Here is a 144,179-nt window from a genome sequence, read left to right on the forward strand (position 1 = left end):
CCATCACTATAAACACATTGCTATGCTAAAACTTTGTACAAAGTCACACTGTAACTAGAGGAATCACTATGATTTTATTACATCAACATGCTCAGACATCTTATTCTTATGTTTTCCCCTTTATATTCTATGTTAATTTTGTATTTTTACCTTTTTTTTTCTTTTTTTTCCCCTTATCTCATCTTTTGATGGATTTTTACCATTTTGCATATACCTGTAAAAAATTGTCTACACTTTCAGCTTATATATTTGCATATTTTTCCGATGTTTCATTCAAAACATCCTTATCTTTGTGCACTGCTTAAACTTTATGACGTCATATCCTTCTTTATTAAAACCTTATTGGCAACGAGAAAGTTTCGCATGCTAATAAGACGCGATCTCAAAAATTACTTTGAAAGTTGAAAGTTTAGATAAATAAAATCCATCAATGGATGAGATAAAAAAAAATCCAAAGAAAATACGTAGAATACATAGCAAAAACATGAAAGATAATGATCCCTTGACTATACCTTTGGTAATGCTAGCTCAGCTTTGTCTTGTATTACTTTCAATCTTATCGATTTTTGTCTGACGTCGTGCACCATCCGTCAGCAAACAAGTTGCAGTTTAGACTCTTAAACTAATGAACCAAATTTAATGAACTTATGTAGAAACGTTCTGTGGTCAAAAGTCAACAGCCAATGTGGTCCACATTCTCTTCACTGCCGGATGCTGCGGATGGACAGAACGTGACCAATAATAACGAGACACATGACAATCAAGTTATGATCATAGCTAGAGGATTCAATACACATATGTATTTTGCTGTTGCATACATATTCTAAGCATCGTGCTTACATGTAGTAGTTATTTTGTAAAGCACATTGCAGTCTTATTAAATGATGCCGTGGCATCTACATTCCAGTACTTTTTTTTTTTGCAAACCATCGCAAACGTACGTTGTCCCACGTTTAATCCCCGGATAGGCAAATGTCAGATTTAAGTAAAAATAGTATATAGGGGTATGGTGTGAGATATGCTAAATAATATGATGTTGTTTCCAAATACCATCTAGGACAAATCTCACTGACTAACTTTCAGCCTTTGAAAAGCTATTTTCCATGATTTCATTTTTTTCCCTTTTTCTTTTTTCTTTTTTTTTAAGATATCTGCTAAAAGATTATGCCTATGGCATATTTTTTTGAAATAAGTGGAGATCGCCATTTTGTCATGACATTTACTGACGTCAAGTCATGCCATCACAATGAGTTTCCAGCCGACGAAAAATCCATGAACATCCATTGCATAAAACGTGCTATTTAGGGTGGACTCCTAAGGCCTTCGTTCTTCTTATTAACATTTAATCAAACTCCATAGCTAATTTCATGTTTTAATTCAGTCAATATGGTGTTATAACACCATGGAAAAATAACCACATTGTATTGTGTTACGTCCTCAATATTTTTTTTAATTTGTCAACTTAGTGTTTCGGGCCATTTTAAGAAGAGCTTGAGTTATTTATCGTTGTTCTTGTAATTTAATTATTTTGTAACGTTCTTATCAAATGAGGTTATTGACACTTTTCAAACAAAATTCATATCTAAATACGTCCTCATTAATTATTTGATTAATATTTGGTACAGTTTAGCATATTGAATGAAGTACTGATTGCGCATGCACCAAAATCAAAATAAATCATTTCGTATTGTTTTTGTGTTAATTAGACATACATATACACGATTAAACACCAATTATATTTCAAATGATGAGTATCGTTTATGGTCCGTCGGCGGTGGAGCATCTTTAAAGACGGGCCCGGTGATTTTATATTGTTTTCAGACGAGCCTTGACAAAGCCATCATAGGCCTGTATAAAAAACTGCAGGTCCGTCAGGATTTTACTTGAATTAAGTAAATCTATACATAAATATATGTGGATTGGTTAAAAATCTGATAATTTTTACTGTATACAAACTGGATGTGGGGTTATCTGCGGTATTCTGGGGTCCATCAACTTACAATTGTTTTATGCTTGTAATGAGTTATTCAGCTCTGTGCATTGAAACTTGATTATCTTTTGTTATAGTTACGATATGATGAAGAAAATTGTTCCGAAATTCTCGTGCTAGATATATGGGTCCATGTTGGTGTTTATCATTCATTTAATATGATCGCATTTATTTCATCGTTGTTAAACATTAGTGAAATGTAGATCTACTGTCTTCATGACAGACTGTGCGGTTGTTTTTTCATCAAATAAACTTTATTACAGAACTAGTTTGTTCTACTGATTTCTTTCCTTCTCAGAACAGTAGATTTGATCTACACGAGTTACTTCCCTTCGTTTCCCTCCATCAGTACTGAAGAACTCATGGCCGTTTTCGATTATACGGTTTGACTGGTTGGACCTAGTTATTCGTTTATTAATCAAAGATGGACCTGGTGATTTAGCCTAATATTGTTTTCTGACGAGCCTTGACAAAGCCCTCACAGGCCTGTATCAAAAACTGCAGGTCCGTCAGGACTTTAACCAGAAACATGTTTCTGCTTTAACCAACCAAAACGACCCAGATGACCCGATAGAAGGGAGGTAACCCTTATATATATTACTGAATCCAGCAGCAGGATTTGTTATAAAGTCAGCATACACTGGGATAATTTTGGTACACGTTTTGAAAATTAAATGTGGGATATTTGTTATCACAACATTGATGAAGTAGGATTCTATAACGATTTATCATAATATTGGGTTCCCTGTCCCAGTCGCACAAGCGCCTAAAAGACTAAGAAAAACAATTCAAGCTTTTCTACGATCAGAATTTTTCAAAATGGCAGGAGTTGGAGCGGCAGTAAGCTTGAGCAAAGCAGATTATTTGAAACGTTACCTCTCCGATGCGTCTGACGAGAAGAAAAAGAGGAAAAAGAAGAAAACAAAGTTAGCGGTCATTACACCTAGGTAAATATGTTTATTTTGATCAATCAACTGTACTATATTCTTGATAACAGGCCAAATTTCTGAAACGTGATCTTCTGCCATTTACGTCCACAATCATCATACGGATTACATTGACATGTCAGGAGTACGCATGGTTAAAGATATACATGACGAAAACAGTATAAAATATATGATTTTAAGCCAACGACGTGGACAACCTAGATTTAAAGATATCTAGGTGTCATCGGGGTGTGGAATCATGACAAAGAATAGGATCTGTTCGAAGTAGTTTAATGGTGACAAGAAAAACCTACAAAAGACAATACAAACATTCAAACAATCGAACTCACCGGAATACTAACGCAAAAGATTCACACGACCCTACACTCGTATTACATGCTAGTCAACTTACCAGGCTTCCTGAACGGCGAATCCTATGGATATAAATATATCTATACTTCGGTATCGCTACCTTCTGTATAATATGGACAGATCTGCTGGGCTCTGCTCGCGCAGGAGTCCAGCGATGAAGTGCCAGAGATATGGGGAGAGGAGAGGAGGAAAGCTAGGGAAGTGACGTAGATATGTAAAAAAGCATGCAAGGCAGTTGTTAACAGAGTTCAGGTCGGTGTCACGTGAAACCAGTTCGTCGACATTCCACAACACATGTACACATACACTGGACATGAGTTCACGTAAACAAGGACATGTACATTACATAACACTAGCACCTGTACACAGGTATACAGTATCCATACATGTCCAGGTAAATACTATGACCTGGGTCACATAGGTTATATCCCTATCAGTGGTGATGAGCTCAGTTGGTAACAAGTTCCATTCGCTGATGGTAAGCGGGTACTCCAACAATGTTCTAGATGTATAGCAAGACGAGACCCTTTTGATCATTATGTCGCGACTAACAGAAGTTTCTCAATACCGACGTGTAATATTATTGGAATAGTAAGCGGGTAAAAGAGAACTTTCTACAGTTCTATAGTCACTACAAGTTGGTATTTGATAGGTGGAACGTATGAAAACAAACTTTATTAATTAGCTGTATAATAATTTGCTAAAACCTGTATACTTACGAGTGTTACTCTACTCTGAGTTCCAACAATTTTAGTACTGTTATTAGAGGTATAAAACGACGAGACACTTATGTAACATTAAGTCGTGTGGCTTTACCTAACAGTCAGTCAGATAACGTCAGATATAAATAAGCTGACCAGTGACCTTAATCCCTGTACGAATTCCTCTTCGAGACTCTTTTATATTCGTATGTTTGGTAGAAGTTTCTCGTCGGATGAGGAATTCCAATAGGGATTACAATGACCTCTCATGTGGCATGTAATGGGGGTAATATGATATTACTTCAACAATGTTAGAAAACACGAAGTCAGACACTTTTGAAATATCATGGCACAGTCAGCAAAATGAAGTCCGATGATAAGGAATCAAATAATAGTATATTTTGGTTGACTCTGTGCCTTGAAATTTGCATAGGTATCACTCTCTTGGTAATCTTCAATGTATGCCTTTGATTGATCAGTTTTTCTCCTGAACAGCCTTCAGTTTTACTATGAGATAGTCCAGGGTTGGATATTATGACAGTGATAGTAACCCATGGAGTATCAAGGATGCCCAGGGTGTTGAAGGTAAAAAACCAAATTTTATTACAATTTTGTATCTCCTCCAGATCACGCATTGTAGATGATGATGTTGACTTTACGACAACTTTGCCAGGAAACCTAGAAAACACGTTAGATGAGGATGTTGGCGACGATGACCCGACTATTGCTGAGGTAGTAGATGAGCGTCCAGAACATGTAAAACAGCTAGAATCTTATAGGGAATCTGAAGGAAAATGGAGACTAATGAACAAATCAGAAAATGGTAATCAGTTCTGATTTCATTTAATTCAATTTTTAATAACAAAATTTATTATTGAAAGTTACCCTAAAATAGTTCAATCTTGCAGGTAAATCATAACTAATTATAATTTAAAGAATTTCAATCAATGTACATATAGTTGACCTTGACCATATATATATTCCAACTGATCAGAATACTTGGGTAACTGGAATTTTCATGAAGGTCCATCCTCCTTTGACATATAATTATGTTAAACTGTTTATTAAAATAATAAATACTACATATAACTCATACTTTAAGAATATATCTGAATGATTGTAAACATGTTATATCACAGGACTTCTGACTCCTCCATCAGATAGTGCATCATTACAGCAACACAATCGGAATGACCTTTACACCAGAATAGATCACTGACATCGTTTGTTCCTGTCTGGAGAAGTACTATTTTGTACAATGGAGGGTGTGATTTCAAAATCCTTCTTTCTTTACCATTCGTCAGCAGTGTAGCATCTTGAAATATAGAATTCATGTATAAATACTTTACATATATATTTCATATATTTGCAGAAATAAATTCTGAAAAGTTACAACAGAGACGAAATAGACATGACTCAGATTCTGACCAATCACTACCTAGGAGTAAAAACAGAAATGATTTCGATTCTGACCAATCACCACCAAGGAGAAGAGGGAGAAATGATTCTGATTCTGACCAATCACCACCTAGGAGAAAAAGGAGAAATGACTCTGATTCTGACCAATCACCACCAAGGAGAAGAGGGAGAAATGACTCTGATTCTGACCAATCACCACCTAGGAGAAGAGGGAGAAATGACTCTGATTCTGACCAATCACCACCTAGGAGAAGAGGGAGAAATGACTCTGATTCTGACCAATCACCACCTAGGAGAAAAAGGAGAAATGACTCTGATTCTGACCAATCACCACCTAGGAGAAAAAAGAGAAATGACTCTGATTCTGACCAATCACCACCTAGAAGAAAAAGGAGAAATGACTCTGATTCTGACCAATCACCACCTAGAAGAAAAAGTTCACACAGAGGAGATAACTCCAACTCCGATAAAAACAAAACTGATGAGAAAATGAAGAAAACATTATCAGGAAAGATGGCTGGTTTATCAAGTGCTGCAGATATGAAAAAAGAGGCTGTGAAAATAAAAGCAAAAGAGGCAGCTGCTTTCAAAAAGGTGAAAAAATATATTTAATATTGCTGTTATATTTGGTATTTTTAGCCCACCATCATCAGATGGTGAGCTATTCAAATCGCCCGGTGTCCGTGGTCTGTAGTCAGTCGTTCGTCATCAGTCCTTCGTCCGTCTGCAAACAATGCTTGATATCACTATTTCTTAAAAACTACTGCAGGTATTTTGTTCAAACTTCACATGGAGGGTCCCCTTGGTCCATAGTTGTGCCATACAGATTTTGTGGCTGACCAGAAAAACAAGATGGCCACCAGGCAGTCATCTTTGATATTGGCAGTTGAAGTTTGTTATCGATATTTCTTGAGAACTACTAAAGGGATTTTGTTCAAATTTCACATGGAGGGTACACTTGATCCCTAGTTGTGCCATAGAGATTTTGAGGCTGAACGGAAAAACAAGATGGCTGCCTAGCAGCCATCTCAGATTTTGGCTGTTGAAGTTTGTTATTGCTATTTCTTGAAAACTATTGAAGGGTTTTTGTTCAAACTTCACATGGGGGAATCCATTGGTCCCTAATTGTGCCATATAGATTTTGAGGCTGATCGGAAAAACAAGATGGCCGCCAGGCAGCCATCTTATATTATGGCAGTTGAAGTCTGTTATCACTATTTCTAAAGAACTACTGAAGGAATTTTGTTCAAACTTCACATGAAGAGTCCTCTTGGTCCATATTTGTGCCATACAGATTTTGAGGCTGATCGGAAAAACAAGATCTTTGATTTTGGCAGCTGAAGTTTGTTATTGCTATTTCTTGAGAACTACTGAAGGGATTTTGTTCAAACTTCACATTGATGGTTCCCTTGGTCCCTCGTGTGCCATACAGATTTTGTGGCTGATTCGAAGAACAAGATGGCCACCAGGCAGTCATCTTGGATTTTGGCTGTTGAAGTTTGTTATCGATATTTCTTTAGAACTACTGAAGGGATTTTGTTCAAACTTCATATGGATGGTTCCCTTGGTCCATTGTTGTGCCATACAGATTTTGTGGCTGATCCAAAAAACAAGATGGCCACCAGGCAGCCATCTAGGATTTTGGCAGTTGAAGTCTATTATCACTATTTCTTAAGAACTACTGAAGGAATTTTGTTCAAACTTCACATGAAGGGTCCTCTTGGTCCATATTTGTGCCATATAGATTTTGAGGCTGATCGGAAAAACAAGATGGCCGCCAGGCAGCCATCTTGGATTTTGGCAGCTGAAGTTTGTTATCGCTATTTCTTGAGAATTCCTGATGGGATTTTGTTCAAACTTCACATGAATGGTTCCCTTAGTCCCTTCTTGGCCATACAGAATTTGAGGCTGATCGATAGAAAAGATGGGCGCCAGGCAGCCATCTTGGATTTTGGCTGTTGAATTTTGTTATCAATATTTCTTGAGAACTACTGAAGGGATTTTGTTCAAACTTCACATGGATGGTTCCCTTGGTCCCTTGTTGTGCCATACAGATTTTGTGGCTGATCCGAAAAACAAGATGGCCACCAGGCAGCCATCTAGGATTTTGGCAGTTGAAGTCTGTTATCACTATTTCTTAAGAACTACTGAAGGAGTTTTGTTCAAACTTCACATGAAGGGTCCTCTTGGTCCATATTTGTGCCATATAGATTTTGAGGCTGATCGGAAAAACAAGATGGCCACCAGGCAGCCATCTTGGATTTTGGCAGCTGAAGTTTGTTATAGATATTTCTTGAGAACTACTAAAGGGATTTTGTTCAAACTTCACATGGATGGTTCCCTTGGTCCCTTCTTGGCCATACAGAATTTGAGGCTGATCGATAAAAAAGATGGGCGCCATGCAGCCATCTTATATTATGGCAGTTGAAGTCTGTTATCACTATTTCTAAAGAACTACTGAAGGAATTTTGTTCAAACTTCACATGAAGAGTCCTCTTGGTCCATATTTGTGCCATACAGATTTTGAGGCTGATCGGAAAAACAAGATCTTTGATTTTGGCAGCTGAAGTTTGTTATTGCTATTTCTTGAGAACTACTGAAGGGATTTTGTTCAAACTTCACATTGATGGTTCCCTTGGTCCCTCGTGTGCCATACAGATTTTGTGGCTGATTCGAAGAACAAGATGGCCACCAGGCAGTCATCTTGGATTTTGGCTGTTGAAGTTTGTTATCGATATTTCTTTAGAACTACTGAAGGGATTTTGTTCAAACTTCATATGGATGGTTCCCTTGGTCCATTGTTGTGCCATACAGATTTTGTGGCTGATCCAAAAAACAAGATGGCCACCAGGCAGCCATCTAGGATTTTGGCAGTTGAAGTCTATTATCACTATTTCTTAAGAACTACTGAAGGAATTTTGTTCAAACTTCACATGAAGGGTCCTCTTGGTCCATATTTGTGCCATATAGATTTTGAGGCTGATCGGAAAAAACAAGATGGCCGCCAGGCAGCCATCTTGGATTTTGGCAGCTGAAGTTTGTTATCGCTATTTCTTGAGAATTCCTGATGGGATTTTGTTCAAACTTCACATGAATGGTTCCCTTAGTCCCTTCTTGGCCATACAGAATTTGAGGCTGATCGATAAAAAAGATGGGCGCCAGGCAGCCATCTTGGATTTTGGCTGTTGAATTTTGTTATCAATATTTCTTGAGAACTACTGAAGGGATTTTGTTCAAACTTCACATGGATGGTTCCCTTGGTCCCTTGTTGTGCCATACAGATTTTGTGGCTGATCCGAAAAACAAGATGGCCACCAGGCAGCCATCTAGGATTTTGGCAGTTGAAGTCTGTTATCACTATTTCTTGAGAACTACTAAAGGGATTTTGTTCAAACTTCACATGGATGGTTCCCTTGGTCCCTTCTTGGCCATACAGAATTTGAGGCTGATCGATAAAAAAGATGGGCGCCAGGCAGCCATCTTGGATTTTGTCTGTTGAATTTTGTTATCGATATTTCTTGAGAACTACTGAAGGGATTTTGTTCAAACTTTACATGGATGGTTCCCTTGGTGCCTTGTTATAGTTAAAGTTTGTTACTGCAATTTCTCAGAAAGTGCCGAAGGAATCTGTCTCAAATTTCATATCTAGGTTCCCCTAGGACCCTTGTTGTGCATATTGCATTTTGGTACTGATCAGTTATCAAGATGGCCGACCGCCAGCCATCTTGGAGTATGATAGTTAAAGTTTGTTTCCGCTATTTCTCAAAAAGTACTAAAGAGTTCTGTCCCAAATTTCTTATGTAGGTTCCCCTAGGACTTTAGTTGTGCATATTCTTTTTGACACTGATCAGTAATCAAGATGGCTGACCGTCGGCCATCTTGGAGTTTGATAGTTAAAGTTTTGTTTCCGCTATTTCTCAAAAAGTACTAAAGAGATCTGTCTCGAATTTCTTATGTAGGTTCCCCTAGGACTTTAGTTGTGCATATTGTATTTTGAGACTGATTGATCAACAAGGTGGCCGACTAGGTGCCAATTTGGATTTTGATACTTAAAGGTTGTTACTGTTATTACTCAGAAAGTACAGAAAAGATCTGTCTCATATTTCATATGTTGGTTCCCTGAGAATCTTCGTTGTGCATAATGCATTTTGGGACCAATCGGCTAACAAGATGGGCAACAGGTAGCCATCTTGGATTTTGATAGTTGAAGTTTGTTACTGCATTATATCTCAGAAAGTAAGGAAAGGATCTTTCTCAAATTTCATATGTAGTAGTAAAAGTTTGTAAAGCAGAGAAAAGATCCATCTTTCCATTGTCAGACGTAGATCATTCTTTGGTGGACGCCAAGATCCCTCTGGGATCTCTTGTAATTAAAAGCTTTGCTAACCTATTATAATCTTGTCAATATCATCAACAACAAATGTACTTAAATTAGCCAGAGTCATTTTATTTAGTTAACAAGAATGTAAGACAGTATGTTGGAAACCAATTAAAGAAAACAAGTAAATGTTCTTGAAGGAAGACAATTTTCATCACCTACAGGGATGAATACATGTACATGGGTGACACAACTGTACTTACATATCAAACTCAAAGATCATTGAGTGGAGAAGACATTTTATTGATATATTCAAAGTAGAAACTGATGTGGTTTTGTTTTAGACATCAATATTAATCATTGTATAGTCAGCGTTGTAATAAGTATTTAGATTTTGATGCAGATTTATTGGACTTTTTTCGTATGATTCTAATAAACATTTTTGAGGTTTCAGATTTAAACAGAAAGAATTCTCTGATTATGATATATATAGAGAATACAAATGTACATGGTTAGTATCTTACAATACAAGGTTTATTTTGGTGCGAGACTCAGGAAAGCCGAGATGACGAGGCTTTGCCGAGTCATCCAGTCTTTCCTTGTCGAGCACCAAAATAAACCTTGTATTGTAAGATACTAACCATGTATTCTGTTTATCCTGCAACCATTTTGGCATTCAAAACGAAAGCAAATTGACAGTTATTTACTTGGTTTCGCTCGAAGCGAGACGCTTCCGTGATGCGGATGTAAAGATTCATTCAGTAAAGCGAATGAGAGTGTACTCCTTTTTACTGCCGTGTAAAATAAATAAGCTCATTCACAAACAGTATCCGTAATATTATTCAGTGTGATATATCACTGAAATAAAATGAAAATACTAAAAAAAAAACAAAAAATACCCATTAAAGAATTACTTTACAATACATACCTTTGCCATGAGCCAAGAAAAAGACGACACCGCCATACAAGATTTTTGATAGCATGAAATTGACATCATTCCGGTGAATGTTACGTCATGTTTTAGCGGGACTGAATGACGTATCATTCACAGGAAGGTTTAAGTTCTGGGTCAAGTTTGAAAAAGTTCTGTCAGATATGGAACAAATTCACGTGATCGTATTGACGGATAAAGCATTTCGTATTGATGAATAAAGCACAAGTTTATCCGGCAGTAGTTAACGGTCAGTATGTGGGACAGTTGCAGGATAAATAAATTTATCACATATGAATATATTTATCATATATCACAGATAGGAACAGAGCAATTAGGTAAGGATGCAGCCACAGTGTTTCGGGACAAGAAAAGTGGACGACGAAGGAATTTAGCTCAGGAAGAGGAAGAAACTGCAGAAGAAAGAGCCCTGAAAGCAGTTAAAGATGCCAAGTATCAGGACTGGGGCCAGGGGTAAGGCTTAAATAAAACAAATAATATTCTCTCAAATGTTAGTTTTTTAGAATATTTTATTGTATAAATTAGGATGTATTAGTCTTTATCATGGTTGAATTTACAATCAACGTAAATTGCTTGTGCGAAATTGAAATTTTTAAAAGTGATTAGTCTTTCCTGACAAATAGTGGCATTACACATTCATTGTTATAGTTATAAAATAACATATTTTTTTTTCTCTAAAAAATGTACTTGCTTACACGACATCACTATCAAAACTTATTTGCAAGAGCAGATAACCCTGCAATAAGCAACAAGTGCTTACATTAATTACCTGCACTGTGTAAAACCACAATACATTTCAGTTAGGGTAATGACAACATTATAAATAAAGACAATAAAAACTGATTTCTTTGTTAAAGTTTAAAACAGAAGGAAGTGAAAGAATCTATGATGATGGACCACTTACATGAAGCTAATAAACCACTTGCACGTTACCGTGACGACACAGATCTTGACAGCATGCTGCGGGAACAAGATCGAGAGGGAGATCCAATGTTGGCATTTATAAAAAAGAAAAAACAGAAAGGAGATGCTAAGACTAAAGGTATACAAAAATGTGGTTAAATTATGAAGTGTTTGAAATCCTTATTTCATTATGAAGTGTTTGAAATCCTTATTTCAATGTATTTGTATTCTGTACATGTATTATTTTCTAATTTTTGTTTTAACCAATTGGCTATTTTCTATGTGTTTCAGAGTTACCGAAGTACCGAGGCCCAGCAGGTCCACCAAACAGGTATGGTATACAGCCAGGTTATCGTTGGGACGGGGTCAATAGATCTAATGGATTCGAAGCACAACTCTTCGCAAAAATGTCGGACAGGAAAGCAGTGGCTAATCAGGCATACAAGTGGAGTGTAGAGGATATGTAGGTCGTGTTACTGGAGGGAGTAAAGTATACCTCAGATGTAAAACAATGGATTTAGGAGATGTGGTCGTCAATACGCACAGGAATTCGCCAATTAGATGATCCTACAGACTGCAGGTGAATGTTAGTACTGAATAATACCTCTAAACAGCTATGGTACAGGAAGAAAACAGACATTTAAAATTCAGTGATGTAGATATACAGCAATTCCTTATAAAGGTGTGAAATTAAGTTGTTCAAATCAGCAACTGGCATGGAGGTCACATATTCAGCAATACGTTAATATATAGATTCTTGTAGGTTAGAAATGCGGGAAGGTCAGTTCTGCTTCACCATACCAAAGAAAATAAATTTAGTACCTAATTAGAGATTTAAATGCTCTCCGTCGGGACAGTGTAGATTGTCCATTACGCTCAGGTAGGCAGCTGTTCTTGTTTATGACCTTGTGAACTTGTAGTTGGTCATAAACAGTTAATATTTTAAAATGATGTGAAATAGACTTTAATCTATAAGTTTGTCACCCAATTCATTAACTGAAAAGCTTAGTAAATACACAGTTATTTGCAATATACAGTAAAACACAGTTATAACAAACCTTTGGTGACCATCAAAAACACATAGTTACATGTAAATGTATATGTATAGTTTGCTTTTCACATTAGTAAAAAATAATTTATAGGGACCTTGATATGGTTGGAAATGAAAATTACTATATAACCAAGAATTTGTTGTAAGTGTATTTGTTATAAACATGTTTTACTGTAGCATACAATTTATTTTTGTGGAAAGAACATTTTTAAAACAAATCTGAAAGTTCCACAATTTCTATGAGTTACTGGCTTTAAAATAAAGAAACAAATCTAAGACATGCAATGGTGTCCTGCATCCGTGTAATTGTGGTTTGCCTGTTTTTTTAAACAATATTCACAGGTGATGGAGATTCTTTGTGGAGTTTGCTCTCAGTTAACCAGCCAGGGAAAACACTTCTTCCCCAAAACATGGGCATAACTCATAGCTCAGATATGTAACTGTTAATGTGCTATTTGTTACACTTGTGTCACCTAAAATATAGCTGCTTGTTCCTAATAACCAAAAGGCCTATGGTACTGATATTGGGATTGTAGCATGCTAGGATAAAGGAAGTTTGTTCAAAAGACTGACCTTGCAATGACATTCAGTCAAAGTAATGGAAGTTAAATGGGCTAAGATATTTAAACAATTCCTTGTGAAAAACTAAGAGGCCAAGAAATCTGATATTGGGCATGTACATGCTTGGATATAATCATATGAATGAAGGGCTACCATTTTGTTGAAAATGAAGACCTTGACCTTCATTCACAGAGAGTCAACCGTGACTGGGAAATCACTCATGCCTCTTCTATGCTTCATGCAACACTATTGTAAATATTGCGTTTCGCTGACAAATGACCAATTGAAGAAAAACCATGCAATTTTCACACAAAACACAGCACCTGTGCATGGTACAGGACTTTGTTTGGCTGAATGTGAAATTTTAGTTCGTTAGAACGACCGTATGGTAGACAGAATCCCTTAAAATAACCTATCAATATTTACCCTGTTTCACTGTGAGAAATTGCTGAATTAACAGTATCGATCATATTTAGGTCATCCTGACCCTCCGAAGGGTCAGGATTACCTATTGTCATCATGCTCCGTCCGTCATCGTGCACCGTGCGCCGTGCACTGTGAGCTGTCCGCCATGCATACACTTTTCATTCAAACAACTTCTTCTCAATAATTAGAAGGCCCAGGGTACTGAAATTTGGCATCTAGCATGCTGGGATGAAGGGCTACCAAGTTTGTTCAAATGAATGACCTTGACCTTCATTCAAGCTCACCGGGGTTAAAAAAGGCTAAAATCTTTAAATGACTTCTTCACAAGAACCAGAAGGCCCAGGGTTATGATATTGGGCCTGTAGCATGATGGGATGAAGGGCTACCAAGTTTGTTCAAATGAATGACCTTGACCTTCATTTAAGGTCATAGGGTTCAAATAGGCTAAAATCTTTAAATGACTGCTTCTCAAGAACCGAAAGGCCAAGGGCACTGATATTGGGCCTGTAGCATGCTGGGATGAAGGGCTACCATATTTTCACTTTTATGATTAAAAATACTTCCAGTACTGCAACTTTATAAAAAGTGGTAAAATTAAAAAGTTAAACCTCAGACAGGCGGAGCAAAAAATGTGTATAACACTCAAACAGTTTTCACTGTGACAAAAAGAGCGAAAGTTATAGACCACATAACTTTAAGCATGTTTCATGGTCATTACTCATATCTCTTACCATTTAAATGGTTATCATTCAAAACTAAGCATGAAAAGTACACCGTGAATTTTTAACGCTTTAATAGTAAATGTTACCTAATTTTTATATCTTTTTCGTGTTAATTTATATATATAATATATATAATTGATACATCAATAGTTGTGTATTACAAGTCAAGTTTAATCAATGAAACAAAGCCAAATTTAAGAAATATATTTATTAGTAAAAAGTGCATAATGATCATAGAAAAGACTGACATAAAAAATAAGCAAAATATTCAAAGTACATCGTAGAACCCATCTCCGCCTTTCTAAATCGTAGTATTGTTTCTCGGGGGAGACCCCCGGACCACCAAACACCAAGATCTCACGCTTTCGGCGCTCGCACGCCAATTTTCTGTTAGCGACGCTACTGTTTATAGTAGTGTACAAGGATTATGTGTAATGATTTATGAAAAAAATATATAAAGAATATATGGTTATGTGTTGAATTAATCTCCTCCTGTGGGTGGGTGGGGGGGGTTACATAATATTGGGGACCTTTGTTCCTCATTACGTTTCACCTTCCTACGCCTACATATTATCTTACCAAGACATCAAATCCTACGGTATGGAACATTTTAAAAACATTTTAATATATAAAAAAAATTAAAAAAAACACACAAAAAAACCCATTGTTCAAACAAACATAGCCACATAAAAAAGAACATAGGTGTAAAGAAAATAAGTCTTAGTGCTCACATGACATTCATTATAGAAGTTATGTGTCGAGGACATTATAACAAGAAAAAAAAACAGATTAGACGGTAAATATAAACCAAAGTAACTAAAAAACTTGTATATACTAATTAACGATGATAAACAAGTACCGATGGACATATATATCCTCAAGAGACGTTATACTTTCTGTTTTGTGGTGATTTTTTTTATTGAATTTTTTTTTGTGTAATTATTATAACTTACATCATGCTTCATGTAACGGACCAGTATTTTTCCCGAATTTCACAGCAGATTTTAATTTCAATTAATCATACATGTAGGTCCGGGATTTTGGGTCAGTGGTCATTGTATCTGACCGGGGTTCACTAGGTCACCATCTTAGATTTGAACCGAAATGTAACTTTGTTCCTTTTATCGATGTACAACTGTGTACGAACTAAATTTTCTTTGTACATTTTTTTTCTTGTATGTTTTTAAGAAATTGTTTTTGGCTATATACTTGTAAAATCAAAGCAATGGGTTACCCATTGGGAGTTCGATTCATGTACTCTGTGTACGAACGTTTTTAAAATGACAATTATACTATTTAAAATAGGGGTTAAACAAGCCGTTTATATTTACTCAGAGAAGTAATATATGTTGTTTCTAGGTCTAGTTTTGGATGATAAAATTAAACTTTTCACCGTTTTATGCCAATGGAACCTTAAAATTTCATAGAAAAAATAAACAAAAATTCTATGAAATCCTTGAGTATGTAACAGACATAACCACATCAAAATAGAGCATACCTCAGGAAAAAGATAGATCTTGGTGCTCAAATAATATTAAGTATTGAAATAATATGTTGAACATATTATGACAAGATTAAAATTACACATTAAACAGCTAATGTAAACCATTGTAAAATATTAGTAATAAAGTTACACAGTAAACGACGAATTTAATCCAAAATAAAAACCATTGTAAAATATATTACAATGTAGAACTTTATGAACTTTAACATACTATCTTTGTCTCGGTACGATGAATGATGAGAATAAATAAACAAACAAAAATCCTATAAACATATACAAATCGTCAACAAACAAAAATCTTATAAACATATACAAATCGTCAATTTTGGACCCATGTAAATGTTATACATTACAATTTTATACCAATAATGATAGTCTTTCAATTACTTTCTTGCGTGAGTAAACAAGTAACATTGTTTATTATCACATTTTGCAACAGATGGTAAGATAACGTATGATAGTGTAATAATGTAGCTATATGAAATATTGAGGACCTTTGCCCCCCATTACGTTTAATCTTCCTGTGCTACTGTAAAACAGTTTATCATATTCTTCATCGGGTGTACTGAAAAGGCCATATTTACGTTTTCATTCGATGAACTGCTGAAGTGTAATGTAAAACGATGAAGTTTAAATGATCACTCATATATCCATGTGTTAACATACTGTGGTTAGAATAAAGTTACACATAAAACTTAAAAGATAATTCAAAGTAAAGTAAAAAACACTGTAAAATATAGAATGTTACAGCAGAACCTTATATACATAATATCTTAGTCTTGATACGATGAATGAAGAGAAAAAATTAACAAAACATCAAATCCTACGGTATTAAGTATTGAAACAATATGTCGACCAAATTATGACAAGATAAAAGTTACACATTAAACGACAAATATAAACCAAAATTAAAAAAAAAAAACCATTGTAAATATATATTAAAGTAGAACTTTATATACATAATATCTTTGTCTTGACAAGATGAATGATGAGAAAAAGTAAACAAATAAAAATCATCATGATTTTCCAATGGGTAAAAAATAGCATAATATAATGTATTATGATTGCTTACAATTGTCTATTCAAGGTCAAAAAAAAAAAAAAAAAAAAAAATTAAACGACTTGTGGATAATCAAGAGGCATACACACCGGGTATTGAGCTTGTTATAATTTATAGTTGCCATTTGCATGACATTATCAAAAAGGATTCGATGTGTATGCTTTCATTAAGTCGAACCCGGTCAAACAATCGCTCCCAGTGCATACTATAAACACTAGTAAACATAATGGCATGATCATTAGGCGACATAAATACATTTTGAACCTTTTGAACTTACGTAACTGAAATGAACATTTTTTTGCATATTTGGCAAAAAATTACAACCAACACAACATTCTCCGAGTCAACAATATTATCTAAGATTACTAAAGACAAGAAGGATGTATATACACTTTATACATGTATCAACTAAGTTATGTACATACTAAGAAGATATATATAGTCATACAAAATCACAAGTTTAAAGAGCCTTACAAGCTTAATTCTTAGTTAATCAATAAACAATTTTTAAAAAATTTCGCTGTCTAGGACTTGTAAACAGAACACGTATTTCTTATTCCATGTTGTCAAATAGTCCTGCCTCTCTACCTTGCCACAACAAAAGAATTTGGTACTGACAATTTACGTTATTGCTCATTAAAAATAAAATCCACTGAACATATTTTAGTGGGGCAAGTGTGAACAAACGCTTGTAATGTGCCGTATTTTTCATACCTACGAATCAAGATGAGCTTTCAATAGGTTATTCATCGTTAAAAACTTTAGATGCACATGTTTTACTTATACAAGTACAAAGAAGAGTTTAAAATTATTTTGGCACTACTGTTAAAGATCATAATAATTACGTCTGTAGTGAAAAGAAATGAGTACATACGATCAGATAATCAAGCTAAACTGTGGTCTATAATTTCCTTTAACATTGTTACAGTTATTAGCAAGTGATTTCTGCTGGTATGTGTTCATCTAAACATACATAGGGCATAAAAATAAACGATGTTCACCGTTTAATTCATCAAACCTTATGGTTTTCGATAGATTAATGAAGAAAAATGACATGTCAACATTTTTGCCCAGTTACGGCACAGATAACTTTAAGCAAGAAACCAAGGTTTATTTACTTGAAAAAAAGAGACCCCTCTTTTATTCCATATCATTTTTTGTGGGCAAAATGATTTCAATGTCATCTACTCGCAGTTTTTCGAAGCATTTGTCCGCCCGAACTGAAAGAGAGATGTTGAGTGGGATGCCGTCTGCGTCTAACTTTCGTATTTTCTCTTCATCGAAGTTTGAGGACTGAATTGATATAATTTGGACTGTTTCTTTTTCGTAGTCTTCAGGGTCAGGACAAAAAACCACTGACCCGCTGTCTTTCTTGTCAGCAAAAAGATTGCCATCTTTTCCCTGAATAAGGTATCCATTTGTCATATCACAGAGAGGAGTTGTTTCAGAATCGGTATCGCGAAAATAAAAATCTGGAGAATGGATGTAACCCTTGGTTAGTTTTGTCATGGCACCTCTTTTGTAGACAAGGTCGTTTATTTGCATATCTCGCCTCATCGGTACGCAATTGCATAGTTTGCCTTCTTCGTCATAAAAGTTTAAAGAACAGTGTTCCTCTTTTTCCACTTTGATAACAGCAATGTCAGTAGGTAGCTGAAGGCTCGCGATGCATTGGCCAAAACGTTTCGGTTCGTTGTGCGTTTGACTGAAGTAACAAGTAGCGTAATGGCCTTCTTTAAAGTAATGTCCGCTAGTCAGTCCGACGCATACCTCGGTCTTCTCTTCCTGTTTACGATAACATCCTTTCTTCACTGTTCCTTTTTCACACGAAAGGCCAGGCGCAGACTTTGATTTTATCCTTGCACGCGTGACCATTCCAAGAGTACCTGCCATATTGGTAGTCTCATTTATTAACTTGTCCCCCTGTGTTCCGGAGGTTGGTTTGAGAAAGTATTTACAGGCATATACTATCTTTGGTTCATGCTGAAGAGATCTGCAGGCATTCGTCACCTTTTCCACTTGTTCTCTGGTTGTATTTTCGTCGACGAATACCACAAGGCCAGTTGAAAATAAACCAAATGCCAGAACTCCTTGTGTACACAATCTAAATATTAGATAAAAGAAATATACTTGACAAGTTGTACCCTCAGTATTTTGCATCATGGTGATTTTATATAATCAATGATATTTTGATATTTAATTGGCAGATTCAAATGACCCGATAAAACCAGCAGGTCGTTTTAAGTGAATGTGCATGTATACTCATTGGTGTAAGTAGCTATATTTCAGTTTTGTTTCTACATTAAAACTGTATATTTAATTATACATTAATTACATATTTGACAGTTTTACCACAATTGTTTAATATACATTATTCTGTGAGCATGAATGAGAACGAAACATTATCGATATGCTTACTTGATTAATGCCGAAGATACTTCGTCCGGGATTTTTCCTGCATTTGCTGATGCCAATCCATTGTTTGATGACCTATTAAGGAGAGCCAAGGCAGCCTGCTCAATCTGTTGTATCGATTCTTTGCCATACCTCGTTCTTGATCTTGCCAATTCATGTATATGGCGTACCATGTTCTCTGCATAGGAAAATAAGGGTCCGGAAAGAAAATCAGTCAGACATTTTCTTAATCCCTTTTCGGTCATTTCACATTCTATCTCACGGACATCTTTTTTGGGTTGCTGTGGGTGCGGTGGCTTTGCAGAAGCACGAATAATATTTTTTGCCTGAAACAATGATACAAATTGTTTTTACAGGCCCTCTTGGCCTCTTGTTGGAGATAAAAAATAGAAATAATTAGACATATATATACACAACAACAATTAATGTTCAAATGATATAAAAATAATCTTCCCCGATATAACAAAATCCAATGTTTTTCATTAATTGAATGGTGTTACATGAATCAGGACCCTAGTGTCTTTCCTTGGGAGGAGGTCAAAGAACTATATATAGCTCTTCTGGCCCCCAAATTTATCATTGTTTTAAAGCAATCATTATATATATAAAACATTAAGTTGTTATATGTAAATTATTTCTTTGTATATACAACGAAAATATGCCTGACATTAGGCTCTTTTAATATTACAAATATTTAAGCGATCCTCCCCTTAAAGTTGTATTTCTGGTAATTTTCACTGTAACGATACATTGCTTAAACATTTGATATTTGAACATGCACATGTAACTTATTGATTAAGCTCCCCAAAAGAATATGTCGGCCTATAAGAGCGCCGAAATCTAGGGATCATATATTCCTGGTTTTGAAAGCTCACATGTGTTTGTTTACGTTTTCCTTCTGGCTAATATGAGCAAATCGTGCTGGTATATGTCCACAGAGCGAGTATTTGAAACATCTAATTCACACATTGCCGTAATTCAATATTGTGTGTATCAAATATTGTAAATATTGTAATGTGCAAGCATTATTTTCTTTGTAGATCCAGTCTGCTGAGGTCGACCGCATGTTTTGTTTATGAAAAAAATTGTTGACATTTGGTTTAACAACTCTCGTGTTACTTCGAGATTGTCGCGACGATGTTCGGAAGAGTTCGGAATGATTCGGCATCTTTCGAGTTTATTTTTGACGTGTACACGTTAAAAAGATTTTTTACTTCTATAATTAAAAATACTTCCAGTGCTGCAACTTTATAAAAAGTGGTAAAAGTAGAAAGTTTAAACCTCGGAAAGACGGGGGGAAATGTGTATAACACTTCAACAGTTTTCACTATGACAAAAAGAGCGAAAGTGATAGACCATACAACTGTAATATAACACAGAATGTATTAAAATCAGCCTACCTATCTCCACAGTAATATGATTTGTCTATTGGACTAACCTTTACATCTGCTTGGACCCCCGAATGCTGAAAGATCACACAACAACAGCTTCCTTCTACTTCCTTCATTTTCATATCTGGAGTAACATTTTCTGAAAAGGGGAAAGAACATTTGAAGTTAAGGATCTATTCTAGTGAGGAGAAGACTCGTTTCAACATATCAAAGAGTTTTTGTTATTTTTTGTTTTTATGCATAATAACAAATTATATAACTGAGAAAAAGATCAAGGACACTGACCAAAACATTTATGCCGGTTTAAAAAGCAGCAATTTTGTTTTCTTTTGAATTGTATGTGTTTTGGAAAAAAGTTTGTCATTAGAAATTTGTACTGTGAAGCCTTGAATCTCTCAAAAATAGGGAATGGAGGTAAAATATACATCATAGAGCAAACAAAACGAATTTACTGTGTGATTTTATTATCTTTAAGAAAACACAGTTTTTTTCCTTCAGTGATGCGATTAGGATTTATCGCACTACCAATTTTGAAAACATTGCTTTAGTTTATCGTGAGTATGAAATCACAATTTGCGTTAAATATAGCTGTCTGCGATTCACGCAAGCTCAAAATCAAGCTCGTCACCTTTTTATTCCATTTCATATTAGTATAAACTCATATTTAAAAAATGTTTATTAGAAAAGTTTGTCATAGGAACAGTTTGACTTATGTATGATTTACGTTTTTATTTAGACAATGTAGTCATGTTTTTTTATAATGAACAGTTCGATAATTGTTTTTGTTCGCATTGTCACACCAGTGCCCATACCGAAAATTTAAACAGTTTTCTCATCAACATGGGGTAAAAAGCAAAACTAATAAGCCTGGGCTGGAATCACGCCATCTTGTTTTTTTACTGTTGTTTTAGCATTATCTAAAAAAACAGGCATGGCGAATATGAATTATTGCAATAATCATAATTAGCGATTGGCTTTTAAGAGTGAATGCTGCCCAAAATTAATAAAGACACACACAAAAATGAAGAAGAAAAACCCGAAACCATTTCTAAAATCAAACTCGGTAAATAATTTCTGCTTCAGTAAACACACCTGTGATGTCATCATAGTGAGTATGAGGGACATTGTCCTTTCTAACCATGTAACCAAGGTCGTGTATGATGTCGCCGTCAGTTATCACTGTAAACACTAACTGGTCTGTCTGCAGAATCTCAGGAGTAATGTCTTTCCGTCCCTTCCTATTCTCCAATTCATTGTACTTGTCGACGATGTCGTTGGCTAGAGTGCAGTTATATCGTAATAACGGAAAGTAATCCAAACGACATTTAACTTCATAAACTCGAAGGAGGTTTTCTGGAAATAAACATTAATTAAATGCATAATTATTATACATTATGGAAAACTTCAGTAAACCTCGTAGTGCATTGTAGTAATTCTAATTTACCATAATTTGTATGTATTCCGTAGTAGTTCATTGAATACATAGAAATCAATTTTTCCTCGAAAAAACCAAATAGGACGTGTTGCTGGAGAATAATTTGGTAGTCTTATCCATAACGAAAAACCCTCTATATCATTACTTTCAAGTGATCCCCGATTACCGTTATCTGCGACGTTCAGTCATAGACAAATATAAAAAGAATGAGCTGTTGTACGAATAGTTAGGAGATATCTCCGCTGCTTTAAGCATATTGTACATTCAATTATGTTTCTAATTAACAACACCTTATCAATGTCCATGGAGCGGGCTAATTTTTCCATATGTTGTTTCAATATCTTTGAATGTAAGTAATATTTCCATGTAAATGTGTCTTTACTTAAAAACAAATTCTTAGATATTTATTTAATATTTAATCTTAAATTAGATAATTTATTTAAACTAAAATGTATTCAAATCAGATGTATAAAAAATGATAATATCTGGAAGACGTTGATATTACTTCTTTGACCCATATCAATACTGTAAAAGATAGGTACTATATCGGAACAGACTTTAATTGGTGTGTCATTGTTCTCCAATGTTTCGGAGAATCTCCAGTGTTTCAGAGAATCTCCAATGTTTCGTTTCGGAGAACACACCGTACTCAAAACCATTTCTGGCTGATTGAGTGATCAATGTGGCATAACACAAGATAAATACCGTGTTCATAACCTGACTGACCCTGCTATGTACAATGCACATATTGCTGTCACCCAGGATGTTTACGTGTATATGAATAACTAATGAAGTAACATTGACATATCAAATAACGTGGATCATTCGAATTAATGACAGCAGGCATTCGAATTATGTTAATGGTATCCGTAATATGATACGGTTATGTCGTAATACTTCAGTAGTATTGGTTTGGTCACGTAATGATTAACAAAGGATAGTTTTTAATTTTACACCATAGATATTAGCAAAACATTTCAGAATTGATTACCATATACAACTCTGTTTATTTTAATTGTTTCGTTTGACTGTGTCATACTTTCAACCGTGTGTTTGCACACTTATTTATTACATTAACAATAACATGATTTAAAAAAATGTTCTATTTACTATATTCTGAAAGTCCCTTTCTGTTGAATTTATGTTTGCAATTAACCACAAAGTTTGGTACGTAAAGGGAGGGTTTCGAATTTATCAATGCATCATTTTCTGCAACAGTTACTGTAAGTGTTTAATGTATGGTAAATGATGTTTCAATTACGTTCCATTCATCTCTTTCAAAACTGCGGTGTCAAATTGCTTGTTTAGCGTTAACGTTTCATATCAATTACGCACTCTTGGCCTCCACAGGATTGACGATATTCTGAGAACAGCTTGCCTCGTTAGCTACCCCATCCATATATCTTCGTAGCTTGCCTCTGGTGAGCCTGTCATTTCCTAAAACAATATTAGAGACGTTTCATAGCCTTAAAGTGCTGAGTCTAGATCTTCATGCACTCCCATTCCAACATCTAAACGAATCAATGTTTTCCTCGAACACTTATGACTCATGAATTCCGAAATACCCAGGCATCATTGTATAATAATAGGATGAACTAATTATGACGATTGGTTAAAATGGAGATTTAGTTTTACCAAGGATGAAAAATTACTAAATATGTTGAAAACAAAATGATACCATTAAAAGACTCTTTCATAATGTGGATATGAAGGGATATTCTACCAAATGCTTTACATCATTTTATGATGCCGCAGAAGGAAGAATATCCCTATCCTTTATATCCACACAAAAAAGATTACTTTTTCTCATACTTCGACGTTTTATTTCAATTTTACATTTATGATATCCCGCTATTTTGAAATCTGCTGCGAGTGTACATGCAAATCAATTCTCTATATATGAAAATTGGATGATGTTTTAAACGTAAAACCCATTGTATGTCTCCTTCACAATAAAACCAGAAAGTGAAGCTCAAATTTTACCGAGTGATTTTGTTACCTCAGTTACGTCAGGAAATTATATTTCCATTCTACTTCTAGTCTCCGGTTTACTCTATGTAAACCAGATGGGTATATATCGCTATGAACGCCCATCTGGTCAATCATGTGAACTGGAAATCAACATGTGGTCAGTCCATGAAGCTAAGTTGCGGTCGACAATTCCATTTCACATTTTTACAGTATTATTAGTCCTGACGACATTTCTTCATCGCACCATCGTTTATATTTTATTAAAATGATATAAGGTAGGCTTTGTGGTAAATGAACTATTCATAGCACTTACTTAGAAAATACATTGGCGAAAGACAGTTCCATTTCTCCACATCTAAAGGTAATTTGGAATCTGAAATGTAGCAATGACGATTATAATACTAATCATAAGATAGAATGCCATGCTACTTTAATCATGAACTACTGAGTCGTCTTCTGGGCTATTTATCAATTACATTTATAGGCTGTGGGTAAGTTGACGAATACTTATGACGATAAAATAGATGTGGCAAATCGCATGGTTTTGACTCGTACACATAAATTAAGCAGTGTATTTTCGACTTTATACAAATTTTCCATATGATGCTCACCGTGATAAGGGGTCTTTGTCTTCTTTGTGGTTACAACTGCTGTATCATGACCATTACAACCAACTGCTCTATCTCCTACAAGATATAGCTATACTTTTTCCTTAAACAACATATTTCATCAGAAAATCCATTACTGTGCAAACTTCCAAAATTTTGAAAAGAAAACAAAATTAAGATGAATATGTTTTTTCATCAATACTTCTCGTTATATGGCTACATCAACTCAACCAAGTCTTTACTGATTTTAAACCCCCAAAATGCCGTTTCTGACACCGGCGATGAAACCAAGGAGGTAAATGTCACTAATATAAGTGTTTGTCTGTCCTTCTGCCATTGGGGGATAACTGGTGTGATATGTTGAAACTTCATACGGTGGTAGCTTATAAGGTAATTGTATTGTATTTGGGGTAAAAAGATCAAGTACGAAAGGTCACTTTTATTAACTAGAAAACTGTCACGTCAGAAAAGGCCCTGCTCAATGTGCCTTACGATTCGAAAATGACAGTATAGTACAAGAGAACCTAGAGGGAATGACCTATGTCTGACAATGGAAAGAGGGACTTTATATATCAAAATCCAATGGCTGCCTGTTTGCAATCTTGTAGATGGATCGCTCCAAAAATGTCATATGCACAACTAGGGTCATAGGGAAAACCTACCTATGAACTTTGAGACGGGTCCCTTCAGTACTTTCTGAGAAATAGAGGTAAAAGAATTCAACAACCAAAATCCAAGATGTCTGACTGTCAGCCATCATGTTGACTGATTGGTTCCAAAATGCAATATGCACAACAAAAGCACTAGGGAAAGCTTACATATGAAATTTGAGACAGATCCCTTAGTTACTTTATGAAAAATAGCGGTAACAATTTTCTGCTATAAATAAATCCAAACTGGCTACCTGTCGGCCATTTTGTTGACTGATCAGATACAAAATGCAATATGCATAACTAGGGTCGGTCGTAAGGGAGCCTGCATATGAAATTTGAGACAGATACTTTCAGTACTTTATGAGAAATAGCAGTAAAAACTTCAACTATCAATTATCTCTATTTAAACATGTAAGTAATGAAAATGTGAAAAAAAAAAATCCGGGAAACATCGCTCGACAACTCTAAAACACCATACATGTTTGTTTTAAAACAAGAAAAATATTTGCTGAATGGGATATTTTTGACAGATATGTGACTTAAACTATCTAAAGTGTGTTTGAACTTTCCTTCAATGAATTCAAACATTTTATCATGTCCAAACATTTAAAAATCAAACCATACTAAGGAGGTGTTTCTTTTTAGGTTATAAAACCTGCTGAAACACACGGCTGGACCGGACATGCTTCAAAGTTCTCTATTTATAAATATATGCACTGCTGATAAGTAAACACATCATGAAGTTAAAACTTAAGGCATCTATTGTAAAATGGAAAGAGAAAAATACATGTTAGAATATTTTACAATTATCTTCAAAACGTGTCCTAATTTGGGTAGTGTCACGGTACGTTGAAACAAATATATGAAGAGCTCGATAATATTACTTACGTTTCCTAGAGACGGTGTTTTGTCTACCTCCATTTGGATTAGCCATGAGTTTAGGTTAATCCGTTATTTGTAGCATGAACGTCTACTGGACTAAATCATCAATGAATCGTCAATTAAAATTTCTGAAATGCATAAGGATTATAAAAAATACAAAACAGTGTATAGAATCATTTTTACTTTTTGCGTTGCCTAAGTTTTCGATGAAGGCGATTTCGGTATTTTCACAATGCGTACAAAACAAAGAATGTTTAATGCGACTCCCAAAAGTCTTCTGTAATTCGCATCCATGTTCAAGTAAAATTGGAAACGTCTTATATACTGTATATTCATTGATGCGAATTACAGCTGAATTTCGGGAGTACAAAGAGAGCATACAGGTTAGGTTGTAAATAAAATGTATCTATCCCGAACGATTGACCCTTTCCCCGACCTAATGAGATCAACATGAAATGAATTGAAGCAGTCTTATCTAGAGTAACCCTTGACAGATTATTTCAGACTTGTTTAGATCAAAATAAACTTGACAAACTAGTGTGAAAGTGTTAATCCTTTAGATGAAAATAATATTAATACTTAATTTTGTAATTTTAATGTATAACAGCGACATTTTAAGATTGAATCCCAGTCATTATGAAGACTTTCAATTATCAGCTTGTCACACGAGTAATAATAATGATGTGTGGGTGTATTCACGCGTATCAAATATACTGCAAACAGTTGACAATATTTATTGAACAAAATAAACGGAGTCAGTAAACCCTGAAATAATAAACAACACCTGAGAATATATAGGGACACATAAATGTATCGACTACTATATCTTATATATTCATACTCTAAGGTTCAAAATATATACATGTATCTATTTAGTATATATTTATAGTAAATTCTATTTTAATTTCATGGTTACATGTAGTCACAAAGTACATTTATTTTACAATCACTTTACCATATACATATACCAAATCTAATTAACCACGTGCTGGTCATTTGTTAAATTGTTCCACATACATATACACGTTCTAAAAGTCACGGGCATGTTATCTATGAAGTTATAATTATAGAAAACTGAAGTAAACATACTCACGAATCAAGATGAGCTTTGGCTATGATATTCGTCACCAAAAAGTCCGTAATGGCCTCAAGTCATACACAGATGAGACCACTTGTTGCAGATACGTTATTTCATTTAGGTTGCTAACAAATTTCTATTTGCAGTATGTTTCGAAATATCAGGTATGTTATGGGATATGGGCTCTAAGCCTAATAACAATGCATAACATCCATGATTTAAAATGTCTGTTTCCCATCTTTTGACTTCTATTGTACATATACCCAGCCCAGTTTTAGAATACAAATACATGTATTGATCATACACTGATAGCTTCGTGGCTTCCACTAAATCAATATAAGTATTAAATAATATATCCCGAACTTCCAGGTATACTCAAATACAAAAGGTAAACTAAAACTAATAATATCGGTTTTATCCACCTATTTAATCATCACTCAGGTAACACATGGTGTGTGCTCTGTTTCATAATTGGGATATAGTTTACATTTGTTTGGTATGGTATAATAAAGCTACGTCATATTGACAGCTGGTGTCATTTGAAGAAGGCCTTCTGTGTTTGCGATGTAAAGCATGTAGTGACTTTATCCGTATATTATTTTTTTTATAAACTGTAGCAATTGAAATAGTATGTCTTGAACGCAATTAGTGATTGCCAGAAATTGACCAAACGATAAAGCTTGCTCTTGAAATGATAGTCTTTTCAGTTCTTTACTACCATTTAATATTATAAGTTTTATAAAATGGGATAATCATTGCAATGATTTTCAAAAAGTAGAGAGACATCGTTAATCCTTCATTTCATATTGTCAGATGGAGGGGCTATGGAGTATGCTGAATAACGTCTGGACACGTCTAAAATGCTTGATTACCATGGTAACAATATGGGAAAATCTGATTTGGTTGAAAGATATGTTTAAATAAAAGTGAAAATTAGTACATACAAGCTATAGGGTGTGCTTAATAAGTTTAGAAATACTTTGTTGCCTTGGTAATAAAATAAGGATCACTGATTGGTCAAAATTAAGATTGTATCTGGCGTAAAAACGATACCGTATTCTCATAGGGATCGCGGTGGCAGAGTGGTTAAGATGCCTCGACTTATTACCACAGGCCTTCCACCTCTGGGTCGCGAGTTCGAATCCCATGTGGGGCAGTTGCCAGGTACTGACCGCTGGCGGTAGTTTTCCTCCAGGTACTCCGGCTTTCCTCCACCGACAAACCTGGCACGTCCTTACATGACCATGGCTGTTAATAGACGTTAAACTAAGAAAACCCAAAACCGTATTCTCACAGTTAGTTCACTCTGAGGTTTGGCGTTATATTCCCATAATGTAATATAATATGTGATGATCACAACTTTATTGAATATACGTGTATTTATATTCAATTTTGAAAAAAAGGCGTCAAAGTATTTACGGAAAGTGTATATTTTTAGAGTTTTTTTAAAACTATTTGAAATATAATGTACTGAGTAGAATTACTAAACGCGTTGCTTGTGTATTCGATCCTGAAATGCTTGAATGAAGGTTCAATGCAATCATTACAGGGACGAATATTACACCAAACCTACAGGTCAGCACAGGGCGGCACGTATCTGAATTCAAATAATATTGATGGTTATTTCCGAGATGCCTATGATATGATGTTTATTTATGGACATTTTGTTTATATTTTTGTAGAGACTAAAGTACATAGACTTTGACCTTTTAGCTAGATCCGCTATATATTTTGTTAATATTGTCAAGGGTTGTACAAGTATACTACTTAAGTAAAAACGAAGATGTATTCTAATGTCTCTCTCTTCTAATGACATTCGGGATGGTTCACACTCAAAGATATTTCATATTCTATCTTTCTTAACACAGAATTGGGACTGCATGCATCAGAATAGTGTGTTTCGCAAAAAAGGGGTAACCTCCATCCGCGGATACCAGAGGCATATCAAAAACGACATTAGGTTTATTTATGACGCAACTGCATTTCTTAAGAAAGTAAAGTTTTTTTATCAGGTCTAACATCCTTTAACAGCCAGAGTCATTAAAGACAGTCTCGCAGGTTTGCATGGTGTTGTGATATGTAAATGTCTGTTTTAGAAGGGTGTGGTATGTTGTGTCTCCTCGCAATAAAGGATATCTTGGCATTATTATATAGTGCTATATTGCTGAAGCATGCGGCCAAAGACATGAAACAACTACACACCCATATGGTCATATTACACTGACGCCCAACGCCCTTAATGCTGAGCGCTAAACAGGTGCTGAAACCACTATTTGTATAGACTATGGTGTGTCTCGGCCAGGGGACAGAACCTAGAGGGCAAACCTTGATTATTGGAAATATTGACCTTGGAAATATTTATTCATTTAAAACGGTTTTAGGAAGTCAAAATGAAAAAAGAGATTGGTTTTCTTAGAATGTATAATCTTAAATACATCATTTATGTACTCGGATAAGCCTGAAGTTCTTGAAGAATCAAGTTCCCAAAATTGACGAATTGGACTTATTGCATCGCTTATTATAAAACACAACCAAAATTTCAATATTCTGAGGCTCCAGTTTATACAGCTATAAACACTATACATTAAGAAGAAGCTTAATACTGTGCATGTACTCTATATCGGATCACTTGTTAAAACATCGATTTCTATCATGAAAGACAACCATTTTTGAAAAGGGATTTTTTAAGCTAAATCGTGTCTGGTATCTGTTATTCCTGATAATCTTCAGGTTCTATTTATTACATTTTCTTTTGACACCATAAGACTTTGACTGAAATTTGCTCAAGTTAACAGACGATCATCGGGAAACAATAGCTATCTGATTAAAATATATATCCTTATTTCTTTCTTATTTCATAGAGGATCTGGCATCATCCCATTAGGGGTCACGTTCTAGTGACATTTTGATTTGACCAATGAAATTTATATTCCCAGATTTATTGACGGGGACGCAATTGCTCACAAGAGTTCATTGTAGTTCGTCCATAGAACACAATACAGCTATATGTACATACATGCTGTGACGAAATGTTTCATGTGATGTAGCTAGGTGGTTAAAAATGAATTGACGAGAAGGGTTCATTAAGGTAACCAGAATGTGACCCCGTAGGCGATGCTGTTCTTTGATACAAAGTGAGAACACATTTTACTTTGATTGCGGCATGTAGTAAACCTTTATTGAGTGATCACATCAATGCCATTGTTACGGCGCTTATAAAAAGGATGACATTTTTTATTTAGCTTCTTACATGTTTTTTTAATAAGATTAGATTAACAATAAACAAACTTAAGAGCATCGATCTCTTGCTAACAGATAAAATTACATTGTTCGATTCCTTGTATCGATAATTTCACAAATCAATCATGTAATCTGTTACTTAAAACAACGACAGTTTCTTCCAGTGATTAACTCTAAGTAAAACTAACCGTCCCGTACAGGAGATACAATAACGATCAGTGCCTTGAGATGTTTTGTAACAAAATTTGATAAAATTGAAAATAATGATAATACTTACAACAATATGTATACATTTGTTGACAATTCCTGGACGAATGATGTTCATAACACTAATTCCAGATTCCAGACTCATATGACATATGTATTTCCTCGTGCCATGCTATGTAATCTATTACGTAAATCATATGACAGCGATTAGATAGGGTTAAGTACTACTTTAAGTACAAGTAAATGATACATGTTGATACAGATGTATTACAGGGCCGGTACGGAGAAATGTTATTGAAGTATTGAATGTATCATCATGGCTGATGTCATGTTGCACTTATTTCACTTAAAACTTTAAGCATACATGATCTCATTCCTTGTATGGCATTATATAAATACTACCTGTATTAGAGGGTGACAGTGCCTAGTGTCACCCCGAGGAGGTAGTATTTATTTTATTATACCAAAAGTCTAGAAACAAAACTAGTTTTCAAGTATTTGCAATATATTGAAACATTTGAAACTAATTTTAGCAAAAGTCGAACAGTCACGTCGGCAGTAGAATAGCAACTCGGCTTCTAGGCCACTCAGTAGTGCTAACTATCATTCCATTATAAAAAAGAATTCTCACATTAAGATTTTTGTGAAAATTCTTGTTGTCTTTACTCCTGCGTTTGTTAAAATCTTAACGTTTTTGTAAATCTCAATGAGTTTTGGTTTCGTCCCGTCGTCTGTTTACAACATTAGCAACGTCACGAAGACGCTTGAAATCGCATGTCTTCCGTTCCCCTAATCACCGACCACATGCCGACGGGTTCATTAAAACCAACATATAGCACTTGGACGGTAAGCGAAAAGGCGTAAACGGAAAGCTCCGTCCTTAATTTGAAAAAGAAATACTGATAAACAGACTAATTTGGCAGAACTATCACTAAATAGCTCCAGATAAATTTTGAAGCGTCGCTTCAAAAAACAAAGATGGCGTCGAAAAAAAGAAGCGAGTGCGCATCTTTTTCGGGCGGTTAGTATTTTGCACTGTCAAAAATACACTATCACCCGTTGCTAGGGGGTTGCTACGAACGTGTCTATTGTTTCCTATTGTTCTAATGTTACCTGCCGTGTGACAGTGTAAAATACCGAATATCTCTCGACCAATCAGAATGCAGGATTCTCACATGAGGTATAATAATTATTTACTAGTGTAAATGGTGATGTGAACGCAATAGTACATACATGTACACACAGTCACGGTAGCGCATTGATAACGATTTCCTTACGCTAATAGTGATGTGAACGCAATAGGACATACACACATTCATTGAAGCGTATTAACACATTATGTAGAATATGTCAATAATAACGTTTATACCACAGTTATTACAATAAATTGTCTATACTTTTACATGATCTTCGTTGAATTTAAAATATCATCGGTAGCTAAATATTTTAACTTAACCTAAAAACCGAATATCTAGATTTGGTTGTTAAACGTAATTGATGGCCATATCCTCAGCAGCATGATCGAAAGAAAACCTGAAGCGAAATGAATCGCTGAAAAAGATTTAGAATTATGAAAAAAGCGGGTACTGAATTCGTCTCTACGGACAACGCGACAATCTGGCACTACACAGTTGGTCGAACAAAATGCAATGTCTTTTCCAAACGGTGGTAGACAGAGTTGGCCTCCTATAAAGATAACTGTGACTTGGTCAAAAACTAAAGGAGAGCATAGGAAATTTAAGGAAATATCTAACTCACTTCACACTCGATATTTAAGACATTTTCAACATAAGTTACAGTGACAATGAAAGAAATAAACGGTTAGTACTCAAGTAGGGGCACAGGTGCAATGTATATAAAGTTTTCAAAAGACCGGAAAGAAAGGGATACGGTACAAAAGGGAGGAAGGGAGGAAAATAACTTGACTTAGCTGAAAATAATGTACACTGTCATATCTGGAAAAGTTGTCGGGAAATACAGGTGTGTTTATCTACTTAATAATAATAAAATTATCGGACTAGGTAGAAATCGAATAAAAAAACAAATCACGGAAGGTCAATAGATTAAGCTAAGATGAAAATAGTCCAAAAAGTCAGGCGATATATGAAGGATGTGCTTAGTTTTTTAGTGTGATAACAGCAGAAGTAACAGATTTTCAGACAAAGCCAAACGCACAAAGATTTATGTAGATAATTTCATCTCTAAAACCTACATTGTAAATTTCTCAATAAAAAAACCGGCAAATAAGTTTTCATTGGTGTCGTTTTGCAAAAGTAGCTGCCTCAAAAGGATGATTGGTATAGCTTATATGTCCACTAATGTTTTAAATACACAATAAGATTTATGTGTCAAGAGATCAAATGGAGACTTTTGGTGGGTTAGACTTGACGTCCTGGGACTATTTAAGGCCGGTCATTTCTAAATGGAATGTGTTGCGTGTGTAAATGTCTATGTTTTGGGAGGCTGTGATTATACATTCCTGTTTGTCTCTATAATAGTGGATCTCCTGCACTTTTTATAGTGCTAGATTCCATCCTATCAAAATAATACTGACAGCGGACAAGCCAGTCGTCCCACTGCTTTTGAGCGTTAAGCAACAGAGGTGGAAACTAGCACTCTTTCTGGCCATGGTGCATCTTGATGATGGAAACCATCAACACAGCGGGAACGTTTTACTCACTATCATGGTGTGGACACTTCCAGATGTCGGCCACATCACTGCGAAAGATGTAGGTGTCGGATACAAAGTGAAGTTTCTCCATACCCATAATATCGAGTCCACCTCATGACCAAAATATCAATAAGTAATTTCATGCCAATGCGACATTATTTTTTTATAAATAACTAATAATAACAATGAGTTTATTATGGAATTAGTGTTTATCTACAGACAATCATATACTTAAACATATACCAATTAGTATGTGATACTTGTGGTATACGTGTGTGTGCATATAGCACTTGGCACATTGTCACTGCCAAGTGATCAAAATGTGAAACTATTTCGAATCTCAAGCGACCACATACTATTTCACATTTTGTGTGCGTCCCTCATTTGAATTACTGTCTCAAAAACAGTGATATGAGTCTTCCCCAGAAAGCGCTCAGTTTTTCTATCAACCTGTCAAGTAGACTTCCGTCATTGTTTACCTCGTCGCGAGCCTCATCATCGATTCCATCTTGTTGTGTTTCTTCCATAACGATAATCGCGTGTGGTTCCTGCCTGGTATCTCCCTGATTAGCAGCAGCATCTTCAGTAGAACCCTCGTCAATATTTGCTAGCCTTTGAGGTCGTCTTTGTGATCTAGACATTGTATGAGCAGTCATCTCATCGGCGACCGTTTTGAAGTCTTCATTTGAATAATACTTATGATGATTGCAGTCCATGATGTATTCAATTCTACTGATCAAGTTGTCAATTTGCTGTTCTTTTTCTTTTTTCTGTGTTGAATGATTATCAAGAAATAAATAATTACCATTACAATCTTCAACAAACTCGCGAATCCCTTTTGGAAGCCTGTCATAAAACTTTTTCTCCGTTAAAAATGATCTTTTCATTTCGTCTGCCTTTGTGAAGACTACCATGGTAAATTTTGTCATCGATTCTCCGAACGTTTGCTTAATGATATCAATGGTCCTGCATTCTTCAGGGGTCATCCGGATATTTGTCGGTATTGTGAGGAGAAACACGTGTGGACCTGGGGCTACAAGACTTATACATTTTACCATTTCTCTGTGTGTTTCCTTGATGCCTACATGACTGTCGAAGAGTCCTGGTGTATCGACAACCAGGATGTTCCGATCCTGAACTTTTGATTGCTTGAAGTTGCATTTCCTGGTTCCGGAGGTTCCTCCTGATACGACATCAAAGACTGAACATCCTAATATAGTGTTACCTGTTGAACTTTTTCCAGATCCTGTTTTCCCTAAAAGTATTATACGCACATCGACAGGAAATCTGCGGACACCACCTGAAAATGAACATAAAATCAATTAGGATTGTTTGATTAAATTTCATTCTACAAACAGTCAGGGCCATTTAAGGACGGCCTCCCATGTATGCGGTGTTTGAAGTGCGTGGGTGCGGATTTTTTGGGTATATTCGAGTAAATCATGAGATGATTGAGAGATACAGGGATAAAACTGCATGAAATTTTACTCTTACGACTGAAATAAGGAAATCCGCCATTGCTAACCAAGGGTTATATTCTGCCTTGAGGAGTTGACGGATTGTAATCATTGGCTAGCGAAGATGGGAATACCTTTTTTCAATAATGATAGCAATTCGTCTTTCAAAGAAAGGTACGGTTTAGGTAATGAGCCGAGGTACCGTGGAACATGTAATATACCTATACAAGATCATAAAACACTGTTAGTGTAAATCAATTTGTTCTTTTTGTGTTATATTTTATGGAATGTACAGGATGCACCCATAACTTGTCTATAAGTGACCTGTAGCTGGTTTATTTTAAGATTTTGGACTGCTGCCCGGTTTATATGTAATCCTTTTTGGACAGTCACTTATAAACCTTTTAGGTAAATCATGGGCACAGCTCGAAGTGTCAAGGCATAAGCAATTCCAGAAGAGTTTCAAAACACTTTTATAAGAAATACATGTTTGTGTCTTGAACAACATACATATATCATTCATAGACAATATTGATAGTATTCAGAATCTCAAGCTGAATGCATTAATTCCATCTTTGAAAATAAACGTTTTTTTAAATGCACCCTGCACTATTTTTCGATATTCATTTAGGGCTGAATGAACATTGTCACTTCTTCTGCAGCAAAGCATGCACATGAGCGTTTTCCATGCTGCACGTACATATATACAACATTGAGTGATCTTTGGCCATTTGGATTTCAACATTGGTTCCACATTCACTCTTACATTATGTAAGCTCCTAGCAGCTACGTCTGTTTGAAGAGTTGGAGTATATTCCTGTAAATCCAATGGTCATAATTTTCGTATTCATAAACTCTTCGTTGGGGTTAATCAACTCTCACATGTTGCTTAGTTTACCAACACACAAATAAATATCCTGTATCAAATTTCTTGTAATATCTCAATATTTTAGCACTCTTTTTTTTTCTTCAATTTTTAAGGTATCCAAAACTCTAGATCTCCTTCATTGCCAACCACCCAATTATATCGTGTTTTAACATCCAGATTGTTTTAAATACTTCATTTTGGCGAATTTCTTTCTGGTAAAGCAAAGCTGATGCTTGTTTTACCCTATCCATTTCTCGAGCTTTTTTTCATTTTGTTTTGTCAAATATACAAGAAAACACTAAATCACACTTGTACATCTTTTTCAGTTTCTATATACAATGTATCACTAATCATGTAATCACTAGTAAAGACATTGTCCTGGTAGAGCAAGGCTATGTCCATCCTCGGAAGACATTTTAGAAATGAATAATATTCGTTATAGAAGGGTACCTATGGGTATTTTAGGTTCACCAGGTGTATATGTGATTAATGCATTGGTATGGTTGACTGCACTCATAAACACGTGAGTGAAAATGCGCATGTTTTACCTGTTACTGGTATGACTTTTGATGAATTGAATGATATGGATGAATGCACATTGTATTTATTTTCAGCATATGTTAACCACCTGGTTTATAAGTGATGAATGCTTTGTATTGAAGGGTTTTATTCGCACAAATGGAAATGTGTTTTAAAATAGAGATAAGCCTCAAACTGTACTATATGTGTCTCGGCTTTAACGGGCCTCGTTGCTGTACCCTCTCCTCAACTTAAAAAAATCATGCGAGTTTTATGGAAAGACATTTATATTATACGTTTTATCACATAAATGCAACAACTTACATTTCAAAGAAACTCAACATCAAAATGTGTTGCAAAACATCAGTGGAGGCAGCCATTTGTCACGACGTCTAGATATTGTGACGCAATGTCATTTTTTACTGGCGTCGAATCATAACGTCATAACTCTAGCCAAATAAAATCGTTCAAGGTTATGTTACACCAGTGACATAATGCAAAAACAATCACACGGGCGATATCAATAGATATGAGGCGGAATCACGTGATAGATATATATTATATGCATCATATCCAACAATAAATCATTCACGGACGGAGTGCTTAATTCAATACTTACTCTTAGTTAATGAATTTGGAGGTAGTGACTTCGATCCAACTGTCTTTACATCTAGAGTCTCGATCCTATGGTCAATCACTGCAATTAAATTTAAATTTGATTAGGCCTATAAAATTACAATTTATTAATTGTCACTTGCTAAATAAATATGGAAGATCCGTAAATTTCTATTTGAGGGAAAGCAGGAAGGGCTGTTTAGTGTAGATAAACCGTCATGTTGGCGTCACAAAATGCTTTGTTTAATAAGGTATTGTCACAAGCCATTAAGAACCATCATATGTTTTGATTTATTAGATTTACGTCCCATTGACAGTTATGGCCATTTAAGGACGGCCTTCAGTGTATATGGTGTCTTGGCTATGAGAAATGCGTGTTTTGGTTTTTGGGAGACTGCAGTATATTGGTGTTGTTTCTTCTTATATAGTGGAAATATCGGACAACACCACGTAACACATCTCAACCGGTTTATACATTATGCCACTCCCTGTATGCTGGGCGTTAAGCAGAAGCAGGGGCATAAACTACTAATTTTATTCACTATGCTGCGTCTCGGTCAGGGGACAGAACCCAGAGGCTACATCACAGAGGGCGAGCGCTGAACCGAAGGCCAAAAGTAAGGTGATGTCCAGGGAGACATTAGGGGGAAAAAAGTCAGTTAAGAAGACGAGAAGTGATAATATCTTAAATTTAGCCGACTTTTACAATCATACAATAAGGGCAGCAGGTTCAAGAGAATACATGCTTGTTGTACCGTTTGACGTACTCTCTGTGTTCATGGACTGTTTATTGGGCGTTAATTCAATTTTTTAAAAGTAAATATTATATACTTACGGTTAACTCGTGGCGGTATGGTAGTTGATCCAACTTTACCTAACGTCCCCTTATTCTGTCCAGTCGATTCTGTCATCAATCGGAAAATAAGTTTTTGTAAAATTTTATCTATCTTTATTAAGCATATATTTCGTTAAACATTGTCCAAGTAATATACTTAATATCTTTTTTTGAATCAACCTACCAAACAAAGAACAAAACACAATTAAAGAAATAAATTGTGTTGGTTGATTTATTATATTAATGTGCCAGGGTCATGATAGGACGGCATCCAATGTGTGAAATGCGTTACGTTGTGTGAATGTCTGTATGTTGTGGGAGACTGCGGTATAATCGTGTTGTGATTGACTTTGTTATAATTATGTATCACTGAAGTATGCCGCCGAAGACACCGAACAAGCACTTCACGCGGTCACCTTATACTGACAACCGGCAAACCAGCAGGTACATAAAAAGACATACAAACACTATATATATTGGCCCATCAGGCTCTTGAAATCAGTTTGTTATTTTATCAATTTGAAAAGTATTTAAATTCCATAATATCTTTGAATTCAGACGGTTTTTGAAATGTTAGCCAATCTGGTAAATTCGATCCCCTCCACAGAGAAATACATGTATCTGAGACCCATTAAATTCGCAATTTTAGTAGAGAGACTAAAGATCCTTCAATCTATGAATAGTATTTAATTCCATCAAATCACTTGGTTCAGATGAAGAGTTTAATCATTTTGACCCCTTTTGACCCTATCTCTCTGACCTCTGGGGTCAGCCAGGACCAATTAAGATATAATGATAAAATGATATTTCAGACTAATAATTCAAATCAAATTTTAACCCATTTTCTATGACAATTATGCAAATTATGCTTGTAAATGTGTTTCCCTAATAAAAACTATAGCAAATATGACCCCCTTGAGCTTCCCAGGGGAAATGTGAGACCCCAGGACCATGAAATTCCCAATTTTTCTCAAAGGCCTTCTGACCTTTCACTTAATGAATAGTATTTGATTCCATCAAATTTGTTAATTCAGAATAAAATTTTAGGCATTTTCACCCCTTTTGGACCCGTCCCTCTGGCTTCTGAGGGTCAGTCAGAAGCAATAATGACATGGTGTTAAATTGCTATCTCAGAGTAATAATTCAACCCAAGTTTGACTCATTTCCTGTGAAAATTGAGGAATTAAGTGCTCATAAGTGGGTTTTTTTAATAAACTATTAGTTAATGTGACCCCCTCCCCTAGGGAAGAGACCCCATAGCCAGCCTTGAAATTCACAATTTTTGTAGAGGGTTTTAAAAACTTTTAATTTATGAAGAGTATTTGATTCTACAACATCTGCAAGTGGAGGAGATTTTTGTCAATTTACCCCTGATTGCTCCTCTCAAAGCCCCAAGGGTGTCACATAATTCACATTTTTGATTGGTTTTCATGCCTTAGAAAGTTTGTGCAGAATTTCATCAGACACACAACGGATGACGGACAACGACGGACAGAAGGAGATTAGAATAGGTCTCGTGTGACATAATACCGGGTCAGAGTGATCACATGATAAAAACGATCACATGTGTGACCTAATACCTGGTCAGAGTAATCACATGATAAAAACGATCGCATGATCAGAAGGAAGTACAACATGTATATAACAAACTCCTAAATGATGATGCGAAACATTAGTTAGAGGCCGTTCTTTTGGTTGTTTGGTGGAAAGTTAAAGATGTGCCACCGATATTAGATTATATTATTATAAATGATGATATTAGTATTATTATCATTATAAATACGTTATTATTTACTTACTTCCATCCCTGTTGTGACTCGCCATTGCCTGTAATGTACAGAACACTTCATAAACTTATAAGCATAACACAAATCATAAGCATAAGCAGAATGAGTCATGAGTCTATTACTGTCACAATACCAACATAACGCAATCCCCCAAAGTACGCAAATACGCAACCCACCGTACACACCTGAGGCCGTCCTTATATTATAATATATATTATAATGACTGATTATAGGACTACAATCTAAACAATCCACTAGTCAACCATTGTACAATTGCGTATGCTTATGGTAACAAAACGTGATGATTAGAGTATAACGTACATGTAATCCGGTTCTACCCTGTGATCTCACTGAAACATTCCACCAAACAGCACGACCCGTCGACAATTGTTTTGTTTTTATTAATTCGTATTTTGTAAATCATCTCACGAACACAAATTTACATCTATGAAGGATCTTGTTTCAATCACATATTTGATATCCGATGAAATCGAAATTATATGGTTGCCAGTCAATAACAACTGTATGATATATTTGACCCACCAATTGAATCGAAGGAGGCTGATAACACAGATAACAGGTGAAACTGTATACCTGTAGTATATAGAACAATTGATAAAGGCTGTTTTATTGTAATACTGGAAACAAACTTTCTTTCACGTGAGAATTATTTTCGCGAGTTTCACGAGCCAAATAAATTAATCTATCTCCGCTAACTAAAATCAATTCAAATTTCAAATTATTTTATTACTTTAGGCTTTTCAGCCCATCAATACAAAATACAACATTTTTACGAAGCAGGCACTGCTAAAGCAGTGTAGAGAGGACAGGTTACATGTACACACATGTATAACATCAACATCATCGATACTGATAGAAATGCCTAGTCAATTTTTAAAATCCGCGAATATGAATCTTCGCGACATTGTTTTGAAATGGTAATCACGAAAAAAGTAATAGTTTTTGAAATTAACGTTAAAATTTACGGAAAATAGTTATTTAGTCGACTTGTCCGATAATGCATTGGGTGACAGCGATCTAACTCCCCACTACCTACACAGTAGATGATCTACCCAGTACAGTGTAGTTTGGTTGGCTATACAGACAAATCAGAGTGCACTGATAACAGTACACACACCAAAAACAAATGTTTGACATACACTTGATACGGCGGGTCTTGGTAATACTCGCGATTGAAACTATTATATATACAATTCTATCTTCTACCTACGGGTGCAATACCATGCAATACACTCATGACACCTGAGGTTGAGTAACATGCAATACTTTTTGCACTTTTTTAGGCGTAAGGCCTTTGTGATTGTATAACCGTCACTCTCCAGGGGGTTATGAGAGGGACAAAAGGAAAATAAAAAAATCCTCTTGTCAACACGCATGTGTGGTAAAGTCAGATACTCTTCACAAATAGAAGGTTCTTTTCATATCATTTCAACAAATTGTATCGGCATTCATGATGGTACAGTCAATAGGATCGACAACAGGCTAAATCTTTTTCTTCTTAAATTAGCCAAAGTTTGTGGAGAAAAACATACATTTATAAAAGATATTTTTTATATGTCCCATAAATGGGCGAAAATTTTGACATGTTCTATTTCTTTAGTAATATAATGAATTAAGCTGTTAAAACTATTCAAATGGACAGACAAACATGTAAGATTCCTTCTTTACATTATTTTCTGCAAGGTAAAATTATAGTTTGTTATGTTTTATTCATGTTTAGATGGAACAATATCTAATGAAATTATTGTATGTTTCATTTTTCCACTACCAGCAGAGGGGCACACCTGCAGCTGTGTCTGCCTATCTTTCTCAGCGTTTGACGAAAATGTGTTTCCATAAAAATCGGCATCTTAGAAACGCTTTAACTATCAACGTTATAATTCATGCCACATTCAAACGTTTAAATGCCTTCGACGCTTTGGAGCAATGGTTTGCGAATTCCCTATTTATTTAAAGAGAGATCGCTCAATCAACTTTTTTTTCAATCAACTTTTAACAGTCGATCATTGCTTTATAGGGGATCACGTGGAGTAACAAAAACATGCATCGACCTCATCAAAATGCTATAATTGTATAATATGTGTATTGGTTCTGGCTTATCCTTATAAGCCTGAGGGTTGAGGTCAAAATGACTAACATTCCAAAAACCCTTCTATTTATGAAGAGTATTTGATAAACCATTTCTGAGAGTTAAAAGGATAATTTTGACATTGTGAATTTCCTAGCGCTGAGGTTCAAAACTTAATACGTTTACATAGGAAAAACACAAATTAAAACATTTCTAATATTCGATCATTTTCCATAGAAAATTAGTCAAACGTGATAAGATTAATTAACCTGAAATTTTAACTTCTAGACTGAATTGTGAGATGTGATGGAAAGATTTAAAGGTAAAATTGATATAATCACTTTCTTTATGTAAAAAGTCTCCAAAGTTTAACAGTTTTTATTGTACCAAAGGCTTTTGTCATATTGGGGCCATTTTTGACACTATTTGAAATTATATGCTCATGGACTGCCTTTAAGAGCCTGATTGGTGCAAAGGGCCAATATAGCGTCCTTACATTTCCTTTTTCATCCTGTATCATAACTCGGGTGACCTTAAGCCCCATGGACCTCTTTTATAGTGCTATCTCACTGAAATATGCCATCAGAGACACCGAACAGCACACCCAAACCAGCTACATTATACTGACAACGGATAAAGCAGTTGTCATACGTTGTAATCTCGCATGAGAACGGTGTCAATATGTATTCTAAATATAATCACGAATCGTTCGGATTTCCCTCGCTACTTTTTAAAACGCAATTCGTATGACCATATGTACACTGAATTGGTGTCTATATACACGTTTATTTAAACACACAATGCATGTACCATATAAAATCAGGCTACTAAGCATCTTTTAATTTCTATCATAAATGATATCAGTGTATATTTGATAACTAAAATGAAGTAAAATTACATAATTATGTTACATGTATGTTGTAAATAAATCGCTGACAAAATCCATTAATTAATAATTAATATGTAACACATTAGTTCCATTTATATTAACCTGGACCAAACCTCTATGATATACAGTTAGTCAGTACCGAAAATATCTCGTATATACTAATTACCCTACAATAAAGACTACAGCCATTGTGATTCAGAAGTAGAATATGATCTGGTATCTCCAGTGTGTGTAACACCCTTACCTCCACTTTTGTGTATCTTTTTAACAGTTTACCTTCATATCTTTCTTCCGGGTTCATGGTTTAATAATATATCAAGGGATACAACTCTTGTTCCGTTGATACGTTTGAACAGTGATATCACTAATTGTGTTATAGATTAATAGAGAAGCTTTGTTCTGTGACGTATGGACGTACATACAATTACATATAATGTGAACTATTCCGATTCAGAGACAAAATTAATCAATTATATTTGCTATTGCAACGTTAGAAAAACACAGATCCAGTTTTTTGAGAGCGTCATAAGGAAAATAACGACTGCACGAAGAACAAGTGTAATATCAACTAATTCAATCAAAGGTACATGTTTGTAAAACAGCATATACTGATATATAATTGCTGACGTGGTTCATATTTAACTGTTTTACTTAGTGACGTTCCTAAACATTGAACTCATAGTCCGTAATCGCCTTTACTACTGATAGATAAAAGTGGATATGACGAACTCTCCAATGAGGTATACAAACAAATACGTAATGCCATAGGGTGTCACGGCTATTGATATATATGTAAACGTATATACTTTGACGTTTTTCGTGCTAGACACTTTGCGCTTATGAAATATCTGCAAGATCTTTGGGAGACTATTATTGTAAATTTTGGAAACTAATTCAATATCAATTTTGCGCTAAAATATTTGATTGGAACAATTTAGGCACGTTTACAGAAGTCCTTAATCATAACACATCGTATTATACCAACTAATAATTATTTTTTTACGATTCGTCCGATCATGCTATATAGTTAATACCTCGATGACGAGTAACAGGTACACAAGGGCCGGCTTTCATTCTTACTAAACAGGTGGAGGATGATTTTGTTCTCATTTCAGATATAGATGGTATGAGAGTCGCTTTAAGTATCACAAGTAAACATTAGACGAAATGTTTTATTTGGAATTTTTCAGTAAAGTCAGTAAATCACCTAATTCAGATATGATAAGATTATCATTCTATAAATGAGTGTCCAAACATATATCGAAATCCATGTATAAGGTATATAACGTACATGTTTTATGTAGTATAAACTGGGCCCATTAAGGACAAGAGCAATATATATTGCAATTATTATATTGTTAAATGATCTTCATTTTCTGACCATAAAATTAGCGGGGTTGTTTTTTTTTGTTCCTTCGGTAAACGCAGAAAGTACCGTTTTGAAGTATACATGGACCGACGCTCAACGGGTGACCAACAGCGAGAAGGCGCAAGAATCATTCAATCGCTTTAGTATTTAAACTTCTCGGCAATAAAATAGATATAACATAAAATAAAATGCTTTAACTATAACATGAACTTCATATCCTGATATGTGCATTCCAGCATCTTGATTATTCAGTGTTTTAATGTTTCCAAGTCGTTTTCGCTGTCCACTGTATTTGTATGGAATTGTAATTACTTTTAAGGTTGGCTAAATGTATATATGCCAAGAGCAGGAATGACATTGGTATTGAGAATAATGACAATCTACTTAATGTATATTGTATTAGGAAATTACATATTAAACACCGAACAACCCCATGCATGATAATTTATTTCATTATTTTCATTTTAGGATAGTAGATCCAGTTGAAGGAATGAGAACACGTTGTTAATTTGAAAAGAATAATGATATTATGACAGTTTTGATAAATCACAAAATATATTGAGTAAAAGCTAATAACGAGAATTTGATTGACAGTGTCCTTTATCTAGGATATACACACACATAAGTGGAGCTGTCTAGATTGTAACGACACGATAAGCTGTGCGTACAGTTTAGATGTAACGTCCTTATCAAAAGGGGATTATACTGAAGTTGTCTGATCAATTTCATCTTTATCATGAAGCATATTTAGCCACGGGACGAGCCCTGATAACCGAAAGGGTACAAAGACATTTTGATCCGGAGGACCGGTGACCCCGTGAAGTGACCCCGCCCTCCAGCATTCATTTCGAGGGAGGACCATAGCTAGATCCCTAGGGTTTCAGTAATGTGCAAACAAAGGATACTTGCCCAACTTTTCAATCTCCAAATACCAGAGTCACAGAACTACGGAGGACCAGGCATGTGTATAAACTGTATATAAAAACAATGACACGACAAATGTACAGAATAAACACAAATGTGTCAATTATGGGGTTTTTATCCTCTTTTTATCACCTTTCAAATCGTCATTTTCTCCTTCACTGTTTACACGTCATACGGCAGTTTGTGTTAAGAAAATATGCAAGGTTTGTATGTGCGACTTCAAAAACCTTTATAGTGTTTTTTTTTTTTTTTTTTTTTTTTCGCTTCTACATGTACACATACATAAATAAGACAGGCGGCGGACAACTGAAAAACTTCTGCTCCCTATGTATACCTTGAAGAAAGACATATTGAAAAACGTACATCTAAAAAGACCCTATGGTATCAGTCTTCTCAAACATTATACTAGGTGTGCAAAGAGTTTTCATTAGAAGACGTCACTTTATACGGATATGTGTAAACTAATTAATTCAAACCTCTTTTTAAATTTGATATTGAACACTCATCATATAGGCCAACATTTTGTGTATCCGAAATCACTTTTGCAGTTCAAAGGAAGTGCAGTAAAAGTAGCAAGACCTTTGCCCCACTACAGGAACTGATTGACAAACTGACCAGCAAAGACGGATAGAGCTCCTAACAAGGTTTTGCAGACTTCTTTGTTACACTATTATTGTTACAATGATTATAATCAGGCGAAGTTGTCCTTATTGTCTGTTACAATCTTTACAACATTTTGATTTGGCTGTTTGCCACAATGTATAAACATAATGTGAACGAATGTTTGATAGATAGCAAAAGAAATGCTCATTAGTTTGAGGACAGTGTACTACATATAAGCGGTAGGTGGGAGGCTTTTTCCACAGCTAAGAAGCTGTGTGTGATGTCTCTTTTGTAAGAATTGTCGAAGGCGACTAAATATATATGGTCCGTTTCTTTTTCCATTCGGCATTCACTGTGATGCCACGTTAATGCAGAAACGGTACCCCAAATACATACACAAAAATGTGAAGTTTTGTGGAAGAAGGCGCATATTTTTTAGATTCGAAAACAAGTTTAGTATTAAGGATTGGCATTCAGGTAAATGTCCCACAAAGCAAAAGACCACAATAGTCACATTTACGTCAAATGTCCATTGCATGTTGTGAAATCTATCTTAGCAAATAGACGCACATTTCAAGAAATAGAAAATGTCCATAGATAGGTCATGATAAAAATTGTTCTACACACGTTTTTGTGTTTTATATACAATATAAAATAATTCGGAGACTTGTCTTCTTTGCTAAATCAAATTAATTGACAAATCGAAACAGGTGACACGGATAATAATATATATTCAGTTGTCTTTCTTTATTTTGAAAATAAGTTTGATGGCTAATTTACAATTCGTCCATATATTCCAAACAGGTGCTATATTCTTTCCTGATACATTAAATGTGTTTCTGTAAATTGAAGTGTGAATAGATAGCTTCTGTTGTTCAACACTTTCCCAAAATGTACGTGTTATTTAAAACTGGTAGCCATTTATTGAACATTGTGCACACGTTAACACGAAACAGTTCCCAAATGATGACGGAGATGAAAGCCATGCGATCCATAAAGTAAATATCTACGTATCCATTGACAATACATTTTGGTTAAATTCAGACTTATTGATATTGAATATCTTTAACGGGTCAACTAGATATAGCAGTATTCATCCAACGTTTTATCCCAGGTACATTCCAAACAACCTGTTCTGTCACTTGTACCAATAAAGTACTGCCGTCCCTGTTACGTATGGGCCTCCGTACCTTTCTGAATCATCTCTGTATAGCTCCGGCTACTCTGACTTCTTTGCTTTTTTCCGTTGTGTAAATGTCTCTATCAAGTTCCGGTGTGAAATGTTTAAAAATGTCGGACTAATTTAGATAACGGGGAGACTACAACTGATGTAAGATTAGAGCAGAATGGCGGTCATTCAATTGCGGACGGTGTGTGTTCTTTTCGCTTGCTTTTGCGGAATATTTTCGGGTAAGTTTTAAATTTCATTTCGTAAATAATTTTTATAATGTTATCGTTGAATCGAAATGATTCATATTCTGTCAATGATGTCTATATACATTTAATTTGTATTGGAAACATGGACATATTATCTTTCAACTGGTACTGACGTAGTCTTTGAATGCACCTACCACAACGTATTCTTAATTAACACTTTTGATGCTCCAACGCTGACAAATGGTATTTTTTTTCTCTATCAAAATTAGGAGCAGACGATTAGATATTTTTCTTCAGTTACAAAAAGTACCTACATTACACCATTACCACCATTGAAAAGTTTGAGATTCTAATTTTACTTCAAGTTAAAAATAAAATAAATAATGCATCTCGAAAATATTCCATGACACTATTATCCTATATGGAATGAAGTACTGATTGCGAACGCACCAAAGGCAAAATAAATAATTTTATATTATGTTTTGTGTTAATGAGATATATACATACACGATTAAACACCACTTATTTTTCAAATGATGTATATCATTTATGCTCTGTCGGCGGTGGAGCATCTTTAATACGCAAATAAATATGAAAAATTGATATTTTAAATCTTTCTTTTCAGTAAATAATTACGACATTTTTGTGTCTATAATCCATAAATAAAAATAATTATTAGGAATTTGACAAATAAGACTATGATTTGCTGTTGGTGAAGATGCCCCACCGCCGACAGAGCATAAACGATACTCATCATTTGAACAATAATTGATGTTTTCTCATGTATATGTAAATGTATGTCTAATTAACAAACAAAAAATCATACATAAAATAACTTCATTCTATATAGGGCAGAGGGCTATGGATGTTTTAATGGGCGCAATAAATTATTTTTATTTTTTTTATCTCGAAATCAAATAAGAAGCTTGAACTTTTCGTTAGTAGTAATGGTGTAAAATAAGAAACTTTTGTAACTGAAGGAAAATACTAAACCTGTTTTTATTAGAGAAACAAAACAATACCATTCATCAGCGGTTTAGCATCTTTAATGAAAACCAGTCACAAGGAAACTTAGAGGCCTAAAACCTGAGGACAGCTGGAAAACAATGGTGTTAAACAGATAACGTAAACAGTTTTCTTTCATACCTACGCGTGTAATACTGGCTGATCTAGGGCAATACACTCATGTCGCCTGAGGCTGTATTGCATGGCTACCCATGCAATAAAGCCTTGGGACGTCACGGCGTCAACAAAATCTCTATTTCCTCGGTAAAATTTTAACATTTTTTTCACAAAATTGACTGGTTTTACTATAAAAGATGCAAGCAACGGATTTTGTGTTGAAAATATCACGTAATTTTTCATGTATGGAAATTGACTTCCAGTCATGGATTTCTTCGAATTTATTTCAAAATGGCGGGATGTTATAGTTGTAAAATTGCAGTAAAACGTCGTGGTATGAAAGAAAAATACTCTTTCATCAGTGGATATGAAGGATAGGGATATTCTACCCTCGGGATCACAAAATGTTGCAAAACCCTCGGCAAGTCTCGGGTTTTACTACATTTTGTGACCCTCGGGTAGAATATCCCTATCCTTCATATCCACATATGAAAGAGTCTTATATTATTACATGATAATTATAATATGTCGAACTTTTCTGATTTCAAATTATAGACGAGAGCCGTCAGAATTTTGTTCATTCTTAAACGGTCACATAATAATTATATCGCAAACTGTGAATTCAATATTCTGCAGTGCCACCATTGATAAACTTGACAAAACTGTTACTAAGATTGAAACCAATTATTATTATCAAGTGAATTTTATAGCTGCACTGTATACTAAAATATTTGACATATGCCTAATTAAGAACAGGACTCGGTGTTTAAAAATGATATCATTAAAAATCAAAAAAGGTAATTTGAATGAATAAAAGAGGATATTTTTATAACGACTCTTTCATTAATTATAATTTTTAACATAAAATTTTGGTAACTTGTGAATGAAATGTCGATTGCATAAAAAGGCAGATTTTTAATACTTTTATTATGTAAAAAAAGTTTTAAGTTAAAATCTGAAACACTAAAACATTAGAACGAAATAAAAAATAAAGAATATTTGTAATTTCAATTTCTGAGTTTAAGTTAAAGTGAACAGTCGGGCAAGGATGGCTAAAGTCGGTAAAAATGGTGTGAATGTATCCAGTATAATTTCTTATGAAATGGAAAAATAAAATCTCTCGTCAAAATCTGTCTGCGTACGAAGAAATTAATTTAAAGTATGGGAATTCTAAAACGTCCTCCCGGCTCACTATGTCCGTGGTTACATTTCCACACAGCCTCGTTTTCAATGCTTTCAACTTTTCTTTACTTTAATGGTCAGAACTGGGAAACTAGGCAGAACTTGACCGTCGTATTAATATGTGAGAACTTTTGGAAGGCCAATGAACGCATTTAGACTGGTTTTCTTTGCCCGACTATTCACTTACTGATATTATGATTATTAGAATATAAAAAACAAAGTAATCAAAACTTATTTACTAATATATTCAAACATTGTTAAAAACATATTTTTAAATTTGATTTTTCAAATATTGATTTTACGACGACCGACATATCGCTATGGTATGTAAACTTATATAAACTTTACGAGCCGGAACAAAGGGGAGATGAAGTTCGTGCCGTTCATTGGATTAGTTTACCGATGACGTTTAATCCAGACAACGTCGTGGTGTAGAAACAATGTACATAGACAATTGACAGGTAGGATTTTCAACAGGAGGTTATGAACCAACCAATATTCTGAGTATCGGGGTAGATAAAGGTGTCGTATTCTGCGACCTACATAACCCCTTCTTGATTTGTTAAAAAAAATAAGCATAATGGAAATTTTTCTCACCTCAAAAACCAGCAGAATTTAAACTTTAAAAACCCTATTTTATTCAAAAAAATGTCAATCGACCTGTATATACATCTGTAATTGCATATTGTAAATGATTTATTACTAGTAAATAACGCATGGGTGAACTTTTTGTTGAGATCATTACGTATGCCTTTGCACTGACCGGCCGCCATAGCTGAAGCAGTTCGTATGTATCACGACCACACTGGTTGTAGGCTGTTGATCAACATCCAGAGAATAGGATCACAAGCTCTTTCTGTGTCAGATTTATGCAATATTTATGCTCGACGTTTTTGCTGTAAAGATCAGCAAAACACTATCAGATTATAAGAATTAGTATATAGAAAAAAGAGAGACACTATCACACTGTTTGAATTAATTAACGTCCTATTAACAGCCAGGGCAATGTAAGGAAAGACTCCATTGTATGCGGTGTGTAGCGGGGCATCCGCTCACAGCCCTCAGAAAACAGAGAGTCGCTAGGCTATTGTCACGACACGTATAAAATATCAACTTAAACTAAAAGCGGATATTGACCATCACATTAATGTCAAAATAATACCAAAACTAATATAGTAAAGAGGAAGGGTAGCGTACCGAAACAATACGCATTTTACGCGGATTATAATAAGTTTTTTTAGTTTGTACAGTCGATCCATAAATTGGTATGCAAAAATAAGTATATACCATCACAGCACCGTGTAACAGTACCAGTTAACTCTATGTATATACTTTAATTTGTGTCGATATAGCTGTAAACATTAATGTTTTATCGTTAGTTTTCCTGTGCGCTGAAAATGTTGTGTTGATTGAATTTGCTAAAAAAATAGTTTCCAAGGTTATTGGTGTTTATGTAATGTTTGGTTTGTTGTTCATGTCTATGACAGTATTACTCGGCGAGATAGCATTTAACAATATATATATAGAAATCTGGAATTATAAGACAAGACTACACGCTTAACATTTAAGCATGCAACTATCTTTTATTATAATATGTATGGTCTCTTGTAATACGTATAACATAACATTCACAATACACTACCTCCACAGCATGCAATGTATCGCATGTGTTAATGTTTATATTTACGTTTTTGGAACTCGTGCCCAACATTTAGCTCTTACTATATCATTGAAGTATGTTGCCAAAGACACCAAAAAGAACTCATACTGTCACATTAAACTGACAACGAGAGCAAATATCGTCTGAATCCTTTTATGCTGAGCGTTAAGAAGGACCGGATACAACTGCTTTTAGAGACTTACAATGTTGGTGTCATGGTCACGGAAGAACCCCCAAAGCCTTCCTAACAGGGGTGAACACTCAAGGAAGAAAGAAAGAAAAGAAGAAATCCCATCTTTAAGATATTTTACGATTTTAAAGCCCGTGTGTGTGTATATATCTCATTTGAGGATTGTTATTACCCTAAAGTTATATGTGCTGTACTTTTCATACACACGAATCAAGATAAGCTTTTAATATGTTATTTACCACCAGAAGTTACCAACATTAGAAAAATTACAATGCATAGGTTTTTTAAAAGTACATTTCTACAAATAAGGTCAGAAAAAGATACGTTGCAGTGAAATGAGTACACCCAGTCAGACCATAAAGCAGCCTAGTTGTATTCTACAATTTCATTTCATTTTTTCACAGTTTTATTACTAATCTTTAAGTAATATCTTAAGGCATAAAAGACAAGAATTTAACAGTTCATAGATTTTGTTTTGAAACTAATGCTTGCAGCCAATTGCACGATTTTGTCTGTCCATTTGAATGTGTTTTCATAACTTGATTCATCATACTTTATGGTTTTCAATGCTAGTAGACTACTGAAGCAAAAATAAGCATATTAAATCGCCGAGTTATGGCGGCACTGTGATGATCTTAGCTGTAAAAAGAACGTTAAACAACCTACTATTTAAATTAATGTGTCAACCTTCTCCAAATACATGTCACTAAATTTTAATTTTGTATAAAATGTTAATTGTATTAAATTCTAAATATCCTCTCAGTAAATGGTATTTCCCCTTTTATCCTTTGAAAAATAACGATTTTCTTAAAAGATGCCTCAGCAGCATCCGTTCCTTTATGGACCTGACTAAGAAAGAGGTTAAACAACCGAGAAATAAAACACCATTCAGAACTGTTTTCTCTGCCATAGACCTCCTGAGTTAGCTTTCGTTGTCTCATAAACAGGACGCACAAACTGGTGCACGACAGATAAACACGCCAATATTTAACTAATGGTTACTTAAACAAGTGCCAAACAAAGTCATCTGACACATCAATGTTATCCACATCGGATTAATAGGGTATAAATATTCTTAATCTGAGGCTTGTTGTGGCGGTCAACACATAGGAAAAACTCCCCGTAAGGCGCGTGGTGCTATTCTCATTAAGGGCGTCTTAATGTCGTATGTAACACAGTAGCAAAGGCACGAGGTGACGAATCCGACAGAACGCCTTGTAGTTTCTGGACACAACAGGATTACGACACACGCACAGAAAAAAAATGTAGGGAGTTCCAGCCATTCTAGTGAAGATGATTTCTTTTTTTCTAAATAAATATGATACCTTCGCCAATATTGTGTTCTTTATCATGTTTTCGTCTCTATGTGTCCTCTTTGGCGATCACATTGATGGCTGTCATATGAACATTGTTTTTTAGGGTGCTCACTCCCCAACGAAAAACAAACAACCTTTCATCATGTGGTTTGCGCACAAAAAAGACGTAACTGGCGGAGGAGCTGGCTTAAGGATCCATTTGAAACTCTTTTAGCAGATCTCCTGTTTAGTTAACCTGTTGTGTAAATAATACTCTGACATGTGGGATTATCTTCTTTTTAATGGAAAACATTTAAATCAATAAACTTGTTTGCCTAAAATGCCTGATGTTATTCCCGGGCTTCTTTTTTTTATTTTTTTTATGCCTCGTCTACCTTTACGCAATGAATAATATAATTTCACCTGTTTTCTGTTGTAACTGCCAATCAGTTCAAAAATCGTTTTATTTGTACAAAAAAATACCCAATTCACAGGCATAATTGTATATTGCATCATTTAAATGTAAAAATACAATTATCATTCGTTAAGAGAGAATATTTCTCTGATATCCAGTGTGGGGTAGACCTGCACAGAAAAATAAACCCTTTCATGCATTATGACTTCATTAAGGTGACACATTCAAAAGCTTGGAGTAATAAACGAAAGCTGTTCAACAAATAACTTTTTATGATTTATGAGTCATTATATAGTACGAGAAACGTAACCAATATGGGAAGTTGTCATTTAATGGCTTTATATGCTGAGAATAATACCCAACCAACATACAACAGCAAACGTTGAAGAGAAATTATTCTACCTTATTACAGGAGGATATTGATATTAGATGAATTGTTATTGTGTCTAATTGAGTTTTTGCATTGGTGTTCACATACTGATTCCATTCTCCTTTGCATGTTTATTTCAGCGCCATGCTCTGATAAGCTTGTGTTTGACAGTGGAACCACGCCGAAAACTGGGGTCACTGTAACAGCCTCCTCGGAATACGGCGCTACTGATTCGAATCACGTGTATGGACCCTCACGTGTATTCCTTAATGCGAAACAAGAAAAGGACCAGTCGGGTAATGTCCTTCTCGGCGGCTGGTCTGCTGGGACACTTGACACAAAGCAGTACATACAGGTAATCTAAGTCTATGACGCATGATGCTAGTATTACAAGTTCATATTCCAAATCCGTCACATGACGATCTCTAACGATTTACTAGTCATACTTACTGCTTACGAAGTTCTTATTCCCGATACTGAATATGTTTTCAGATGCCATGCTGATAAACACTTTATATGCAAAAAACAAAGCGATGACCTTGCATTCGATGGTTTACCGGTTTGGCTTTGATATATCTAATTGGGATTAATAGAATCTTACATGAGTCTGTCAAGTGGACAGGGATATCTCGACCCGAGTGAGAGATTTTGGCTTATCAACCTAAGGCTTGTCGAGGGTTGTCGCCCAAAATCTTTCACGAGAGTTGGCATATCCCTGTCCACTTGATAGACCCATGTTTGATTCTTTTATTCCCATACTTTCCAGCTTTTATGTCCTTTAGGTCTTTTTATGCTTTTATACAACCATTATGTAGGAACGTCGTTATGCGTCAAAATTGATGATGTAATCTACAATGTACGCCGCGGATATGCATTGATGACGTAACGTAATTGTCTAGTGAGCTGTCTTACAACCCCCTTTTATATCTTTTCCTAGCAACCACGGGATATCCCTGTGAAGTATGGGAGAAATTGTGAAGAACGACCTAATATGAGAATGTCGAAAATCTAAGAAAATACTTTAATACAATCTCTTCGAAATATGAGGACCTAACGAAATGTGTGATCAATCTTGTTTTTATGTCTTTTTTCAGGTCGAATTTCCGAGTGCAAAAGACATCAGTGCTATTTCTACACAAGGACGTAATGGCTGTTGTAAACAGTGGGTCACTAAGTACAAAGTACAGTACAGCAACGACTGTCAGACGTGGCAGACACTTCCTCAGGTAATATCATACTGAAGACAGTTCCTCCAGTTATTAGGTATTAGTATGAACGGTATTGGTAGGCAACGCTATTAGTATGAACGGTATTGGTAGGCAGCGGTATCAGTATGAACGGTATTGGTAGACAGCGGTATTAGTATGAACGGTATTGGTAGGCAGCGGTATTAGTATGAAGGGTATTGGTAGGCAGCGGTATTAGTATGAAGGGTATTGGTAGGCAGCGGTATTAGTATGAACGGTATTGGTAGGCAGCGGTATTAGTATGAACGGTATTGGTAGGCAGCGGTATCAGTATGAACGGTATTGGTAGGCTGCGGTATCAGTATGAACGGTATTGGTAGGCTGCGGTATCATGAACGGTATTGGTAGGCTGCGGTATCAGTATGAACGGTATTGGTAGGCTGCGGTATCATCAGTAAAACTGGGTAGGTTGAGCTAGAAAATAGACCAGTTATCAAATACACTTCATCCTCCGAGAATACAATTATTGTTAAGAAACGTCACAAATACACGACATCCTCCAAGAATACTATTATTGTTTAGAAACATTACAGATACACGACATCCTTCAAGAATACACTATTGTTAAGATTGTTTGTTTGTTTGTTTGTTTGTTTGTTTGTTTGATTTATTAACGTCCTATTAACAGCTATGGTCATGTAAGGACGGCCTCCCATGTGTGCGGTGTGTTGCGTGCATGTTGTGCGAGATGAGTGCACTGGGAGACTGCGGTATGTTCGTGTTGTCTTCTTGTATAGTGGAACTGTTGCCCTTTTTATAGTGATATATCACTGAAGCATGCCGCCGAAGACACCAAGCAACACACCCCATCCGTCACAAATACACGACATCCTCCAAGAATACTATTTTTGTTTAGAAACATTACAGATACACGACATCCTTCAAGAATACATTATTGTTAAGAAACGTCACAAATACACGACATCCTCCAAGAATACTATTTTTGTTTAGAAACATTACAGATACACGACATCCTTCAAGAATACACTATTGTAAACATCACAAATACACGACATCCTCTAAGAATACGAAACAAATAAATAAAACAAAGATCTGTGAATCTTTAACTTTAATTTCGAATTAAAATCAGGTGTGACCTTAAAACGAACTATAACATTAACATTGAACATTACGTAGTTATTTTATTTATTTTATCTGTCTTGGATGATATGTTGATATCCTGGATGGACAACAACGAAAGTCTGGATAGATAATTTCCTCTAATTGTAACCTCTATTTTCAATTTCTATCATACCTTTTAACATTTTCAGCTTTTCTGCGAGACTCAGTTTTTATTTATATTGTATATAACAAATATCTTTCCCTTTTGTACGGTTCATATTTCTGTCTTCTGTGTTGTTTTCAGGATTTGACAGGGAACACGGACGAGTCCACAGTGGTGACCCAAACCCTACCTACCCCGATCACTGCTAAATGTGTCCGTATTAACCCGTCAGCATGGAACCACCATATCTCGATGAGACTAGAACTGATTGGATGTGACGTCACACCGACCACTACGGTACCCCCAGCAACTACCACCCAACCAACCACCGCCCCCGTAACAACTCAACCGACAACCACCCCCGTGACGACACAACCGACGACCACCTCTGTCACTACACAGCCAACCACTGTTCCAGTTACAACACAGCCAACCACTGTTCCCGTTACTACCCAGCCGACTACAACTATCAAACCAGTTGTAACATCAGGCTCAGGACTTTCGACAACGGGGGCGCAGTCCGCTACAACAGTGGCTATAGCGCCACAGAAGGCAACAAGTAAGTCACCAATGCATGGTAACAGATATAACATATTAATCCTGGAATCATTATGCTTGTCCTTTAACACTATGTCATAGTAAGGAACGGCCTCCCATGTATGGCGGTTGTTGCAATGCATGTTTGTGCGATATTGAGTGCACTGGAACTGCGGGTATTTCGTGTTGTCTCTTGTCCCGTGGAACATCCAATCCCTTTCTTCTTTGGCTATAAGGGACTGTTGTATGGCCGCGAGAGACATGAAGGTCGTGGAATTGCTATGGCTATTTTGTCATTTTTTCTCGACGTCCTAACCAGGAATACTATATTTGTTTAGAAACATTACAGATACACACATCCTTTCAGAATACACTATTTTAAGAAACGTCACATATAAGTTAGACAACCACCAAGAATACTAATTTTGTTTGAAACATTACAGAAATTCACATCCTTCAAGAATAATGTAATGTATAACACACATAGACAAGCGACATCCATCCAGCAATGTAATGACCTTGTCGTCAAATAGAATATCTAACAAAAGATCTGTCAAATACTTAAACTGGTGGGATTTCGAATTAAAATCAGGTGTCACCTTAAAACGAACTATAACATTAACATTAAACATTACGTAGTTATTTTATTTATTTTATCTGTCTTGGATGATATGTTGATATCCTGGATGGACAACAACGAAAGTCTGGATAGATAATTTCCTCTAATTGTAACCTCTATTTTCAATTTCTATAATACCTTTTAACATTTTCAGCTTTTCTGCGAGACTCAGTTTTTATTTATATTGTATATAACAAATATCTTTCCCCTTTTGTACGGTTCATATTTTTGTCTTCTGTGTTGTTTTCAGGATTTGACAGGGAACACGGACGAGTCCACAGTGGTGACCCAAACCCTACCTACCCCGATCACTGCTAAATGTGTCCGTATTAACCCGTCAGCATGGAACCACCATATCTCGATGAGACTAGAACTGATTGGATGTGACGTCACACCGACCACTACGGTACCCCCAGCAACTACCACCCAACCAACCACCGCCCCCGTAACAACTCAACCGACAACCACCCCCGTGACGACACAACCGACGACCACCCCCGTCACTACACAGCCAACCACTGTTCCAGTTACAACACAGCCAACCACTGTTCCAGTTACTACCCAGCCGACTACAACTATCAAACCAGTTGTAACATCAGGCTCAGGACTTTCGACAACGGGGGCGCAGTCCGCTACAACAGTGGCTATAGCGCCACAGAAGGCAACAAGTAAGTCACCAATGCATGGTAACAGATATAACATATTAATCCTGGAATCATTATGCTTCCACTATTAAATGGAAGCATGTCCATCCCGTCCCATCCAATCCCTTTCTTCTTTGATATATGGAGGTTGGTTGGTCGCTAGAAACATGAAGGTCGGTGGAATTGCTATGGCTATTTTGTATTTTTCTCTTCGTCCTAACCTGAAATGTATTAAAACTAAACTAAACGAACTTTTAAAAAAATCAGAAAACAAAACGAAATATATAGTTAGATAAGAAAAAAGAATAGCCGACACCTTAATCACCTCGAATTCCTGGTTTAGGTAATGTATACAAACACATGCCAGCTCATTCATCCAGCAATGTATTGACCTTTTCGTCTCACAGAATATCTAGCAAAACAAAGCAAAGCCAATCATTGGTGGGATTAGAATAAATACAATATTTATCAAGTTAGTAATCGTGGAAATATATTTGATAAAAAGATTCCTTAGGGCGTTAACGACATACAACGATTGTTTATATTTAGTGCAATAACATAACTCTTTCCTCCCCGATAAGGTTCCTGCTCGGACCACATAGTATTTGATCCAGCGACGAAACAAGCTCTAGGTGGAGTCGTTCTATCGTCATCCTCTGAGTTCGCTGCTAATAACCCATCCAAAGTGTACAGCGCTGCACAAGGCCTTCTGAACACAGTCGAAACCAAGGACGCCGCTGGAAACCTGCTGATTGGAGCCTGGGCCGCGGTAACTTGGATACCAGTCAATACATACAGGTAAAATATCGGTTATCGTTGGAAGATGCCTAGCTTATTATCTCTACTGGAACTAAAGCTTAGCATGATGTTTTAGAAAAGACTATTGCTTGATGAATAAAATTGTTGGTAAAAAGCCAAAAAGCGATATTTTTTATTAATAATGTTAAAAGTGTAACAATAAATAAGTTTACAGCTATTAAAAAGATGAAATAAAATACCCAAATAATTATTATACAATCATAAAGAAGGAGACGACCATAAATGACTTTCAATGGAATATAGTAGTTAACATAAAAAGGACTTCGTTATTCTTGTACGAATATCAGACTATGAATGCAAACTGGTGGTTCCATAATCTGTATCGAGAAAACATCGGAAATTGCGTCATACTTTAAAATAAGGTTAACTATAATTGTAATTCTTCATGATTCTTTGAGTTACTAATGTATTAATTACTGTGTTTTTCTACAGATTGAGTTCTTTATCCTCGGGCTATCAGTGCTGTTTCTATAAAAAGAAGTATTAATTGTAGTGAGTTTTTTTGTACAGGTTGAGTTCCCCAATCCTAAGACAATCAGTGCTGTTTCTACACAAGGAAGACACGGCTGTTGTCAACAGTGGGTCACGACCTACAAGCTCCAGTACAGTACCGACTGTACCACATGGACTGATGTTCCCCAGGTTTGTCCCACTGACAGTTACTTTGTTACCGTCTGATCAATTATACTTTATAATGATAGATATTATATTTTGTTCAATATTCATATAGACATACATTAAAACCTTAAACGACACGTTGTAGGACCGAATAATTGTGTCGTATAAGGCAGGTGTCGATAAATACATCACATAAGAGTCATATTTATAGTCACACTTTCTTTCGGAACTCTTCATAAATCATATTACGAAAGAGAGCTGACCTTCTTCCTTTGTAGGATTTGTCAAGCATTATTTAATTACGTAATGATGGCGATTTTAAAATAAAGTTTTAACATTTTCAACTTGCACTAAATGCATTAGCATATCATTTTCTATCCATGTAGACATTTACCGGAAATACAGACGAGGACACAGTGGTGACGAACAACCTCACTGCGCAGGTCACAGCAAAATGCATCCGGGTCAACCCGGCTACTTGGCATCATCACATCGCCATGAGGATGGACATCATAGGTTGTGACGTCACTCAGACAACAATGGCGTCAGCAACAACAACAGCGCAGGCGCAGACAACCACGGCAGCAGTGATGACAACAGCGTTACCCGCTAAGTCAAACAGTTAGCACTATTGTTTTAGATAATAAGATTAATATACAAATGAAACGCTACAATGCTAAACTTTTGCCAAGGAAAATCATTCTTCGGTACATCTGCAACAACATACACGATGAAAGTTTAACGCATTACAACCTATTGTTTGTCTTTATGTCTAAGATAATTTATTTATTTCTGTATACGTGGATTTCAGAATTCGGATATCTTTATTTCATAATGAATCTTAGGTTAAGAGTTCAATTCCGCTTTAAAGCTTTTTACACTACTGTTAACATTAGAGTTACGAGGATAGCTACAAAATCAACGACAGTCATTATGTATTCAGGTTAATCTCAATTTCAGATAGGACGTAAAATAAACACACAATAAACCGTTTATATTTTCAACTCCAGCATCGTGTGGGGACAGCCTGCTGACGTCACCCTACGGTGCCTCCTTCACGATGTCAGCCTCGTCAGAAAAGGATCAAACAGACACGACCCAGGTGTACTCTCCTGACCGAGGTGTCCTCAACCAGAAGGAAGTTCTGGACTTTAACGGAAATCTCCAGATGGGTGCCTGGTCTCCCGATACTAACAATGTCAATCAATACTTACAGGTGAGATAAGTTCAGGTGGATGATTAACAGGTAAGATAAATAAAGGTAAATTGATTGATAGGTAAGATGATCAGACATAGCTATGGAGCTAAGTTGTGTATCTGTGTAGTGCTGTTTCTAACATACAAGATTTCGGACCTGATCGGGGAAATTTATCGGTTACTTTTATGATACGTCTCACCTCAATATGCTAGATATTCTAATACTCCCACCGATTTTTTTTTCTCTCAACTAAGAAAACTGCCTACAAACTCCAAACTATTGTATGGCTTCTCAGGATATTTACAATAATTTCAAGACTATTATACAGTGGCATTTTAATCACAATTCAATCGATTCAGTCATATCTCAACAAAGTCAACCTATTGTAGATATAGTTGTCGCGCAGAGTTACCCACACATATCGGGTTACTGAAAAACCATCGAAGTAAGGTGGATTTTTATGAAAAAAATCTTTTGTCAGATCGCATTCTTGGGTTGGGATTCTTTAATCAAAAGTGACATGTTTGTCAAGTATTTGTAAAAGATAACCCCATTTAACAGACGTTTTTATGATTGCTTAACATTTCTCAAACAATAGGGAAGAAAAAGTATTAAAGGCCCACTACCTTTCCGAAACGGCTTTTAATTTTTGAAATGGGAATGTAAAACGAGATCGATAATTTTGTAGAGTCGCAAAAGTTATTAACTTCCCGTTAATAATACACGTACCATCACCTTCTGAACAATTTGATTGAAATAAATAAAACTTTAATTTTCATAACGCGGGTCGTCTTATGTTTCCCGCCGTCGTCCTAAATACCGCGCGGTAGTTGACTATCACTGCGCCAGACGGCAAAACAGCGAAATGACTCTCAGCTGTTGTCATATTTTACGCAGGAAATCTTGCATTTGTTTGGTGTTGTAACCTCATCTTAGGCCATCGATATGTATTTTCTGATGTAATTAATGTTTTTAATAAACCTTTATATTTTTCTCCGGAAAGGTAGTGGGCCTTTAACAAATGTCACTTTTTAGCACTTTAACAATAAGCCCATTTATTCCATATATTTATTGTAAAGTAAAACTTCTGTATCAAATATCTTTAAAGTGTTCTATTCAAAGCATCTTGACGTTATGGTCTAACTGTTGACGTCACTAATTTCAGGTGAACTTCTCAACTCCGGTGGTAATTCGTGACGTCACTACCCAGGGTCGTAATGGCTGTTGTCAGGACTGGGTCACTCAGTACAAGTTACAGTATAGTACCGACTGTGTCACGTGGCAACCAGTAGGAACTGGCGCTGGAACGGTATGTCATCTCATTATATAACCAATATGTGACAGGTGGAATGTTGGGTGACTGCTATTGACTTTTTAATATATGCACCACCTCGTATTGTATTAGTGATCGGTTCTATTCTATCATATCAGGTATGGTAGAACCTAGTCTGCAAAACCTCCCTATAGTACAGTGAATTAGACTTTTTTTTCTTTTTTTTTCATAATATATATAGAGGCAGGTTTGGTGGTCTAGGTAGAACCATCCGAGAGCCTAGTTTATATGTTCTTAAGGATAAAATGCAGTTTATGACGTTTTATTCGTAAAAGGCGGCTAAACTAAGGATATGATATTTTCTCTTCTTCCTAACTGACACACTATGGTCTATAAAAAGGAATTTGATGTTCCTGTTTAATGATCATCATAAAGGAATTGGGGCGATTGGTTTCCCCATTTTCAGTATAGTGTGACTAGGTGGGGTGTGCTGTGCTATGTCTCTTGCGGAATGTTACAGTGAGATAGCACTATGAAAAGACTCTGCACTGGTACTTGTAATGAAAATGAGTATCTATTTTGATTTATTAGATTGACGTGTTATTAACAGCTAGGAACGTTTAAGGACGGCCTTACATGTGTTCAATGTGCAGCAGTGTGCGTGTGTTGGCGTGGAGGCTATGGTGTATATTCGTGTTGTGTCTTCTTGTTTTTTTTATAGTAATACCTCACTGAAGTATGTCGCTGAAGACTCCTAACAAACACACCCACCAGGTAGCATTATATTTAGAGAGGACAAACAAGTTGTTTATGCTGACCGCTTAGCAGATACAGAAACGTATCTAAAACCATGTACATGTGTTGCTAATATTGGTGCGTGTATGAAAGGCATTGATTTAACAAAGTTAATAGTAAACACTTTAATAGGAGAAATACAGATATTTTTTTTTCTTATTTACAGACATACACAGGGAATACCGATCAGGACACGCCCGTCAAGAACTCTCTAGGCTGTGTCATTACAGCCAAATGTATGCGGTTTATCCCCCTTGCATGGAACAACAATATCGCCGCTAGGATCGATTTTACCGGATGTAAAATTCGCCAGAGTCCGACAGGGAGCAACAACACCACACCACTTCCGGCGACGCAGTCGGTACCTCAGGCGGCCGTCACAGCTCAAGGCTAGTGAACATCACGTAGTGATCCCACAGTGCTTGCGTATGTGATGTCACTTCCTGCGCTTTACCATGATACATTCCTGTATATCTGTATTTATTATTTATAAACCTTTCCTGAACCCAGTAGTTTCCTTATCTACCTTGTGTAATCTCCGGTTTATGTGTTCCCAAATCTCCTTACCCCGTGTGTAACCAAGGCTAAAGACAGAAACAGCTCAAACATATGATGACTGCTGCGTTATTCGTTTTGACATGAATAATTTCAAGGTAACTATTATAATGACATCACTAACATTGAATGTTTAAAAGTCAATCATTAAAATCAAAACTAATCTTCAATAAACTGTAACATTTCACAGTGCTTTGGTTGCATGATTTCTTTGTTTTCCATTTCTTATCGTTTATCCTATACTTTAGTTTGCTTAACACAAATGCATTTTTATAACACTAATTTGTAAACATTTTTTTTTCAAATATAGCATATTTATATATATATACATCATTGAATAAATGTAACACGAAACATAAAATGTAATTTGAAGTTTATGAATTCGTTTCTACATTTGGTTAAACCGTTAAACTATATGTGTTTTTAGTTAAAGTGTTTTACTACAATGTGTTTTCGTTAAGCAAATTTTAAAGTTACTTTGTACCCTGTATACTATTTACTGACGGAGTATCTAGAAAGACTTCGTATAGATTCAACAGATACCTCTTGTTTGGTGTAACCAGCTATCCTTTAGTCTTATAATCATCCACATCCCTGCTTTTGTTCCCAATATGACCGCACATTTCTCTCCTGAGTTGTACATTGTTCCTATAATCCTTGATTAAATGTAGATCCTTGTTTTCAGGGGACGAAGTGAAAGCAGGAATCTATATTTCTATCAGGGTTGATCCAGTGTTTGTAAGCTTAAGCTACTCCTGCCTTCGCTGCTAATCCAATATGCTCAGCACACTCAAGAATCCTCTATATTTATTTCCTCAATCCGTATATCACTTACCAACACTTTTTCCAATACCTAAAGATTGTTTTGTATAGTTTGTGACACACGTGGGTATGGAGTTGTAACATCATATCCCGGCACCTTTGTACAGCGTATAACAAATGACATCCGCAGTGCACTGCAGGTAGGGAATTAGAACTGTGCCTGTCTGCTGCTCCTGTTGCATGATCGTAAAAGGCAACTAAATTAAGAATCTTATTTTTTCTTTCATGACTTTCCTTTGTTGCTATCGTCTTCCTTGACACCACCTCTCCGCGCTCACCCTGGAAGGAAGACTCTAGATTATTAGACGTGACACACCATAGTCTATAAATGTGGTAGTCTTTGCTCCTGCTTAGTGCTCAGCATAAACAGAATGGTACGACTGGTTTTCCCGTTGTCAGTATAATGTGACAGGATGGGGTGCGCTGCTCGATGTCTCTGGTTGTATGCTTCTGTGTGATACCACTATAAAAGATATAATTTATTAAACATGATCCAAGATATCCCGACTCCACTTGTATACCTCATCATCTTGCTCATAATTGAACATGATATAATATCTTGGTGTTGGGTGTAAATTATGGAGGACAATATAGTGTTATACCACCCTGAAAGAATTCAATAATAACCGAGATTATTATATTCTATTTGCGCGGTAAAACACCGTTTGGAGCGAATCCAAGATCCTTAAGTTTTATATTATTATTGTTTTTTTGGTGAATGTAAAAAGGATTATCTGATGTCGCATGTCGCAATTACAAGAACCACAATAGCCATAGGACTCCACACTGAATATTTCAATATTTAAATTTTACAAACTTAAGGAAGATTGACTCGATGTTTCTAAGCATATGCTATAAATAGAACTTCACGTGACCATGCATTAGTCCTGTATAATCCGATAGCAAATGAACTTTATATTACCTTTCGTCCCTATATCGTATAGACATTATCTGTTATATTAGATATCCCGGTATTATTATGTCCTTCAAAATCTCTGATAACCCAGTATAATTGTACTTTGAAATATTACAAATGATTAGATAATTTCCAATTCGTTTGCTGTAATTATAGATCGATGACACGAGTTCGACAATTTTTTATTTATTTTTTTTTTTTTTTTTGCGAGCAAACCGAAATTGAAAAATTTGCAAAATATTTTAACTAATGTGATGGCAAACGAATAATAAATTCCCTATTCATTTTTAATATTTCATAAATACTATTTTATCATTAATACACCGTATAACCCATATCTGATTATGTTTTTAACTAGCTCTAACGAAAACCCGATCTGTTGAATATCTAGCATGTCGGATATTGTTTTCCTATATTAATGACATCATTTCTGAAATTATGAAAAGTCCGATGATTTATATTATTGGATGGTTATTCGGATCATTTCTGTCGCTCGATTTCGTTTGTTTGTTTATTACAGTTTTACGGCTCATCAACATAAATCTACTTTGTTTTCTAATAACTTGTAAAACTTAGCATTATTTCTGCACTATATCATTACGCTGAGTTATTAGTACCCCATTTATCAGTACCCCAAATCTGGTGAAAATAACAGATTCCTACCCAATCCATTACAATATGATTAAAACTAGATCCTTCATTCGTGCTTACTTTGTTTCAACCTCAAAGTAAAGATCGTTACCCCAAACCCGCCTTTTCAGTCATTTTCAAATATAGAACCGTATTATCCCTTTGTAACTAAATCCTATAGCCTACCCTTACACATTAGACTTTGCATCGTTACAAAAACAATCCTGTTGTGACGAAGGATAAAACTGACGTCACCAAATAAAGCTAAATAAAGCATTAAGGTTAAAACAAAAACAAAACAAACAAAAAGCAAAAACAAACGTGCGAGATTCAAAACATATTCTGCACCCCAAAATCCATCTTTAGGTGTTCTTCATACAACATATAAAACTACATTTGTTCTGCAGTTGCGTGTTGTTTTTGTACTCCTTTATCATAATATGAATCCCGGCACTCCTCATTTTCGAAATATTGCTACATATCCCAGGATTAGCATACAGTGTATGTCTAGTATATGGAATCAAAAGTCACATCTTTTCACAACCACTGCAAAGTATAAAACAATTTATTAAACTTTCGTGGGACAGACGGCGGCTTGTATAATGGGTGTTACATTAGCATTTACCCATCAAATGGCTTGATATTGTCTTCATACCACCACGAATGTGCATAATTGTTGATTTGGGAGGCGATTAGAACATACAAAAATGCATATGTCTTTTGAGAAAAAGTTAGATGAATAAATATTTTAACTACACCTGATTTTGCTTCAGTCACAGAAACAAATACCTATATGTATAACAAGAATACCTATAATTCAATGATATTTCATTCGTCCCAAAAGAGGAGAGGAAATACTTACCTTTGGAATAGAGGACTTATGCATGTCAAACGTTGCTGGTACATTTATAAGATGTGCCTCAGTGAGGTACACTGTGAAGATGGAGGTCCCCGAATGATTGTGCCGTAGTCCTCATATACACCCGTTACATAGCGATATAAGATGTGCCTCAGTGAGGTACAATGTGAAGAAGATGGAGGTCCCCGAATGATTGTGCCGTAGTCCTCATATACACCCGTTACATAGCGATATAAGATGTGCCTCAGTGAGGTACAATGTGAAGAAGATGGAGGTCCCCGAATGATTGTGCCGTAGTCCTCTATATACACCCGTTACATAGCGATATAAGATGTGCCTCAGTGAGGTACACTGTGAAGAAGATGGAAGTCCCCGAATGATTGTGCCGTAGTCCTCATATACACCCGTTACATAGCGATATAAGATGTGCCTCAGTGAGGTACACTGTGAAGAAGATGGAGGTCCCCGAATGATTGTGCCGTAGTCCTCATATACACCCGTTACATAGCGATATAAGATGTGCCTCAGTGAGGTACACTGTGAAGAAGATGGAGGTCCCCGAATGATTTTGTCGTAGTCAACATGTCCATTCGTTACATAGCGATGCCGTCCTAAAACAACCGTACATGAATACAGGATATTAATAAAGTAAACATAACATGCAATCAGTAAAATGACAGTCATTATCACGACCTTGATTTGGTTTAAAATCGTAAATCATCACAAACCCTATGTAGAATATATTTCAATAATAAAAATAAAATATATATTTTGTTCTATTGAATTATAGCATTTTAACACATACGTATGGATAAAGCTTCAATGAGACCTTGATAAGATTGAAAAAAGGATTTGAGGTATACATCATACCGAATTCCCATGACGCATGCAGACACCCAACAATACATGCCAATACGCTTTAAGTCTTCAAGCATATACCAGGCGGTTTTGTGCTCTACTGGGGTATGAAGTTGACGTCATAGCGCTGAGGTTGATATCGTTTGACGTTAAATACTGACGTCCTTGCGATATACCAGTCATGATTGTTTGTGGACAGCTATATACCAATAACGTTAGCGCCCCATATTGTATATATTCTTAGAGGAATTGCTCCATACAAGCATGGTTAACATAAAAGCAATCCCTATATTTACACTCACACGACTTTTTATTTATATTTGATGCAATAAAATTGTCATTTAAAAGTGACGTAATTATTCAATAGAAGTCGGTCAAAAGTGGGAGGAGCTTACTCAATTGAACAGCGAATGATGACTCTTCACTCCTAGGACAACAGAACGTTTACTTCGTATGAATAATATCTAGCGAACCAATTTCGTTCTGCCAGGAGTTCAGCACTCGTGTATGTGACAACAAGGGACGACGAATAAAATTATTATCAATTAAAAGGGCTGAAGTCATTTAAGGTCGACTTCCCTTGTTAACGATGCGGTGGTGTGGTTTGGGAGCGTGGTATGTTTGTGTCTACTTATAATAGTAGATAGTTAGCCCACTTTATATTGTTGTTTCACTTACGTATACTGACACCGAACAGCACACCCCACCAGACCACAGAATGACAACGAGAGAAACAGTCGCTAATTTGGTTTTTTCTTATTAATCTTTTTGTTGTTACATTCATCAACATATGGTCATGATTTTTCCACACTTAATATATATGCAGCCACTATACACATACACTACATCCTACATTTTTTTTGTAAAGCCATTTTCTACTTCCACAGTTTGTGCATAACCTCTTTTTTCCAATACCAACTTTTAGAGAGGTCTTTTACATATTGTCAATAATGAAATACCATCAAAACATTTGCTTACAGTTGCTTTAGTTGTTTTTCTGTTGTTTTTTTCTAAGAATTAAAGTCGAAATGTCTCTATTTTGTGAAAAATAGGAAGGTTTTTCAAGCTCCAACTGAAGGAATTTTTTTATATTTCAATAACTTTTTTAAGATGTTCAATTGGTCCTCAAAACAATTGTGAATGATGCCATGCCAAGACCATTATAGTTCGCTTCTATGTAACTCAATATCATATTTTTTTCTTAAATAAAAACATGAAAGATAACCATATTGACTGTCAATGGCAACATTCCCAAAATCCCAAAAAAGTGCATGAATGTTTCTCTACAATCTTTACAAAATGTATATCTTTCTGTTTCATTCAGTTTAAATTGCATTTGAAATTTTAATTGAAAGTTCTGGAGTTTTTTGTCATATGTGACATTCTAAGGTATGAGAAAAGATATTTTAAATGAAAATTTTGCTGTCAATCTTAAGAAAATTGTTTCACCATGACTAGGGTTGTAGGGAAATCATCACCACTTAACTTTGCCCATGATATAAATATTTTTTCCCAAAACTGTGTAGAACGTTTATCAGGACAGAAACTACAATTCCTTTAGCATTCATTTAGGACTTACAAAATAATCAGACACAGTCACAGAACTTGATTTGTATCGACAGAACTGAAGTCTTCCTTACAAGGGATTATTTAACTAGATTTCACACATGTTATGCATTGTCAAGAGGAACGAAAAGTCTTGTCCACTTTTGCCCTAAACATCATACTGTCCGACTCCAGTCTGCTTGGTCACCCCCACCGATCACATTACTATTGCAGGACGCTATTAGGGTTAGTTATACGTTACTTTATTGTGATTGTGCGTTAAATTCCAATTATAACGCATTTCCAATGCTTGCTTTACATCTGTACACTTTTAGTATTTAATTGTATAGAAAGAAGACTTTCTCTATGTATATTTAAAACATCATCAATTAATACTTTTGTTATCTTCCAGTCAATTAATGGTTAAAGTGTTGCTATCTTGTAAATGATGTGGAGTATAGACTCATGGGTAAATAGCTGCTAAATATAGACGCTTATCGAAATTTATTGCTGCCATTTCATATTTGAAAGTAACGCACTGAGACCATAGAACGGATCCAGTGTGATATCACATTGCTATCTGCTACATCCATATTAGATATTTTCTGCGTCTTTAGTACTTTTTTTCTATCTTTTTATTAAGAACACTACACTTACATACATCTATAACAATTCTTAACATCATTTTTTTTCTCAGAACATACTTTGTATCCGTTTTGCTAATCGTTGAATGTGTAACCGGTAAAATATAATTTACAATAATGAAATTTTATCACGTTCGTTTCTCTACTCTCGCACTATCTTATTATCAATTTATAGTATTACTGTACGCTGTGGTATTGCTTCTTTGCCCTATATCGACTTCAAGTAATTCGTATCCAACAGACATACGTTTGTAATAATCCAATGTTATCTGGAATACAACCGTTGATATTACTTCTTTGAACCACTTAATTCACTCTACAGTACATATAATAGAATGTTAGAAGTAAAATAATGCTAGCTTTTGCAACAATGACATAAATAATCGCACTACAATTTGTCTGGTTTAATGAAATATGATCATTTTCGTTAAAGGTTCAGCTGTTTGTTTGATCAACAAGTATTCTTGAGATTACAGATGATGCAGTTTGTTTTAAGCTTGTTAATAAAAATCATCAAACTATAAGTAATATTCTGCATTTGTATATTACAGAGTTATCTGTCCTTTTTGGGTAGGTATTAATTGTGACGTCAATTTTTTTAAAGTAAATGACGTCACAATGAATGCCACCCCGCAAGGGAGCTAACTCTGCAATATGCAAAGATGAAATAAGTATCAGAATATCACTTTAAGGCGGGATTTACTGTTGTCACTGGTAAAATGTAAAGGAAATTAATCATGTGTCGATTTCATGAACAGTGAGCTCCTAGACATACGTTTATAGTGGCCACAAGGAGGTTTCCTCCTAAACAATGCGGGGATTTAAAGTGACTATTAATATGTACTACGGAACTCATTGCTCACACCAGTTTGAATAGTTCACAAGATGTTTCCCATAAATAGACTCAGAAAAAAATACTAACAATTACTTAGAAAAAGTCATTATCTTACTAGGATCGAGTAAGTTTTGGTTAATTCATTTATTCAATAGGTACATGTTAGTAATTGTTAGTAATTTGCAATTATTTCAAGTAATTTGTTTTGAAGTAATTTTCTAGTAAATATTACATTTATTATTTTCATCGCAACTTACTATTATGTGACCTACATGATATGTAATGAATGTGATTTACAACTTTTGTTGTTCTGTTATTTTCCTTTTCTAGTATTCTATGAAGAAGATATTTTGTGATTTATATGCACTTTGACTTACAAAATTTAATGTATTTTTTAAAAGTTATAATTTTACTTGGCAGTTAATTTGCAGTTAAACAATTGGCAGTTAATTTGCAGTTAAACAATTTCTTGGCAAATACTTAGAAAAACCATAATAAAATGTTTCTAAATAATAATGTAAAATTAACTTGGTTTTTACTTAAAGGCCCACTACCTTTCCCATACGGCTTTTAATTTTTAAAATGGGAATGTAAAACAAGATCGATAATTTTGTAGAGTTGCAAAAGTTATTAGCTTACCGTTAATACTACATTTATCATCACCTTCTGAACGATTTGATTAGAATAAATAAAATGTGTATTTTCATAAAGCGGTCGTATTATGTTTCCGCCGTCGTCATAAGTACCGCGCTGTAGTTGATTAATTGCGCCAGACGGCAAAACAGCGAATTGACTCTCCAATGTTTTCATATATTACGCAGGAAATCTTGCATATGTTTGGTGTCGTAAGCTTATTGTAGGTCATCGGCTGCATTTTCTGATGTTGTTATTTTTTTAAGAAACCTTTATATTTTGCTCCGGAAAGGTAATGGGCCTTTAAGTAATCACCTAATAATAACAAGCAATAAAGTACTAAGTAAAACTAATATATAAACTTGGTACAAATAAGTTCATATACTAAATAATTTTTGTTCTGAGTGTATAAGGTCAGCTATATTGGCAAACAATGACAGAAGAAAGTATCAAATTCAATTAAAATTGGATATATTGCAAAGGATTAAAATTGATTTTAAGATGTTTGCCAAATTCATATGACGAAACATTTTCATCTTAAATGGTGTAATGTGTCAATTTCAATAAAAGTTTTTTTTTCCAAATTTACAGATATTTGCAGAAATCCATTACTGTCATCACAAGGTCACGTGATGTCTTTATCATCGTCAAGTGACTACGGATCCATCGACCCTAAAAACGTCTATGACGCCTCGCGAGCTGTGCTGAACACCACAGAACAGACATTGGGGAATAGTACAGTTCTACAGGGCGCCTGGGTAGCCGCCACTAACGACAGAAACCAGTTTATACAGGTAAATCATCATTATACGTGATGTACAGGTAAACATATATGTTATACAACACAAGTTAAACATTCTTTACACCTTCGGACATTTCACAAGTAATAATTAGTGGTGCACGTGTGAATACACGTGTAAAATCAGGATGTATATTGATAAGAATATCGTGTGATACAGATAATGGGATGTAAATCCTTAATTACTTGGGTTACAAAATGATATAACATGATATATAACAACGAGATTCGTCAACGAGTTGCATCTGCTGTAATACCTGATGAAATTACTTCACAAACTCAGACAAATTTACAGAAAAAAATATATTTACCTCTCCTTTACAACCATACGTACATCAGCAATTGGTCATTTTATAGATTTGATTTTTCCTGATATTCCAGTCCGACCTGTTTATTAACCATATAGCCGGTTAGTCGTATATCAATGTATTATGTAAATATATAAGTGGGTAATTACAGGTAAGCTTAAGCGTACCCCACCTGATCAATGTGTAATTACAGGTAAAGTTTAGCGTGCCCCACCTGATCAATGTGTAATTACAGGTAAAGTTTAGCGTGCCCCACCAGATCAATGTGTAATTACAGGTAAAGTTTAGCGTGCCCCACCTGATAGATGTGTAATTACAGGTAACGTTTAGCGTGCCCCACCTGATCAATGTGTAATTACAGGTAAACTTTAGCGTACCCCACCTGATCAATGTGTAATTACAGGTAAACTTTAGCGTGCCCCACCTGATCAATGTGTAATTACAGGTAAACTTAAGCTTGCCCTACCTAATCAATGTGTAATTACAGGTAAACTTAAGCGTACCCCACCTGATTAATGTGTAATTATAGGTAAACTTTAGCGTGCCCCACCTGATAAATGTGTAATTACAGGTAAACTTTAGCGTGCCCCACCTGATAAATGTGTAATGACAGGTAAACTTAACCGTGCCGCACCTGATAAATGTGTAATTACTGGTAAACTTAATCGTGCCCCATCTGATCAATGTGTAATTACAGGTAAACTTAAGCGTGCCGCACCAGATAAATGAGTAATTACAGGTAAACTTTTTAACATGTCACCAGATAAATGAGTAATTACAGGTAAACTTTTTAACATGTCACACCTGACATTTGTGTAATTACAGGTAAACTGTTTAACATGTCACACCTGACATATGTGTAATTACAGTTAAACTTCTTAGCGTGCGACACAAGATAAATGTGTAATTACAGGTAAACTTTAGCGTGCCACACCTGATGAGGGGAGTGACCACCCAGGGCAGGAATGGCTGCTGTAAAGACTGGGTCACTAAGTATGCCGTGCACTACAGTTACGATTGTCAACACTGGGTGGCTGTGGGCGGCGCCAACGAAACGGTAGGCTTTATGCATATGCATTCGTTATATTATGTCTTCTCGGTTCTATAACCGATATGATTGCTACAGAGGATATTTGTCTTTCCCATGAAAGAGTTATTTCTGCACTTTAATCGTAAAAGATAAGTGATATCATAATCAGGTAGTATATACTTGTGTTTTCAATATGATTTCAAAGATTATTTTTCCAATAAAATTGGTGAATAGCGGTTTAACTCAAAACAGTCAATTTCCAATTATTGTAAACGTATTTTAAATAACAAATGTTTTGAGGGTTTTTTTCTGACTAATGAATGATACATTTCTAAGATACATAGCTTTTTTCCAAAATGGCATGTTAAAATATGTTCGTGGTTGCATTATTAATAACCCTTTGACTAAATACGCGATGAAAACGCCTGTTATATTTGTCAATTAGCAAGCATCCAACATTTGTTACCGAGCTTTTGATGGTGATGTTGATATATTTTGAGTCATGATAAAAAAGGCAATTTTGTCTTTGGTCATTCACTCACCACTGAATATATACGTTATGGTGTTTACATTTATTCGTGTAAGACCATCTGAAATGTTAAACAATACTGTTTTTAATTGTCAAAATTGCGTTTTAGTGGGGAATGCTGTTATTTAATGCTACCGTCAATCCAAATGTGTAGGTTTTAGCTATAGTAGTTTGTTTCCTCTAATGGTAATGGATATATTATGCTATCGTTGATCGAAAAGCAAACCTATCCATCTATTCGATGTAAGTTAAAGAATGATAAAGACAGAATGACTATTTGTTTTCTGTACTAGTTGTTTACCGGAAACAGCGACCAGGATACAGCGATTACAAATGACCTTGGATGTCCAATCTGGGCTAGCTGCGTGCGAATATATCCCAGACAATGGCACAAGAATGTGGCCATGCGCATCGACCTTCTTGGCTGTCCAATCAAACAGCTGCCTGGTATTGTTTGCATATCTTACATACTTTTGAATGTTCGAGTTACTTGCGATTATCCCTATATAATGTCATTAAGTTGTACAGAAGCAATGGGTCTTATAGTACTGAAGCCGAAGGAATGAAAGCTGGTAATATTTCCATGAAATCATGCATAATGATACAACACTTTTACATAATAATATGTGTATTCGTTTTCTCGTAGAAGTATATGTACATATTGCCTTCACGCCCAATGGTATGGTAACATGTTTTTTTAACTCTATATAATAGCTTTTGACATCAGATTCTTAAGGGAGTTAGCTCGTTTGTAAGTTTAATTCTCGAAAATACATTGAAGTTGCATTTTTGAACATCTCCATTTAGCGCCCACGACTTCACTTCCTTCAACAAGCATTAGTCCTACCAACACTGGTATTGTGACGTCATCAACCGCTAATACCGCCACCTACCTGACCTTATCTACTCACATGACCCCTCCGCCTAGGACACCAGCCTCGTTTTACAACACACGCGATCCAATAGACTGCAAGTTCTCTCTCCACACGTTCAATTGTTCTATTCCTATTGTACACCAGCATTGTCCCCTCTCCTGTGGTAAGTCTGATAAACAATACTCATGTATTACCTCATACATGCTATGTACATATGTACATGTCAGATCTGAAGATATTTGTCTTTCTTTATATTTTTTATGTCAAAGAACGAGAGAACATGTTTTTATATTTGTACATATGAAACCGGATCGCGCGACTTGAAGTTTTTCATACATTGTACAGAAATTTATTCCTAATTAATGTCAAACCAAGAACGATCATGGCAGATATACTTTCCTACTTTTTACTTTATTGATCTAAACATTTATTTTCTACCCAAAAGCTGGAAGGTTTTCAACAACTCCCATCGTAACCATCCCAACGATCTTCACCACAGCGGGACAAATAACAATATCTAGTACCCCAGGGTCATCAACAATGTCTAGTACCCAAGGGTCATCAACAATGTCTAGTACACCAGGGTCATCAACAATGTCTAGTACCCCAGGATCTTCAACTGCGTCAACCCCAGTTATAGCTGGACATAGTTATTCACCAAGCACTAGTACCAGCGCTACATCATCTAGTACACCAGGGTCATCAACAATGTCTAGTACACCAGGATCATCAACAATGTCTAGTACACCAGGGTCATCAACAATGTCTAATACACCAGGGTCATCAACAATGTCTAGTACCCCAGGCTCATCAACAATGACTAGTACACCAGTGTCATCAACAATGTCTAGTACACCAGGGTCATCAACAATGTCTAGTACACCAGGGTCATCAACAATATCTAGTACACCAGGGTCATCAACAATATCTAGTACACCAGGGTCATCAACAATGTCAAGTACACCAGGGTCATCAACAATGTCTAGTACACCAGGGTCATCAACAATATCTAGTACACCAGGGTCATCAACAATGTCAAGTACACCAGGGTCATCAACAATGTCTAGTACACCAGGGTCATCAACAATATCTAGTACACCAGGGTCATCAACAATATCTAGTACACCAGGGTCATCAACAATGTCAAGTACACCAGGGTCATCAACAATGTCAAGTACACCAGGGTCATCAACAATATCTAGTACACCAGGGTCATCAACAATATCTAGTACACCAGGGTCATCAACAATATCTAGTACACCAGGGTCATCAACAATGTCTAGTACACCAGGGTCATCAACAATATCTAGTACACCAGGGTCATCAACAATATCTAGTACATCAGGGTCATCAATAATGTCTACTACACCAGGGTCATCAAAAATATCTAGTACACCAGGGTCATCAACAATGTCAAGTACACCAGGGTCATCAACAATATCTAGTACACCAAGTACGCTAGGAGGATCTTTCAACTGCATCAACTCCAGTTATAGAGCTGTACACAGTAAGGCCACCAAGCACAGTAGTATCGGCGCTACATCTAGTACACCAGGATCATCAACAAATGTCTCAATAATGGTCTAGTACACAAGGGTCATCAACAATGTCTTAGTACACCAGGGTCATCAACAATGTCTAGTACACCAGGGTCATCAACAATGTCTAGTACACCAGGGTCATCAACAATGTCTAGTACACCAGGGTCATCAACAATGTCTAGTACACCAGGGTCATCAACAATGTCTAGTACACCAGGGTCATCAACAATATCTAGTACACCAGGGTCATCAACAATATCTAGTACACCAGGGTCATCAACAATATCTAGTACACCAGGGTCATCAACAATGTCAAGTACACCAGGGTCATCAACAATGCTAGTACACAGGGTCATCAACAATGTCTAGTACACCAGGGTCATCAACAATGTCTAGTACACCAGGGTCATCAACAATGTCTAGTACATCAGGGTCATCAACAAGTATCTAGTACACCAGGGTCATCAACAATGTCTAGTACACCAGGGTCATCAACAATGTCTAGTACACCAGGGTCATCAACAATGTCTAGTACACCAGGGTCATCAACAATGTCTAGTACACCAGGGTCATCAACAATGTCTAGTACACCAGGGTCATCAACAATATCTAGTACACCAGGGTCATCAACAATGTCAAGTACACCAGGGTCATCAACAATGTCTAGTACACCAGGGTCATCAACAATGTCTAGTACACCAGGGTCATCAACAATGTCTAGTACACCAGGGTCATCAACAATGTCTAGTACACCAGGGTCATCAACAATGTCTAGTACACCAGGGTCATCAACAATGTCTAGTACACCAGGTCATCAACAATATCTAGTACACCAGGGTCCATCCAACAATGTCTAGTACACCAGGGTCATCAACAATATATCTAGTACACCAGGGTCATCAACAATGTCTAGTACACCAGGGTCATCAACAATGTCTAGTACACCAGGGTCATCAACAATGTCTAGTACACCAGGGTCATCAACAATGTCTAGTACACCAGGGTCATCAACAATGTCTAGTACACCAGGGTCATCAACAATGTCTAGTACACAAGGGTCATCAACAATGTCTAGTACACCAGGGTCATCAACAATGTCTAGTACACCAGGGTCATCAAAAATGTCTAGTACACCAGGGTCATCAACAATGTCTAGTACACCAGGGTCATCAACAATATCTAGTACACCAGGGTCATCAACAATGTCTAGTACACCAGGGTCATCAACAATGTCTAGTACACCAGGGTCATCAACAATGTCTAGTACACCAGGGTCATCAACAATGTCTAGTACACCAGGGTCATCAACAATGTCTAGTACACCAGGGTCATCAACAATGTCTAGTACACCAGGGTCATCAACAATGTCTAGTACACCAGGGTCATCAACAATGTCTAGTACACCAGGGTCATCAACAATGTCTAGTACACCAGGGTCATCAACAATGTCTAGTACACCAGGGTCATCAACAATGTCTAGTACACCAGGGTCATCAACAATGTCTAGTACACCAGGGTCATCAACAATATCTAGTACACCAGGGTCATCAACAATGTCTAGTACACCAGGGTCATCAACAATGTCTAGTACACCAGGGTCATCAACAATGTCTAGTACACCAGGGTCATCAACAATGTCTAGTACACCAGGGTCATCAACAATATCTAGTACACCAGGGTCATCAACAATGTCTAGTACACCAGGGTCATCAACAATATCTAGTACACCAGGGTCATCAACAATGTCTAGTACACCAGGGTCATCAACAATATCTAGTACACCAGGGTCATCAACAATGTCAAGTACACCAGGGTCATCAACAATGTCTAGTACACCAGGGTCATCAACAATGTCTAGTACACCAGGGTCATCAACAATGTCTAGTACACCAGGGTCATCAACAATGTCTAGTACACCAGGGTCATCAACAATGTCTAGTACACAAGCGTCATCAACAATGTCTAGTACACCAGGGTCATCAACAATGTCTAGTACACCAGGGTCATCAACAATGTCTAGTACACCAGGGTCATCAACAATGTCTAGTACACCAGGGTCATCAACAATGTCTAGTACACCAGGGTCATCAACAATGTCTAGTACACCAGGGTCATCAACAATGTCTAGTACACCAGGGTCATCAACAATGTCTAGTACACCAGTGTCATCAACAATGTCTAGTACACCAGGGTCATCAACAATGTCTAGTACCCCAGGGTCATCAACAATATCTAGTACACCAGGGTCATCAACAATCTAGTACACAGGTCATCACAATGTCTAGTACACCAGGGTCATCAACAATGTCTAGTACACAAGGGTCATCAACAATGTCTAGTACACAAGGGTCATCAACAATGTCTAGTACACCAGGGTCATCAACAATGTCTAGTACACCAGGGTCATCAACAATGTCTAGTACACAAGGGTCATCAACAATGTCTAGTACACCAGGGTCATCAACAATGTCTAGTACACCAGGGTCATCAACAATGTCTAGTACACCAGGGTCATCAACAATGTCTAGTACACCAGGGTCATCAACAATGTCTAGTACACCAGGGTCATCAACAATGTCTAGTACACCAGGGTCATCAACAATGTCTAGTACACCAGGGTCATCAACAATGTCTAGTACACCAGGGTCATCAACAATGTCTAGTACACAAGGGTCATCAACAATGTCTAGTACACCAGGGTCATCAACAATGTCTAGTACACAAGGGTCATCAACAATGTCTAGTACACCAGGGTCATCAACAATGTCTAGTACACCAGGGTCATCAACAATGTCTAGTACACCAGGTCATCACAATGTCTAGTACACCAGGGTCATCAACAATGTCTAGTACACAGGGTCATCAACAATGTCTAGTACACCAGGGTCATCAACAATGTCTAGTACACCAGGGTCATCAACAATGTCTAGTACACCAGGGTCATCAACAATGTCTAGTACACCAGGGTCATCAACAATGTCTAGTACACCAGGGTCATCAACAATGTCTAGTACACCAGGGTCATCAACAATGTCTAGTACACCAGGGTCATCAACAATGTCTAGTACACCAGGGTCATCAACAATGTCTAGTACACCAGGGTCATCAACAATGTCTAGTACACCAGGGTCATCAACAATGTCTAGTACACCAGGGTCATCAACAATGTCTAGTACACCAGGGTCATCAACAATGTCTAGTACACCAGGGTCATCAACAATGTCTAGTACACCAGGGTCATCACAATGTCTAGTACACCATGGGTCATCAACAATGTCTAGTACACCAGGTCATCAACAATGTCTAGTACACCAAGGGTCATCAACAATGTCTAGTACACCAGGGTCATCAACAATGTCTAGTACACCAGGGTCATCAACAATGTCTAGTACAACAGGTTCATCAACAATGTCTAGTACACCAGGGTCATCAACAATGTCTAGTACACCAGGGTCATCAACAATGTCTAGTACACCAGGGTCATCAACAATGTCTAGTACACCAGGGTCATCAACAATGTCTAGTACACCAGGGTCATCAACAATGTCTAGTACACCAGGGTCATCAAACAATGTCTAGTACACCAGGGTCATCAACAATGTCTAGTACACCAGGGTCATCAACAATGTCTAGTACACCAGGGTCATCAACAATGTCTAGTACTCCAGGGTCATCAACAATATCTAGTACACCAGGGTCATCAACAATGTCTAGTACATCAGGGTCATCAACAATGTCAAGTACACCAGGGTCATCAACAATGTCTAGTACACAAGCGTCATCAACAATGTCTAGTACACCAGGGCAACCAACAATGTCTAGTACCCCAGGGTCATCAACAATGACTAGTACACCATTGTCATCAACAATATCTAGTACCCCAGTGTCTTCCACAATGCCAAGTACCCTAGGATCTTCAACTGCATCAACCCCAGTTATAGCTGTACACAGTAATCCACCAAGCACTAGTACCAGCGCTACACCATCTAGTACACCAGGGTCATCAACAATGGCTAGTACACCAGGGTCATCAACAATGTCTAGTACACCAGGGTCATCAACAATGTCTAGTACACCAGGGTCATCAACAATGTCTAGTACACCAGGGTCATCAACAATGTCTAGTACACCAGGGTCATCAACAATGTCTAGTACACCAGTGTCATCAACAATGTCTAGTACACAAGGGTCATCAACAATGTCTAGTACACCAGGGTCATCAACAATGTCTAGTACACCAGGGTCATCAACAATGTCTAGTACACCAGGGTCATCAACAATGTCTAGTACACCAGGGTCATCACAATTTCTAGTACACCAGGGTCATCAACATGTCTAGTACACCAGGGTCATCACAATGTCTAGTACACCAGGGTCATCAACAATGTCTAGTACACCAGGGTCATCAACAATGTCTAGTACACCAGGGGTCATCAACAATGTCTAGTACACCAGGGTCATCAACAATGTCTAGTACCCCAGGGTCATCAACAATGTCTAGTACACCAGGGTCATCAACAATGTCTAGTACACCAGGGTCATCAACAATGTCTAGTACACCAGGGTCATCAACAATGTCTAGTACACCAGGGTCATCAACAATGTCTAGTACACCAGGGTCATCAACAATGTCTAGTACACCAGGGTCATCAACAATGTCTAGTACACCAGGGTCATCAACAATGTCTAGTACACCAGGGTCATCAACAATGTCTAGTACACCAGGGTCAATCAACAATATCTAGTCTATACACCAGGGTCATCAACAATGTCTAGTACACCAGGGTCATCAACAATGTCTAGTACACCAGGGTCATCAACAATGTCTAGTACACCAGGGTCATCAACAATGTCTAGTACACCAGGGTCATCAACAAAGTCTGTACACAGGTCATCAACAATGTCTAGTACACCAGGGTCATCAACAATATCTAGTACACCAGGGTCATCAACAATGTCTAGTACACCAGGGTCATCAACAATGTCTAGTACACCAGGGTCATCAACAATGTCTAGTACACCAGGGTCATCAACAATGTCTAGTACACCAGGGTCATCAACAATGTCTAGTACACCAGGGTCATCAACAATGTCTTACACCAGGGTCATCAACAATGTCTAGTACACACAGGGTCATCAACAATGTCTAGTACACCAGGGTCATCAACAATGTCTGCTACACAACCGTCATCAACAATGTCTAGTACCAGTGTCTCAAATGTCTAGTACACCAGGTCATCAACAATGTCTAGTACAACAGGGTCATCAACAATGTCTAGCTACACAACCGTCATCAACAATGTCTAGTACACCAGGGTCATCAACAATATATAGTACACCAGTGTCATCAACCATGTCTAGTACACCAGGGTCATCAACAATATCTAGTACACCAGGGTCATCAACAATGTCTAGTACACCAGGTCTAGTACCAGGGTCATCTACAATATCTAGTTCCTCAGGGTCATCAACAATGTCTAGTACCCAAGGGTCATCAACAATGTCTATTACACAAGGGTCATCAACAATGTCTAGTACACCAGGGTCATCAATAACCTCTAGTACACCAGCGTCATCAACAATGTCTAGTACCCCAGGATCTTCAAATGCGTCTACCCCAGTTATAGCTGTACACAGTAATCCACCAAGCACTAGTACACCAGGGTCATCAACCATGTCTAGTACACCAGCGTCATCAACAATGTCCAGTACACAAACCTCCTCAACAATGTCTAGTACGCCAGGGTCATCAACACTGTCTAGTACCCCAGGGTCATCAACAATGTCTAGTATACCAGGGTCATCAACCATGTCTAGTACACCAGGGTCATCAACAATGTCTAGTACACCAGGGTCATCAACAATATCTAGTATTCAAACATCCTCAACAATGTCTAGTACCCAAGGGTCATCAACAATGTCTAGTACCCAAGGGTCATCAACAATGTCTAGTACACCAGGGTCATCAACCATGTCTAGTACACCAGGGTCCTCAACCATGTCTAGTACACCAGGGTCATCAACAATGTCTAGTGCACAAACATCCTCAACAATGTCTAGTACAGCAGGGTCATCAACAATGTTTAGTACAACAGGGTCATTAACAATGTCTAGTACAACAGGGTCATCAACAATGTCTAGTACACCAGGGTTATCGGTAATGTAATCGGTCAATGTCTATACACCAGGTTCATCAACAATGTCTAGTACACTTGGTTCATCAACAATGTCTAGCACACTTGGGTCATCAACAATGTCTAGTACCCCAGGGTCATCAACAATATCTAGTACACCAGGGTCATCGACAATGTCTAGTACACCAGGGTTATCTACAATATCTAGTACCCAAGGGTCATCAACAATGTCTAGTACACCAGTGTCATCAACAATATCAAGCACCCCATGGTCATCGACAATGTCTACAACACTAGGTTCATCAACAATGTTTAGTACCCCAGGCTCATCAACAATGTCTAGTACACCAGGGTCATCAACAATGTCTAGTACCCCAGGGTCATCAACAATATCTAGTACACCAGGGTCATCAACAATGTCTAGTACACCAGGGTCATCAACAATGTCTAGTACACCAGGGTCATCAACAATGTCTAGTACACCAGGGTCATCAACAATGTCTAGTACACCAGGGTCATCAACAATGTCTAGTTCAAGTCATCAACAAGTCAAGTACACCAGGGTCATCAGTAATGTCTAGTACACCAGTGTCATCAACAATATCAAGTACCACAGGGTCATCAACTATGTCTAGTACTCAAGGGTCTTCAACAATGTCTAGTACACCAGGTTCATCAACAATGAATAGTATCCCAGGGTCATCAACAATGTCTAGTACACCAGGGTCATCTACAATATCTAGTACTCAAGGGTCATCAGTATCGTCTAGTACACCAGTGTCATCAACAATATTTAGTACCCCAGGGTCATCAACAATGTCTAGTACATCAGTTTCATCAACAATGTCTACAACACTAGGTTCATCAACAATGTCTAGTTCTCCAGGATCTCCAACTGTGTCAACCCCAGTTATAGCTGTACACAGTAATCCACCAAGCAATAGTACCAGCGTTACACCATCTAGTACACCAGGGTCATCAACAATGTCTAGTACACCAGGGTCACCAACAATGTCTAGTTCACCAGGGTCACCAACAATGTCTAGTTCACCAGGGTCACCAACAATGTCTAGTTCACCTGGGTCATCAACAATGTCTAGTTCACCTGGGTCATCAACAATGTCTAGTACCCCAGGGTCATCACCAATGTCTAGTTCACCAGGGTCACCAACAATGTCTAGTTCACCAGGGTCACCAACAATGTCTAGTTCACCTGGGTCATCAACAATGTCTAGTACACCAGGGTCATCAGTAATGTCTAGTACACCAGTGTCATCAACAATATCAAGTACCCCAGGGTCATCAACAATGTCTAGTACATCAGTGTCATCAACAATGTCTACAACAATAGGTTCATCAACAATGTCTAGAACCCAAGGTTCATCAAAAATGCCTAGCACAGTTGTTTCATCAACAATGGCCAGCACACTTGGTTCATCAACAATGTCTAGTACACAAGGGTCATCAATAATGTCTAGTACACCAGGGTCTTCAACAATGTCTAGTACACCAGGTCCATCAACAATGTCTAGTACACCAGGGTCATCTACAATATCTAGTACCCAAGGGTCATCAACAATGTCTAGTACACCAGTGTCATCAACAATATCTAGTACCCCAGGGTCATCAACAATGTCTAGTACACCAGGGTCATCACCAATGTCTAGTTCGCTAGGGTCATCAACAATGTCTAGCACACCAGGGTTATCTACTATGTCTAGTACCCAAAGGTCATCAGTAATGTCTAGTACATTAGGGTCACCAACAATGTCTAGTTCACCTGGGTCATCAACAATGTCTAGTTCACCAGGGTCATCAGTAATGTCTAGTACACCAGGGTCATCAACAATATCTAGTACACCAGGGTCATCAACAATGTCTAGTACACCAGGGTCATCAACCATGTCTAGCACACCAGGGTTATCTACTATGTCTAGTACCCAAAGGTCATCAGTAATGTCTAGTACACCAGGGTCACCAACAATGTCTAGTTCACCTGGGTCATCAACAATGTCTAGTTCACCAGGGTCATCAGTAATGTCTAGTACACCAGGGTCATCAACAATATCTAGTACCCCAGGGTCATCAACAATGTCTAGTACACCAGGGTCATCAACCATGTCTAGCACACCAGGGTTATCTACTATGTCTAGTACCCAAAGGTCATCAGTAATGTCTAGTACATCAGGGTCACCAACAATTTCTAGTTCACCTGGGTCATCAACAATGTCTAGTTCACCAGGGTCATCAACAATGTCTAGTACACCAGGGTCATCAATAACCTCTAGTACACCAGGGTCAACAACAATATCTAGTACCCCAGGATCTTCAACTGCGATAACCCCAGTTATAGCTGTACACAGTAATCCAACAAGCACTAGTACCAGCGCTATATCATCTAGTACACCAGGGTCATCGACAATGGCTAGTACTCTAGGATCATCAACAATGTCTAGTACAACAGTGTCATCAACATTATCTAGTATTCCAGGGCAACCAACAATGTCTAGTACACCAGGGTCATCAACAATGTCAAGTACACAAGGGCCATCAACAATGTCTAGTACTCCCGCGTCCGCAACAATGTCGAGCTCACCTAGCACTCCAAGTTTGACTTCTCAAAGTGTTAAATCGTCGACGACCAGTGTAACAACAACCAATATGAAAACAACAACAATGAAGTCAACAACAATGTACTTGACAAAAGTACCAAAGATTACACCGCCACCACAAATCGCAGCTTCCTTCTACAATGCCAAGGATCCTGTCGATTGTAAATTCGCCCTCAGCAGATTCCATTGTTCAGTCTCTGTCGTCCGTCTCCACTGTAAATTTTCCTGTGGTAAGTAGGATTCTCAAAACACTCTCGTTGACTGTTGTTTCACTGTATTCCGAGATTAGTTTAGTAATAAGGCGTTCAACTACTATAAGTACATGTATACCTATTCCGATAATAATCTTGCTAGAAATTATTTGTTTATTAGAAATATTACATTACTAGTTTGGGTAGGTTCGGGAAGGCACACGGTCTCTTCTCTGTTACATATGTTGACTGTGAATGTCTGTGTCTGTGTAATGATGGAAGTCTTACATGCAAACGATTTCTTATACATATTTCTGTTATAATGAAAATTATTTGTACTGAAAGATTTATCATATATATATATATATATATATTATGGACTCATTAAATGACATAGGGGTTTTATTTTAGCTGGACGATTTTCTACCACCATCAAACCAACGAGCCCGAAAACAACTATGTCATCAACACTGCCTACGACGTCGACAGCACTGTCTGTTTCGTCATCAGCAACAACAGTTCAGTCACCAACGGCGACGTCACCCCCAATACTGACCACACTATATTTGACCAAATTTCCGAAGATGACTCCGCCCCCTCGGGTAGCCGCTGCCATTTACGATACACGGGATCCAGTAGATTGCAAGTTTTCCCTCAGCACGTTTGATTGTTCCATATTTGTTGTCCGTCTGCATTGTAAATATTCCTGTGGTAAGTACTCAAATTGCATTTTTTGAAATGTTGAAAATGTTTAATATAATAGAATTTTGAGTTCCGAAATCTCGTAACAAATGATAAATATAACGAAATAAGACATATTTCCAATTGTATATGTAGATACATGTACTTATACAGTTTAAATGACAGATACAGATGGAATAGTTCATGGAACATAATGTAACTCTTTGTAATCTTCCCGCTGAAATGACGTTATCTCACGATAACATCATTCCATCACCAAAGGGAACAATATCGGGTATCACGTAGTATGTGAATTAGTCCAAATATAGAAAAAAAAATTAAATGCGTGAATGATATTATAGGGACAATTCAGTCAAAGAGTACATTAAAATTTGTTGATATTTCGCAAACAAATCAGTTCTAATAGGAATTAGATTAGTTGGCTTTACTGATATGCCAGAAAAACCCACTGTAGTGAAATGTATGTGAAATGTTAAAAATAGCTTACTGTCCGCCATTACACATAGTGGTGGGATGTCTTGTGTGCCGAACCCAGGGCCAGGCACCATAAAACTTTCTCAGACAGATTTTTTACTCAAGTCTATGTAAAAACACCTACTTGAGTAAAAAAATCTGTCTGAGAATAGTTTTATGGTGCCGGGCCCTGGCCCTTGGCAGTGTAGTAAAGATTTTTTTGTCTAGAACTACTCAAATCGCTCTTACAGTATTGTATTTACCTTATAAGATGCATGTTCTTGTCTTAGATTAATTTTATTCCTCAGTAATTTTGTGTTGTATTTGCTTAACGTACGTGAATTTGGCTCGGGAATGGGTACAGCATACATGTTGTACCTGCTTAATCGTATTGATCAACGATTTGGAATTTCAACGGTATCAATGAAAATACTTAACGATGTCGTGATTTTTTTTTCAATATCTCTTGTTATATGTTTCATAAGGAATTTAAAACACTACTAACATTTACGTGTATGTCATATTTTGCTTCGTGGTTATATAACAGAATTAGCCTCACTGACCTTTAATCGTAATTCTCTTGGTATAATAGTACACACAAACATATAAAACAAATAAGACAGGATTGTTGATTATGGTGTATTTGCATATTACAGAGTTATCTACCCTTGTGAATAGATATTGATTGTGACGTCATTATTTCAGAGGATAGCTTCATACTTTTCAAAGAAAACGACGTGATTTGTGCTCACAAAATAATGACGTCACAATGGATACCTACCCGAAAGGGAGGTAATTCTGCAAAATATGCAAAGACTGAATAGGCACCGGGACAATAGGGTTTTAGCGGCAGTGAAAACTGTAATAGTGATTATTATTTACAGATTATCGGATAAACGTTTATCATATACCAATGTGTGTTCTACATATCATTCTCATGTTTAGCATATCATCATTATATGTCATAAGTAACCCTTCCAGAAAATTTCATTTGCTACACATACGGTAGATGGTATATGATAAATTGCAACACGATAATATCTCAATATAAAACAATAAAAGTACTCTCGCCAGATTATTTCTTATTATATTGTTTTGATCCTAATTACAGTATAAAATTATCAACTGCCAATTTAGAAAACGAGTCTGAGTTAATTAAATAGTAATTTTATCATTTGCTTACACAAAGTAGACAAATTGTGCTATTAAAATAGCGCGAATGATTTAACTTTCCAAATGTTCGTATTAACCATGTTAATTACATTTCTTGTACATGTATACATAGTTGTTCATATTAATTCGAATTTGGCAAAGACATCCGTATAACCTTCGCCACACTCAAATATAGTCAGCTAACCCAATCAATATGTTGCAAATACCTTTGACACTTTCAGTTACCCTAGTAATACGCTATTTTACATGCTCGATTTCAACGTCTGTGGATTTTGTATATATTACTTTCGATTTAAATTTTGCTAATATTGTTACAAGAAATCGTTATCGTCTATTCTATAACTAGTGAGTACGATTTACTTTTGTCTATATATCATCACCATCATGGATTAGAGTTGTTCCCACCAATATAAATACATATGTTTGTACCTGAAATAAGCACAAACATATTAGATATTTGTATCGACTTATTTTCCAGCCAAGACGACCACAGCATCTAATACAGCAACTCAGCCAGTAACACGTAAGTAGCCTCATACATCAATTATCAAATATTCGATTGTATTAATGATAAAAAGATCATCCTCAAACATCAGGTGAATTTCAATAATATGTTTCTTATTGCCAATTTACTGAAAGTGGTGTCCAATACTAATCCTTCTTGACGCTTACAGTATCTGTGAGTCTGAATTGTTTTCATAATGCTAAGTACATGTTAAATTGTCAATGCATTTCATCTAAATACAATCGTATGAGTAATCAAGACTTTACTTCTCCGGTCACATCACCTATTTCCCAATAGCTTAATGACATAACTATTATATAATATGTAGATATATAACGGTTGATGTCATCATTTCATTTAACCACTCAAGTCTCTCTGACGGTGTTATAATTATATATAAGTAAAATATACATCGGTTTGTCGCAGTATAGCCTGGATGTATTGATTGCATTATGTTACAAAACACAAAGAGACCATACAGTATATTTAATATGTTTAAGATTTAAAAATGAATGTGTCATAACAGTCCCTCATATGTTTAATTCAAACATGGGTTCCTGCGTATTTGCACGTAATTTTCGTTTTACGCAATTATTTTTTGTTTTGTGTTTTATCTGAATTATGCAATCTAGATCTGTGACCTTTGTGTTACAGCTATGTTCTATATAAAGCAACAGTATATGATAATACCTAATAATATTATTAGATTATTGTGTTACTTTCTCTAGGGATTTGAACTATTTCTGAGAAACCGTTGTATCTTACAATTAAACACGCTATGCTTAAAGTTATTTCATAATTGTGCATTTACAAAAATGAAATGTGTTAGTATCGAACAAAAAACGAAAATTGGCAGAAACCTATCTTTAATGCGTTTTATCTCAATCTGATGATACTTGTAACCATCAAAATGCTATTGGCTATAATACAGAAAAAATAACTTCAAGTTAATTAAAACATGGATCTCAAACATTAAAGGTCAAATAATGTAATAAGAAATGTTTCCGGACTCTCTTCCCGTAATTTTTGATTCTGATGTTGCTTTTCATTGTATTTCAGATGTACCTGTGGGGTGAAGACCAGGTTTCTACTCTGTTTATATTTATCGAAAGCTGCATAATTATACACTCTTTTGTAAATACCTTATATCCATGAATTCTAATCGAGATAATAAGCTTTGTTGTTATTTATTTCATATCACTGACTGTCTGACGTTTTAAGTCGCTTGGTAACATAATTTAATTAACGCATAAAACATGGAATTTAAACATAAAGACCCAATAAAGAGTTCAAGAATCTAACTATGAATAGGAAACGTTAAATATGTTAATGCCTCTCAATGATTAAGATAAAATACAAACAACGCACTGTTTAGGAACTTTTGGAAAACTACAAGGATGATCGAAAAATATATGACCAAGGAAAACCTCTGCCATACATAGCATGGGCAAATCAGACGCAGTAATAGTGAAAAACAAACTTAGGGTAGGTTGCACAAAATCTGTTCTGAATAAGTCATCGCAATGATGGATTCGCACAGTTACCATAGATATAGAATATACAGTCAGTATAATAGCCTGATAGCCATGGGCCAAAAGGAACAAAAGTTACAGCGATAATAAAACCATGATACATAGAAAGAGTTATAACATTGTCTATGGAATTTGAGGAAGAAAATTCGGTCGAGTCTGAAAAATAAATTTTAGTATAATTAGTGAAGGTTTGACATAAACTTATATCACAGGAGTGAGCTGTTTTTACATAGCGGCGTGTGGACCATATGTTTTAAAGCTGGTTTGCCAGGCCAAAATCGGTCTTTATGAACAAAATAAAGAAAAAAAGAAAAAATTGAATCAAATTATCACAATAATGTCCATTCAAACGACTATTCAGCCAATCAAAACGCTTTTAGAGTTAAATTGCTTAAACTAAATACCTATAATATTATGTAAGTTATTCAACATTCGCTATGCTTACTTGATACCCTAAGACTTCTGTCCTGCATGTATGACGTTAGAATTGTACCTGCTGTCATCATGCATGATCATAAAAGACAACACAACAGTGGACTATGTATGATATGGGCCCCAAATTAATGGATTTTTAAAAGTAAACAAAATAAATAAGTAATAAGTTATTGTGTTTGAAATACTTATTACAACTCTCATTGTATTAAATTGGAAGTTTTCTGATTTTACGGCTTTTGTTGCTATGCTATGGCGATCATCCGAAATATGCATAAATCAAGCGAATTAAAACATATCTTATCTTTGCCTAAATAGACTACACAGCACAACCCTGAACAAACTTATTTTCTGAGAATGAATAGGCAATTCATGTACTGTTTCAGTAGAAATATAAAGTTCGTTGAAGGATGCGCTCTGCAGTTTTTAGATGAAAAACGCCAAATTGACCAAAATATCCACATTTCCAAAATTTTCGCTTGTTTAGAATGGTTATAGCAACGCCAGCTGCAATGATACAGAACCCTTATACTTAATGTACTCAGTATTTGAAATTCAATACTTTAACCACTAAATAACAGGCTTGAACATTTGACGGATTTTGGGGTCAAAAGGGGCACAAACCATTTTAGAATATTAAATTTTATAAAGTTTAAAAACTATATATTTTATTAGGAATTTAATTACTACAGGTTAAATTAATTAACAAAAGGTAATGCTCCGTGCTTATTCGTCATTGCTTTTGGACCCTAAAAGCGTTAGAATTGTACCTGCTGACCCTATCGTAAAAAATGTATAAAATTATATTATCTTTCTTCTTTCTCTAATTGAGTTTCTTCTTCCTAACGTCTATCTTCACATCGCCTCATTTTTTGTCTCTTGATCGAGGAGTTTTGTCTCTTGCCTGAAGTCCAGAATTAAGAGAAACAGATGACTGGCTTACCATTTATCAGTATGATATACCGGATCTTTAACGGCAAGCTTCAGTAGAACAACAACCAAGCCCGAAGGTATACGTAGTCCGTATAGATAAGGTAAATTCTGTGAAGGTTACATATCAGTAAAATGGATCCTCATAGAATTGAATATGTATGTTTGAAAGTATGTTTACAACAGTTATGTACACGTATGGACCTTGTGGACGTAGGAGAAGCAGTGGTAGCATTTAAAATTATAAATTATTGCCCGATTATATGATGCGGCCTTTGTTATCTCACTTCGACCTTTTGTTAATTTTGATTTTTCATCAGAAGGCGTTATCCATCTTGATCTCGATCTAGTCTCATTTCTGCATGATTAACAACAAGATTCTTTTCTCTGAAATCTTCTCGGTGAAAATCAAATGTGCTTATACGTGAAGTTCTTTGTGTTTCCAAGCAGTTCGTTGCTGTTTGTATAGGTTGTACACAAAGTTGTCATTCTGTCTGTCGTTGAAAGGAAACAAACAAACTCATTTAGATTTTAGTTATTTATTTGCGCAATGTCATACATAACATACAATATTAGTCATTATGGAAACTTGAGAAATAACCCATATACAATTTTATAAATAGAACATAGCTAGCTTTAAAAGCAGTTGATTAACATCAGAAAATTAAACGAGCCTAGTTATATATCGAAAAATGGTGGATATAATACTACAATAAGGACAACAGAAAGGATTTCATTTTCGCTGGGAATCTTTTTAAAAACACGTAGATAGTCTTTCGCGAAACTGTTTTACAAAAATACAACAGATGATGAGACAAACCGGATAGAGAGCGAAGGATATCATGTTTTGAATTCCAACGATATTAGCAAAGTTGTTGTCCATGTTAAGAAAATTACGAAACATTATCACATTTACCGGCACTTCGGATAAAAAGACTACCAGCCCGAAGATAATTGTAATCAAATTGGTGGAGTTCATTTTGTCCGTGTGAGAAACCTCACCTGTACTGTCGTTGTGATTCCGTTGATACTGGTGTTGAAGTAAGCAAAGTCGGACGATAAACACAAACATCACTAGGTTAGGAAGGATGTGATTGAAAATGCCACGGACCAGGTATAATGTATCTTTTATATATCCTGATAGCATTGATGGTTCAACCACAGCTGTGATTATATCAGTTGACATATCAAGCTTAGATTTAACTAAATGCTGATTAGTTCCCATTATAAATATCAACTCCGGGATAAGGGAAAAGAATGTAAATAGGATGGCTGCTGCTATGAATACGAGGACGAAGTTAGTGAGTTTTTTGGCTTTATAAGTGTCTGAGTCCATCGTGTGATACTTCATTATCATACACCTCTGTAGCGTCAGGCCGAGAACGAGCCAGAGGGACGCAGCGTGCAAAAATGGCGTCCAAATATCACAGACTAGCATGACGATGATACACCAGATATATGGTATATAGTCTTGGGAGATGTTTGTAGCCAAGAATCCAAGAGACAGGGGGCAGATTAGCAGTGCAGTCAACATTTCAGATGTACATACGGCTACCATCAGCACTTTCGACGAAAAGTCGGGTATAACCTGAAGAATGAGCACCATTAAGACTGTGTTAGAGAGGATAACTAGTGTACTCATTACTGGGACCGCATACCCGTATGTGTCGCTCAACATGTCATTGGCAGTGTATGATGGCACGTTGAATATGAAGGCCACGAAGTCACCACAGACACTTAAGTTTTTAGTTTCTTCCATAGCACACATGACATCTTTGATATGGTAGGTCCACTCACGTTCACTTCTGTTCCGTCTATTCCCAATTTGTCCAGCAACCGTGACCACGCAATTGTAGAATGAATGGCTAGAAACATCCGGAAACAAATCATAGCAAAATGATGCTACATTCCCATAATTTCTAAGGCAAACGCCAAATTTGAAATCCCAGTTCCAGATTTCGCTACAGTAGTCGAACAAGAAAATTGTAATTTGGACCATGTAGCATATAAAGCTCGGTTTATCGTATCTGTCCCGAGCTTTCCGTTCCATTAACGCACATGCGTTATACTGTCGTACTGTGAAATTTAGCTGCCTACTGCAGAAATCCGTATCGTTTTCCAAGCAGCTTTTGTACAACTCCATTGCGATTGATAATATACATATATCGGCTAAGCATCAGTATTTATACTATAATACAACATGACTCTGCAATCCGTCTAGGACGTGGATACAACCATGGCAACTCGTATTTTGTGTAAAGACCACACCCTGAGCACTGCATCACCAATCAAAATGTTACAACTACGACGAGGCTCATACACTGACACGGAATCAGATTACGGATGTAATAACTTCATTCTAAAATCAATCAATCAATCGAATATATGGCAGAACAAATCTGACTTTTTATTATTTATACTTTCATTGTGGGTATTTGGAATTATGTGATTTTTTTTTATTCATTTTTAAATAGGCTTTTCTGAATATATGTTATTAAATTTTCCTCGAAAAAAACAAACTTCGCCCGCTAAATTTTACATAATTAATAATTTTATGATTTTTTATCATTAGCTGCATGTAAGATAGAGTTGTCCCATGAAAGACAGCTATGTAAGATAAATCTATCTTACATAGCTGTGACGTCACAATTGCCGAACAATCAAATGACGTCATATCAGCCAAAGTTGACGTCATTTTTCTTCTATTTCGATTGATTTGCCGGATTTATTTACCATTTCATTTCTTTAATTTGCATTTTAAACCGTTTTACCTAAGATTTCTTGTTTATATTTAAATATAAACCAAACTTTGATGAGCTCTTTCGAATGGCGTTCTTATTTTTAAAATCGATCAATTATTTAAGAAGTTAAGATTTTGTAACAAAATGGCTGCCTCACCTTTCGTGCAAGTAACTCGACAAGCAATGTGAGAAAATAACTCTTTCATATGTAAATTATGTAGGATAGAACTATTCTACCCTCGGGTACAGAATTTTGGGTCAGAAACCTCGGCATGCCTCGGTTCTGACCCAAAATTCTGTACCCGCGGGTGGAATAGTTCTATCTCCTGTACATATGAAAGAGTCAAACCTCTATATCCATTTAAGAGCTATGTCCCTGCATGCAATGTGTTGCGTTTGAATATCTGTTCGTTTTAGGAGGCGACAGAATATTTGCATTGGGTCTTCGTGTAATAGTGGAACTTTTACCATGTTTATAGTGTTATCTCACTGAAGCATACCGCCAACGACACCCATCAGAAAACCCTACCATTTCCCATTTTACCGACAAAGGCCAAACCAGTCGCCCCACTTAATTAAGTCGTACGCAGGAACAGAAACTGCCACTATAGACTATTAGGAAGTAATAGAGCCCTGGGACGCCGGATGTTCCCGGATATTCAACATTTGCAACCCGTGGTGATCCGGCGTCTCATCCTTGAATGTGTTTTATAGACTATGGTGTGTCTAGGCCAGGGGACAGAACCAAAGGCCTATCTCACAGGGACGAACGCTCAACTGAAGGCCCACCCTATAAACCAAGCTAAACCACACCAAAGGATTCCCTGATGCAAGAACATGTCAAAATATAACTCGGCCAAAGGAGAGAACCCAAATGAATCATTTTGATACCTCATTTGTCATTTTTAAAATTTATTTATCTATTTTATAAATAATTTGATTCGGTTGTGTTTAACGTCCTATCAACAACCATTATCAATTAAAGATGGCACCAGTATGTGTGAATGTCTGTATATTTTGGAAGGCTGCGGTAAATTAGTGTTACGCTCCTTGTAATAGTGGAACTTTTGTCCTTTTTATAGTGCTATCTCATTGAAGCATACTGCCGAAAACAACAAGCAACACACTCCAGCCGATTACATTATACTGGAAACGGACGAACCAGTCTTCCCACTCCATTAATACTTAGCGCTAAGCAGCTGCAGAAACGTTAGAGGCGATGAGACGTTAGGAAGAAGAAAGAAGAAGAAAGTAAGTTAGGAAGAAGAAAGTAAGTTAGGAAGAAGAAAAAATAATATCCCAAATTTAGTCGCCTTTAACGATCACGCAATAGAGGGTACCTGCAGTTACTTTTGTCAACAAAATTATGACATTTTTATGGCCACGTTGTATAAAATAGATAATTCACTGGTTTTGTTGGTATAAATATTTAGTTTCTATGATTTATATAAAGGTTAATTTGATGCCATCGAATTTGGCCCATGACGTAAAAAATGTTATCCGTACAAAATGTTGAAACATTTCTTGTGTAATCTGAATAATCCGATTTAGTTTTATATTTTGACAAGCGTTATATCGGCATACTGTCACATGCGTCAATTACTGTGTACAATTACAAGGTGAAAGTGTGAACATATCAGTTTTGATGTTATTTAAAGACAGGTTTTGTTTACTTTTATATCACGTTCAGATTTGTTAAGGTTTGTGTAGATGTGTGGGAGGTGTTTGTATAGACAGATGTGTTTATGGGTGTGGTTTTTGTGTAGATATGTATGTGGGTGGGAGTGTTTGTATAGACAGATATGTGTAGGGGTGTGGTGTTTTTGTGTAGATATGTATGTGTGTGGGAGTGTTTTTTATAGACAGATGTGTGTATGGGTGTGGTTTTTGTGTAGATATGTATGTGGGTGGGAGTGTTTGTATAGACAGATATGTGTAGGGGTGTGGTGTTTTTGTGTAGATATGTATGTGGGTAGGGGTGTTTGTATAGAAAGATGTGTGTATTGGTGTGGTGTTTGTGTAGATATGTATGTGGGTAGGGGTGTTTGTATAGAAAGATGTGTGTATTGGTGTGGTGTTTGTGTAGATATGTATGTGGGTAGGGGTGTTTGTATAGAAAGATGTGTGTATGGGTGTGGTGTTTGTGTAGATATGTATGTGGGTAGGGGTGTTTGTATAGAAAGATGTGTGTATTGGTGTGGTGTTGCGGTGTTTGTGTAGATATGTATGTGGGTGGGGTGTTTGTATAGACAGATGTGTGTATGGTGTGGTGTGCGGTGTTTGTGTAGATATGATGTGGGTATGTTGGGTAGGGGTGTTTGTATAGACAGATGTGTGTATTGGTGTGGTGTGCGGTGTTTGTGTAGATATATATGTGGGTAGGGGTGTTTGTATAGACAGATGTGTGTATTGGTGTGGTGTGCGTGTGTTTGTGTAGATATGTATGTGGGTAGGGGTGTTTTATAGATAGAGTGTGTGTGTATGGGTGTGTGGTGTGGGTGTTTGTGTAGATATGTATGTGGGTGGGGTGTTTGTATAGACAGATGTGTGTATTGGTGTGGTGTGCGGTGTTTGTGTAGATATGTATGTGGGTAGGGGTGTTTGTATAGACAGATGTGTGTATTGGTGTGGTGTGCGGTGTTTGTGTAGATATGTATGTGGGTAGGGGTGTTTGTATAGACAGATGTGTGTATTGGTGTGGTGTGCGGTGTTTGTGTAGATATGTATGTGGGTAGGGGTGTTTGTATAGACAGATGTGTAGATATATATGTGGGTAGGGGTGTTTGTATAGACAGATGTGTGTATGGGTGTGGTGTGCGTTGTTTGTGTAGATATGTATGTGGGTAGGGGTGTTTGTATAGACAGATATGATGTGTATTGGTGTGGTGTTTGTGTAGATATGTATGTGGGTGTGTAGATATGTATGTGGGTAGGGGTGTTTGTATAGACAGATGTGTGTATGGGTGTGGTGTTTGTGTAGATATGTATGTGGGTAGGGGTGTTTGTATAGACAGATGTGTGTATGGGTGTGGTGTTTGTGTAGATATGTATGTGAGTTAGAGGCTTTGTATAGATAGATGTTTATGAGGGTGGTGTGTTTGTGTGGATGGTTTCAATCTATGTATAACTCTGTGACTAATCGCGATTTAAAGGATTTACATCTTTTCCCCCATATTGGGCCCTGTCCCCAGGGGGCTAGAGCCGAAGTTTATACAAACACTGTTCCCCTTCCCCAAGGATGTTCTGGCCAAATTCGGTTTCAATTTATGGAGAACTCTATGACAAGTTGCGATTTAAATGATCTACCTCTGTTTCCCCTATTAGGCTCCGCGCTTCTGTCCCCGGGGAGACAGAGCTAAAATGTATACAAACTCGGTTCCCCTTCTCCAAGAATGTTTCTGGCTTAATGCCCAAAGGGAGTAAGAGCCAACATTATGCAAACTCTTTTCCCCTTCCCCAAGGATGTTTCTGGCCAAACTTGGTTACAAACCAAGCAGAAGTCTCGGACTAGTAGCGATTAACGGTATCATGAAGGACGGGCAGACGACGGACGCAATTCGGAGTAGGTGAGTTAATAAAAACCAGAATGACAATATTGGCAGCAGAACTGGGTATTTATTAACGCTAGGAACCACAAATATCATAACAAAACAATGTACTTAGGTGTTATGTATTTATACCAATACTTAAAAAAGATCTTAAGATACGCTGCTGTTTTTACTTATTTTAAAATTACAGTATATGTTTGTTAACCTCATAACACAATCAACATGTCCGAAAATAATGATAATGTTCACTGATATATTTTTTTCTTCTTAGTTTGTGTGTTTTTTTCTATATTTCAGCTATGTATTTCACTTCGAAAAATATTTCCAAAATTTAAGAAATCTATCATAACCAGGATTTAAATAATTTCATTTTTTTGATGATCAATAACAAGTAAACACACAATAAATTACTCCAATTGTCCAAGGTTCTAAGACCCACTATGATGCATACAATGGAGGTTCTGCTCAAGTGTTTAAGTGATGTTGCAACATATTACCATTTCCTCACCTCTGGATCGCAAGTTCGAATCACGTGCGGGACAATTGTCAAGTACTGATCGTTGTTCGTTGATCCTATCCGGGTACTCCGGCTTTCCACCAATAAACCTGATAATTAATCTCACTCCACAGTCCGCATATTGGAGCACAATGTGTGTTATAATCACACAATAAGTGTTACAATTACACAATAAATGTTATAATCACACAATAAGAGTTACGATTACACAATAAGAGTTACGATTACACAATAATTGTTACGATCACAAAATATAAATTTTAGAAAATATAGCAAGGTAGCACAGTTACATTATCAAAAGTCAGTAGCGATTTAGTTTCACGTTTAAATAACTCTATAAGACTTGATCTCATCGATATACTTTGAGATTAACTGTATAAGTGTAATAAGTGAGGTAAATACAGATATCAAAATTGTGCAGTAGTCGTCCGTCTTATTAAAACAATTGTTACAGAAAATTCTAAGCAAAGAAAGTACTGGAGGGATTTAAAGAAAAATCTTACTCGTGTAGCCTAAAAATCATGGGAAAATGTTCACAAATACATGCAGAAACAACAAAATTGATATTCTTACTTGTAGTTTAAATTGTACTATTAACAAGGTAAATGTTAATTTCATTTTTACATCCCTGACTTTTGACCTTCTAAATTACCTAACAAAAACTTTGATGTAAATACTACGTTATAGCATCTAGTTTAAATAGCAATACGTTTTGTTTATGATGTACATAACAGCGGATAATGTAATATTAAAATAGAATGCAATAATATTAGATGAAAATTTTATTTTTTAAACACTATAATGCAGTTGCTTCGACAGATGCAAAAACCCATTATAACTTCATTAAGTTTTCGTCTTTTGCGAAACTACTACTCATGAAGTTTATGATCGAAAATATAATCATTGATTCCATTAGAAATTTGTATGATTATTATTATAAGAAATTGAATTTGAAATCAAACTACAAAAGTAAAGCCCAGTAAACATGCCCACCTACTTACATATTTGAACAGTCTTTTTCTTAATAACTTCATGAAACAAACAAAAAATGTTCTTCGAAGAATTATGTTTAAAAGTATTACGAACCTAAAATTACTTAAATGTAATTCCATTTGTTGCTATCTGAGTAAAGCCTTGTCCGACTAATAGCTATACATTACCCAGTTCATCTTTATAAATTCTAAAGCAAACTAGTCTCTGACGGAATTCATTTATTATACTGCAACTCACGATAAGATTGATAGGATACAAGAATAATCCAAACACTTTATGAAAACCGATGATTATACCGAAATGAGATTTAACATCGAGTGCGAAGTTTAGTATGATCATGATTGTTGGTAATATTTCTGAGAGAAATACGGTGGTAGTCATAATGACAGTAGTCGTATTAATTGATTCCATGTTCGCCATAGCCTTTACTTGGTTCGTGCTATTCGGGAGTTGTTTATAATTACGTAAAGAAACCACCAGAAGAGTTCCGAAAAGCAGCATTAAAATGGAAGGAATGATCTGGTTAACGGCAGCTCTCAACATGTAAGACGCATTCTTCAAATCCCCGGACAAAGCTGGAATCATAGCCGTAACAACTTCCTTTGAAATATCGGTTTTGGACATGACGTGCACCTGTTGAGTTTTCCCGATAAATATCAGCTCAGGAACGAAAGACAGGGATGCAATTAGTAATGTTACCGCCATGTATCTTAGAACAACATTCCTTGATCCCTTTATTCCATATGATCGCACAGTGAAAGGGAACGTAATCACGACATACCGCTGTATAGTCATACCAAGGGCGAACCAAACGGAGACTGAGTGAAACAATGGCGTTAAGACGTCACAAGTGATCATGATAAGGAGACACCAACCATATGGCAGATAGTCCTCGTATGTGTTTGTAACTACGATCCCCAGAAAGAGGGGGCTGCTCAGAAGGGCCGTCAACATCTCAGAGACACATATAGTACACATCAGTAGCTTGACCGAATCGTTATATATTATCTTGGCAATGAACACCAGCATGACTGTGTTGGTGACGACCACAACTGCTCCGATAGTCGGGACAACATACGCGTACACAGAAATAAGCAGTTCTTTTGGGGCGTACATTGTGCCGTTGAAGATGACAGCATCTAAATGTAAATTTCCACAACCGCCGAGTGTGAAATTTATGTTTTTCATAGAACAGGCGACTTGTATTATGTGATAAAACCATTCAGTCTGAGTTTCGTTTTGTCTCTTGCCTATGTTTTCATCAACGGCTATTAAGCAGTTTGTGAGAAATTCCGAGGTGTAGTCCGGAAAAGGTGAGTAACATACGGAAACCATCGCCCCGTATTGCTTAGCGCAGGACATCGGATCATCAAACTTCCACTTTGAGAATGCGTTACAGTAAGACAGTAGGTACATCGCAGTCTCAATCATATAGCACGTAAGTTCATTCGAGAATGATTCCAGACGAGCTGCCTCCTCAAATGTTACGCACAAATTCAACCGTTCCTCTGTATAATTTTGACTGATGCAGAAATCGGACTCAAACTTCATACAGTTTGTGAGAAAAGCCATGATATGATTAGCGTCGTAATTCGCCTACAAATCAATGCAAGTGTGAAATCCCCGGCACGGTGATTTAAATATATCTGAAGCTACATATTATATCATGCATTATGCCATTTTGATTAGCACGTATGCTGACTATCACAGCCTAATCTTACATCAGTTTTCTCGGAGGATACATCAATTACAATTATTACTTTCAAAGGGCTACCAAATTTACATGTGTATCAATTTTAGGTTTGAATGAACCATGTGTAATTTTGACGAATTGTAAAACCGCATATATTTATATATTTTACAGGGGCGCGATAGAAATAGCCAATACCTTTGTATCTTTTCTTTTCTCTTCTTCCTAACTGACTCTATTCTTCCTAACGACATGGACACCTCCTCACTTTTGGCCTTCTGTTGAGCACTCGCCCTGTGGGGGTAGCTCTGGATTCTGGCCGACACATACGCACTGTAGTCTAAGGTGGTAGTTTCTACTCTTGCTTAGCGCTCAGCATTCCGGGAGAGGGACGACAAGGGCAATAGTTCCACTATACCAGGGCAATAGTTCCACTATACAATTTATATACAGTGTATAATTGTAGGAAAGAGAACTTTACATCTTTGTTCTGACTATAACCCCAAAATATCTAACGGAGAAAGTTATATTGGGTTAGATACATCCTTAAGAAGAGCATCAGTTCTTAACAACGCAGCCCTTCTTATTGGGGGTGACTTCAATCTTCCCGGACGGGATTGGGCACGAAAGATAATTAAACCCAAATCTAGTCACATCAAACCGCACTATAACTTTGCAAATAGCCCACTAGGCATGATAACATGTTAGACCTTATTATCACCAACTACCAAAACCAAATCTCCCGTACTGAAATCATTCCAGGCATCTTCGACCACGACATACCATTTGTCGAGTTTGACATTGCCCCACAAAAAGCATCTGTAAAATCTAGGAACATCCCACTGTACAAAAAGGCACATTGGGATAGTGTCAGAGCAGATCAGTCTGAAATCTATAACACCATTTCCTCAACTGGCATCCCAGATGTAAATGACATGTGTGAAACCTTTTAGTACTGGACTTACAAACCTATTAAATCAAAACAGAGCCATCCTTGGGTATCAAAACAAAACTGTTAAGGAAAAGAGACCGACTCTATAAGAAACTAAAAAATAATCTGGTAATATTGATCTTAAATCCAATTATAAGGAAATGAAACATTCTATCCAAAAATCACTTCGCCAAGCATACTGACAGCATATTAAGGACATAGTATCGCCTCCAAAGTCTGACTCGGACTACAATACCATGAAGAGATTATGGTCATATATCAAACACAAGAGGACTGATTTTGATGGTACATCTTCCCTTAAACATAATGGGAAACTCATATATGACCCATTTTAACCGAAAAGCCCAGGATATAAATAGCCAGTCAAAGTCAGTATTCTCCAACCCCAAGAAACTCAGTCCAACAGAGTTTGAAAAAAAGATGTAAAATTTCCTCTGAACTTCAGTATCCTGTTATGCCTGATTTCACTGTAACGGAAGAAGGCCTCCTCAACTCCTAAAAAAACTCAACCCTACTAAAGCAGCTGGTCCAGACAACCTTAAACCTAAAATCTTTTAAGAATTGGCAGAAGATAAAGCATCTATCCTAACCATTATTTACCAGCAGTCTCTTGTCCATGGTTAAGTAGCATCTGACTAGAAAACAACTCATGTCATGCCCGTATATAAGAAAGGTGATGAGAAAGATCATGGTGCATATCATTGTCAGTCAGATCGTGACACATGCTGATACAAATGACATCTTGTATCCTCTCCAGCATGGCTTCCGCAAACTAAGATCATGAGAAAGCCAGCTGATCGAGTTCATGGATGACATTTCGAATAACATGGATGAGGGAACTCAGACAGACATTCTCGTTATGGACTTCTCCAAGGCATTTGATAAAGTTAGTCGTCCCCTCCTTATTAACAAGTTGAGGCACTATGGTTCTAACGAGTCTGTCACAACTTGGATCGAAGACTCCTTATAAGAAGGACACAGGCAGTTCTTGTGGAAGGGGAGTAGTCCGACTATGTGAATGTATTGTCTGTGGTCCCCCCAGGGCTCCGTCATCGATCTCACCCTGTTCTTATTCTATATAAATGACATACCAATAGGCTTAGATGCCACGGTTTTCTATTTGCGGATAATACTATCGCCTATCTGACAATAACATCTCATAGTGACACTGCTAAACTACAGAAAGATCTTGACTGTTTAGCTGAGTGGGAATCAAACTGGAAAATGTTCATTCATCCAAATAAGTGTAATGTCATGTGTAATGGATGAGACCAAATATTTGGGCCTAAATATCCAAGCAAATCTAAAATGGGACACTCACATTCGAAAAAATTGTAATAAAGCCCATTCCAATCTGGGCTTCTTTAGACGAAATTTAAAAATAGGCTCAACATCTTTGAAAGAAAATCCCTACAAGGCTCTAGTAAGACCAACTTTAGAAATTGACTGCAGTGCTTGGGACCCATACACAAAGACTGACATGCATCGGATAGAGATTGTCCAACATAGGGCAGCACGCTTCGTCACCAACAGACACAGGGACATGTCTGTGTCAGCTCAATGCTGAGTAGCCTGGGTTGGCCAGCCTTAGGATCCCACGACCCAAGGATATGCGCCTCTGCACTTTCTTCAAGATAGTGCATGATCAAATCGCCGTATGCAAGGACGCCCTTGTAGATCCTATTCGTCCCACCAGGCACTCCCACGCTCACACCTTTCAGGTCCATTTATGTTAAACCCAAGTCAGAAAACAATCATTTTTCCCACGCACTATATCAGATTGGAACAGTTTACCTCCAGATATTTATAAAATCACCAAACTGAAACCTTTAAAAACAGTTCTCACAAAACTACCATAAAAATTACCATAAAAATATTCCCCTTTTTTAAATTCGACTCAATCCTTGGTATTTAGAACACAACACCATATGACATATGAAGTTGAAGAAGACACAAAACGAATATACCGCCGTCTCCCAAAACGTGCATCGCGCACTTCATACACGCTACACACAGCGTACATGGGAGACCGTCCTTACATGACCTTGGTTGTTAATAGGGCGTTAATTTAATCAAACAAACAAGAGAATGGTGTGTATTTTCATGGATAGTCGATTAGAGTTGTAAAGTAAAATTGAAAGTAAAAACTGATCGTCAACAATTACATGAAAAGGTAACATAATGTTTACGACGTGTTGTCATGTTTAGACTATAATGACGTTCTATATGAGATAATGCGTGTCTAGCATATTAATTGATGTTTTGATCAGGGTCATCACATTACATCAGTATATTTAGTCATTATTATATCACAGGGGACAGAAACTGCTCTTATTTCGGATAAATAACTGTACATTGTTGTTAGCCAAGCTATAAGGAAGTTTCACATTGAAGCGCGTTAATCAATTTTTGTTTGCTACACTTTTTGTGTTCATAGTTTACAGACAGTTTTGTGTAATACTTACATAACAATATTACACTTTTAAGTCGGTATACATTATAGGCCATGGGCTAGGAGGGTCCCACATGCACCCCCCAAACCTCCCAAAAAAAAAAACCTCCGAACCACCGAACCAATATTTTTCTTAACCCTTATGACCCACTGATCACAAATCAAAATGTTAACATTGCATAAGTTGGGATGAACTTCCGGTTATGACGTCATCAAGATGGCCGCCATCTCGAATTTCACTAAGAAATGAAAAATAGTCATAACATTGACATTTTTCAACCGAAGTAGACAAATGAGGTATCAAAATGACCACAATAGAACAATAAAAACATATCAGGACCAAATAATCAAATATATGTAGTGGATTTTACGCAAGAAGTGAAAAAATAGGATTTTAAGCTCAAAAATGGTAATTTTTTAGTAAATTTTTCATATTTTGCTTGACGCAACAAAAATGTTTTCCAACAGCAAACTATTATTTCTAATTAGTTTTTTGTCCACTAATAAATCAGTTTAAACAAAAAAAAAAAAAAAAACAATGTTAACATTGTGTAAGTTCCGGTTATGACGTCATCAAGATGGCCGCCATCACGAATTTCACTAAAAAATTAAAAATATTTCAAAACATTGACATTTTTCAATTGACAGAGATAAATGAGGTATCAAAATAACCACAATAGAACAACAAATACATAACAGGACCAAATAATCAGTTATTTGATCTCTTGTCAATCAGTAAAAACAACAACAAAATATATAGAAATGCAAAAGAGAATTATTGTTATACCATCATTTGGTTTACAAAACATCACCGTTTGCTTATACATGGCATATGATTGTGTATTTTTCCCAAACCGCCGACACTACAGTTTCCTGATGTCTTAGAATTTCCTGAATATGACAGTGGCTATTGAAATCGCTATCTAAACAAATTTGAATTTTAGGTTGGCTGAATATCTAAGTGGGACTTCAAAATAATTCACTTTCATGTTCGAAATGTTGTACACTGGTAGCGTCTTAAACTGAATTATTACAGCAAAAACGCCAACTAATAGTTATATGGTATCAAATTAAAACTGAGGTAATTCTGTCATTCCGTAAATACCATAACACTTTCCTAAACGTTTTGTGCCTTTTAGAATGAGCACATCCAGTGTTATTTCCTGTGTATAACGTAAGGAAATGTCAGATGGTTACTTAACAGTGTCACAAATTTCTTTCACTAGTTCTTTGTCTTCGATGGCGATGAGCTGATGAGCTGATGTGACATTACATTACCGGGTTGCCATCGTGGTTGTAGCTTGTCAACCGTTCATGGCCATAGTTAACATAAGAAACATCAGTTTCATGGATGTAGGAGCTCTTCCTGTTTCCAACCTAGTGATTCACATATCGTATATGATGTTCCAGACTATCAGATCCACATTCTGCGAAGGTTTGAGCTGGTTCTCCTTAATTCGTATGAAGCACAATTCCTCATTCTTGTGAACCTTCAGTGACCATAGATGGCACAGGTGGATTCTTTGAGGTCATAAATGAGGTCTGCAGTGAAGTTCCACTATTTGCCAAGTCTGGAAAGCACTGTACAACCTTTTTTCTGGAGAGTCTTCAATGGTCTCTTTACGCATACACCAGATGTGACAAAACCATCACCTTCAAGGGAGTGGGAAAAGTCAGACCAATGAAAAACATTTAACATTAATGGCCTCATTAATGACCTCGATGATATCACCTGTACCATTTATTGTCGCCCGAGGGTTCACGAGATTAATGAATTGTACTTCATACAAATTATGGAGCTATTGGCTACGGAGAACCAATTCCACAAATCGGAGAATGCCGAACAAGTCTGAAACAGCATATACGATATGTTAGAATCTGAGGGAGATCCCACATCTCTGAACCTGTTGTTCCTGATATGAACTCTGGCCAAGGATTGGTTATGAAAGATGACAGGCTAGAACAACACTGGTAATGTAGTGTCACATCAGCTCATCGACATTGAAGACGACGCTCTGGCTTTCGACAAATTTGATACTGATATCTCGATTATTCTGATGATTTGGTCTACCAGCTACCAGTCTCTTCAGTGGATGGAGCAGTGAGGCGAGTCATTAAGAACCGGTGAAAGAAATATGTCACACTGCAGTAACCATCTAACATTTTGTCTATGCTATGCATAGGAAATAAACAATGAATGTTCTCATTTTCAAAGACACAAACGTTCTGGAAAATGATATAAACGGAAACACAGGCTTAGGTTACATTTGTTACTCTATCAGTAGGTGTTGTGCTGTAATAATTATTTTTGAGACGCTGGTCAGCGTCAGCGGTTTGGAGTTCGAAAAATAGCATATGCCCATTATACGCACCTGGTGATGTTTTGTAAAACTAATGAAAGTATATCTTTTGCATTTCTATATATTTTTGTTTTTGTTGGTGTTTTTATTGATTTATTGATTGATAAGAGACCAAAAAAAATGATTACGAATAATAATTTGTTGTTGGGAAACATTTTTGCTGCGTGGAGACAAATATGAAAAATTTGCTGAAAAATTACCATATTTGAGCTTAAAATCTTATATTTTTTTTCATTTCCTACGTACAAATCGCTACATATATTGGATTATTTGGTCCTGATATGTACTTGTTGTTCTATTGTGGTCATTTTGATACCTCATTTGTCTACTTCAGTTGAAAAATGTCAATGTTATGAATATTTTTCATTTTTAGTGAAATTCGTGATGGCGGCCATCTTAATGACGTCATTACCGGAACTTATACAATGTTAACATTGGTTTTTTTGTTGTTTTTGTTTAAAATGATTTATAAGTGGACAAAAAACTAATTAGAAATAATAGTTTGCTGTTGGAAAACATTTTTGCTGCGTCAAGCAAAATATGAAAAAATTACTAAAAAATTACCATTTTTGAGCTTAAAATCCTATTTTTTCACTTCTTGCGTAAAAATCACTACATATATTGGATTATTTGGTCCTGATATGTTTTTATTGTTCTATTGTGGTCATTTTGATACCTCATTTGTCTACTTCGGTTGAAAAATGTCAATGTTATGACTATTTTTCATTTTTTAGTGAAATTCGAGATGGCGGCCATCTTGATGACGTCATAACCGGAAGTTCATCCCAATTTATGCGATGTTAACATTTTGATTTGTAATCAGTGGGTCATAAGGGTTAAGAAAAATATTGATTAGGAGGTTTGGGGGGGTGCATGTGGGACCCTCCTAGCCCATGGCCTGTTAGGAGTTTCTGTCTGCGGTACCTAGCTGGCATTTGATTATAACCTTATTCTGGATTAGATCTAGATATGTACGCTCACTATTCCGGAACACAGGGAATCGAAAACAAGTCTCCATGCAAATTATTGGAATTATCCAGTTGTTTTATCAGAATGTTATGTTGCTTGTAAATCATCATGTGTAATGTTCATTTGTATACCGAGTAATATTTTAATAACTTACATGAATAAAAAGTATAAAAATTAATACTTTAATTAGTAAAATCAGCTAAGAAACTTTTTTGTGTGTGTTTTCTTTTTCTTTTTTTTTCCACTTCAAGGTGTTACCGTATGATCCCACTCAGCTGTTATTCGTTCTTGTAAAATTAAATCTATGCATTGTAAATCATGTAATTATCAAAAGGCTGGTAATTTTCATGGTGAATGAAATATTAAAAGCTCGTCTTGATTCGTGGGGAAGCGATAACATAGACTATGAGAACAAATATCTTTAAAGTCACGCTTATTATTAGAAACTTTTGTAGCACGTGGTTTATCTCATACAGAGCTTCAAATGTAATGATCTGGACTTGTTGACACACGTGAAAACAATTAGGAAATGAGTGTGTGAACACCGGGGATTTTTTTCAACCTTCATATGCAAGTTTCCTTTGTCCCACATGGTGCATATAACATTATTGCAAGATAGTCAACAGACAGCCAAATCCTGGACTTGACAATAAAAGATGTCATCGGAAAAGAGAATTTCAATGCAACATTGAGCATTCTATCAATATGATTAGATTAAGAAAAGGGTTTTGTCCCTAGGCCTTTCGATTATTAAGAAGTCGTTTTAATGAAAAGTGTACGAACGACGCTAGGCGGACTACGACGGACGAAGCATGATGATAATAAATGGAAAGTATTCAAGTATCCGGTAATGACAAATGTCGAAACAGGATTCGGTAAAAAAACATTACCATGAGGGGATGTTCTGAATGTGGTGTACATAATCTCTTAATCATTTGGGAAATGCTGAAATCGGTTCTAAAGATGAAGTCGTTAATTTGTAGGAATGGAAATATAAGAGGTAAAATCTCCTCTCTATCGTCAAGGAAAGTACGAGTCAAGAAACGGACAACTTCAGTTTATTTAAAGACATTGAATATGACCAAAATGAGCGTTTAAACCATTTGCATTTCACACATTGGCAGACAAATGCATTCAAAATCTCCCGAAAAACTGTCGTTTTATATTTTGATTGATATGGATATTATTTAACATTGTATTAGAAAGTTTTTAGCCTGGTATCTTCGTGTGTTTGCTTGATTAATATCTGTTCTTTTAAAGATGCTCCACCGCTGACAAATGGTAATTTTTCGCTATCAAAAACAGGAGCAGGCGATTTAGTATTTTTCTTCAGTGACAAAAGTTACTTATTTTACACCATTACCACCATTGCAAAGTTTGAGCTTCTAATTTTACTTCAAGTTGAAAATATAAAAAATAATTAATTGCATCCCGAAAAAATTCCGTGGCATTATATTCTATATGGAATGAAGTACTCAGTGCGCATGCACCAAAAGCATAATGAATTATTTTATGTTATTTTTTTGTGTTAATTAGACATATATATATATACACGATTAAACACCAATTAACGTTCAATTGATGAATATCATTTATGCTCTGTCGGCGGTGAAGCATCTTTAACAGTAAGAGTCATGTAAGCACGGCCTACTGTGTAGTTGCATATATGAAGTGTTGGCCCGGGTGGCTGGGAGACTACGCGTTGTTTTCTTTTATAGCGGAACTCTTGCTTTTTGTTATAGTGTTATATCACTGAAGCATGCCGCCCGCAAAATTGTTAAGAAATCATTAGAAATCATGCATTTGACCATACCCTGGTTAGAACTTATGCATCTTAGTATACCCTGGTTGCCTTCTACAATTGTCCATAATATCTCTACAAAACCAGTGATGGCCTCATGTTCCAGTGAAAACAAACAAGATCATCCTGCTTTTCAGCGTTTATTTCGATATCATTCCCCTTGCTAAAACATCTAAAAGAACTTCAGTTCTCGAAAGCCTATAACTTTATGGAGGTTGTCCTAGTCAACAGAAATCGCGATGGTATTTTTATTGTTTTAAATACGTCCTATTAACAGCCAGGGTCATTGAGTTATGGAGAGGACGATTTCGTCATTCAGAGGGATCATTACTTAAACTCCTGTAATGGGAGACTCCGCAGGTGGAGCAGGTAAAACACGCTATGTTAACTTATAGATATGGATTTACTATCCCCCCATCACTCTACATTGGATATCGCACCATTCATCGTGTCATTTATTGATTTGGAAGAACATAAATATGAACTTTACACAGACATCAAATGTTACGTATACAAGGGGGATTACATTGTGAAATATGAGGAGAGATATCTTTCAAAACATAGTCGTGCGTATGCAACATGTGGCAAGTGAATTATGTAAAGAGCACAAATCTCTAATTTCTCGTGTTCATACACGTGAAAACATTATTAGGAAAGAGGAGTGGGATGGAGGAAGTAGTAAAAAAAACCTTATCTCAGTCTAACACAATATTCATCTACATATTATCGAAAATCCTATTTCCCTATATAATTATAGTACAGATCCCTTCAGAATTTCTATTATTTTTTATATTTCAATTTTAGGCGGCATACCATGATCACAAGAAACATATACAAATAATATGCCACCATTCTTCCATGGTTGCTTTAAGATATGTACTAATGGCTTAATATTCCGGATTTTAAGGATTTTAAATATAAGTAATGTTTCTACCATATAACTTCCCTAACCATATAAAGAATATCATGTTCTACCTTCAATAGGAAATATCGAATTCATAACTATATTAAAATATAAAGCTAGAGTTTTTCTCAAAAAACGAAATATTACTATTTTTAAAATAAATCAAGACCCATTTGTAGTGAAAAAAATGTTATACAAGACTCTGTATTAAAATCGACTATTTCGACCAATTCCTGAGGAATCCCTTTAAGTTGGGAATTTAGGAAGAAAGTGAAAACAAGAATTCCACGTTGATATTCCACGCCTGCACAGCGTTTAATTTCCACAAGCCAGATCAGCAAATTCAATTGGAAAACGAAAACTTAGAAAATGGTAGCATAAAGTCCCGTACCTCTTTCATATATTGACGGAATTTTTCCAATATCAACCCCATATGATAAATACAAGCGTTAAATGACCGGAAACCAAGAAATTATGTTTTTTTCATTGATATAAACATCCACAAATTTACAATCAAACAAATCTCAATCTCCATACTCATCTATCTCAGTTGATACTCTTATACTTACAAATATACAAAAAACGTTTATACCCTCATCCAACAATATATAAATAACAATAGACACAAGAATCAAAAATAAATCAAAAATGTCATATATAAAAAATGATACAAGAACAAAGCCAAAAATGTAAGATATAAAATATGATACAAGAACAAAGTCAAAAATGTAATATATAAATATGATATAAGAACAAAGCCAAAAATGTAATATAGAAATATGATACAAGAACAAAGTCAAAAATGTATAATATTTAGATATGACACAAGATCAAAACGTCAAAAAATGTAATACATAAATATGATACAAGAACAAAGTCAAAATGTAATACATAAATATGACATAAGAACAGAGTCAAACATGTAATATATGAATATCATACCAGATCAAAGTCAAGCATGTAATATGTAAATATGATGCAAGAACAAACCCAAAATGTAATACATAGAAATATGATACAAGAACAAAAAGTCAAAAACGTAATATATAAATATGACACAGATCAAAATTGCAAACTATAAATATGATACAAGAACAAAAATTCAATCAGGACACGGATGCTCTCTCTGTTCTTGGAACGTCCGTAGTCTGAAACCCAACATCATAGATTTTAAACAACTCCCTTTAGATATATTAAAAACCCAAGAAACAAAGATTAGGAAACCCCAAAGCTCCAAAGGGTTTTGTGAACCATTAAAATCATGAAGCAATACTACAGGTTTAGCAATATACATTAAACTTATCAATATCAAATATGTTTCTACTTAAAATTGAAATGATTGGTGTAGAGATCCACTACACAAAACTACATCAGTATTATAGTATCAGTTTAAAACATTGAAACTACTGACCTGGATATAATCACCTGATACATACCAACAGTCGATAATTCAGGGTGAATTTAATACACATAACACTATCTGTAGTAGTGTTTGATAATTGTACACGTGGGGCGGGGGGAGGGGATAGAAAACTAATTACAAGATTCAAAAACTAAAATGAGACAGAAACAAAGCCAAAAATGTAAGATCATATTACGTCAATACTAAATATAATATACCATTAGCCAAAATATGCACAAGATCAAAAGATAGTCAAGATACATATTGACCTGAGTCAAAAACATGTAATATATAAATATCATACCAGATCAAAAAATCAAAAATGTAATATGTAAATATGACATGCAAGAACAAAGTCAAAATGTAAGATGTAAATATGATACAAGAACAAAAAGTCAAAGAACGTAATATATAAATATGACACAGTATCAAAATTGCAAACTATAAATATGATACAAGAACAAAAATTCAATCAGGACACGGATGCTCTCTCTGTTCTGGAACGTCCGTAGTCTGAAACCCAACATCATAGATTTTAAACAACTCCCTTTAGATATATTAAAAACCCAAGAAACAAAGATTAGGAAACCCCAAAGCTCCAAAGGGTTTTATGAACCATTAAAATCATGAAGCAATACTACAGGTTTAGCAATATACATTAAAAGCATATGAAACTTATCAATATCAAATATGTTCTACTTAAAATTGAAATGATTGGTGTAGAGATCCACTACACAAAACTACATCAGTATTATAGTATCAGTCAAAACATTGAAACTACTGACCTGGATATAATCACATGTACATACCAACAGTCGATAATTTAGGGTGAATTTAATACACATAACACTATCTGTGGTAGTGTTGATAATTGTACACGTGGGGCGGGGGGAGGGGATAGAAAACTAATGGTACTAAATGACCCCATTACGTCTACTAGAATAAATATCATTACAGGTAGAACATTTCACCTGGATCTGACTCGCCCAACACCAGATATTGCTACCAGGTAACCCATGTAGTAGCAATATCTGGTGTTGTTTGAATCAAATCAATATGGGACGTTTGTTTTATGTGTAGTATAATTGTAGGTTCAGACCACTACCCAGTGTTGACAAAATTTGAATTTCAGCAATTAGAAATAAGTTGAATTTCCGTCTAACTGGGATTTTCATAAAGCAGACAATTTTCAAAGACAATGAAGCACAATAAATACCAGTTCAGCAAAAGATGATGACATAGATAGATTTACAGACGGAATCCCCAAAACCTTAGCAGACATTGCCTCCAAAATTATCCCCAAAATATCAGACAAGGACAAAGAAAGAACCTACCCTTGGTAAATTACAAAGTATAACTATAGTATGCCTTTTCAGTATGCTGGTTTCTAAGTCGCGTCACAATTTAGCGCACTCGTCTCACACAACGACAGTATTTCACTGCCATGTCTAAGTGTCCTTCACCTTCGACCATTGGTCTGAAATTGCCTTTGTAACCTTGACACACATGACTGCTACTGTTGAACATAAACGACAAACAGTCGTGATGAGACTTGCAAGCCTTGGCGCATTCTGGAAAGTTGTCGCTTTTCGTTACCATAGAAATGTCATGAGTTATGTTGAAGTCAGCAATTATGGGCAAAACTTCCCATTGTTGTGCGTTCTTCTGTGGACTGTTTTCTAGTATATAGAAATGAAAATAACTAAAATATCTGTTTTAGTTAAAAGCTCAATTTCTTAGCATAGATGAAATGGTAACGAATGTAATTTTATTTCTGATTGGGCATAATCTCTTTTAAAAGCAATGAAAAACCTACTGATACATATAATGAATATCTACTTGATCTTCATACATTGTTACCCATCCTGACTCGTCCTGTTACTTTGTATATGGTGGATATTTACATGTAAATCCTAGGGATTTCTAGATTATGTAGTAATGCTATCACATTATTATCTCTAAACTTATTGCAACTTAACTTTTAATTATTCATTATGTAAATAATATATGCAAAATCCTTAAATTAAAATCTTTAGTTATATTTGCCATAAATGGGCCAAATATTTTGGCATGCTATTTTTTTAATTTTACCTTCAGTAATCTATTGAAAACCACCACATTTGATGAATTAAGCTTTCAAAACCATTCAAATGTACACATTAGTTACAACACAGAATTTATGCAAATTTATATTTGTATGCCTTGTATAAGTTTAGATGGAAACATACCTTCAGAAATCACTTTAAAATTACTAAAAACACTGTTGAAATGCTAAATTAATTACATTGTATAGACTACAACATGGCTACATAGTCTGACCTTATGTACTCATTTACCTGTACTGTAGTTGTAAAAATAACATATCATTTTAATCTCGAAGAAACAAAACACTCGACAAGAAACCTATTTTAAATTACATCAGCCGGACACGAATATGACTTATCTAGCTGTTTCAAAGCAGGAAATTAAACTTGTTCAAAATAAACACCAACCTGAGAGGTTAAATAGCCACTCGGAAGCCGACACTCGAGAGAACGCTACCAAATTCCTAATCATTGTATTATAGATGGGAATGTCAACTATTGTGTCATCTGTTACAGTGGTCCCGCGTCCGAACCTGACTCTGTCACTCGAAATCCGTATCCACATGTCGGTGAACAGTTTACTGTTTACATTGTTGTTTGAACTTCCAGAATAAGTCCGTTTTTCTCTCGTATCTCTTATAAAAGGTAAACGATTCTTGGACGCAAGTAAAAAAATGGAGTTTATACGGTTTTCTTGTATATTTGTCAGCGAATCTGATGAATATCATTGGTTCATCGGGATGACCATATGATTTCACACGAAAGAAAACGTCTGTCTGCACCGATGAAATAGGTAGTGTGATTTCAGAATGTGTGGGCCATTTAGCATCCGCAACAAAGAACAATTCTTTTCCTGAAAGTCAAATATGAACAAATGAATTACAATGTTTACTTGATCTATATCAATTACACACTGCCTTCCAAAAGTTCTATTACGCTTTTATTTTTACAAATAAAAACAATACAAAAGAATTGTCACATGAATTATTTATTGTCCAATCAATTACGTTTACTTATGATCCATAAGTTAATTTCGGTCTATAAAATCGAGATATTTGCTAAATTGTCAAAACCTCAAATTAATTGGTAAGTACCAAACTGCTGTCTTTATTTGCGTATGTTTTACTTTAATATAAAATAACCTCTTTTGGAACTTTCATCCTCCTTTTCATTATTTAAAAAACTGGCAGAATTTCTGTATCAACAATAATCTTGTTAAAGATGCTCCACCGCTGACAATTGGTATTTTTTCACTATCAAAAACAGAAGCAGACAATTTAGTATTTTTCTTCAGTTATAAAAGGTACTTACTTAACACCATTATCAGCATTGGAAAGTTTGAGCTTGTAAGTTTACTTCAAGTTAAAAATATGAAAAATAATTAATTTTATCCTGAAAAAAATCCGTGGCACTATATCCTATGTGGAATGAAGTAATGATTGCACGTCCACCAAAGGCGAAATAAAGTATTTTATATTATTGTTTGTGTTATATACACGATTAACACCAATTATTGTTCAAATGATGAATATCATTTATGTTCTGCCGGCGGTGGAGCATCTTTAAAAGTAATTAAGATGTGGAATTGAGATAGAAGTTTAACAGAACTTTTTTGGAAAGAGTGTAAAACTACCAAAACTTTAACACATTAAAATTACAACCATAATAAGTCAATATTTGAAATGTTTTGGAAAAAACACTATCACCATCTTCATATTAATTAAAATATGAAATGTATAGGATGGTTAATTGTATAATATGAATGAAAAGTAATGTAAATATACGAAAGAGTTGAAGTATGTATATATGGAAAGGATTATGTAAATTTGTTCTTTATCCAATTTCCTCCATAATCATTAATTATCTGTGTGGTATTTGAGTGTAATACGCAAGAGGGTGTGTTATTTTATCTCGAGAATAACTTGTTGTATAGTATGTAATTAATTAAAGATAAGATACAAATTTATTACATGGCAAGAACATTTGAAGACCACACCCAAAATTTCAGTCCTACCCGATTCATATCTGAGAAAAAACCATGAAAAACACGTTTAACGGGAAATAACAAAACTTACCTGTACTTTCTTGTACACTATAAACGATGATGTTCAGAGAAACAATCAACCTTGCGTTTGCAGCCAAACATTATAGCGACGGAATGTTATCGTCCTTAGATGAGAATTCCTCCGGAATATATTTCACGAAAACAATATCATAAGGTGTATGAAGTGTTCTCCGTGCCTAGTTGTCATACTACAATAGGGTCACTGAATTCTAAATAAAGTATAATCCGTACACCGTGCCATTAGATCGGACTAGCCTCGACCATTGCATGTATTCCCTCGGCAAAATAGTTTTTCACACAGTACTTTCCTTGAAATCAATGCGGACATTTGAATAATTACGTTAATTTCTTTATATATTATTTCTGACCATATGTCTCGATAGTTGTAGGATATCAAAACTATATGAACTAATTTGAAGCGTTTTCAAATTGTCCATTCCCCGTCAAATAAATGATTTGGATTTGTTTCAAATTAAATAAGAGGAACTATTCGTCCCAAGCAAGATTAATTTTCAATCATTATCGGGTGAAATAGAAATCCACGACCAGATGATGTGTAGATATTCTCCATAGTAAACCTCCAATCTCTCCTCTGCTCGGTCTACATGTAATTTGTAAGCAGTGATAATTATCTGTTTGTCTAATTGGAAAAAATAAACATTATATATTTTTTGGATTGCACTGGATGACGATGAGTTATATCAATAAATCATATGACGGCTTCTGATTCGGTTTTGATCTTGTACGTTTTAAGAAAATGCAGATAGTTTTATTAATATTTCAATGCAGTTTGAGTTTTGACGGTGGAAATCGATACCCCCATACTCGTACCTGTAATCACAACTGTGACATTGCCTGCATTTATAAACAGAGGTGCTTATCGATGATGTATCTGCGTCATCACACACTTAAAAATCAACAGAAATATTTAATTAATTGAATAACTAAACACTTCCTCCAATGATATTCAACTATGTTCTATGACACTTTCTGTGTGGTCTCCTACCAACCAGATACCCCTCCCAGATAGAGATCTTAATCTGGATAAGGCTAAACATGTTGTCATAACAGATATAACTGCTCGAAAGAAATATCAAATAACTTGAAGATTTTAAGGTTTTAAGGAAGCATGCCCACGAAGACACCATGAAACACACCCCATCCGGTCACATAATGGCGAACCAGTCGTCCCACCTTTTTTAAGCTGTGTGCTTTACAGGCGAAGAAACTATCACTTTATAGAATATGGTGTGTCTCGGCCAATTTAGTCGACTTTTACGATTATGTAAGAGTGACAGCTGGTACAATTGTGCTGACCTACCTGCGGGGGACACATTATTTAGGAGACTGAAGTATGTTTGTGTTGCGTATGGTGGCTGATTACGGCCATCTCGTGTTGTTGTGTTGTCGCCTTGTCGTGTTGTCGCCTTGTCGAGTTGTCGCGGTCTCAAACTGCGACAACCCGAGATTTAACAGTTAAAATGTCGACTTGTCGCGTTTTTGAACCGCGACAAGTCGACAACACGACAACACGACAACACGACAACACGACAAGTCGACATTTCAAACACGCTAATTAGCGCGTACAGAATCTCGGGTTGTCGCGGTAAAATGTCGACTTGTCGTGTTGTCGAGTTGTTGTCGACTTGTCGTGTTGTCGCCTTGTCGTGTTGTCGACTTGTCGTGTTGTCGAGTTGTCGACTTGTCGCCTTCCTGTTACACATGCGATTTTGTCAGTCGAAATCATATGAATTAGCCACTATCTTTGAAATATAGAAAACTGAAGTCAGTGCTTGTGAATATTTTGTGTGTTTGTTATAACTCGATGGTCAACGTAATATATCAAAAAGTACTTATAACTCGCTTGACATAATATCTGTCAAAATCATACTAGTTTACTCGGCAGAATCCCCATTGTTAATTTCCTTTTGAAAAGTATTATACTTAACGGAAATTATAATATTAAATTAAATAAATATTAACAAAACAAAGGATGTTGTCAGAACACAGAACAAAAATGTTTGTATAATGAACAGTGACAGAGACGACAAATGTATATCAACTTAATATTGTAAAATATCCTTTTAAAATATTGTGTTATCAATCGGTTAAGACTTATTATTCAATTTGAAGAATTGAAGAGAACACGGCTGATAAGACGAAATATTATCTATTATTACTAATTACTGTAATAGGTTATGTGTGTAGTACATCAAACAATAACCTTATTAAGATCTAATAAAGAATTTGATGTAAAACGATTAGAAAAAAAAATTATAAAAACTTTCATTTAGTCCAAAGCGTTATAGAACAGATAAGGTGTTGTGCCCCATCTTTCTGGTAATTAGTTCATGTATTTTGATCATCAGCATGCATTACAATGTACATAATGTAAGTATTTTTTATAGAATTTATATATTGTACAGTTAAACAGTAAGATTTACCCTGGAAAGTTTGAATGTGTAACTCGACTGCAGTAATTCATACAATAGTATACAAATGCTGGAGCATAGATACTTCCAGGGGATATCAATTTAATGGAACTCTGCATGCAAAAGAAAAATACACAATTAGTATTTCTGGGTCTAGAAATTCCTAATACACAAAACATGTGTTCATTTTACGAAGTGAATATCATAATTATATAATAATCTTTCTCAAAGCGATCAATTTGTGGTTAAGAGAGGCTTGGCTAATTATGATACATTCAAGTGTAATTGACCTGTGTTAATATGGTCCGAATATGCTAAGTCAATAACAGCAACTCAAGTTACATTACGCAAACATTGCGTTCTTCAGGGTGGTGTCCTATGGTCAATGCTTTTTCTTGTAACTAATATGCACATAGATACATATCTAGTACAAAAAATAAGGACCTCAGTTTCGGTTCATATGGTGTTATACCGCCCTGGTATAATTTAAAATAATGACCTCGGGCTACGTACGGCCTGGGTTATTATTTATTCTACCAGGGCGGGATAATAACATATATACAGCCTTATACACTGTACATGTATATCTTATTATCTGCATTGCTTTTATCTTTATATTCAGAAATTCCGTTGTTATTTTCGATACATTTACCATTATTCTCCGTCATTATATCGAGATATTCGATGCATTTTCCTTTATAATATGTAGCTAAAATTAAACTTTATATTCGGTACAATTTCTTTTAATTTTGGACACACTTCTTTATATGATGTGCAACCTTCTTTATATAATGTGCAAACATTTATATGATGAAGATCAAAGCCGGCTTATAATATATGCATAATTTTTCGGCTGCTTTCGTCTTAGTGACAGCACTTTGTATAGTTGTGTAGGATTTTGAAAAGAAAATTATTGCTCTTACCAACGGTAGTAACCTTTTTTGTGAAGACTTACTAGGAATATGATTTTAACCGTTAAAACTACATGTAGATGGACTAATTTCCGTTTGTCTCGGGATCTATCCATTCCTTCTCACTATATATCACCATGTAGATTACGATTATACCGATTTTTGTATTTAAACTCATAAAAGGTCTAAAATGGTCTATACATGACACTCCGATGGGTCCAAATTATTGAATCGCCATCTACATGTAGACAATTAATCCTGTGTCTACATTGGATAATCAGTATAAGAAAAAAATGATTTTGTTTTAATTTTAGATGTGCTACTATTTTGTTAATTCATATTATGAAAATGAAAACAATTAAGAAGCAAATGCTAATTGAATTTTTCGTTTCGGAAAGGTACATGTAGTGGGTCTTTAAAGCATTATATACATGTATGTGCCGTAATTTTCATACTCACGAATCAAGAGCTTTTTGATATTTTATTCACCATCAACCTTTTGAAAATTACATTTACTAGTATGAATAAGTACTGAAAATGATTTTGACATTACGTATGCGGTCAGGCTATGAAGCCAAGATGTGGTCGACAATTTCATTTAACATTTTTATAAAATAATAAGAAAATAAAAAAAAAAAGATTACTGCAGGTATGCATTCATATTAACATACATAAGGCATAAATTCTGACTTGTAAATAATGTTTACAAGGCATCGTACATGGTTTTCTGACCATTTGAATGATTATCACACCTTAAAACAACCTGATGGTTTTCAATAGTTTCCTGAAGAAAAAGATACATGCCCAGTTACGGCACATATAGCTTAACCAATCAATAAATAAAATCGGGTAATTAATAAAACAAAATGTTCCCAGCCGCCATACAACATCTATGATATAGGTACATGTATATATTATCCGAATAGCGTATATTGAACTTTGATTCCTAGGCGTGGCAACATTATAAGATTTTTCAAATATCTACATATATATGTAGATCTGCTACCCTGTTGAGATCAGCCGCTTGATTTTTACACTTTACCTTATCCTAAACATGTTTCCTAACAGGTTTAGTTGAATTCGGACCAGTTGAGAAGATTATGGAATTGTTATGTTTATGGTGATAGAAGACAAATGAAAATGATGTCGATAGGTCACCTGCCTGGGTGACCACCTTGTCCTTAAGGCTTAATAGTCCGAAGGCCCGTTAATCTGAACGTCCGTTAGTCCGAACGACCGTTAGTCCGAACGACCGTTAGTCCGAACGACCGTTAGTCCTAAGGCCCATTAGTCCGAACGTCTGATAGTCCGATAACCGATATAAATGTACAGGACTCAGTAATAAACTTGCTAAGATATGTGTAACTCTAGATTGACACCATCTTCAGTGACCCACGGATGATGGCACTACTCTACGCTACATTTATCACAAATGTAGCGTAGGGTCATCGACAAAAAGCGAAATGTGACTAATTTTAACAATTGTGAAAAAAAACATAATCTTGCAATACATGTATGTAAACGTATCCGATATGAAAGAGTGTATATGTACACTGCAATCCTGGCTATTAGTTTCCCAGAAATTACCATTATGCGAACCATTTTCATCATTGAAAAAGGGGAGAATAAACAAGTAAAAGGGAGAAGAAGGAAACACAAAAATAAGTCGCTAAATACATATTTCATACATGTATGGAGGTTAGAATGGGTGATATATCTCATCCATTCATGCAGCCATGTTATCCCTATGACCATAGGACACCGCCCTGAAGAACGCAATGTTTGCGTACTGTAACTTGAGTTGCTGTTATTGACTTAGCATATTCGGACCATATTAACACAGGTCAATTACACTTGAATGTATCATAATTAGCCAAGCCTCTCTTAACCACAAATTGATCGCTTTGAGAAAGATTATTATATAATTATGATATTCACTTCGTAAAATGAACACATGTTTTGTGTATTAGGAATTTCTAGACCCAGAAATACTAATTGTGTACTTTTCTTTTGCATGCAGAGTTCCATTAAATTGATATCCCCTGGAAGTATCTATGCTCCAGCAATTGTATACTATTGTATGAATTACTGCAGTCGAGTTACACATTCAAACTTTCCAGGGTAAATCTTACTGTTTAACTGTACAATATATAAATTCTATAAAAAAATACTTACATTATGTACATTGTAATGCATGCTGATGATCAAAATACATGAACTAATTACCAGAAAGATGGGGCACAACACCTTATCTGTTCTATAACGCTTTGGACTAAATGAAAGTTTTTATGATTTTTTTTCTAATCGTTTTACATCAAATTCTTTATTAGCCAATCTATAGACAACTTATCACTTTTTGTGTCACAAACCCTTTAAATCAAGGTTATTGTTTGATGTACTACACACATAACCTAGTACAGTAATTAGTAATAATAGATAATATTTCGTCTTATCAGCCGTGTTCTCTTCAATTCTTCAAATTGAATAATAAGTCTTAACCGATTAATAACACAATATTTTAAAAGGATATTTTGCAATATTAAGTTGATATACATTTGTCGTCTCTGTCACTGTTCATTATACAAACATTTTTGTTCTGTGTTCTGACAACATCCTTTGTTTTGTTAATATTTATTTAATTTAATATTATAATTTCCGTTAAGTATAATACTTTTCAAAAGAGTTAACAATGGGGAAAATATGATTTTTAAACAATTTTGTACATCGAATATATTACAAACACACCAAATATTCACAAGTATGGTGGCATATTTCTGCCATCGAGTTGCCGACATTATATCGGAAGATGTCGACATAAACAGAAGAATATGTCGACTTACCACATGACCCTGCCCACATAATGATTCCAGGATAATTATGTAGAAAGTCGGTAACTCGGCGATTAATCGTGTTTATGCTCGGGTGTGACACCGACTTGTCAGTTATCGATGTCGACATCTAAACTAAAAGATGTCGACATCTGGCCATGGTCTTGAAAGTGGAATTCAAAGGCCACCCTTTCATAGGGCACTGTGTATATGCAGCACGGCACCATACAGCAGAGTTCGACGTTGATTTTGTTTATTCAGAAAAAGTTTTTATTTATTTGATTTCAAAATTAAAAATTGTGATCCTGCATATCCCGGCCATGCAGCTGTAGCCTGCGTGTATGTACACATTGTAACTGTTAGTCCGAGCAGAGGAAGTTAGAGTGCAATTTAAGGACTCTGCTTTGTACAACGAATTTCCATCCTCTTGGCCATAATCATTTATTAATATATATAACCGTGGGTTGAAAAATCGTTTAAAAGCTGTGTGTGTGCTTTGTGGATTAAAACACCCGCAAAAAGTCCCGTAGTTCAAAAGAAATTAAATGATTAAAAACTTCGATATATCCAGAGTGTTTGAATATGCATTTTCAATGCGTAGACGATCACGTGACTTTCCATACCAAACGAAATGGCGTGCCCCCAGTCAAAAGTGTGTCGTTCATGTTTTGTTAGCAGGAACTTTCTACGGAAGAACTTGTTACTTATCATGTAACAAGTGAAATTTTTTGTATTATGTGAATGAAGTTAAAGAGTTTCCCCAGAACAATAAATATTACATTACGTCGTGTACACAAATACTGGATCCATTCGGTCATTTTGAGTGTTTTTACAATACGGCGATCGGTTGACTATGCTTTGCCTAATTTCCGGGGGCCACCGGATGGATTTTTGTGGAACGGTATTTTTCCAATGTTAGTATAAAATACGTGTTGCGATACAATTCATCGTACTTGACTAGATAATAAATTGTAAAAATATGTTACCAAATATATAAATAATGGTATTGATAAATAATGAAATAGACAAGACATATGGTTATTGTTATATAGAGACGCAAAATGGTTATCTACATGTAAACTTCTCTTTTTTAAAATAAATATCTCAGACGATTTATTTTACTTGCACCCCCTTTGGATAAACCATTTGTTTTTATAAAGGTCCAAATGAAATATATAATAATAAATCAAGGTATAATAATCGCCGGAGAGCAAACTTGACATCAAATGTGCATTTTTGTTTCAATGTCATGTGTAGACATGTATACCTATCTGTTAGTTAAAAATCGCCATGTACCGCCATAAACACGAGTATAAAAATTAAACACATGTATGTATAATTTTGATATTTTATGTTGGAAAAAGCTCCATTGTTCGTTAAAAACATGATGATCAAATTTCTGTTGAAACTATAAACATTTGGTTATATGATTTCAAAGATTACACGAAAATTAAAAAAAAAATAAATAAAAGAAAGAATGGGTTGAGGTTGAAATAAGGCGGTTAAATGTGTGTGTTAAAAGTTCTGAATGTCTAACATACTACATATTATGTATATATTTTCTGTGTAGATATTGATGGGACAGCTCCCTTGGTTAAATTTGTGATGTACATTATAGCTTGCCAAATTAACCATATAGCTACCATATAAATATGATGTCCAGCCGTGAATTTGCCTCTGAATCAAATGAATCAAAAAATGTACAGATGTATAATGAAAGACCTATGTGTTTCTTATACAATCAAATTCATGCACAAATAGCACATTTCATTATTACATTGTATAGTGTACATGTACACATATTATGCATTGAATTTTAAGTCAATAAAAATGACTTGAGTTCAAAATATGCATCCAGTGTAGTAAATAAGCTGACCATATAATGTGATTCTCATGTCATCAGAGTAATTTCAGTAAAAAATTCAATTTTTAGTATGTAATAATATAGTCTAAAACCTGGTAGAAAATCTAACTTTATTAGATGTATTTTGTTAGTTTATTTTTATATATTCCAGCAATCCTAATTCCTTTTAGTGTGATCTTGCTCCAAACACTAAGTGAAAGTTGCTATAAGAGCTTGTACATGTAGAACCTTGATTGACCTGGACTTAATTAGAAGTTATTGTCAGTCTAGTTTCATTTCTAATTCAACCAAAACTTTGCAACTTAAAATAGTCAATAATGAATAATGCAATTCAACCACATGCATCAACAGGCTATTGTCTCTACAGATATATGGATATTCTTATATATATGCAATTTGTGTATTACACAACAACAAGATTTTTTTTATTACACATGGGGTCAATATTGTATATCTATAGAGCCAAAATCTTGAGATTTGTCACTGACTTTTGACCCAAATAACCTTTGATCTAGCTCCAGTCTTGTTTTGCTATCTTTTTCTGTATTTGAACATTTCTAAAATGAACATGGCATATTTAATATTATTTTTTAATTTGGTTTATTTTGTCCCATATAAATTATTCAAAAGTATACATACTAGGGAATGTAAAACATGCAATAATCATTATTATTCCGATTTTTTTTCATTTGTGTGAAGAGAAGAAATAAATTATTTCAAAAATATCCTGGTGATAATAGTAAAGAATTATGCTAGGTTTGTACTTCAAGTCTGAATCTGTCCTTCCTTCTTGAAAATTCATTTCTTTCTTGTTCCCATAATGGTACATTTACAAACAGAACTTAAATTTTTTTACTGTCAGTTTTTGATCTCAAGAGATACATGTAGTTGTTTTTCCCATTTATTTATTTGTGGCGAGCTGCCATCACATCTTGCGCACTTGTGTCAACTGGTTGAAGGATCCCATACATTCTATTAAAGAAAATGTGGAGTAAATGTCATTTATGTAGCAGAGATACATAATATACTGTATATTCTTGCATGTACATAATCTTACTGTGTAACCTACATTTGTAAAATTATAACTAGTTTCCCATTGTATTCTGTCAAAACACAAATTTTAAAACAATTACATATCTTTTTGAACACAAGTTTATCAAAATCAAACCTAACTAGATTTACTAAGTTAGTCATTTCTTGAATTACAGGGGTCTAAGGCATTTTCATGTGAGGAATAATGGTACTAATTAGTGCCAAATTTATAATAGCACTCTATAAATAAATTGGACATAAATATATAATCTACATTAAGGTAATTGGACATTTCCAATTGAATTCTTTATTAACCATGCTTATGATGTATTGGTGTGAATTTTTATAATGTAAAGACGAAAAATGATAGGATAACGAGTACGTGGGACTACCTAGTGCCTGCAGTCACATTAAAAAAAGTTTGACAACTTTGGTACCCACTGGACTGATTAAAATTCATGCCTATAGATGAAATCTTTTTTCTTTCTGTATTTTAACAGTACCTTTTTCATAGCCTACAGGAAATTTTTATAAGAGGATATATGAACTGAAAATAAATAAAAAATTACACAAATAGATATCGGAATAGTCTTCACACATCATGCATGTTTTAGTTCTGTATTGGTAACACAGTATAACATTACATGTATATCGTACATGTATATCATTGAAGAATGCATCATCTTTTTAATGTAAACGCGTATAATATGTACTCTACTGTATGCTTACTGTTGTAAATTTCCAAGATTAAACTGTTATATGTTCCCCAATATATCAACACTTTTCCTGATTTCTCAATCCTCTATTTTACTATGAGTATCCAATTCCAAAAAGTGACCAAACACTTATTTAATATAACTGTTACCCCATCGTGGGGCCCCACTCACCTTATTAGAGACGAAGAGAAGTCAGTTTATGTGGTTTGGGGTAGATCATTCACAAATCATAGTTGAAAATGTGACATAAATCATAGCTCGGAATTCGGTTTTCATATAATAATTTCAGTACCAATTCTAACAACATGTTTTTAACCTTTGTTAATATAATCTTTATTCATTTCGAATCCGCAGTGTGATTCATAATGCACCATAAGCAGAGTTGCAAAGTTGATAATTTAATTCGGAAAAATAAACTTTTATTTATTGATTTCGCAAAATAAACAATTTGTGATCCTGTCGTTAACATTATGACTTTCTGTCGGACCGGCCATGCCAGACTAAACATAAAAGAGTGTATTGTTATAACATTGTAAACCTCTTAACGCGTTTCTTGACTTGTAATTGAGGCAAAAGGACATAGCTTTTTACAACGAATTTCCATTAAAATTATTGTCATTTATTAAATTGTGAAACCGTGGTTGAAACGGATTATGTGTTTTAAAAGCTGTGTGTGTTTTTGTGGATTAGCGAAACAAAATTCGTACCAAGTCCATGTTGGTATTACCGTACTATACTATATTACAATTGATTTTTTTCAAGATTTTCATTTTTTGCATGCGAATCACGAAAAATAACCAGTAGTTACGTAATTTTAAAAGCCATAAACGTCACAGTACAGATACAAAATACCCATTTGGAAACCAGCTTTACTTGTTAGTTTGCCCTGTCATATATAATACATAAATATTTACAGTCCCTCGACGCACACTTAAATAAAGGCACAACGACTTTTTTGTTACGGTCTTAATGGCCAGATTCAACCTTTGGGCTAAAATATCCTCCCGCGGGACGCGGTTTTAGCTCCAAAACGGGATAGATATCTGCATCTTTTTTAGTAGTGCAACAAAAACGTAGTAAAAAAAATCACGTGCTTATACCTCATTCATGCCATTGGTCCCGGAATATACAATTGCATTATGGGTAACTAGTGATCACGTGATTGTGTGTGTACTTCCAAATATGGTGATAGTTTGCTTGCCATTTCTTCGGAGAAATTGATTTATTTGAAAATATTTAGACTCCAAACTGTTATTAATATTGCCTATGCATATCATTTTGACTTGCACATAAGCACTGTTTTACTATAAATAATGAACTGAACTGAGTTGTAAAAACTGTCATTTCCACGTTTTGTAAATAAATGATATAATACGAATTGACCATTTCAATAGGTCTAACCGTCTAATCTAAGATCAGCGAAGAATCGGCTACTCCCGGCTAAATCCGAGAATTCGAAATTTTATATTTATATATTATTATTCACCTGCTTTAGGGTTCAGAACATATTACATATAACACAGAGAAAGTAAGATCTTCTTCAAAGGCCTAATTTTTGTTATAAATTACCAGGTCAGAGAAATTCCTCTCTATTTGGAAGTGTAAACACACACTCATGTGATCACTAGGTTTGTTTTTACCCATAATACAATTCATAGTTATTTCGGCCAATGGCATGAATGAGGTAAAATCACGTGACTTGTTTTAACTACGTTTGACTACATAGAAACGCGTGTGTTTTGTACCATTATTGGGGAAAATCCCCCACGGATCGTGCATTGTTTCATTTCCACCATTTGAAACAGAAGGCTTTAGAGTAGACGTTTGATTGTGAAACATTGATAAATTGAAGATTACATGTTGTGCCATGGCAGATGTCAAAGTTCATGTATACATACTCGACAATTACTTGAAACATCATCTAATTAATTTGTGTTGAAATTATAATTGATGTTGACCAGGAAATGCACCACGGGCTAAATTTGGATTGAATAATGCATGGGAGGTGAATTAATCTTAACTTTTCCACTTTGTGGAAAATCCTTCAAAACGGATTTATCTCCCTTGATTAAAATGAAACCCATGTACCTTTGCTATGATAAATATAAAAAAAATCCTTTTTAAATATATCGTAATCCAAATACTGTGTATTAAATTTAATTTGAAACATGTTTTGTTTTGCTGAAAAATTTGCAAAAAACATAAATATCAATACAAAATATACATGATCGTTATTTGATTTGATTGTATTGTTTTTGTACTTACTTGCTGTAAAATGAGGACAAAACCCGTGTTTGATGGAGAAGAAGTTTGTTAAAATTTGAAATTGTGTTTACAATATGGATGAGGATTTGAGAATGAGCAAGAAGGCAATTAAGGATTATATACATTTATGTCTAACAGTCACCTGAAATTCCGATATGCACAAGTTATAAAATAATGTTTTGCTTTCATAACAAATCAAAATAAATATGTCTCAGGCCCATGTGACTTGGCACATAGGTCAAGATCATTTGATTTGAACAAAATCCCTTCATGCATGCTATGGCCAATATAACATGTCAATGTATGCAGGTTCGTGGTTAGCGTTTAAGAAGATTGTAAATTGTTAACAACAGACACTGGATGATGCCAGCCAAAAGACAATTGCAATAGGTCTTTACACAGGAGGAGATTAACACACACACAAATATTTTATACTTTATATACTTTTTCTCATAAATCATTACATATAATCTCTTGTACACATCCACATCAATGGCGACGCTAACAGGAAATTAATGAATATGGCAAAATGGCGTGCTACTCGAAGGGTATAAAATTACGATGCGTTGAATTCTCTGGAAATTTAAAGAATTTGAATTATGAGTATTTTTTGAAATGATTTTGCGACGCCGAACGTGCGCGACATTTTGTTTTGGGGGTCGGGGATCTCCCCCGGAAAAAAATATGATTTTGATGATTTTGCGAGCGCCGAATGCGCGAGACTTTGGTGTTTCTGGGGGTCCGGGGGTCTCCCCCGCGAAAAAATTTTACGATTTGGAATGGCCAAGATGAGGTTTTACGGTGTATTTTTGAGGATTTTAATGCGTTCTTAACGTGGTAATTTTGTCGGGATTTACAATTTACCTGCATTTAGAAATTATAATTGTGAATGTCGTCATACAAACCCATTATGCAACCCTGCTCGATCTGAAATTCGTCTTCACCACCATCAGCACATTGTTGTTCTAAACTAAAAAAAATAATGAATTGAATTTTATTGTGTTGCTTATCCCATATAAACATTTTAATATTTTAAGAGCATTTTGAAAATAGTTAGAATCCCTTGATGGACAGATTTTTAGTTTTAGTTTCATGTGTATTGAATTTTTATTATTAAAGGTTTCGGACATTACGTGCTTGAAACTTTTAGGAAATGCGCCGCAAAGCGGCATAAAATTTTCTAAAATGAAGTACTACAAAAATGTGCAGGAGGACCCTTTTCTTCCTACGCCCCTGCAGTTGCACATTTAAAAAGTTTGATTGAACTGTGGTACCCACTACTGACTGATGTAAATCATGCCAATAAAAGATGGATCTTTTCTCTATTTCTGTATTTTTGTTTACCTTTTTCTTTCCTCTTGGAAATGAAATGTTTTATAACATGGGAAAACTAAAAATGAGCAGTCTATATAGCAGGAATTTGCCAAAAAAACACATAGCCACCTGTAAACCATGCATGGTTTTTTCTCTGATTGGTCACACCCGAGTTCGGATACAGAATGAAACAAATACATACACTGTATATAAGCACCATATATTGGCCTTATCAGGCCCATGAAATCAGCCAGTGACGATATCCATTTAACCTTTTAATATATTGAAGAGTATTTGATTCCATTACATATGTGTTTTTCCTTTGAAAATTGAGCAAATAATGCTCATAAATGTGTTTCCCTATTTAAAACTATGGTAAAGACCCTATCTCCTGGGGAAAATTCCCGACTTGACCCCAGGGCCATGAAATTCACAATATTGGTAGAGGGCCTTGAGGGACCTTTCAAATCTATGGCTCGAAACAAAATGATACATTTTCGTCACGGAAACCTACGAAGCATAATGAGTTAGGTCCTAGGTCCCAATTTACCAGGGGGAAGCAGCCTCTTTGTAAGCACATAAGCCGTTGTTTCTTAGTATATGTGTTACATACATGTACATGTATGTATTAGATTCCCAAAAAGCTAAGTGGGCTCATGCGGAAACTTATAACTATTTGTTTGGAAATAATATGGAACAATAAACTATGATATGATAGTATTGCATAACAATTTCAAATGGCTTGGAAATGAAACCACGATCCGCGGAGGATTTCCCCTATAATGGTACAAAGCACGCGTTCTTTGTAGTAAAACGTAGTAAAACAAGTTTCACGTGATTATACCTCATTCATGCCATTGGCCGAAATAAACATGGAATTGTATTAGTGGGTAATAGTGATCACCATGAGTGTGTGTGTGTTTACTTCCAAATTAGAGTGATTTCTCTGACTGGTATTTATCATAATTTTGGCCTTATTTTCTCTGTGATATTATATGTATATTGTTCTGAACCCTAAAGCAGGTATAATGATATAGTAAATAGTTACAATTTAGAATTCTACGAATTTAAGCCGGGAGTAGCCACGATCTTCGCTGATTTTAGATTAGACGGTTTAGACCTATTGAATTGGTCAATTCGTATTATATCATTTATTTACAAAAACGTGAAATGGCAGTTTTACAACTCATTCAGTTCATTATTTATAGTAAAAACAGTGCATATGTGCAAGTCAAAATGATATGCATGCAATATTATATCAAACATTTTGGAGTCTAAATATTTTCAAATAAATCAATTTCTCCGAAGAAATGGCAAGCAAACTATCACCATATTCGGAAGTAAACACAAAATCACGTGATCACTAGTTACCCATAACACAATTGTATATTCCGGCCAATGGCATGAATGAGGTATAAGCACGTGACTTTTTTTTTTACTACGTTTGACTACAAAGAACGCATGTTTTTACTACGAAAAATAGATGCAGATGTATCGCGAGTTGGGAGTTTAAAACCGCCTTCCTGGAGGATTTTTAGCCCAAAGGTTGAATCTGACCATTAAGACCGTAACAAAAATTCCTTTATATAAGTGTATCGAGGGATGTAAATATTTATGTATATATATATGGACAGGCCAAGCTAACAAGTAAAGCTGGTTTCCCAATGTGTATTGTGTACCTATACTGTGACCTTTATGGCTTTTAAATTAGGTAACTGGTATTTTTCGGGATTCACAAGAAAATACAACATAAAAAAAATCTTTTTATTTTTTATTTTTTTTTTCATTCATTCTTTTAATATAGTATAGTACGGTATGTACTACATGGACTTGGTACGAATTCCAATCAACAAAACACACACACAGCTTTGAAACGAATTTTCAACCCAAGGTTATATATATTAATAATTCGTTGTACACTTCCTTAGCTCGGGCTAACAGCTACGTACACGCAGGCTACAGTTTCATGGCCGGGATGTGCAGGATCACAATTTTTTTTTATTTTGAAATCAAATAAATAAAAACTTTAATTAACAAAATCAACGTCGATCTCTGTTGTATGGCTTTTGCTGCATATACACAGTGCTCTATGAAAGGGTGGCCTTTGATTTCCACTTTCAAGACCAGATGTCGACATCTTTTAGTTTAGATGTCGACATCAATAACTGACAAGTCGGTGTCACACCGAGCATAAACACATAAATCGCCGAGTTACCGACTGTCTACATAAATATCTTGGAATCATTATGTGGGCATTTGTACATGTGGTTAAGTCGACATATTCTTCTGTTTATGTCGACATCTTCCGATATGATGTCGACTTAATGCCTTAACGATGTCGACACTTATTTAAGTCGTAAGTCGGCAAATAAAAATAAAAAAAATCGATGGCAGACATACTGCCACCATACACAAGCATTGACTTCAGTTTTCTATATTCAAAGATAGTGGCTATTTCATATGATTTGCGCATGTGTAACAGGAAGGCGACAAGTCGGACAACTCGACAACACGATTAATTGTTTCACGACAACACGACAAGGCGACAACACGACAAGTCGGACAACTCGAACAAACACGTTTTGACAAGTCGACAATTTTACCCGCGACAACACGAGATTCTGTACGCGCTAAATTAGCGTGTTTTGAAATGTCGACTTCTTGTCGTGTTGTCGACTTGTCGTGTTGTCGTTTTGTCGACTTGTCGCGGTTCAATAAACGCGACAAGTTTCGACATTTTAAACTGTTTTAAATCTCGGGTTGTCGCAGCTTTGAGACCGCGACAACTCGACAATGGCGAACAACACGACAAGGCGAACAACACAACAACTCGAGACAGAGGGCCGTAATCAGCCACCATAGTTGCGACTTTTTGCAATAGTGATCAATGATAGTTGTTTCACCAGAGCCACAAACACAGGCCATCCTACCGAATACGTGCTGGGCAACAGAAATAAAACCAGTCGCCCCCACTCCATTACCTACCACTTTTATAGACTATGGGTGTGTCTGAAAGGGGGCATAAGCCAGAGTCTTCCTTAAATGCATGGCCAAAAAAGTGTAGATTAATCTAGGGTGGAGAAACGGACGACAGTCGAAAAATAACTCATAGGGAGAGTGAGTATCGAGGAATGTAGTTATGAGAGATTACCGTCCGTTAGATGGTTACCCTGGCTTGTTAATAGGACATTTCAAAAATAAATTAAACAATCGCAAACGTTGCTATTCAGATAGAGCGTGTAGAATTGTAATCTGTATGCTGTAATTTGGGGTGTTTTTCTATTATTCCAAACACCCGCTTCACTTTAGTCGAGTCGCCCCAATGTGAGGGTCAGGACTCTTGAGTTCTGTAACAAAACATAATGGCCGAGACACATCAAAAGTCTATGAATAGTGGTGGTGTCTCTGCCTTTCTGTGTAGTGTTAAGTATAAAGGGCGGGACGACTGGTTCACCCGTTGTCGGTATAATGTGAACGGGGGGACTCAATTGATCCTTTTTGCTTGTTCTCTGTCTCTGGCTGTATGGTTCAGTGGCTTACAGCACTATAAAAAGGACCAAAGTTCTACCAGGCGCGTAGCTTCCATAGACTCCAGTGCACACGTGCATCCAAATCATTTTCACGTAGATTTTGCTCCTTCTTAGCGTTAAGCTTACAGGAGTAGGACGACTTGGTTCGCCCGTTGTCAGTATGCTGTGACCAGGTGAGAGGTGAGGATGTGTTGCATTGGGTCTTTGGCTGCATGCTTCAGTAATATAGCACTATAAAAAGGTCAAACAGTTCCACGATACAAGAACACTATACTGCAGTCTCCTCAAACACGCACCTAACGCTATACATTACATCGATACTCATGAGCATCCATGAGAAGGCCGTCCATTACATGGTCCCTGACTGTTTAGTTAGGACGTTTATTTAAACAATATATTGATTGAATATTGATTAATGTACACAATTTATTGAATAAATGACGTACACAAATTCTATGTATGGAATTAAATATCTTGATTCTGTATCGTTATCTAAAGGTAGGTTCTCGCCCAATGAAATATTAAGGACCTAACGGACAATTGAAATTTATCCGTATACCATACGATATAATCTTCCAGATCATTTTCAATCATACAGCAACAATATGGCTGGTCAGTTGCCTAGCTTGACCAGGAAAATACTCCTCTAAAAATAGAGCGAAGTCAAGCTTAACATAGAGCCATAGAACGTATTTTCTTCCAAAACGAGGTCGCAGCAACATTACGAATGCGCGTGCTAGAATCAAATGTCTAGATAGCAAGTGACAGCTACTTGCCACGGCAGTTTAGTTAAAAAACAACAACAAACAACAAATCGAAGTGCGAGGGACTTTTAAGTGACATATCATATAATCTAAAACACTTATTTTACATACAAAACGCTCCGCTCACTTTGTGATATCATCCAAAATATCAGCATGTAGTATGTCTGAGCGGTTCTGTTTCTCTGATTGCGCAGGAGCAATGGCGCATGAGAGACAGAGACCGAGTCACAGATCCCGGCACAAGTTCTCCGCTTCGAGATGTGGTATCTGTTTCCTTTTATTGCTACATGCCATATCAGAATTTAATTCCTATAGACTATCCTAGGGGTGTTACCGAATCCATTAAAATTTCCTCCACTTTGTTGATAGCTGATATTCAAGATCTATATTCTATTATTTCATCGCACACACTTTCAGTTCAGCCATTTTGTTTACACTGTTAGTGCGTGAGCAATGGCGCATCGCGCCGGAAACTTTCGACGAACACAATCCATCGCCACTTCAATTGCGATATTATTTTTGTCCTGACGGACAGCACACCGTAAAAAATCAATGGATTTTCCATTCAATTTGTATTCAAGACACATTTTGTTTCAATTCAACCTTAAATACACAATTTAATTGAGATATTTTTAATATGTTTTTGATCATCTTTTTTACTTTCCGCTTATTCGCCATTTCACAAAAAGAATCATTTTTTTGGTTGGGCGAACCTACCTTTAATACAACCGTAGAGACGTCCATAACTACATGCATATAACTAATGAAATACCAAACCCGTAATTTTTGTACGTACCGCAACACGTACACTATACATTCATAACATGCACACTAAAACTACCAACGAGACTTATAGGACAAAGGATGTATTATATGATAAATGTGAATTATTTTTGGTTTCTATCCGAATTCTTCATTCTCAACAACTTATCTTAATGAAAATTCATCCGACTAACTCTTAGAGAGTATTTTTCATGGTTTTTCACAAACGCATTTTACATCTCAATTTTTGTCACAGTATACGATCCAATTACATGTTTGAATAAAAAACAAACACTTAACACTCTCATTTTTTACATAACAATTGGCAATGCATAATTTTTCGGGCTCTGCTTTTCGTCTTAGTTGACACAGCACTTTGTATAGTTGTGTAGGGGATTTTGAAAAGAAAATTATTGCATCTTACAACGGTACTAAAACCAACTGGTAGTAACCTTACCTTTTTTGTAAAACTACAGATGGACTAATTTCCTTACTATCTCGGGAATATATGATTTCTCATAGTAATCACCGTAGATTTATTTGATACCTATTGTTGATGTTAAATGATAAGACTAATTGAGAAGATCCTATCAAATTTGAGTGTACCGTCTCATATTTGGAGAAAACCTACGCGTCTAGTGCATGTAAACGACTCCATCCATGTTAGTCCTTCACTGGGGTTATGAACTCACTATAATACGTGATCACCATGTTAGATTATGTAAGGTGATTCTATTTTTGTTTACTCTCGACCCATATTTTAGTCTGTTTTACTAAGAAGCTAAATGGCTTAAAATGGGTTCTTATGATTTCGTGTACACTTAAATGTAACTGTTGGTCTATTACATGCATATTATCCGATGGGTCCGTAATTTAAGTTATTTCCGAATCGTTATTAGAAGTTTCGAAGTCATGGCGTAGTCTACAATAGAAATTACCTGTGTACTATCGTTTGAGTCGTACCGATAATCATAAATGCTTGAATAATTTCTGCGTTCAGCGAAAACTGGTATTGATGTTTCAAATAAACAATTTGATACGTAATATCCAAAGAAGATGTAAGGCTAGCTGTCTGTTTTCATCGTCATACATTAAGGCATATTATGCTAAAAATGACAAACCATGTTTTTAATGAAGCAAATGCTAGATTGTTTTTTTCGTTTCTGAAGAAAAATTAATTTCCGCATGATACATGATTGGTGGGATTCAGATTAAAAAGCATATTATATACATGTACAGGAATGTTCCCAGTAATCTTTGACAGGTATTTTATAACTACGCATTTAAATCAATGTAGCTTGATTTCCTGAGCGGTGGCGAACAGAATGATATTTTGAATTGTACACCATCTTAACTGCATACTTTGAAAAATTTACAGGTTACTTGAATATGAAAAGTTTTACTAACAAATTGAATGAGAAAGTTATGAATTTAGTTTTGCATTCGATTCGATTGGGGTCATGGCTATGTATGACACCTTAAATTGACCAAGATGAGATAGTGGTCAGTTCACAGTGTTAGTTCATTTTAACATTTTTAGGATTACAAAGAAATCCAATATAAGGTATTTAAGTTAGTCCCGAAACGATAAGAACTTTAAAAATGATAGCATAGGAATATAAATGACAGGTAAACTTGCTTTCATGTTAACATTGTAACATGTTGATCATTAAGCGCATAGGCAAAACACGCTACCAATTAATACACAGAATGTACGTTGACTTTAACCGAAATGTTAATTTTAAACAAAGTGAAAATAAAAGTACCAAAATACTAAGAGGTGTCGATTTACAATGGTTGATTGTCACGCTGAGCATACCTTTTTAGTTGACCATTTTAAAAATGATACATCTGGCGAAATTTCACATTTAGGTCCAAAATACATATACAAACACCAGTGTTCCCGTAGATACATTTTGAATGCCAATGATTTCATATGGGTTGAGTTATTAGACAAGATAAAACTTGATACATAGCACGCCAAAACAGGCAATGTTCAATGTATAGGACAATGTAGCTTAGCGTAACTTTCACTATGAAAGTTGTAATAGAAAGACATCGGTACCATGTGGATTTGATCGAACGTATTAGCAGAGGAACTGAATACAAAATATCACATCCTCACAATTTAGATAAACATTCCCATGAAATGATCCTCTTCAGTTACAAACTGTAATGAGTCTATTAATTGTATATGAGTAAAATAAATACCCCCTATATACGAATAGCATCTTTATTGTCGAAACATTTAAAGCACCAAAATTCAAATTAGGCCGTGTCAAGCAAGAATTACATATTGACTGATTTTCCAAATGAAATCTACGTTATGATAATTAAATTAGTATTTCTAAGAACGTAGAATCTGCATATTAAAAATGTGTCTTGCAACTAACTTAATCACTGATGAGTCCCAACCCTGTAAATCAATTTGTGGCTGGTCTTTACAACATAAAATATACATTATCCTAAAGTTATTTTCCATCACACAAACTTGTATCTTCAGGTTGCGTAATACCCTGAATTATATGTAAACGCTTGTTTCAACTTAGTTTCATGAAGACAGTTATCTCCTACTTTCCAAGTCAAACGATTTGATTACACCATGCGTCCGACAACATCCCTATGGTTGATAGAATGAATTCGATTTGATTTGCATTTGCAGCGAATTATAATTTCCAGGAAATAAAGGGCATAAAAACTGTTTCAACGTATGAATTAACTAGCAATTAGGTCACAAGCGGATTTTTGACAAATGCCCCGTCGAACAATTGAAAACGTCATTATTAGGACCTTATCGGTGCATCATGTAGGCCTTGCCGAACATCATACAATGCGGAAGGTGTACATAACACAAAGTTGACGACTTAACCACATGACCTGTCTGGGTTAAACAACACCGAAAAAAGTTCCGAAGATATATAGCCCTGAATTCTCACCATTAATCGTGAAGCTCAGTCGTCTGATGCTCCGTGTACAATTATCTGTCGACATTAAATAAAACACTTATCATTGTACACGGTATTACAATATATGTCGACGTTAAAGAACTCTTTAAACAATGCCTCGATCCCTTTCCGCTCTAACAGTAACTGATCCATTATTCAAAGTTAACCGATAACGACTTTATAATTTTAGAATAAGATAATTTTATTAAATTCCAATTTTGATTTGTCTGTAACACATCAACCTTCATAAATTGTTCCTGCTGGATCGCAGTGAATACTTCACTAAAGATGCTTATGTATATCACATAAGTATTAGTTGATGAAAGTTCAGTTTGAAGTGAAATAGTCCTTTATACATTAATATATTCGCTGTATCTATTTCCGTTTTTTTCATATCTCCCAGATTGCGTTCGTAAAAATTGTTAACTTTGAAGTGCTTTATGAATAGTTAGCATTCGTATACCAAGATACGACTGTCACCTATTCCTTTATACTACTTAATAGATGCCTGAAACTAGGTATTAAAAGTGACGTTAGCTTAATGCCAAGGTCATATACTTGATTTACACATAAATGTGACGAACTGAAAAACTAGGACTTGAACAGTTAAACTTGATAACAGCATTGGCTAATACAATTTTTTCTGAGTTTAGCAGTAAAAAAATATATCACTGCAATAAACTTGTTAATCCCTGTCATATAATATCGTTATTTTTACCCAAGAAAGCCCGAATGATACATTTTATAATAGCTATTTGTGTTACATACTACCAGTATTCAGATCGTTATAATTTAGATGTACATGTAATTGGTATAATTGCCATTATAATTGTACTCATATATAAGAAACAAAGATTTTTAAAACTCTATATACTACATTACTACTGTAGTAAATGCAATTACGGAAATTAGACTGCAATACAAGATAACGAAACCTTTAATAAGTTCGTATAAAATCGAGTGTACATATTTCGATAATATGTACTGGTACAATTCAAACCATTGGCCGTAATAATACAGATATGGGTTGATATGATTATGTGAACATCCTTTGCATATATTAATTTGCCATGACTCCATATGAAATGTTCGGCGATATAGGACACCGCAACCTGAAGAACGCAATGTTTGCGTACTGTAAACTTGCAGCCCTTTGCTGTTATGGACTTAGCATATTCGGACCATATTAACAACACTCGGTCAATTACACTTGAATGTATCATAATTAGCCAAGCCTCTCTTAACCACAAATTGATCGCTTGAGAAAGATTATTATAAATTATGATATTCACTTCCGTAAATATGCGAACACATGTTTTGTGTAATTAGGAATTTCTTTGACCCAGAAATACTAATTGTGTACTTTTCTTTTGCATGCAGAGTTCCATTAAATAGATATCGCCCTGGAAGTATCTATGCTCCAGCAATTGTATACTATTGTATGAATTACTGCAAGTCGAGTTACACATTCAAACTTTCCAGGGTAAATCTTACTGTTTAACTGTACAAATATATAAATTCTATAAAAATACTTACATTATAGTACATTGTAATGCATGCTGATGATCAAAATACATGAACTAATTACAGAAAGATGGGGCACAACACCTTATCTGTTACTATAACGCTTTGGGACTAAATGAAAGTTTTTATGATTTTTTTTCTAATCGTTTTACATCAAATTCTTTATTAGCCAATCTATAGACAACTTATCACTTTTTGTGTCACAAACCCTTTAAATCAAGGTTATTGTTTGATGTACTACACACATAACCTAGTTCAGTAATTAGTAATAATAGATAATATTTCGTCTTATCAGCCGTGTTCTCTTCAATTCTTCAAATTGAATAATAAGTCTTAATTAACCGATTAATAACACAATATTTTAAAAGGATATTTTGCAAATACTTTAAGTTGATATAAATATAGTCGTACACTGTCCACTGGTGTTCAATTATACAAAACATTTAAGTTCTTTTTTCTGACAAACATCCATATGTTATGATAATACTATATATTAATTAAATATTATAATTTCCGGTTATAGAATAATACTTTTCAAAAAAGACGCTACCTCCACTATCGGCCCGCCGCGCCTCTCTCCTACACCCCCTCTGCACTTTTTAAATACCCATCTATTGCTCCTCCGTATACATCCGCCCCCCCCTCACCTCAACCGTCACTCTCCTATACAAGCTACACACACTATTATCCTCATACTCTGTATGGTGCCATATCTTCTGGCCCATACCGCCAGTCGGCCCGACAATTTATATCGGGAACCGCTATGTCGCATCCTCGACCAACACTCGAATATCTCCCCTCCCTAGGTCCCGACCCCCCCCCCTCTCGACTACCCACTCACTATAGTAACCTCTAGTGCCCCCACCCAAATTCAATGATTCCAGCGATAATTATGTAGAAAGTCGGTAACTCGGCGATTAATCGTGTTTATGCTCGGGTGTGACACCGATCCCCCCCCCCTTGTCAGTTATCGATGTCGACATCTAAACTAAAAGATGTCGACATCTGGCCATGGTCTTGAAAGTGGAATTCAAAGGCCACCCTTTCATAGGGCACTGTGTATATGCAGCACGGCACCATACAGCAGAGTTCGACGTTGATTTTTGTTTATTCAGAAAAAGTTTTTATTTATTTGATTTCAAAATTAAAAATTGTGATCCTGCATATCCCGGCCATGCAGCTGTAGCCTGCGTGTATGTACACATTGTAACTGTTAGTCCCGAGCAGAGGAAGTTAGAGTGCAATTTAAGGACTCTGCTTTGTACAAACGAATTTCCATCCTCTCGGCCATAAATCATTTATTAATATATATAACCGTGGGTTGAAAAAATCGTTTTTTTTTAAAGCTGTGTGTGTGCTTTGTGGATTAGCATTCGTACCAAGTCCATGTGGTACATACCGTACTATACTATATTACAATGATTTTTTCAAGATTTCATTTTTTGCGAATCACGAAAAATACCAGTTACGTAATTTTAAAAGCCATAATCGTCACAGTACAGATACAAAATACCCATTTGGAAACCAGCTTTACTTTGTTAGTTTGCCCTGTCCATATATATACATAAATATTTACATCCCTCGACACACTTAAATAAAGGCACAACGATTTTTTGTTACGGTACTTAAATGGCCAGATTCCAACCTTTGTGGGGGCTAAAAAACCTCCCGCGGGACGCGGTTATTTAGCTCCAAACTCGGGAATTTCTTTAGCATCTGATTTTTGAAGATAAATACTTAAGAAAAAAAAAAATGCACGTGCTTAAAACTCATACATGGCCATTTTGCCGGAATATAAACTATTGCATTTAATGGGTTAACTCTTTGATCACGTGATTATGCTCTGTTTACATCCAAATAAGGTGATAGTTGTCATGCCATTTCTTCGGTGAAAGAATATTGATTTTATTTGAAAAAAATTTAGACTCACAATATGTTTTTAATATTGCAAGCATAACAATTATGACATGCAACAAATGTAAAATTTTACTAAAAATAATGACAGCTGTACTGAGAAGTTAAACTGTTCATATTACCACGTATTAGTAAATAAATGATATATTAAGAATTAACCATTTCAATAGGTTCTAACCGTCTAATACTAAGATCAATTCGAAGTTCGGCTACTTCCCGTCTAAATCCGTAGAATACGAAATTAAATATTTATAATATTTATTATTACCTGCTTTAAAGGGTTCAGCAACATATACATATTAAACGACAGAGAGAAGGTATAGATTCTTCATCAAATGGCCAAAGTTTTGAATATATTCCAGGTTCAGAGAAAATCACATCTAATTGGTAGTAAACACACACGATCATGTGATCACAAGAGTTAAACCATCAAATACAAATTCCATATTTATTATCGTGCAAAATGGACATGGATTGAGTGTTAATATCACGTGACATGTTGTTAGACTACTTTTGACTACATAGAACGCCGTGTTTTTTTGTAACAATTATTGGGAAAATACCCACCGACGGATACGTGATTTCATATCCACCATATTGAAACAGAAGGCTTAGGAGTATTACGTTGATTGTGAAACATTGATTTAAATTGAAGATTACATGTTGTGCCATGGCAGATGTCAAAGTTCATGTTATACATACTCGACAATTACTTGAAACATCATCTAATTAATTTGTGTTGAAATTATAATTGATGTTGACCAGGAATGTGCACCAGGCTAAATTTGGTTGAATAATGCATGGGAGGTGAATTAATCTTTAACTTTTCCACTTTGTGAAAAATCCTTCAAAACGGATTTATCTCCCTTGATTAAAATGACAACCCATGTACCTTTGCTATGATATAAAAAAAAATCCTTTTTAAATATTAATCAAATATGTGTATTAATTTAATTTGAAACATGTTTGTTTTGCTGAAAATTTGCAAAAAAATAATATCAATACAAAATATTCATGATCGTTATTTGATTGTTGTTGTTTTTGTACTTGCTGTAAAATGAGAAAAAACCGTGTTGTGGAGAAGAAGTTTGTTAAAATTTGAATTGTTTACAAATGGATGAGATTTGAGAATGAGCAGAAGGCAATAAGGATATTATACATTTATGTCTAACAGTCACTTGAATTCCGATATGCACAGTTATAAATAATGGTTTTGCTTTTAAACAAACAAATAAATATTGTCTCAGCCCTGTGACTTGCACATAGGTCAAGATCATTGATTTGAACAAACTCTGTATCCCTTCATCCCAGCATGCTATGGCCACAAATAACATGTCCATGTATGAGGTTCTTGGTTATTAAGAAGATTGTAAATTGTTTACAAACAGACACTGGATGATGCCAGCCAAAAGACAATATGCAATAGGCTCACACAGGAGGAGATTAATTCAACACACAATCATATATACTTTATATATCTTTTTCTCATAAAATCATTACATATAATCCTTGTACACATCCACATCAATGGCGACGCTAACAGGAAATTAATGAATATGCAAAATGGCGTGCGAGCGTTGAAGGGTCGAGATTTTGGTGTTTTGGGGGTCCGGGGATCTCCCCCTGGAAAAAAAATATGATTTTGATGATGTTGCGAGCGCCAGAATGCGCGAGACTTTGGTGTTCTGGGGGTACCGGGGTCTCTCCCCGCGAAAAATATTACGATTTGGAATGGCCAAGATGAGTTTTACGGTGTATTTTGAGGATTTTAATGCGTTCTTAACGTGGTAATTTTTCGATTTAACTTTTACCTGCATTTAGAAATTATAATTGTGAATGTCGTCATACCATTATTGCAACCCTGCCTCGATCTGAACATACGTCTTCTACACCATCAGCACATTGTTGTTTAACTAAAAAAAATAATGAATTGATTTAATTGGTGTTGCTTAGACATATAAACAATTTAATATTTAAGAAGCTTTTTGAAATAGTAGAATCCCTTGATGGACATTTTTAGTTTAGTTCATGTGTATTGAATTTTTATTATTAAAGGTTTGGGACATTACGTGCTTGAACTTTTAGGAAATGCGCCGCAAAGCGGCAAAATTTTCTAAAATGAAGTACGAAAAAATGTGCAGGAGGACCCTTTTCTTCCTACGCCCCTGCAGTTGCACATTTAAAAAGTTTGATGAACTTGGTACCCACTACTGACTGATGTAAATCATGCCAATAAAAGATGGATCTTTTCTCTATTTCTGTATTTTTGTTTACCTTTTTTCATTTCCTCTTGGAAATGTTTTATAACATTGGAAAACAAAAAATGAAGTCTATATAGCAGGAATACAAAACACATAGCCACCTGTAAACCATGCATGGTTTTTTTCTGATTGGTCACACCGAGTTTCGGATACAGAATGAAACAAATACATACACTGTATATAAGCAGCCATATATTGGGCCTATCAGGCCCATGAAATCAGCCAGTGACGATATCCATTTAACCTTTTAATATATGAAAGAGTATTTGATTCCATTACATATGTTTCCTTTGAAAATTGAGCAAATAATGCTCATAAATGTGTTTCCCTATTTAAACTATGGTAAAGAACCAATCTCCTGGGGAAAATTCCCGAGACCCCAGGGCCGTGAAATTCACAATTATTGGTAGAGGGCCTTGAGACCTTTTCAATCTAAGGGATGAAACAAAATGATACATTTTCGTACGGAACCTAACGAAGCATAATGAGTTAGGTCCTAGGTCCCAATTTACCAGGCGGGAAGCAGCCATGTAAGCACATAAGCCCGTGTTTCTTAGTATATGTGTACATACATGTACATGTATGTATTAGATTCCCAAAAAGCTAAGTGGGCTATGCGGAAACTTATAACTATTTGTTTGGAAATAATATGGAAAATAAACTATGATATGATAGTATTGCTAACAATTTCAAATGGTGGAAATGAAACCACGATCCGCGGAGGATTTCCCCCTATAATGGTACAAAGCACGCGTTCTTTGTAGTAAAACGTAGTAAAACAAGTCACGTGATTATACCTCATTCATGCCATTGGCCGAAATAAACATGGAATTGTATTAGTGGGTAACTAGTGATCACATGAGTGTGTGTTTACTTCCAAATAGAGTGATTTCTCTGACCTGGTATTTACACATAATTTGGCCTTATTTTCTCTGTGATATATATGTATATGTTCTGAACCCTAAAGCAGGTAATAAATATATATAAATATAAATTTAGAATTCTACGAATTTAGCCGGGAGTAGCCGATCTTCGCTGATTTTAGATTAGACGGTTAGACCTATTGAATTGGTCAATTCGTATTATATCATTTATTTACAAAACGTGAAAATGGCAGTTTTACAACTCATTCAGTTCATTATTTATAGTAAAACAGTGCATATGTGCAAGTCAAAATGATATGCATGCAATATTAATAACATTTTGGAGTCTAAATATTTTCAAATAAATCAATTTCTCCGAAGAAATGGCAAGCAAACTATCACCATATTCGGAAGTAAATACAAAATCACGTGATCACTAGTTACCCATAACACAATTGTATATTCCGGCCAATGGCATGAATGAGGTATAAGCACGTGACTTTTTTTTTTACTACGTTTGACTACAAAGAACGCATGTTTTTACTACGAAAAATAGATGCAGATGTATCGCGAGTTGGGAGTTTAAAACCGCCTTCCTGGAGGATTTTTAGCCCAAAGGTTGAATCTGACCATTAAGACCGTAACAAAAATTCCTTTATATAAGTGTATCGAGGGATGTAAATATTTATGTATATATATATGGACAGGCCAAGCTAACAAGTAAAGCTGGTTTCCCAATGTGTATTGTGTACCTATACTGTGACCTTTATGGCTTTTAAATTAGGTAACTGGTATTTTTCGGGATTCACAAGAAAATACAACATAAAAAAAATCTTTTTATTTTTTATTTTTTTTTCATTCATTCTTTTAATATAGTATATAGTACGGTATGTACTACATGGACTTGGTACGAATTCCAATCAAACAAAACACACACACAGCTTTGAAACGAATTTTCAACCCAAGGTTATATATATTAATAATTCGTTGTACACTTCCTTAGCTCGGGCTAACAGCTACGTACACGCAGGCTACAGTTTCATGGCCGGGATGTGCAGGATCACAATTTTTTTTTTATTTTGAAATCAAATAAATAAAAACTTTAATTAACAAAATCAACGTCGATCTCTGTTGTATGGCTTTTGCTGCATATACACAGTGCTCTATGAAAGGGTGGCCTTTGATTTCCACTTTCAAGACCAGATGTCGACATCTTTTAGTTTAGATGTCGACATCGATAACTGACAAGTCGGTGTCACACCCGAGCATAAACACATAAATCGCCGAGTTACCGACTGTCTACATAAATATCTTGGAATCATTATGTGGGCATGTACATGTGGTAAGTCGACATATTCTTCTGTTTATGTCGACATCTTCCGATATGATGTCGACTTAATGCCTTAACGATGTCGACATTATTAAGTCGTAAGTCGGCAAATCGATGGCAGACATATGCCACCATACACAAGCATTGACTTCAGTTTTCTATATTCAAAGATAGTGGCTATTTCATATGATTTGCGCATGTGTAACAGGAAGGCGACAAGTCGACAACTCGACAACACGACAACACGACAACACGACAAGGCGACAACACGACAAGTCGACAACTCGACAACACGACAAGTCGACATTTTACCGCGACAACACGAGATTCTGTACGCGCTAATTAGCGTGTTTGAAATGTCGACTTGTCGTGTTGTCGACTTGTCGTGTTGTCGTGTTGTCGACTT

The 144,179-nt window shown here is 35.7% G+C and overlaps 4 protein-coding genes across 12 annotated transcripts; 2 read left to right on the forward strand and 2 right to left on the reverse strand.

Annotated features, from left to right (window-relative positions):
• The first annotated feature begins 2,654 nt into the window (after positions 1-2,654).
• LOC138317857 (BUD13 homolog) lies at positions 2,655-12,938 on the forward strand. Its single transcript, XM_069259807.1, has 6 exons — positions 2,655-2,937; positions 4,616-4,812; positions 5,362-6,002; positions 10,977-11,131; positions 11,536-11,720; positions 11,873-12,938. Exons 1-6 carry the CDS (start codon positions 2,810-2,812, stop codon positions 12,046-12,048), a joined length of 1,482 nt encoding a protein of 493 aa, XP_069115908.1. The 5' UTR covers positions 2,655-2,809; the 3' UTR covers positions 12,049-12,938.
• A 1,596-nt stretch (positions 12,939-14,534) lies between these two features.
• On the reverse strand, positions 14,535-33,519 carry LOC138317855 (uncharacterized). Of its 9 annotated transcripts, none has more exons than XM_069259801.1 (10): positions 30,856-33,519; positions 26,267-26,388; positions 25,388-25,421; positions 24,729-24,803; positions 24,431-24,490; positions 23,482-23,583; positions 21,804-22,064; positions 20,759-20,850; positions 19,324-19,646; positions 14,535-19,009 (listed from the first exon to the last, which is right to left on the reverse strand). In XM_069259801.1, the coding sequence occupies exons 2-10, from the start codon at positions 26,297-26,299 to the stop codon at positions 18,046-18,048; spliced, it is 1,944 nt and encodes a 647-aa protein (XP_069115902.1). In that variant the 5' UTR covers positions 26,300-26,388; positions 30,856-33,519; the 3' UTR covers positions 14,535-18,045. The 9 variants fall into 9 exon arrangements, with proteins under 9 accessions (XP_069115902.1, XP_069115900.1, XP_069115901.1 ...); XM_069259799.1 differs by having other exon boundaries at positions 26,267-28,586; XM_069259800.1 differs by having other exon boundaries at positions 27,354-33,519.
• A 127-nt stretch (positions 33,520-33,646) lies between these two features.
• Positions 33,647-39,683, reverse strand: LOC138317858 (GTPase IMAP family member 7-like). Its single transcript, XM_069259808.1, has 4 exons — positions 39,550-39,683; positions 37,751-37,819; positions 36,920-36,997; positions 33,647-34,756 (listed from the first exon to the last, which is right to left on the reverse strand). The coding sequence occupies exons 1-4, from the start codon at positions 39,572-39,574 to the stop codon at positions 33,846-33,848; spliced, it is 1,083 nt and encodes a 360-aa protein (XP_069115909.1). The 5' UTR covers positions 39,575-39,683; the 3' UTR covers positions 33,647-33,845.
• Positions 39,684-46,641: 6,958 nt separating this feature from the next.
• On the forward strand, positions 46,642-89,258 carry LOC138319557 (platelet binding protein GspB-like). Its single transcript, XM_069262709.1, has 33 exons — positions 46,642-46,821; positions 53,163-53,377; positions 54,117-54,248; positions 55,636-56,053; positions 56,911-57,318; positions 57,876-58,063; positions 58,624-58,755; positions 59,118-59,352; positions 59,742-59,947; positions 61,095-61,238; positions 62,164-62,390; positions 63,729-63,748; positions 70,886-71,088; positions 72,315-72,458; positions 73,254-73,407; positions 73,768-73,998; positions 74,281-74,735; positions 74,916-75,404; positions 75,599-75,718; positions 75,904-76,203; positions 76,318-76,554; positions 76,753-77,513; positions 77,689-78,175; positions 78,323-78,397; positions 78,710-78,936; positions 79,010-79,658; positions 79,813-79,968; positions 80,637-81,435; positions 81,541-81,987; positions 82,043-84,352; positions 84,725-85,024; positions 87,120-87,164; positions 88,206-89,258. Exons 1-33 carry the CDS (start codon positions 46,758-46,760, stop codon positions 88,220-88,222), a joined length of 10,995 nt encoding a protein of 3,664 aa, XP_069118810.1. The 5' UTR covers positions 46,642-46,757; the 3' UTR covers positions 88,223-89,258.
• Positions 89,259-144,179: the final 54,921 nt, after the last annotated feature.

Source organism: Argopecten irradians, chromosome 3 (genome assembly GCF_041381155.1).
Source record: "Argopecten irradians isolate NY chromosome 3, Ai_NY, whole genome shotgun sequence".
Classification (NCBI taxonomy): domain Eukaryota; kingdom Metazoa; phylum Mollusca; class Bivalvia; order Pectinida; family Pectinidae; genus Argopecten; species Argopecten irradians.

Excerpts from the sequence above, each read along its gene's own strand:
- LOC138317857 (XM_069259807.1), top strand. The coding sequence starts at position 2,810 with ATGGCAGGAGTTGGAGCGGCAGTAAGCTTGAGCAAAGCAGATTATTTG. Across the intron at positions 2,938-4,615 it reads TTAGCGGTCATTACACCTAG|ATCACGCATTGTAGATGATG; the intron begins GTAAATATGTTT and ends TATCTCCTCCAG. Across the intron at positions 11,721-11,872 it reads AGGAGATGCTAAGACTAAAG|AGTTACCGAAGTACCGAGGC; the intron begins GTATACAAAAAT and ends TATGTGTTTCAG.
- LOC138317855 (XM_069259801.1), bottom strand. The coding sequence starts at position 26,299 with ATGGAGGTAGACAAAACACCGTCTCTAGGAAAC. Across the intron at positions 23,584-24,430 it reads TTCGCCAATGTATTTTCTAA|GAAATGACAGGCTCACCAGA; the intron begins GTAAGTGCTATG and ends ATATTGTTTTAG. Across the intron at positions 19,647-20,758 it reads GGGTCCAAGCAGATGTAAAG|GCAAAAAATATTATTCGTGC; the intron begins GTTAGTCCAATA and ends TCATTGTTTCAG.
- LOC138317858 (XM_069259808.1), bottom strand. The coding sequence starts at position 39,574 with ATGGCGAGTCACAACAGGGATGGAA. Across the intron at positions 37,820-39,549 it reads GAGTCACAACAGGGATGGAA|AATCGACTGGACAGAATAAG; the intron begins GTAAGTAAATAA and ends GATTGATGACAG. Across the intron at positions 36,998-37,750 it reads CATACCGCCACGAGTTAACC|TGATTGACCATAGGATCGAG; the intron begins GTAAGTATATAA and ends ATTTAATTGCAG.
- LOC138319557 (XM_069262709.1), top strand. The coding sequence starts at position 46,758 with ATGGCGGTCATTCAATTGCGGACGGTGTGTGTTCTTTTCGCTTGCTTT. Across the intron at positions 76,555-76,752 it reads CACCAGGGTCATCAACAATA|CCAGGGTCATCAACAATGTC; the intron begins TCTAGTACACCA and ends ATGTCTAGTACA. Across the intron at positions 81,436-81,540 it reads AACATCCTCAACAATGTCTA|AATCGGTCAATGTCTATACA; the intron begins GTACAGCAGGGT and ends TATCGGTAATGT.